We start from the raw sequence: 124,738 nt of genomic DNA, 5'->3' as shown, positions 1-124,738 counted from the left end.
TTGATATAAGCCAAGTTCGAGGTGTTGTTGACAATGCTAACCGAATTTTAGAGGTAAGCATGAATTAAGCCTAAAATACTTCACCCTTTTTTCTCTCTCTTTGAACACATGATGGCCCTCCAGAGTATTAAGTGAACATTCTTGACAAAAAAAACAGATTAGTTAAGAGTATCAATGATGAGAAGTATAATAATGACTTTTTTTTTTTCCTTCAACAGCATTTTGTTAATTTCTATTCAATTCACCCATTGACAAGAAAATTTGCATACATACAAGTTCCAATAGGGATAAATTTTAATGTCTGGGCCCATATGAATTGACTGTTCCTTTACTTCCCTACGTTAAATTTTCCGACCGTATCACCCTTGTGGCACATAACATAGATATATTTTTATAAAATAATCAATATTAATATATTTTTTTTATTATATGATAATTTGTAATTGGATAAGAATGAAAAAAAAAACTTTTATACGATTAATATATTCTAATTAAATTCAAAAACGAACGTGTACTGTACCGACAACAAAAAATTCTTTTTGACGGGTGTACGTGTCCCTATTATTTGTCTCTTTTCATGATCTATCTAACAAAAACAAATTGTAACTACAAAATTTCTTCTGTCATAAACATCAACATTCTCTCTTTTAATTGCTAATTTCTTTGGCTGACGTGTCTTTTTTAATTGAGGAGGCATAGAAAGAGACAACTAGTATAATTGCACTAATATATGTACACAGTTTAGGTGATAACGAATTATGCGGTGAATATATCAAGTTATAGATTTTTAATACTCTCTTTAATTTATAAATTGGGCCATTGCAGATTAACAAGGACTTTGGTTCATTTGATAAATACATTTGGGGTTTTGTCAATCACAAACCCATCTCCACTCAATACAAGTTCGGCCACAAGATCCCAGTTAAGACATCAAAGTCAGAGAGCATAAGCAAAGACATGATCAGAAGGGGGTTTAGGTGTGTAGGTCCCACAGTGCTTCATTCATTTATGCAAGCAGCTGGACTCACCAATGACCACTTAATCACTTGCCACAGACACTTGCAATGCACCTTATTGGCATCTAGCCCCCATTGCACCACAGAGCACTCTCTATAGTTCCAATTTCAATTGAGAAAAAATGAAATTGACCCAGATGAGATGAAGACCAAAATTATGTGTGCTAATTAAAGAGCATATATATATATATATATGTAATGTGCTAACTATAATACTTTGTGTATAATATTAGATTAGATTAGGTAGGGGGAGAAAAAGGTTTTCTGATTTACGAGATGTGTGGTGTGGTTAATTAATTTCCAGTTGATGATTTAAGAAAGTGATTATTAGAGAGAAGAAAAAAAGGTTTAGGATTGTGTTATTAAGTAGTGGGAGGCTTAGGGGATGTGCATGTGCAATTGTGACTTGTGAGGGGCAAGGGCATGTGTTGTGTGTCAGTTTGCTTTTTGGTTTTAGTCCCCATGCATGTGAGCAATCAGGCTTTGCATTATTTGTTATTCCCTTTAACAGCCTGTGTGGGATACTTGGCATAGGGGTAGTGTAGGACCATATTACCCTTCTTTTTCCTCTTTTATGGGGGTTGTTATCTTTTCTACATTCTCTTAACTTTTTGGCTTCGGTGAATCTTATGTTATATACTTCAATGTGTTTTGGAGTTGGCGTGGGGTTTGCCTTGAGTTGAGTGGTTTTCAATGCACTTGTCATGTGCTGCTGTACTATATATTTGATTACTAATGCATATACATATATATTTCAAAATGTTAACAAGTATCTATCTTCTAGCTCCCATGTGACCGACTGTCATGATAGTCTTGATATAAAATTAAAATTTATAATAAATTAATTAATTTAATTATTTTTATTAATAATAATGAATTAGATAATTATTTCTTATATATAAGAATAAAGGTACTATCATTTAATTCTATTATTATATTTTATAGTATAGGATGCACGAGTTCATTTAAATTATATATTTAAGATTTATTTAAAAATATATACATAAATAAAATTATATTTAAAGGATTTAGTAAATATTAAATATAATTATATTAAATTAAGAAAATTGATTAATTATATTTTAGATTGAGAAAAATGTTGTCTTATAAAATATTAAACTCATTATAATTTATTATGATTTTTTTCTTTCGTCAACTAATAATAATAATAATGTAATGCATATATGAAATGTATAAATTCAAGAAAAAATTAATTAAAAATTTATAATTATTTAAATTTGATTATTCTTTTTTATTATTGTGAATACTATGGTTTTATGTACTTGATTTTTTGTGGTTATAATAATAATAATAATAATAATAATAATAATAATAATAATTTCATTAATTATTATATTTAAAGTTATTTATCTATAACTTTTTTAAAAAATCATATATATATATATATATATATATATATATATATATATGAGATTATTATATATTATATAATGAGCACATATTTATAATTTTTCATCAAATATATTTTATAGCAAATATTTTTATTAAAAGTAAAGTTTAGAGTTAGTATTGATATGATATTTAATACTATTATCATATTATTTGTATCTTTATATATCATTAATTTTTTGAAAAATAATTATTTGAAACGAAAAACTAATAATAATAACTGCTATTATTATTATTGTTGTTATTATTATATAACATCTATAATAGTATTTAATATTTGAAAATAGTTAAATAAAAAATTTAGTATAATCATACATATACAAAATAATTTAATATTTAACTTCTAACTTTAATTATTAATTTTTAAAATGTTACTACTCAGTAATAAAATTATCAAAATTAGTATTATTTATCAAAAATTATATATAAATAATATTAATGTTAACAATTTAATTTCCCATTACATTTGAAGAAAAAAAATCTTCACTACATACAATTATGATCATTAAATTTTATTACATACCCCACTATTGTTAAGTTCAAAGAATGATCTAAGTTTTAATTTTGCTCATGTCCACCCATTTAAAAAAATCAAATATATATATATATATATAATATAAATAAATTTGTGCATCACACGGATCAAAAGTATATTACATTAATCGGATGCAATACGATTTAATTATTTAAATTCGGTTAACTATTTAATAAATGGTGAGCAAATAAAAATATAGGTAAAAGCATATATAAGAGAGAACAAAGACGTGAAGATTGGAGCGTTTAAATTCGATTATTTTCATTTTAAATTATTCAATTCGTAAGGTAAAAAAACTGGACAAATTCTGCTCTCTAGTGTTTGTTGTGTGCATATGTATGTAGAGTAAGAGAGAACCTCGTCTCGCAATTTTCATAGTGCATAAGCAATAAATAACAACAGTAAAATGAGAAAAAAAAATGCACAAAATTGATACCTGTGACACAAAAAAGAACTAATAAGATATGTACGTAGTAATAAGTATATACATGATGTCGCTCATGGACAGAATTTGGAGGCAGACACAACATTGAACTAGAAATTCATATAATTCTAGTTTAGAAAAATGATAAAAGAAAAAAAAAAAGTAATTGAAGTGGTGTAACTAAAGTTAGTTAGGTAGTTTTGGTTAATTTTAACAGCTTTGGTCTATGCCCCATATATGTTGACATAAACAATTTTCTAACAGTTTTTTGATACACAAAAGTTTTACTATTCCCTTTTGAAATTCTCTCATCTCTATTCTTGTAATTCTAATATCTGGTATCATGGAGCAAAGGTTTGAATCATTATTTTTCGTTGCAAAAGATTCGTGAGTTCGTCAAGGAAGAATCATCAGTTTCGCAATAGCTTCATCAACGTAACAAGATCGTGATCATGACAGGCTTGAATGGAAATCTCATGGGCAATCTTCCAATTCTTGATGGAACAAATTGGGGAGAATGGAGGATTCAAATGCAAGTTGTATTTGGATTTCAAGATGTTCTTGAGGTTGTGGAATGTGGAATTGCAAAACTTGAAAGGCAATCAAGTGATCTGTAGAATGTCGTATACAAAGATGCCAAGAAACGTGATTGCAAGGCTCTGTTTTCTATTCATCAAAGTGTGGACAAGGCAAATTTCCAGAAGATTGCTCATGCAAAGACAGCAAAGGAGGCATGGTGCATCTTGGAAAAGGCATACTCAGGAGATGCAAAGTTAAAGAAGGTGAAATTGCAGACCCTAAGGAGACAGTATGAGATGATTCAAATGGAGCCAACTGAGAAAGTAGTTGATTATTTCACAAGAATTCTCAGCACTACCAATTTGATGAAGGATTGTGGAGAGAAGCTTGATGATCAGATGGTTGTGGAGAAAATCTTGAGGTCACTCTCACCTCGGTTTGATTACATTGTGTGCGCCATAGAAGAATCCAAGAATCTTGAGGATTTGAAGATAGAGGAGCTACAAGGTTCATTGGGGGTACACAAGCAAAGGTTGAATGATAGAGACACAGAGAGATCCACGCAAGCTTTACAAGCTCATTCCTCAAAAGGCAAAGGAAGAGGGGAGTGGAGCATTGATAAAGGAAAGGGAAGTCACAAAACTCACAGTAAGAATTCTAAAGAAACTCAATCAGAAACTGGAGAATCTTCAGGACAACACAAGAATGGAGTGAAGAGTTGGAAGAAGGAGGGAAAGAAATTTGATAAAAGAAAGGTAAAGTGTTTCAATTGTAATAAGTATGAACACTTTGCCTCAGAATGTACTCACAAACAGAAAGAAGGGAGGAACAAGGTTGGTGATGAGGCAAATTTGGCAGAAGAAGCTGATAGTGACTCTGAGCAGGTTTTGCTAATAGTGTCTGAGAAATTTGACAAAGGAGGATCAAAAGTTTGATATTTGGACACGGGTTACTCTAACCACATGACTGGAAACAAGCATTGGCTGGTGAATCTTGATACTTCACAAGGTAGCAAAGTGAGGTTTGCTGATAGTTCTTCAATCTGCTGTGAAGGTGTAGGAAATGTGGTGATCAAGAGAAAGGATGAGAGCAATGCTATAATTGAGAATGTGATGTACTGTCCAACAATGGATAGTAATCTGCTGAGTCTGGGACAGCTGCTTGAGAAGGGATATAAGATGAGGATGGAGGACTTGATGTTGAAAGTATATGATAAAAAACAAAGCTTCATCTTGAAAGCCAAGATGTCCAATAATAGAACATTCAAGGTAAATTTCAATGTAGTAGATGTCCACTGTATGACTGCTGAAGGAAATGATGTCAATTGGCTTTGGCACTTTAGGTATGGACATCTAAACTTCCATGGTTTAAGTAGATTAGTTGCTAAACACATGGTCAGTGGTATGCCTCAAATCAAAGCACCAACAGAAGTATGTGAAGGTTGTGTTGCAGGAAAACAACCTAGGAATTCTTTCAATGTGTCTTTACCTCCTAGAGCTAAAGAACCATTGGAAGTAGTTTGTTCTGATGTATGTGGTCCAATTGAACCTTGTACATATGGTGGAAATTTATATTTTGTAATCTTTATAAATGAGTTCACAAGAATGTTGTGGGTTTATCCAATCAAAAGAAAGAGTGAGGTGTTTGCTGTTTTTCAAAAATTTAAGGCATATGCAGAAAAGCAAAGTGGAGCAACCTTGAAGATCTTGAGGACAGATGGGGGAGGAGAATACACCTCTAAGGAATTCGAAGTCTTTTGTGAAAGCAAAGGTATAGTACATGAAGTTACAGCACCATATACTCCTTAACACAATGGTTTGGCTGAAAGAAGGAACGGAACTTTGCTAAACATGGTGAGGAGTATGCTAAAATTGAAAGGGCTGCCAAAGGAACTTTGGGGAGAAGCAGTCACCACAGCTACCTATATACTCAATAGATCACCTACAAAGAAGCTAGAAAAGATCACACCAGAAGAAGCATGGACAGGAAAGAAGCCAAGGGTGAGTCACTTCAGAATTTTTGGCTCACCTTGTTGGAAACATGTCCTAGATGAGAAAAGAAAGAAACTAGATGACAAGACCATTGAGATGATCATGGTTGGTTATCATCCCACTGGAGCATATAAATTGTATGATCCAATTGAGAAGAAAGTCACTTATAGCAGGGATGTATTTTTGATGAAGAAAGCTTGTATAACTGGAATAAAACTGAGAAGGTTCAATCAAAAGGCATGTCAGTGCTCAATGAACTTGGTGAAACCAGTGGAGAAGAAGCAATTGGCAATAGCATAGGTGGGGCATCACCTGCAATAGCTCAAAGACCTCAAAGAATATCAAAGCTTTCGACAAGACTAAGTGATTTCGAGGTGTACACTGAAGATGCAATCATAAGTGAAGGAGAGCTAGTTCACTATGCTCTTCTATTTGATGCAGAACCAGTAGGATATGTGGAAGCACTGAAGGAAGAAGTATGGAAGAAGGCTATGCTGGAAGAACTAGCAGCAATTGAAAGAAACCACACTTGGAAACTGGTCAAGTTGCCAAAAGGAAAGAAACCTATCAGTTTGAGGTGGGTGTTCGAGGTTAAAAGGAAACCTGATGGAACTATTGAAAAGCATAAAGCAAGGCTGGTAGTAAGAGGTTTCATGCAGAGGGAAGGCCTTGATTATACTGAAGTGTTTGCTCCAGTTGCTAGAATCGAAACAGTCAGGATTGTAGTGGTCTTAGCTCATTCAAGAGGTTGGAATATGTGGCATTTGGATGCAAAATCAGCCTTCCTCAATGGATTACTTGAGGAAGAAGTCTATGTAACACAACCACCTGGGTTTGAGAGCAAGGAAAGTGGAAACTTGAAACTGAATAAGGTTTTGTATGGTCTTAAACAGGCACCAAGAGCTTGGAACAAAAGAATTGATGGGTTCTTTCTAAAAATTGGTTTTGAGAAATGTAAGGTGGAGTATGGAGTGTATGTCAAGGAGGAGAATGGAGACGTAATCATATTATGCCTATACGTGGATGATCTTTTAATCATAGGCGGTAATGAAGTTGTGATTCAAATTGTCAAGAAGTAGCTGCAACAGGAATTAGGTATGACAGACCTGGGAGTCATGTCTTATTTCTTAGGAATTGAGTTCATTCACAAGAATGAAGGACTAGTGATGCATCAAAAGAAGTATGCATTGGAAGTTCTTAAAAGATATAAGATGGAAGAATGCAATCTAGCTAAGAGTCCAGTTGAGTTTGGATTAAAGCTAGGTGCTGGTCTTGATGAAAAATCAGTGGATGCCACATTGTTCAAGCAAATGGTGGGAAGCTTGAGATATTTGTGCCATAGTAGGCCAGATATTGCTTATGGTGTGGGTCTGGTAAATAGATATATGAATGATCCGAGGACTTCTCATATGGCTACAGCAAAGAGAATTTTGAGATATGTGAAGGGCACACTTGATTATGGTTTGTTATTCTCCAAAGCAAATCATAATCAAGGAATAAGGTTAATTGGCTTTTCTGATGCAGATTGGAGTGGTGATGTAGAGGACAACAAAAGCACCACTGGATATGTCTTCAAATTACTTGATCAACAATCTGTTGGAGTTCTAAGAAGCAAGAAGATGTTGGACTTTCAACTTGTGAGTCAGACAGAGTACATGGCTGCTGCCTCAGCAGCTTGTCAATCAGCCTGGTTGGAGTCCCTCTTTGCAGAATTGAAGATTCAGCTTGATTCAGTTGTTCAACTTAACATGGACAACAAGTCTGCTATATGTCTTGCCAACAACCCAATTCCACATGGAAGAACAAAGCATATTGGGACAAAGTACCACTATCTCAGGGATCAAGTGAGGAAAGGAAGAATAAGTTTTAGCTTATTGCAAGTCAGAAGAACAGGAAGCTGACATTCTAACCAAAGCGCTTCGTGGAGAGAAGTTTAACAAGTTTAGAGAAAAAGTTGGCATAGTGAATTGCTTAAACTAGAATTAGGGAGGAATGTTGATGTATCCATATAATTCTAGTTTAGAAAAATGATAAAAGAAAAAAGAAAGAAAGTAGTTGAACTGGTGTAACTAAAGTTAGTTAGATAGTTTTGGTTAGTTTTAACCGCTTTGATCTGTGCCCCATATATGTTGACATAAACAATTTTCTAAATTTTTTGATACACAAAAGTTTTACTATTCCCTTTTGAAATTCTCTCATCTCTATTCTTGTAATTCCAATAGAAACACCTTTCAAAAGCTAGCAGGGAGGTATACATCAAATCTATTACTCAAGCAATCCCTTCATATTGCATGAGCATTTTTCTCCTTCCTTCCACCCTTCAAGATGAAATCCAAAAAATATGAACTCCTTTTGGTGGGAATTCTAAAACAACCGTAAATGTATAAATTGGCTCAGTTGAGATTGACTACCAATAAGAAAGAAGCACTGAGGTATGGGCTTCAAGCATCTTTATGCTTTTAATTTGAAAATGTTAGGAAAACAAGATTGAAATTTCATGTCTAACTCTGATGTTATTGTTACACAAGTTTTAAAGCTAAATATTTTCCTAAAAGAAATTTTTTGGGTTCCTCCATAGGTCACAACCCAAATTTCACTTGAGATAGCATCCACTCTTCATGGGCATTAGTCAAAGAAGACACTAGATGGAGGTTGGGAGACGGCAAATAGTTTGGAGTGACCCTTGGCTCCGCTCAACTAAGACCTCATATGTTCAAACTTCTACACATATTGGGCTTGAGAATATGACAGTGCAAGATTTGTTGGATCCTTCACATGTTTCGTGGAATCAGCAACTCATTCAAGAGATTTTTATCCCAAATGATGCGCAAATTTGTTGCCATCCTCTGGTGTATATGGAGACAAAGGAATGAAATGGTTTGGGATGGAACTTAGAAACCTCCTAACATTGCTACTCACTTTGCCCTACAACATCTATAGGTTCACCACAAGTCATCACATTCTCCCATCGTGCATATATAGCTCAAACAACGATAATCCAACCAAAAGCATCATGTGGTCACAACCTTCATCAACTCGCCTGAAATGCAACATAGATGCAGCATTCTGAAAACTGATTGCAAAATATGCATTTTGAAAATGTTATTCTGGAAACTGATTGCTAGCATGTCTCAGACTCAATGAGCAGCAAGCACTTCACGAATAATGAGTTTGGTGACATCCTTAGGCGTTGCTCACTCATTCAAAACTCTTTATAGTTAAGTGCGAGACACAATTTGTTCGTAGACAAGTTAATCTTATTGCTCATTGCTTAGCAAGGATATAAGATCTTTCTCTAGTCGACATTTTTTTTTATTTCAGTCCAGTTTGTATTGAAACCATTATTCTGAATGAAATTATATAAGTTTTTACCTTAAAAAAAGTATATACTTGATGTAAGAGAGACCCTAATCATATTCTTTTGTGTGCATATGTGTGTGTACGACCAAGAGATAACCTGATCATGCAATTTCCATAGTGCAGAAAAACTTTCATGTGAGCTCTTATATTTTCATCTTTTTTCTTCGGAGGATCGCATACAATTTCATCATGTTAGACTCCATTTGACTACCATAACCATAGAAGATGAAACGTGCTCTATATGTTTGTTTCCAACTTATTCTCTCACAAAGAAGGATGGTCTGAAATATTGCATGAGTGTCTCATGTCATGAATTTAGAAAGAATTGTCTGAATTGATAATGCATTAAATAAGTTTAATTGATCAAAATCACTAACATCTATTAAAAGAAAAATGAAAAACTTCAAATTCTTTTAAAATAAACTTTTTCGTTTTTCTAATCATGACATGACCGTTACAAATTTAATTTTATTGTTAGATGAAACACAAACGCATAATATAAATTTCGATATTGCTAGATGACTACTGAAACAGAAACTAAAAAACTATAAAAGGGTGACTGAGTGAGGGGGTGATGAGGCCAATGAGGTAATTTCAGATATTTCTTTGCATTTGAATTATTTTGAAAATAAATCAAAAACACATAATATAATTAAAAATAATATATTTTTTATCAATTAAAGGAATAACATAATTTTATATTTCTAAATTGATTATAAATTGAATTGATCTAAAATTATACTTTTTAGATATAATTGGCCCCTAAACCTCATAGAAAAATATAGAAATTATTATTTAGCAAATAATAATTTCTATCAAATTTGTCATATACAAAAGAGTCTCTTGATTGAGTAAACTATATATGTGAGTGTTTAAATCTTCTAGCACTATGTTCAATTCCTACATATAAAAAAATTATTGTACCATTGTAATCAAATTTTTTATATATAAAAACTCATATATGTCTATTAGTTATAGAAAAAATGAATGCACAAATTATTAATATACGTATATTAAATAACTATTAAATTATAAATTTTTAAAAGTAAATAATTATTTTTCATAAAATAATTTTAAATTAAATTGCATTATCTCTTATTTTATTAGTTTTTTCTATTCCTATTTAATAAATATATAAAAGATAATATTTATAATAATTGTAAATCATTATTTTAAAAGTTAATAATGTTTCATTAATGCTATATTACATTGAATTATATCAACAACTATGAAATTAAAATTTCGATCTAATGACTCAATTATTGAAGTGAAGATTACATAATTGAATCATATCAATGATTATTATAAAGTTAAAACTTCGATCCGACGGTTATAAAATATTCAAGTGAAGTGTGTGTGTGTGTTCAAAAAAGTGTTTTTTTGTAACAACCCCAAAAGCTATTACATAAAATACTAAGGCTTTAACACGGAAAGATTCATTTTTTGTCCCTTAAAAATTCTTGAATTAGTTTAATTAATGAAATTGCAAATAATTAATTTTTCTAAATACAAGCATGTCATATAAAATTCATCCATAAAAGGTCTTCAAAGTCATAAAATATAAAGGTACATATGCCCTAAGGCAATACATCGTCAAACCTCATAAACAAATCTCCAAACAAAACTCAAGGATCTCATTCATGAAATAAATACAACATAGATCCACGAAGATATAGAAATCCTAAATTGGTCCATACTAAGACAAAACATAAATAAATAACGAAGGATCGAATCTTACCCCTAAGTCCACCACCAAGTCCACATCAACCACGAGTGGCATGCTTCTCAGAGGTTACAACATAATCTACTCTCTATCAAATGGCCCGATCATCACAATTCAATACAAAACATAAGGGTAAACTCATTTCAAAAGGAAACAACATGTAAAAGAAAAATATAAGATCAACATGTTAAAAAGAGATATAGAAATCCTCTATTTTTCCAATAGTCATGTACTAATACAACTCCTTAAGTAAACATATCATTCTTAAGTCACAATTATCAATACATATGTCTAACTATCATGTTATGTCATGCTGACTCTTTACTCCCGAAAGATTTTACCTTTTGAGCAATTAACCCAAGTACATCCCTTAACATAGTCACACTGTATGATCCAACCATTCGGGAAGACTTGAATTAATCATATGGAAGAAGTGTGATTTTATCGAAAATGAATAAGCGTGGGTAGCGGCTGACCTCAGTAAAGCTTGGAAAGGCCTTAACCTATCTAGGGATTTGCCCACCCATCCATTCTATAGGCATATTCAGCGTTAGCCACCACGACAACCTTCAACACTAGGTTGAGGGCCTTCTTAGCACCCCCAACTTACATGTTTACTCACATGCAATGTCCTTCATCAATGCATATGCTTTATGATCATTCAAATCAATATCGTACGTCATCAGAAATTCATTCACCAATCCCAACATCATAAGAGGTTGTAACATCATAGATTCATCATTTATACGTTCATCACACTCATGAACCCACATATAGTTCAATAAGTATAGCAAGACATTCCAACACTTGGAATTCTAGCAAACAACTCACAAAAATCATATGAATGTGAATCTCATAATCTCAACATAAAGTCAACTCTAATAATAAAATAACATCATCTCATATCATCATAAATTCATTAAGATATCAAAATAGTTAATTTATGCAAGGAAAACAAACATTAATCACATCCACATCAAAATTTATCATTGGACTCAAAACTAATCACTAGACTCAAAATAGTCATTGAACACTGAACACGACATTGGACACGAAAATGGTCACTAGACGCGAAAATAATCATTGAACATGAATTCTATAGAATTTCAAAATTTCTACAAAATTGCCTCTCATGGCTTCCAAATCAACCCAAAACAACTCAAATTCTTTTCCATCAATTCCAAATACATAAACAATATCAAACACTTCACAAATAGGAACTTTTAATCAATATTCACCAAAGAAAGAACCCGAATTTTAAAACTCAAAACCTCAAATGCTTTAACTTCCATTTTTAACAACATGATTCATTTTATAACAACCTTGAAACCAATTCACAACAACCTAAGCATAGAAAAGGATAAAACTCCCCTTACTTATTAAACCCAAGATTATGACTCTTAAAAGAAGAAGAAAGGAAAAAGGAGTGAGCTTCGAGTCCAAGTTAGAAACTTTCCTTCAACCCCCCAACAACCACACTATACCAACATTAACAAAACCCCAAAGCCAGCCAAAAACATAATCAAAATCCCTTAAAACCAAGCTTTTCCATGAAAGTTGTTCATGGTTTCTCTAGGGAAAACGGAAATGAACTCAAAGAGAGAAAGAATGGGAGATTGTCTCACCTAGGGTCAGTCAACAACCACTATAGGAAGGAGAAAGGAGCTCTTTTTTTGCATAGCACAAGGTTTAAAGTTCTCTAATGATGGTTCTTGAAGAAGAGAGAATTGTGAAAAGAAGTGTGCTAAGAGAGAGTTTCAGCACAAAAGAAGGTTTATGACTCTTGTAATTCCTCCTTTTTACACCTAAACCTTACTACACACACACACACCCCTCCCACCATAAACTAAAGTTCATCCTCTTAAGCCCAAAACACTAAAACTCACTAACCACATACACAAATACAATCAAATCACCAAATTTATTAATTAATTCATTCAAGTACTTAAACTAAATTTATTTTATCTTATAATTTAATTAAATCACTTGAACAACAAATTACGAAAACACAACGTTACATTTTTGTTTATAAGTAGTTATAGAGGGAGGGCGTGATATTTTAATTACTTGAACAAATAAAGGGTATGGTCTTGCTAATGAGTAATTTAGGGATATTAGTTAAAGAATAATTAGAAAAATATACAATAATTGTAAAAAAAAGATAAATATATCATAATTAAGTACTTTTAAAATTTTGAACATATCAGTTACTTCATTTTTTATTTAATATTTTTAATTTTTAATTTTATGATAATATACTCTTGAGCATATTCCATAAAGAAATAGTCGGCCTCTTTATAAAATAGAAAAATAAAATTGAAATTATTTAGGTTAAAATATATTATTCATCCATATAAATTGAAGGGGTTCATTTCTTGTCCCTGCAAATTTTTTTGTATGTTTTTAGTCTTTGTGAAATTGAAATATATCATTGTTTGACTTGGAGCTAGCCAAGCTCGATTAATCGGAACTTAGCTTCAGGCCAAATGATGATACAATTTTACAGGGACTAAAATCATACAAATAATTTTGAAGGGACAAAAATTAATATTTTTAATTTAATAGAGATGAGAAAATATTTTAGTCAAAATTATATAAAATTATTAAAAAAATTAGTTCCTTTTCAGTGAAATTATATAAAACCATTGACGATAGCATGAACTTTCCTAGCTTCCCCAACGCATTCTCGATGATGAGCTCATTTTGAGAAGCAGTCCTAGCACTTTGGTACTGGGATGCACTCTATCATCGTCACAAGTGTCTCTCCAACCCCAACCCTAGCGACCACCCTGACAACTACTAGAACAAAGAGATCTCTCAACCATGTCTATACTCCGATAGAATAAACATTGTTGTTTTCTCCTCTAACTAGTGCAAATGAAGAAAAAAATCAAGTTTTCATTCTCTACGTTAAGGATTTGCCTCTTCATCGGGTCATTTAATGTGGCAAAATTTTCTCAGGTTCTTTGTGTTAGTTACATTGATGAGAAGAATGTGATATTTCAAATTGAAAATGTTTATTTTTTATCTCTATAAAACTTTTAGTATGTTTTTAGTTCCTATAAAATTAAAATATACCATTGTTTGGCTTAGAGCTAGGCTTGGTTAACCTAAACCTAGCTTCAAGGTAAACAATGGTATATTTCAATTTTACAGGGACTTCAAACATACAAGAAGGTTTACAATAACAATGAATACATCCAATTTTATTAGGACCAAAAACATATTTTAGTCAATTATTTAACTAATTCGAGTGTAGACAATAACATAGGTTGTATTTTACTAGTATTTTTTTTATTTTATAACTTATTTAATTATTTTATAAATTGATTTCATCGAAATAAATGTGTTTGATAAATGACTCTATGCCATTAAATTTATAGCACCTTTATATGCTAGTATATGAAATAAATTATAACATAAAATTTGCTTCATTTTTACCATCAAAATTTCAATAAATATCATTTTTCCCATCCTCTTAATAAAATTCCTCCTTTCTCCCATCATTTGATATGTGTGTGTGTTAAATTTACATGTTATTATTTTAATGATTACACTATTTATTTTAATTTTAAATAGAAATTCTTCTTTAAAAAAATATGGTTTAGAATTAATTAAAAAATTTAAAACTATACCTAAAACAAATATTTTGTCTACAGAACAAAGATGGAATTTGTATGAAAAATAAACATATCTTTTAAGTTCTTTTATTTTTATCAACTAGTTTAATGACTAAATTTACCAAATATCCTTTTCAAAAAAATTTACCAAATATTATAATTTAATATACTAATTAAATAGTTTCAACTTTCAATTAATAACTTTTAGCTTCCCTCAAAAAGCTAATTCAACTTTTAGCCTAAAATAAATGTTTTCAACTTTTCAATTAACTTGCTTAAAAAAACTTCTCAATTAACTTTTCACCTTTCCATTAGTTTTATCAACTATTTTTGTCAAATAAATCCATAATATTTTGAAGAATTTTATTAGCTCTACAAAATGCTTTAACAATTGTATATAGAAATGGTAGAAATGATCATGCCTAGTGCTCCACAGATAACACAAAGTTGATTTTGATTGTTTTTTATTTTACACAAAGTGGAGCTAATTTACAGCCTATAGGAAACCACACAATCATAATCCTTAGTCCACATGGTAATTATCTTACAATGTGGTTATACAGACTAGGTTTGATCCCAATACAAAACATAAGAGACCTAAGGAATCTTGCCCAAAAACTCTAAAGAACGTTGGAGCTGATTAAAATTTGTGACTAAAATTGGCTTGCAATGCAATGATTAGGATATTGGCCAACACATTAGCAAAATATAGATGCCTCATTAGTAAAATACATTCCTAATTGTACTTTGTATGAGTTCTACCCAATTTGACCATGAAAAGAACACAAGAAGCTCCCACAAAATTCTAGTAAGCAAACCTATCATGGTTTCTCTTTGATAGGACCTACCAAATTAATTCATAACTTTGCACGTTGAAATGTTTGTTTTGAAAGTATATACTCGCTTGCCCATTTTCTTCTATCTCATCCTGCCATTTTGACGAAGTTATATTAGAGAAACTAATAATCCAAGAAAAAAAATGGAACCACTTCCTAGTGACCATTCCAACAAATATAAATCTTATTGATTGATTTTCCTTGTTTTACTAATTATAACCCTTAATTGATGTACTATATATTCTTGTTAGTCGATGTACCACATATTCTTGCTTACTGTTAGTCGTCCTTTAGGACTAACTTTTGTATAGAAAAATTTTATAAAATGTTTATCTTTTCCCCAATTTATGGTTCTTTTTGTAAGTTTGTACATATTTTTAGGTTTAGTTTAGTTTTGTTTAGTAGAAATGCCCAACATTGTGAATTTAATGTGTTTCAACTTCAATTTCAAGTAAAAAGGATGAAGATTTGTGAAGACTTGCAGCTGGTGTCTCGCTAAGCGAGGCTTGTGCGCTTAGCGAGAATCATGCGCTAAGGGAGGCACTCAGCCCGCTTAGCGAGCTGGGAGAATCTATGAAGCATATGCGCGCTCAGCGTGTCATCAGCTTACTCAGTGAGACATTTGTCTCTTCCTGTGCTAAGCGCGCCCAGGTGGCTCAGCGGATTTTCACTAACTCACGCTAAGCACGAAATTGGCGCTAAGCGAGCCTTCGAGGACAGAAAGCTCTTTTTAAGGCTGAAGTTGGAAAAATCAAGCATAGAGGTTAGAAGAGAGGCTAATTCAGAGCGTAGAGAGCAGAACAGAGGCAAAAAATAGAGCAAGGAAGCCAAAAACCTCAGCTTTCAAGAGGATTTTAGGTTTAGGAGTAATTTCTAGATTCCTAGAGGTGGAGGAGACATCCCCACCACTGTGTAATTTGTTATTTTCTTCTTAAACCCTCATCTTATAGCTGAAAGGTGCTGCCTAGCGATGGAAGGCTAAGTATCTCTATTGGGAAATTCTACTGAAACTTGATGTAAATTCTTAACTATCTATTAAAAGTTGTTTTATGTGTCCATTGCTTCTATCAGCACTTAATTATTGCATGTTTTTGGTCTGATCACCCATTGATGTGTAAAGTTAGGATTTTTAGCATTGGAAAATGTATTAGTCCTTAGAGCTGGATAGAGCAGGGCTAGATAACTGCATTGCTAGACATAGAGTGTAAGGTTTTAGTTTTTGATATGCTGTGATTGTAATGTTGTTCAGTTAGGCTAAGTTCGACGAGACATCCGAGAATGAGGTTTAATTAGAATTAGTCCATTCACGCGAGGAATCAGTGTTTGGTATTTTAGTCCTTAGCATAGAACACAGAAATAACATTAAATAGAGAAAAATCTTTTAATTACATCAAGCGTTCAGTAGAAGGACCCAACATTTTAATCATCTGTTTTCTCTCCCGTTTTGATAAGCGTATTTGTAGTTATTTTAGATTTACAACATATACATCTTTGATTTAATTCTATTTACATGGCTTTATATCAATGTCTGGTTGCTGAATGAAACTTCATCGAATGAAACAAGTTCCCTGAGTTTGATACTCGGTTTCTTACCATTTTATTATTACTTTAACAACTCGGTACACTTTCTGATAAAGTTCGGGACTGTCCTAGAGTTCAAACACTTACCTAATTGATCCGGTTGAGTAATTAGTTTTTATGTAGTTTTGAATTGCTACATGTAGTCCCTTGCATATGAAAAAGAAAAAAAAAGTTCATATCAAATTTTAGAAGACATTGATTGTCATTTCCCCCAAAATGAAAAACTTTACAATCAAACTAAAAAGTTTTGACCTAGTATCGCAAAACAGTTTTCAATTTGTAATATTTTTTTTCACAAGAGGGCCTTAATAATCAAAATTATTAGAGCCAAACCAAAAAAAAAAACCAAAATTGTTAGAGATTCCACATTTAATAATAATATGGCCAAAATAAAAATCATTACCTCTTGAATTAACTTTTGGAATTGAGTTAAGAATTAGGTCAAGACTTAAATTCTATTATTAATTATGGTATCAAAGTATATTCGGTAGTTGTTGTTGGATCACATACAAATGTCCAATCTTAAAAGCAACACTTGAAATATCTAGTCTTCGGTCTAAACCAAAATTCTATGATAAACTTTTTTATTTTATGCATGAAAAATTGTAAATATAATTGCAAATTTCAAAGGTCAAGATATTAAAGCTTCACCATGTGCAATTGTTTCTATAACTTCAAAAGGTCAACATATCTATTAATACAAGAACACAAATCATATCAAAAACTTCATTTTGTAAAAAAAAAACAATTGTTACAAGATACATACTAATGAACTTTGATCTATTTTTATTACTATATTTTTCTTAATGAAATACAAGAAAAATACAAATTGTCATTAACCAAGTGATAGTCTAGTGATTGTTGCTAATAAAGTCATCACTAATGTGTTTGTGTTGGTCAAAAGAGACCAACCTTTAATAGTGTCAATATCAAGTCAACACTAATTAGAAGATATGACAAAAAAAAACATTGTCACTACTACTAGTGATGTGAATCCAATGGCACAATGATACCTTTGCTTCCAGTGTTATTTTTTTCAATGTTATCAAAACTAAATCATCAACCCTATGTAACTAGTTTCTAATTTGGCCAATTCAACTAGCCGGGCAAAGTCAAGTTACACATTAATTTCAACACACTAAAATTACATTGTGTAAGATTACACAATGTAAATTAATACTATGCATTATCAATTTGAATTACACATTGATCTAGGCAGTTAATACTATTACCTATGTTAATTTGCACAAAATTAACTTTTTTTTTAAATGCCAAAAGAAATTTAGTAATGAAAGTCATTCTTTGCCACAAGTAGTGAACAAAATGGTAAAATACATAAGTAACATAAGAGTATTCACATAGCAATAATATAGTATCTACTTTATCTAATTTTGGTAAAAGCAAAACTTCCACTTTAAGCCTAATTCTACTTTATCTACTTATGCAACCAATTGAAAAAACAAAGCACCCCATTTATGCTATGTACAGTTCAACCATCCCTTCACTCCTTTACCTATCAAACTTTGCATCATGCCAATTAACTTCATGTCATGAGAATCCCTATTACCCAACAAATAACCAATCTCTCTTGGCCACTTAAACAAGTTAAGTTCATTTTACATTTAAAACCCTTTTAGCACTAAAAAAAATTGTAGTCTCATTCCTCCTTAGTTTTAAACGTGAGTTTTTTAGAGGAAAAGAAGAGTTTCATGCATGCTAACTCACTAACAACCATAGCCATTTATTCTAAAGGCCATTTCGAGAGAGTACTAAGGAAGCCTATAGACATAAGTGTATATCTCTTGGCTTGCTTTGGAATTTGTTTTGTGATCATAACTTAAGGTATAGGGGCTTCTATTTTTTTCTTTGTGAATCATGTTGTGTGGGGCTGAATTATGATTGTTTGGGTGTTGGGTACTCTTAAATAACAATTAAAATGAATCTATGTTGTTCAATGTGTGTAAAATATGCTTGCTTTCTAATTTTTATAAGATTTAATACACAAATTTTAATATATTTTTGAGACACTTGTTTGCAAAGTTAGACCTTTTCCAAGGTTTTCATACCCTTTGGATGCAATGGAAAAATTTTCAAATCATTTTGAAATCATCTTTTATTTTATTTTGATGTTTTTTTCAAAAAAAGAATCTATTAGTTTTGGGAAAATAATTATAGTAATTTTTGTGAACCTTCAAATGACAAATAGATTTGTGGTGTCTTCCCTGGGTGATGAAGGAAATCCACAAAAATTGGCTAACCCTAATTTTTAGAGTAAGTATTTTTAATATTAGAAAATGTCAAATATGAAATTAGGGACAACAAAGACTTTTTTATTGGTTGAAAAATAGATTTTGAATGAATGAAGGGGCGATGGAAGTTCTATATGCTCTATGGAGTTATTGGAGAGTGTACTAACTTTATGAGAATTTCTATAAAAAAAAATCATATTCTATTTTTTTTCCAAATAGTTGTTGTAAAACAAAATTTCTGACAATAATGAACTCTTATTATTTCAAAAATAGTTTTGATGTCGCTTTGGCTTTGAGATAATTATATGTTGTTGGTGACACATTGAGGATGTTCTGTACCAAAAAATCATGAGAAACAAAGTTTTTTCTATTTTTAGAATTTCCAAAATACTGACTTTTTTATGTTATGGCATAATTGAGTTTTAATTAAAATAAAATATTACTTGAGTGATTTTTGGTGTGTGGATTTTTGGTGTGACTTTAAACCTGATATGGAGCATTTTTGTCAAATTCAGTTACATTTTGAATTGAATTGCATTTTTTTATAATTTTGAGTTAAATTCCTATATTATGCCTTGTGAACTTTTAAAATGTCATGTTTGCCCCTTTTCATGGAATATTAATGAATTATTCTTGCCTAAAAAGGAGAAACACTATTAATAATATTATTGATGAATTGGGTTCGATATATTATTTTGTAACTAATCATGTTTCTTATTCTGTGAAATTGAGACTTAGGGTGTTACCCTTGACACGTTATGAAATATGCATGCGTGTGTGATTTAGATGTGGAATGAATGTTGATTTGTGGGATGAGGATTCTAAATTCTCATGGGGATGAATAATACATAAAAAGAGTGTGAACATAATAATTTAACAAAGGATATCAATCTTAACTTTTGAGACGCACTTAGTACTTACAGGACTTAGAACAAAAAAGTAAGTCCTATGCTATGGATTGAAAATATGAAGGACATAGTTAAGCATATAACGTTGTGCATGATAAAAGAAATCATAAAACTTAATAAAACGAAAAAATCACGAATATGGATTTGTAATGGGATATGTGTGTGACACACGTGTGTTGTATTGTGTGGTTCATTGGATGATTTCCATCGAAGATAACGCGGAAAAGAAAACCTTTCTATTTAGGGTCAAGTATGACCAGTGCGAAGTACATGAATGGATAATGGATGACATGTTAATTGAGAATTGTGGCATGGACGACATGTTATCGTGTTAGAGAATGTTGTGGATCATATGGAGGTTTCAGACGCAAAAAATGTTGCATTGTGATGGATGTGGCCATGTGGGCCTAATGTTCCCATGATGTGGGCTTGTAAAGGGGAAGAAGTCTCTGTGTATAAACTCATAAAGATTATGGACCATCGTCTGGTACCAATTGGTGAAGGAATCCACACCGATCTAGAGAGACAATCCAGTGGAGAGCATCATTGAAGAGTTGGTCCTTAGAGATTGGATGACCACAAAGAGAGGTATCTGGGAATGATAACATAGTGTGGTCGTCCTTTAGGGTATGGCGCTAGGTCGTGGCTTTAGGTCATATACCGACTTGGCAACCTTGATTGATTGTGAGGCATTATCTTATTGGTGAGAGCCCGCCATTGTACTGTGATTAGGGTGCACTCTCAACAATCATATAACTTAAAATAGTGCAAGTCCATTGAGTTTTTGGGAGTTCTAGTAGCAGTGAGCCCTTAAATGAAAAAGAGTGAAGTGTTGACTAGAGATTTTGGGTGACCACAGAGATCATGAAAGTGACTCGATATATGTGTAGTCCTATGTGATTGTTTGGACCTTCAGATTATTTTTTGTTGGTTTATGTGAAGGATGGAGACTCATCCATACACCCAACATTTTTCAAATGTACTCAATGATGTGGTTCAATTATCGAGGATGGAATGGATTGGCTACGTCAAGCACTACTAGTGTGGATGGACTTGATCGAGGACAAAAGACCTCTCAAGGATGTCTCATGAACTTAAGTTGGTATTTTGAAGGCTTATGTTTGGTGGGTCACTGCTTTGAGCCCTAGTCTTTTATTGTATATGAAATAGAGTAGACTAGGCTTTCATTTTATGGTATGTTAGTCGCTTGTATGTGACCCCAACATGTTGTGTAATTGGATTTTAGAGATGTAAACCAATATTTATTTTGGGAATAAAACTATTTAATGATGCAATTGAGGATGTTCAACTAATATTTTTTGCAACTCAATGGTTTCAAAAATTATGCAATTTGTAAACATTATTGAATAAATTAAGGAGGATTTTGAGGAAATGTATATATTTACTTATTATGTTTTAATGATTTTTTAAAAATCAAGTTTTGATAAATGAAATGTTTTCTTAAGGAATGATATTTCTTAAATGAAAGTTGCTTTGAAAAGAAAATATGAGTTTTATTAAGAATGAACATTATGATATTTTAAGTAATGACGCTTTAATGCAAAGGCAAAAATATTTCTATGATTTTGGAAGAATATTTAATAGTTTTTTAATTCTATATTAATTCATCTTTGAAAAAAAAATCTAACAGATTTTAGAACAGAAAATTTTGGGTGTTACAAATGGAATAAGATGGAGACTTTTAAAAACCACCTAAACAAACACATTATCTAGCACTGGGATTTAATGTTGGGATTTTAATATTTAATCCTTATTTTAGTATTCTATATTATTTATGCGAAAGCCAAAATTCACATATAAAAACAACCTAGAATAATTTACCAAAGATTCTAAGATCTACATGTTTGATTATTGAGGATTAGAATAAATACATAGATCCATTGTCAATTCTAAATCTAAACGTTCTTTAACAAATGTTGTAAGACATTTATGACAATTCATCATGAATAGAAACAATGACATTGTGGTCCTCCTTCAATCAAAGCTTCTGTATTCTTCAATGGTGCCTTCATAACTCTTCAAACGGGAAGAAGAAAAACTATGTGTGGTGACTCAGTATATTGTTAGGGTTGTGATGTAGGGCCTATCTATGAACCCTAATTCTTCTATTGCAATAAAAAAACCCAATTGTTTCTTAATTATATTATTGCACTGATTTTATTGTTATTTGGAATTGATTAATCTGAAATCTGAATTGATTAATTGTTATGATCAAAAGCTATAAATTGATTGACTTATGCAATAATAGATTTCATAGGATTTGTATGAACCAACTTATCCTAGAATTTCTAATTTAATTAGCAAATGTCAATTAACCTCTATGTGCTTAATCTTCTTTCTAAATTAAGACCTAATGAACAATAAGGGAATGAATTAGAAAGAAGAGGATTTTTAGAACATGAATCAATTACATTTATCATTTTAAAAAAGGAAAGACTAGTAATTGAATAGATAATTGGGGTTTAATTGAAATAGAAGATTATGGGGAATGCAAAGATAAGTCTGAAATCACGATCCTAGATCTCTTACTTTGTTAGAATCTTCATTAATTTCTATTGTTCATTTTTTTTATTATTCTTATAAATTAAATTGCTACCAAACCAATTTCCAATGGTTATTTTTATTGCTCACTTAAACATCCTCAATTACATCACTAAACATTTTTATTCCCAAAAAAAAATATCAGTTTACGTCTCTTAAATCCAATTACACAATGTCTAGGTCACGTATAAGAGACTGACACACCATAAAATCAAAGCCTAGTTTACCCTTTTTCATATACAACAAAATACTAGGATTTAGAGCAGTGACCCATAAAACATAACCCCTCAATCACCTGCTTATGCTCATTAGGTATCCTTATAAGGTTCTTTTTCCATGAACAAGTCCATCTACACTTGTAGTACTTGACGTAGTCGATCCATTCCATCCTCAATAATCGAACTGCATCATCAAGTCCATTTAAAAAAATGTTGGGCATGTGGGTGAGTCTCTATCCTCCGCATAAACCAATAAACAAATGAACCAAAGGTCCAAATAATCACACAATATTACGCATATATCAAGACACTTTCACTTGTCATCCAAAATCTCTAGCCAACACTTAACTTTTTTTATTTACTGGCTCGCTAGCATGAGAACTCCTGAAACTCGATGGACTTGCAGTATTTTAAGTTTGATATGACTCCAAAATCTCTAGTCAACACTTAACTCTTTCTCATTTATGGGCCCGCTGCCATTGGAACTCTTGAAACTTAGTGGACTTACATTATTTTTAAGTTTGATAGTTGTCAAGAATACAACCCCACTATGGTACGATAGTGAGCTCTCATCAACCGGTTATACATCACATTTGTCAGGGTTACCAAGTCAGTACTGTGGAAAATATGACCACAAACTCAACGTTGTATCCTAAAGAAACAGCAAGTCAACAACACATCCCTTAGGTACAACTCTATATGGTCATCCAAACTCTAAGGATTGGCTCCTTAACAACGCTCTCCCACTGGGATTATTTCTCCTGATTGGGGTAGGTTCTTTTTCCACTGGTACACGATGATGATTCATCATTTCTCGTGGTTTGAATCCCACATGATCAAACATCATTAATCTCGCAACCACATGTTGCCTGTGCCGCAATCCTTAATCGATGTGTCTTTTGCTACACATTCACATCCCTTGCATTGGTCACGCTTGACCCCAAACGAAAATGTTTTTCCTCTCATTTGATCTTACCATGCAAAACAAGAACCACACATCATAAACACATGTGTCATGCACACATCCAATCACAGATTTAGACTCATGACCCACCCATTTTTATTATGTTTTATGAATATTCTCTCCACACTCAACCATTTATGCTTCATTATGTCTTCCAGACTTTAGCACCTTCACATAGGACTTATTTATCACTCTAAGTACAAACATCCATCTTAATATAGATTAGTGTTCATCCATGTCTTAAAATATTAATTAATAACTTCACACTCTTTTTAACGATTAATTTGTTAATTTCCATAATGAATATCTTTTATTTCAAAATCTGTCATTTTCCACAAATGTGCCCTGAAAGGAGTTCATTTGTTCCCTTAAAGATCATGATTTTGTGTTTCCACATCCAACATCCAATTCACATCATAATCATGCACACACAAAATTTTCAAAATGCTTAGGGTTCACATCCCTTAGGTCTCAGTCCACAATATACATCACATAGTTAATATGCACAATGAAACATGTCATAGATAAATGATCAACACACAACACATTGATGAATATTCCCTTTAGAGGTAGACTACCATCTTTCAAGAACAAATATATCATATCATGTCAATAACACAAATATCTCAATTAAAAAGCTAAATCTAAGTATGATGAATTATTGATTTACAATTTTCTAAAAATATCAAATCAACTCCAATTGTCATCAAACTTGACAGTAACACTCTTCATATAACATATTACAACATAAAAATTAGAACTCTAAAATTTCCATCAAATGATATTTATTTTTATTTAAAAGCCAAATCTATCTATACATGAAACATCATTTTTCTTATTTCCATTCAGACTGAAATATAAGCAAAAATAAAACTATTTCACACTCATGAAGAAAATTAGTTAACATCATTTAATGTTTATAGTTTCAATGAAAAAATTAATTCATTTCCCAAAATACCCTTAACATTAATTTCACAATACAAAAAAGAAGGTTGTTGAAAATAAAATTCTAATTAAATGAATGGTATTTTGAAAATACTATCATTAAATAGGAAAAAGTCAATTAAAATTTGTTGATATTTTAGTAAAACAAACATTGATTTTTTGTTGTTTATATTTCACTCTAGAGGTAAAATTTATTTAAAATAGAAGATCAACTTAGTTTTTATTCAAACTTTGCAGATTTCATCATCAACATATTGGCTATCACATATATTTTTCACAAATCTCAAAAACATGTGTTTTGATTTTTCCAGTAAATATCTTTCACAATTGCTAGAAGATGCAAATTTCTCCATTTAAATGAAGAAAAATAGTAAATGATTTTTATAAAAATCTATAGACACTCTAGATGGTCCATGAAATAACATAAAAATTCACTACATGATAATTTCATCGAAATTTATTTTTCTTTATTTAAAAGGACAGTATCGAGCAATGTTATGTTTTAAACTTTTAATTTTCAAACAAATATTTTCCTATTTTTTAAGCTTAGACAATTTTTCTATACACTATCCATGGTCATACAACACTTTGTTTGAAATAGTTTCACTAAAAAAATCCAAAAAAATAATTAAAAGTAAAATGACTCAACCAAATATATTTGAGCAATTTCAAAAGAAATTCGAAAAAATAGGAGTGCTGAAAACAAAACAAAAAAACAAGAATTATCATAAGCTCAGAGACATCAAAAACTATGGAACAAGTCTAACATTACAAGAATCATGTCCCAAAAAATAATTAAAATTTGTGCACATAATCAGCCCAAAAATCAACAACAAGCAATTTAACAATTTATGCATCAAACATTTATTCCAATGGCTCTTCTTTCCCAACACCCACACAACCCATGGATAGCCCCAAACATAATGATTCATGAGGTTGAAATAGAAACTCCCCATACCTCAAGTTTTGAGGACCAAACATTCGAGTAAGTCAAGAACTAGACACGTGTGGTGTCTAAAAATTTTCCTATCCATCAAAATAATTTTTTTAAAAACATAGAGAGGTAGATCTTGATATTCTAGAAGAGGAAATGTAGTTAGAGTAGTGACTTTAGCTAACTTACCAAGCATTCTTTGAACAAATCCTCAAGAATAATGAGATAAGCTAACTTCCCTCTCACTTGAACTCACAGCACACACTAGTACAATGAGAGCTTTTCTCCCTTTTCTTTTCCATTTAAAATGGCTAGCATAAGTCAACATTGGATGGGTCTAATATATTAGCCAAAAGGGTTTTAATATTCTAAGGATTTTTAGAAGCTAAGTGAGATTAATTTCTGGATAATGGGGTGCCTTGGCTGGCCATGGAAGTCATGCTCCTTTTTGGTGTTTTTGCTATAGAAGAACTTGCTACAATTGGTTAAAGTTAGATTATGTATAGATGTAAACGTGCTTTTACCATAATTAGTTAATTCTCTAGTTAAGTATCATGGATCTTTATGCTAATTAAATTGATCTTGCTTTGCGTTAAGTTACACAAAGTAACTTTATCCGGTGCAAGTTTACATGGTATATGTTCACACTATATAAATTCTATATGGTCCAAATCTTCCATAATTAAATCTCAATTTTTAAAAGATGTAGGTCACAAAAAATCAATCACACAAATAACTAAATGAAATTTCACTCAAGATTAATTACCCTAGGAAAAAGTGTATGTAATTAAATTATATCTACACAGAATAAATTTACACAATGTAAAAACTTTGATTTTAATTAAAGTCAACATTCATTAAAATTTGTCACATGAAATAACATATATACAATTCAAATGTTTCTCAATCACTTAACTTAAATCTTCATTGTAATTACTTTCAATATCAATTAAGATTTCATAGAGCACACAAACAAAGAACTTTTTATAGTTTGATTTGATTTGTAAATTTTTAGAGTGTTACACATAATGTAACACCCCGATCGAATCACACCAGAATAAGAGGGATCCAGAGATTGTGAAGGTATGGGATTATGCAATTGAGGATGACTTAAAAGAATTAATTGGTACTATCCATACCAATAAGATGCATGTACTTTTCGATAGTCTATCACTTAATAACTCCACGGTTAAGCATGTTTAGCTTGGAGTAGTTATGAGATAAGTGACCTTCTAGAAAGTTTTCTAAAAAGCGTGAGTGAGGACAAAGCATGCTAAAAAAAATTGTGTTGGTTTGCGGGAATAATTATTGCTCTAGAAAGTAGTTGAAGTAGGTTGTTGAGATCTCCGAAAAGACTACCTACGGAGAGTTCAGACCAACAAGAATGTTGAGTGAAGTGTTATCATGTGAAATTTCGTAGTGTGTGAGTCATCGAGAAGTCGACAATCAAGGATGCTACACATAACACATCTGCAATGATTCATAGTCATCACATTTTCTTCCCAAACTCTACATCTCAAACCACACCATTGAACTTGATCAAGCTTACTTTTGCTTTGTGTCTCCTTATCAACTTTCAACATCAGACCACTCACACACTACTTGTGAGAAACAAGTTTCCCCTTAACTTTTTTTGCTAGTATTTATTATTTTTAATTATTTTACATTCTAAAATTGTATATGTGTTCTATTTTATTACAAAAATAGGCATTTTGGGCTAAAAGAAAAAATTCAGCCCATATTTCATCAGAAAAATATTTTTTTAATCAATATTCATTAACATGAAATATTTACATACTTATTTATTAATTAAAATTAATTATAAAGTTAATATTTATCCATTTTTTTAGTTTTGAAATACAAAAATGTTTTTGGCTTGAATATAAACGTACAAATCCATATGTTTATAAAAAAAAATTTCCTAAATAGCTTCTTCTATTTAAAATTATCCTACATAATATTTTGCTATATTTTATTTGAGTTAAAAAATGTCTTTGGTTGAACTTTTACAATTAAATGATGTCATTTTTGTTATTGTATACAAGAATTTAATAAGTTCCCAAATAATTTCTAAAATTATATTTTATTACTCTAAGTAATGCTCTAAACATTAAATAAAATAAAAATGAGGATGTTACAATACAAGCATACAATTTGAATTTTTTGCCTCTTTCTTATCTCTATAATGTTTTACCTTAAATGAATTATTTATATTAGTTTAATTCTAATATGAGTATACTACAAGTAGGATTTTGATTCATTTCTTTTGAGTCTAACTTGTGAAAGTATTCCAATCTAACTAGATTTTCAATATTTCAAGTGAGTTTATTATATTGTGTGATCCCATATGTTATTGTAATATATAATATTATGCATATAGGCTACATTTATCATCACAAATAGTGACTTGTGTCTTTCAACACATCACTATTGCCTAAATATGTCTCTACAAAATAATAATCTTAGAATTTTTGGTAGAAAAAGTTGATAGCATGATCAAATTTACTTTAAACAAAACAAATTTAATTAACTTCAAAAATTTAGCAAACAAAATTACACATAACCCAAACTAAAAAATTAAGTTTGTTAATGCTTAAGCGTAAATTCTATTATAAGTATATATAACATGGCTTTCTAATTTAATAGTCGTATTATACTTTAAAAATATAGGTATAACTACATAACGTTTCATTTTATTATTGTCACGATAAATTATTTTAGTAATAGTGGAGTTAATAACATTGGTTGTAATAATACTTGATGCCGATTATGGAGTGAACAAGTAGGAAGAAAGAGGAAAATAGAAGAGAATTTGCTAAACCATTATTTCACAAGAGAATTAGACGCATATCCATCCATCTTCATGGCAATGACAACTTTCTTTCTTCCATGTTTTCTCTCTTCATTCTTCTTTCACTTGAAGCACCATATGCTTACAAACACATTGGTTCAGTTATGTTGTTATCATTATCTATTTTTGTATGTAAATATAGTTTTCCTATTTGTGGGTTTATATATTTTCTCTCTTTTCTTCCACAAATTCCTCTCAAGAACCCCTAGTGTTTATGATGATGGATGGTGATCTAATCAGAACTTGCTATTTTCAATATCCATGTATTATTTCATGTCAAATCAAACAACATATATATTTTTATATCTTGTCTTTTCTTCTCTTTCCTTCTTTCTTTTTTCATTTTTTTGTAATGTTACAAAATTCAAAGAATTCTCTTCATTGACATGCATGCAAGGGGAAACATATTATTGGTTCTCTTGATCATTTGCAGAGAGTTTGGGAAGTTACAAGGTGTTTTTGATTCATTTTTACTTTTAATTTTGACCTTCATTTCCTTACATCTCTTTTTAAGAGCTCTATTCTTTTCTTTCTCGTCACATCGATCTATTAAAACCGTTAGAGTTTATTCATATGTCAACCATCATATAGGCTCAAATGATTTGATTTTCAATTGTTGTGAATATAACCATATGCATATATGATTTTTAGCACATTTAATTTGACTTGTATGTTTGAGATTCTATTACAAATTGAATTATTGTTCCTTCATGGTTTCTATACTTAAATATAGAATCAAACATTTTATAACCAAGATTCTTTGTTCTATGTTAACAAGAAATTTTAATGCATTCTACTTCATTCACATTAAAGGTCTTATGTTTGTGTATTTCATTTTGATTTATTTTTAAAAAATAGTTACTTAATTTGACAACATTTGTATAGAATCCTTGGTAGAATGAAAACAATTATTCCTTAAAATTAATTTGTTATCAAATATAGGTAATAGTGCGAGGATCTAAACCTAAAAAAATATGTTTAATATGAAATGAGATTGAGACGTTACATGCAACATATTTTATCATAATTAACTTAGTTTTATAGTGCTTTTGCGATAATTATCTTAAAAAGTGTCATTACATTGTCCATTAATGACTTCAAAACCTATCAAAATGCCTAATTTACCAAATTAAGTGTTATTTGTTGTTTCATTTGGATATCGCAATAACTGTCTACCAAAAATAGTCATGATGCATCAATTATTTTTTTTAAAAAAAGTATATGCATTCTATCATAATTGCAAAATTATTTATGTTTTTAGTGAAAATTAATCAAATCTTGAATTTCAAATGCAGATGAATTATAGTTCAAAAAAGGCTCTCAATAAAGATCAAGTTTATGCAAATTCATCAAATAATTTAGAAAATCATGTCAAAAAGGTAAAGCAAGATACAAATGATGTCTCCACAATTGATAATACAACTAGTGGAGCAGGAGACATAGACCAAGTTCTTAAAAATAATGCAAAAGTGACAAGTAAACCAACATCTAAACCTTACAAAGTAGAAAATTCTCTACACATTTCTGATTTTTCCACTACTCAACACCCAAGTCGAAGTGCAAGAATGCCTTCAAATTCTAACCCTTCAACCACATCATCAAGAGTAGTAGCAGAAACTACAAGAGAATTTTCTATAATTACAAAAAGCACCAATCAAGGTCAGAGAAGTGGTGTTAGTTCTCGTAATGATAGTTTAGAGAGCACTAGTGGTGCACATATTAAGCCACATACAGGAGGTGATGTGAGGTGGGATGCAATTAACATGGTTTCTAGAGGTAATGGTCTTAATCTTAGTCATTTCAAGCTTCTACAGCGTGTTGGTTATGGAGATATTGGTAGTGTGTACCTTGTGGAACTTAAAGGAAGTAAGGCATTCTTTGCCATGAAAGTAATGGATAAAGCATCACTTGCAAGTAAAAAAAAGCTTTTAAGATCACAAACAGAAAGAGAGATTCTTGGACTTCTTGACCATCCATTTTTACCAACTTTATATTCTTATTTTGAGACTGATAAATACTATTGTTTGGTCATGGAATTTTGTAATAGTGGCAGTCTACATTCTCTTCGATTAAAGCAACCCAACAAGCATTTCACTGAAGAAGCTACACGGTTAGTTACTTTAGAGTTTGTTTCAATTCAATGACAAGAGTACTTAAACACACACATATACATTGGACTTGAATTTCACCAAAGTGGTATATATGTAGGTTGAAATGTATGCTACAATAGTTATTATACATGATTATATTTTACTATGTTTAAATATAAATCATTAAACATAGTAGTTTTATTATTTCATTAATATGAAATAAGTTGCCAAATAAATTCAGTGAAATAAATGCAATTTACTTGTTCTAATAGTTATCCTCTTTAAATCAAGGATGAAAGATTATAACACTAGTTAAAGATTTTTATCTACCTTTTTGGGTAGAAATTATATATTACATTCTTTAATTTTTTTTTTTATGTGTTTCTACATACTTTAACAACCAAAAGGTATTGAAAATTTCTTTCTTCTTGGTTATGCATTTTTTTCTTCTATTGTGAAATTATATCATTGTTTTGTCTTAAGACTATGCATATAGTTTTCATAGAAATACTAGCCCGTATGCATTAACTAATTCATCAAACTAATAGTGCATTGACATTATTTCTATTATTTGCAATCTCAATGCTTAAAATTTCTATGAAAATTGAAAACAATGGGACTATCATGCATTACTAATAATCATTAGGCTACTTCAAAAGAAAGTAAATTTAATAAACCTTTAAACATGAGAATAAATCTTGTTTGAATGTTCTATGTTTTACTTCTCCAAATAATGCAATTACAACTAGATAGTTCATTATGAATGCAATAAGATTTTAGAAAAAAGACATGTTGATTAAGCATGTTCATCCTTACATTTGTGTAATTGAATGAAGCCATTGATATTTTTTGTTTATCTTCATAAGAGGTAAAAAAAACATTAAAAGCCTCTAATCATCTTAATTGTGTAATAATAACTATTTGATAGAACATTTGTGTTGTGAATTTTCATGACAAATCTAAGAATTTGATGTCTTATTTTCTATGATAGGTTTTATTGTTCAGAGATTTTGTTAGCTTTAGAATACTTGCACATGCTAGGCATTGTGTATAGAGACTTAAAACCAGAGAATGTTCTAGTTCGAGATGAAGGTCACATAATGTTATCAGATTTTGACTTATCCCTTCGTTGCTCTGTTAATCCTACACTTGTGAAGTCATCATCTGCACATGAAAGTAATAATGGTCCATCTGGGAGCATTTTGGATGATGAGCAAGTAATACATGGTTGCATACAACCTTCAAGTTTCTTTCCACGCATTTTACCTTCAAAAAAGAATAGAAAGTTAAAGTCTGATTTTGGCCTCATGGTTGGAGGATGCCTGCCAGAACTAATGGCAGAGCCTACAAATGTGAGGTCAATGTCCTTTGTAGGAACACATGAGTATCTTGCACCTGAGATTATTCGTGGCGAAGGACATGGTAGTGCAGTGGATTGGTGGACATTTGGAATATTCTTGTATGAACTTTTGCATGGGATAACACCCTTTAAAGGTGAAGGAAATAAAGCCACACTCTTTAATGTTGTAGGTCAGCCCTTAAGGTTCCCAAAAAAACCTCATGTTAGTAATGTTGCAAGAGACCTTATAAAAGGATTGTTGGTGAAAGAGCCCCAGAAACGATTTGCTTATAAGAGAGGTGCCACAGAAATAAAACAACACCCTTTTTTTAACGGAGTAAATTGGGCTCTAGTTAGAAGTGCTACACCTCCTATTATACCAAAGCCTTTAGATTTTTCTAAGTATGCTAACAAATCAAACATTCCCCCAATAGACAAGAAGATTGCAGATATTGTTGCAAGCGATAAAAGTAGGCATACACAACCTAATTCTTCTTATGAAGATTTTGAGTATTTTTAGAAGTACAAAATTCCTTGTTTGGACAAAAATGTACATTACATCTCAAGAAATTTTGAAATACATCTATAATAAATAAGTTATGTATACAAACATGTAAATTTCATTAAAATATTTCTTCTTTTTCATTTTGAGTTTCTATTACTTACATTCTTTCTAGTATTATTTTAGCATTGCAATAATATCTCTTTCTTTGCAAATCACATTGTTTGCAGGTACATCACATGTTATAAAGTGTTTAGTGGTAAATCATTTGTCACACAAGAAATATAACAATAATATGTATGTATTTTTATATCTACACAACTATGAATAAGCATGAAGAAAAATTTAAATGTATCATCTTTGTGATCTTGTAGAACATGAGTATGAAGGGACCAACATTTAATATAGGATTAGTTGAAAATAAGACTATTGAAATGACAAAGGTAAAAATAATTGTTAGTTCTCTTGTCATTATCTAAAAAGCACTAATTGATTTTTTTTAAAAGAATTCACTATGTAAAAGTTCATACAAAAAGGAGTTGTGACATTGCATGTGATGCATTTTAAAATATAACAAAAAGAGTTGTGATATATCATTTTCCTAAAAGGAGTTTGAATATATGATAATAGAATATAGCATGATTAAATGTTCAAAAATATTCTTTACATTGATTAATCAAGTTACATCTCATAGAGAAAATGTTAGTGAACATATTATAGTTGTGACTAACATCAAAGGAAATTTTTGTTTTTTTTAATCTATTTATTCATTATTTATAATATTTAATTTAAAACTTGATAGCAAATTCATGAATTATTAACTAATATTTATAATTATCTAAGTAAATTTGGAAAAATTATTGACACAAGTGAATTGAAAATTAAATCTGTTAATTAAGATTGAAGATTTAATCTCTTATTTGGACATAAAGTCGTCACTTAATCCCAAAATAATTTTATTTAGTGAAAAGAGATTAGATGAATTCCAAATATAAATATATATGATGAATTCACATTTTTTAAGCGATTCCAAATACACACTAACACTATAAATGACAAAATGACAAAGTTTTAGTACAATATTCAATGTAATTGGCATGGATACAAAACTCTTCAAACAAATATTACAAAAAATTAAAATATTTATTAAGAATGAGAATACATTGAATATCTCCCAAGAGAAGTCTAATTAAATTCTACTATTACTGATAAAAAAAAATCTACTATTTAGAAATACTAGTACTATCCGTTACGACAAAGTTCTAGTTTTTTTATTTTTGTTAATAAAAACCCACTAATGATGGCACTGCCAAATTGCAATCACTCACTTCTCACATACATTTTCTCACTCACTTTGACTGATTAGTTTGAAAGCAAAAGAAGAAGCAAACATTTTATTCTCGTGAGTGTGTGTGCGACAGTAACATCGTTTTCTCGTTTGTGTTTTTTCCGTTAAAATCATAAAAAAATAATGGAAAACCACATCTACGCCTCCTCTTACAGCCCTTCCACCAACTACAGATCCTTCCGTGACCATCCCGCCGCCGACGCCATGTTCCTCTCCCACCACCTCCACCACCGTACCGACGCCTCCGACGCCGCCGCCTTTCGCTTCCCTTCCTCCGCCCTCTCCGCCGTCGAAGCCGCCGACATTGCCCCTCCCGGCGTCACCTCCCGAATCGCCTCCTCCGCCGCCTCCGCGAATTTCCTCTCCTCCTGGCCCCCTGTCGCCGCCGCCGCCGCCGTGCCTTCCGCCCTTGACCTCAAACGCTCCTCCGACGGTTAGTTCTTAACATTTTCCTCCCTTTTAGGTTACTGAATTTAGGTTATTTGTTGTTTTTGTTGTTGTTTGCTTAAAGTAAAAAAAAAATGGAAGTAACCGAGATTTCCCTGATTCCCCGTTATTATGTGTAATCTATGAATTTAGGTTATAAAGTGTGTGTTAGGGTGGAGTGTTTTTAAGAAATAATAATTGATCTTGTTTACCCAAATGAAGTTGAACCAATCAGGGACTAAGCAATTGAGTTTAGGTTATTTATTTTTTTGTTTACTTGAATTAAAACTGAAGTAACCAAGATTTCACTTATTGTGTGTGATTTATATGTGGTGCATGTAATTCTGGATGTGCATGTTTGTGGTGTTCAGTTTTCTAATGAGATGGTATGTTAGGTAGTGAGGAGGATGTGATGCATAGGATTGTTGTGCCCTGTAGTTAGTGTGTATTGGTTATTCTGTTGTTAGCTTTTTTTACTTCTTTTTTTAATGTTAGTGATTAATTAGTGTTTTTGCCATCAGAGTATACCGGTTGGATTTAATTGTCTATGGTTATGAATGACTCTGGCGGTCCGGCACAGGCTTAGTTATGGATTTATGTTTTCAGAATCATGATTCATGATGCAAATTAGTGGCTGGTGTAGTGAATGAGCAGCATATATGCGTAGGATAGATGATGATGTGATGATTGAAGGCATGCTGCGTGATTTGAACAACATCGATAATAGTAGCTAAGGAGAGAAAAAATTGTGCTAGGGTTGGCTTTTTGCTTGAGAGTGACTTGTTACTTACTGGCAAGGCGAGGTTGACCTTTTTTTGGCTTCAAATGGTGTTACTACTTTACGTATTTAATGGAATATGTCGTGTTATGTGGTTGATATATTTTTACGTTATTTTGATATAATTTCAACAAATGTATACTTATAGCTTTTGTACAATCTCAGTGAAATTTATAAGTCATCTGGTTTTTTATATAAAGTATATTCTTTATACTTAATAATCTATGCATTTTGTCGAAAATTATTTTCTTAGTCAAACTTATAAAATAACACTATACGTTTGCTTTGGTTTTCTTGTATATACTCGTCTATTATGTACTATAGCTCTCTACCATCCAACAATTTTGGGTACAATTGGGCAAAGTGAAGCTTGGTATTCTACAAACCCACTGGCCAAGCGCCCTAGATATGAAAGTGCTTCCAATATGACTATATATCCACAGAGGCCAGGAGAGAAGGATTGTGCCCACTATATGCTCACAAGAACCTGTAAGTTTGGAGACAGCTGCAAGTTTGACCATCCTTTTTGGGTTCCAGAGGGTGGAATCCCGGATTGGAAAGAGGTGACTGCTTGCTATTATTATCACTATTATTATATTTTATGCCTATGAAAATTATTTGTATTGTATAGTACATTTACTATTGGTAATAGTATAAAGTGACATGTATTCTTACAATTCTATATTTTATAGAAAATTTTAGTTAAACATATATGAATATATAGTGGTGTATTATATACCAGTTTAACCAATTTTTAATTTTTATTTTTTAATGTTTATTTTAGTTACATTTTCAGTAAAAACCCTTTATTTCTATATATGTCAGTGTGCAACACTGTATAGAAATATTTATTAATTATAATAGAATAAAATTATAAATTATAATACTGGCACAATATTCTAGTACTATAGTTCTTGTATTACAATATACAAACTAATAATATTAAAGATTAATGGCTAATTGTAATACCTCCATGCTTTTGCCACATCTTGACATGTTCATCATATACATGAACCTTCATATAAATTTAACTTTAGGACTTATGAGATACTCTGTAGAGACATGTTTCTTAGTCATTTGAACCAACAAAACTAGTAGATAGATACATCTTGACATGTGCTACATTTTAGACTTGTTTAACTGCAAGATAATATAGACTCGTGTCTTCTATACTTCCTTGGGATTTGATAGTGGCTCCTTATTGGGGATTAGTGGGACTGTGGGAGTGTCTACAAATGTGAAATGAACAACTCAATACGAGCTAGTTTCCTGACTTTTCTCCAAAATTTCTAGTGCATACTGCATACTTTCTTCTTGGGCATCCCTATGCAGGATACATGACGGAAAAATACAAGATGGGTTGAGAACATAGTCCTCTGACTGCATGGTAGGTGGAAGGGGGAAAAAGAGTGGGATATTCTGTTAGGCTGTGAGAGGATTAGGCGTGGATAAGGGAAAGAAGCATGAATTGTGTTAAGTTTTGGGAAGGGAGGTTACTACCTTCAAATGCTATATTATCTTTCTTTATTTTACTTTTTATATCCTTGTTCTGTCAGAGGGTAATAAGTGATATTGGGAAATCTGTATCTACCTCGACTGAGCTGATAATCCTGTAATATCAGGGGTAACGGCTCTTTGTGCCTCTAAATTCAGTGAAACATATTCTGATTTCTGAGTATTATCAATTGGTATCTGAGCTTCTGATTTGGGATCTGTTGTGACACTATTTCACTTATTTGATATTTGGAAACTTAATATACATCTGTCTATGCATTAATCTATGTACTCAACTGTGTAACTGTATCAGAATGATCTTTTACTATGATGTCAATCAATTTTGTTCTAGTAGTATCTAGTAACCCTTGAAGTTTAGGATAGGTGTGTGAAAGATTGTGTTTGTAAAACCTACATGGGCTGTCTATTTTGTATGCTAAGATCACTCTTGTTCTGGTTATTTCATGTAGTGAGTTAAATATTGTGTTTCTTACCATTCTTATCTTTTCTATTTTGTCTGCTGGCATTGGGGTTTGATCTCAAAAGGTGAAATATTATAGTCTAGGAATTTTTGGTTCTTAAATATAAAACAGGTACTAATTTGTTTTGATGCACTTGGTTTATTCAAACTTGACTTAGGTTCCAATTGTTACAAGTGAAACTCCACCTGAGAGACCAGGGGAACCAGATTGTCCAGTGAGTAGAATTTGCAAATTTTTTGTTTCTTCATATTATTTGGGCATTTTCTAATTCATTTTGAATCCAATACATTGCAGTACTTTCTGAAAACTCAAAGATGCAAGTTTGGTTCAAAGTGCAAATTTAATCATCCCAAAGTTTCCTCGGAAAATGCTGATGTTTCTTCTGGCTTACCTGAGAGGCCATCGGAGCCCCCTTGTGCGGTTAGTTGTTTACATTTTTTATTAACATTAGACTTTATTTATCTATGGCTTACTTCATGTTTTATATTTATACAGTTCTACATGAAAACTGGAAAATGTAGATATGGTGCTGCTTGTAAATTCCATCACCCCAAGGATATCCAGATTCAGTTGTCTAACGACTCAAGTCAAACTGTTGCACAGACTCAAACAAATTCTATAATGGGTTGGGCAACAGGAGATACACAGCCAATTCAATCTCTTATATCTCCATCGTTGCAAAATAGCAAAGGGCTTCCAGTGAGACTGGTATTGATTCTCTGTTAAATTGTTTGGTGTCCAATCTCTATTAATAGAAGGAAAGGCAGACCAATTCATCTAGTATCTTGTTCTTTTGAGTTTTCCATTTCATTACATTATTTGCTGGATGTATGCTGCTTTGAACTGCCGATCCTAATTAATAATTGTAGCAGAAATTATGATATTCAACTAGTGCAAATGGATTGGTCAGCATAACTAAAGTTACCTTTATTGTTTTACTTTGATGCTATATAAAAATATAGCAGAAGATACCCATAAATTTCTAGCTGATGACAACTTTTTCCTCTGCTAATTTATTGCCTTCATTTCTTTAAAGCCTGGGTTTTTACTGTAAATTCTCTTCTGACAGGGGGAAGTGGATTGTCCATTCTACATGAAAACTGGGAGGTAAGTATTGATTAATGTTCAATTGGTTTCATAATTTGAGAGAAATAAATAGTCATTTTTTTGTATGTTTTACTGCAGCTCTCTTAGGAAACTGAAAAAAAAAAAGTGATTATTTCTCCAATATAAGCTAATCTAAACACATATTCTTTGGATTAAATATCCTTAATTCTTTTCATTCATATGAATCAGTTGCAAGTATGGTGTCACTTGCCGCTACAATCATCCTGACAGGAATGGTATGTATAATATATTGATATTGATTGTTCTTACATTTTCCTGTTTCCTAAACAATTATTTTGCATTATCATTCTTTGATGCAGCAATCAATCCACCCATTGCTGGATTAGGCGCCTCTATTTTTCCATCCTCGGCTGCTAATCTGAATATCGGACTTCTTAATCCAGCTGTTTCTGTCTATCAAGCTTTTGAACCAAGGCTGTCAAATCCAATGGTAATGTAGAAGTTGTTACTGTACTTATTCTCATAGAGGATTGACTGATGCAAATTGCAAATAATGTTATCCAACTCTTGATCCTCATTATTGTGGGGTAAGGGATGCTTCTGGTTATGTTTTTTGGTTGTGTTGTATGTTTCTGGTTATCAACCAAATCAACACAATTGTCTTAAAGGCACATGCATATATTGATTAATGAATGGAAGTATAGTTTAGATACATATAGATTTCACAAATGCAATAAAGATGGCTTGGACATAACCTATATACTCTTGTATACAGTCAAACCTGGAATATAGAGCTGTTGCATGATAGATTTGAATGGATAAGTATTGGTTTTAAGTTGAAACATGGCAAAAATAATATATTTCTTACAGGAGAATAATATTTGTGTGATGTAGTTGTGCACATCTTTCATTCTCAATGAATATTAAGTAGTTAAATGTGGTCATTTGTGGGTGAATACTATCAACTTTTTTTATTCTCATGGTTTTTCTCTTGTCTATTGATATATCTTGATCCTTGTAGATATTGCGATTTTATTCTCTTACATTTTTATAGATGTCCGTTGTCTTTCTCTTATTCTTTTTATTTCTTTTACCTCAAGTATCATTTTCTGTTTGTGCTGCATAGTTTGTTAACTTCACTTTCTTCATAACCTAGTTTTCATAAAATTCTTATTCCTAGTGTTTTGATGCTGCTCATCTAGAACATTTGATTTTATGCATATGATATGTTTCTCTTACAAAGAAACGAATATGTTTGGGTCCTTTAGAGGTGAGGCCACTTTGCTGTTTTGCCTCAATAATGTAGGAGGACAAGTTTGAGGCTGCTCTAAACAACTTGTGTATCAGCAATAAAAAAAAAAACAATAGAATGAAGTGTGTTATTGGCTTTGAAAACAAGCCATTCTTAAATTAACTCTAAACTGCATTTCCATTTGATGTCATGAATTACTCAAAAAGCTAATGATGTTTCTTATTCATAACATGTTTTCCAGTCTCAGGTGGGAATTGCAGACACTATCTATCCTCAGCGACCTGGACAGATTGAATGTGATGTAAGCAAACACTTGTCTTATGTTCCTGACTTATCAGATTTCTACAGCCAATATGTATTTGGAATGGTTTGCACTTGTCACATTTATTTGTTGAATCATTTAGTATTAAATTATAAAATGCAGGGGGCTAAGGGTTCAATTGAAGATCTCTTTGTTTAATTAAAAAACCTAAATTTAGGGTATCCTTAATAGTAATATTCCACCCTTCACTGATTTTGCCTAACAACTGATTGTAACTAACTAATGGGTATCTAACATTTTGGTTTTAATAATATTTGATTCTTATGGAGAAAGATAATCGGTAAAACTTCATGAAAACCTATTTTATTTTCTGAACTTCTCATGCCTACATAACCTTTGCATAAATTATCTAATTTCCTTTTACATTTTCTATTCAATGGTTTACCATGTAGTTTTATATGAAAACTGGCGAGTGTAAATTTGGGGAAAGATGCAAGTATCATCACCCAATTGACCGCTCAGCACCATCACTGTCAAAGCAGGCTACAGTGAAACTCACTCCTGCAGGATTACCAAGAAGAGAGGTATGTTAATTCTTTTTCACCTGCATACTCCTAATTGTTGCTTTATTTGCATTTTTCTGTGAAATTCTTTCAACAACTAGTCTTAATTTTCAAAAAGTAGATTGATATGACTAGTTTAAGTTTGGCTGTTGTTTCAATCTATTTCAAGTTACTTAAATTGTTGCACATTGCATGTGGTGGTAGGTTATCAAGTCAATCACCAATTATTAAATTGCATGACTGTTCTAATAAATGATTTGTTCAAGCTACTTGCCCTTTTGCATTTTGTCCTTGTGGCCATATACAATAGCTTTCTTTAAGTAGCATCCTCTTAACTAGCCTCAAAATTTCTGTGGAACATGATATCAAAATTTGAAACCATGTATGATGTGTTGACAGGGTGCTGTTATCTGCCCATATTATTTGAAAACTGGAACATGCAAGTTTGGTGCAACCTGCAAGTTTGACCACCCACCACCTGGAGAAGTTATGGAGATGGCAAAATCACAAGGAACATCGGCCAATGGAGGGGAAGCAGAAGGCGATGAAATCGAGACTTCTGCTCAACTTTGAGATCTTTCATGAAAACTAGACTCTATTTGATGATCCCTTTTAGTTTTTCCTTATATTTCTTTTCTAATCATGATATGAACAGTTGTGGCTGAAGACCTGCTTTGTTTACTTTAGTGACTAGTTTATCTCTGGACTGGTATGAATGCTTTTTTTAATGGTTAGTTGAATTACAAGATTTCTATTCAACTCAGCAATGATAATCCATTCGCACAAGTTTTATGTAAGAAAAATGAATGAATGCATCTGAAATAAAAATCGAATGCATCTAATTAACTCATGGTTTATCTTACATGAATTCTAGTGTTGATTGAGTCTTGGTCATAGTGCAAAGCTGGTTTATCTTACATGAATTTGCTCAAGTAGATGTACAATGCTAGCAAATTTATAATTGTGATAATTGAATGGTTTAATTATGTTGGTAAAAAAGAAATCGACCTTTCTTTTTGTTTTATTGTAAAAATTTATTCATTTTTAAGGCGTTGATCAGCTTATTTTGATTTTTTTGTGGGATATTGTACGAATATTGAACTTTATCGATTTAATCAATGAATTGATAGCCTTTCAAAAAAAGATTAATGAATTGATAGATTCTAAATTTGTAAAGTTTTGTAATTTAAAAACTAGTGAATAGTTTATAAATAACTGTAAATTTGACATTTTTATCAATTTTCAAAATTAAATAAATATTAATTATAATACTACCAATACAAAGTGGGAGATAAAAGGTTAGCTTCCCATTTCCATCTTGAAATTTAACTTCCCAAAGCGAAGTGAGCAATTCATTTTAGAAAATCTCCTGTTAGAAACCTAATCAAGGAACATAGTTCTAGTTCCTTTCTTTAGTGGAAATCAACTAGTGGTAGTGAACACAACGGTTGATCAGATTTCATATCAACATAATTTTGGCATGCCTAGTGGAACCCCAATTATATCTTTAAGGTTTCCATCACTTTCACCGGATCATCCTTTGCGTATGTAATTAAGATCTAGAAACGCAACGATGAAACCATCCTCTAAGAAGTCATCGAGTCAGCGTGCCACCTCTTAGGCAAGTGTTGTTTCAACTACTATTGTGGTTGTCCCTACTTTTGTGTCACTGATGATGGTATTTCATACTAGAAGATTAATTATGTGGACAGTGAGGGTGAGACACCCAACAATACCTCCTCTAGTACTTTAGAGGGATCAACCCATTCCTTTAGCTATTCGAGAATTGTGAAGTCTATGGTATTAAACGCGATCCAAAAGGACAAAGAGAAGGAATGTCACCATCACAACTAGTTGGAGGCATAGGCTAATTCTTTACTGGGTGTTGCTAGGTGCAGCCAACACTATTGTTAGTGCACCCAACATATTTAAAAAATGGCAAAAATTTCCCTCGCTGTTTTTCTTTAAAATGGCACCAGTATTGTTGTGGTTTTCTGTGTTTAAGGCTTGGCTTTTTCATTGTGGTGCAGTTTCTCTCGGTGGTCGTTTTGCATTGTTGAGAGAGGTAGTGATTCCATGGAGGTGAAAGTATTACCGGTGTTGGTTTTATTTCGGCGGAGGTACACATTTTCTGGCTTTTCTGGGTAACTAGTGTTCTAGTAGATCTGGTATTTTTTACATACGGATGAAGTAAATCCGTAAGTTGTATACGGGTGAAGTACATCCGTAAGTACGAAGTACAACATACGGATGTAGTTCATCCGTATGATTTATACTGATGAACTACATCCATAAGGTTCAATTTGTAATTACGGATGTACTTCATCCGTAAGGGTTTTAATTTTTTTTGTTTTTTTATAAATTGGCAAAAATTGTATTTATTTTAATTAATAATCTGTTAAATTAGTTGTTCCCTATAGTTTTTTATATTTTTTTGTAGTCATAGTGTAATATTTTTGGAAATTATGTATTATTTAGTTATTACAAATTATATATAGTATAAGTAATTAATTTAATTATTTAGGTGCAAAATTTGTATTTATTTTAATTATTAATATGTTAAATTTGTTGTTCCCTATAGTTTTTGATATTTTTTGTAGTCCCTATAGTGTAATTGTTTTTATGGAAATTATGTATTATTTAGTTATTACAAATTATATATAGTATAAGTAATTAATTTAATTATTTAGGTGCAAAATTTGTATTTATTTTAATTATTATGTTAAATTAGTTGTTCCCTATAGTTTTTTTGTAGTCCCTATAGTCTAATTGTTTTTTTGGAAATTATGTATTATTTAGTTATTACAAATTATATATAGTATAAGTAATTAATTTAATTATTTAGGTGCAAAATTTGTATTTAATTTAATTATTAATATGTTAAATTAGTTATTCCCTATATTTTTTTATTTATTTTTAGTCCCTATAGTGTAACTTTTTGGAAATTATGTATTATATAGTTATTACAAATTATATATAGTATAAGTAATTAGTTTAATTATTTATGTGCAAAATTTGTATTTTTTTAATTATTAATATGTTAAATTAGTTGTTCCCTATATTTTTTTATAGTTTTTTTTGTAGTCCCTATACTGTAATTTTTTTGGAAATTATGAATTATTTATTTATTACAAATTATATATAGTATAAGTTATTAATTTAATTATTTAGGTTAAAATTAGTTATAAATTTTGAATTTATTTGTATTACTTGGTAATATATATGTAGTTAATTTATTTTGATGATATTTATCAAATTTTGATGGTGAGGACTAAATATAAACTATATGGAGGGACTAATATAGGATTTTTGTTTATTGATATATATGACTATGAATTTTAGTTTTGATAATATGGTGTGCACTAAAAGATTATGTAGACTTGTGTATGATGTATAAATTTTTGATTTGTTGTTCAGATGGACGAAAATCAATGGACGTATGACAATATAATGTCTGAAGAAGTTGATATGGATTATGAAAATGAACAAGAATGTGGTGTAAATGAACCACATGTTGATTGTTCAGAGACTTTTAATACTTCTCAGGTAATAATGTTCATTATTTTAAGTGATTTGATGAAATGTATCTATTGTAGAAAACATAAATTGTCTGGGTTGCGTTGTAAGTCTTTGGTACCCGAGATGATGTTTTGCAGTAGACTCGATCAGTTGCTCATGAAAACAAATTTGTTGCAGTCATTATGAGGTCTGACACACAGACTGGTAGTAGAGGAAGAAGTTCATTTGTGTTAATTAGTTGTGAAAGGAGTGGTCAGTATAAGTGTAGGAAGAAAGAATTTGTTAGAAGAGCTACTGGGAGTAGGAAATGTGGGTGTCCCTTCCAGCTTCATGGGAAACCAGTGATTGGAGGGCAAAGTTGGATAGTGAAGTTGATTTGTGGGATTCATAATCATGAATTGGTCAAGTCATTAGTTGGACATCCATACGTTGGGCGATTGACTAAGGATGAGAAGACAATAATTGCTTATATGACAAAGTCAATGGTGAAACCAAGAAACATCCTGCTAACGTTGAAGGAACACAATGTCAATAGTTGTACAACAATCAAATAAATATACAATGCAAGAAGTGCATACCGTTCTTCCATTAGAGGAAGTGATACTGAAATGTAACATCTAATGAAGTTTCTTGAACGAGATCAATCTATTCATTGACATAGATTAAAGGATGAAGAGGTGGTACGTGATCTATTTTGGTGTTACCCTGATGCAGTGAAGTTATGCAATGCATGTCATTTGGTAATTTTAATAGACAGTACCTACAAAACAAACAGGTACAGACTCCCACTACTTGACTTTGTTGGGGTGACACCAACGGGGATGACATTCTCTGCTGGGTTTGCATATCTAAAGGGTAAACATGTTAATAATGTTGTATGGGCTTTAGAACGGTTTCGAGGTCTATTTTTAAAACGTGATAGCCTCCCTGTAGTCATTGTGACTGACAAAGACCTAGCATTGATGAATGCAGTGAAAACTGTGTTCCCCAAGTGTACAAACTTGTTGTGCAGGTTTCACATCGACAAGAATGTCAAGACCAAATGCAAATCCCTAATTGGTCAAAAAAATGCTTGGGAGTATGTCATGGATGCTCGGGGCAGCCTGGTTGATTGTCCTTCCGAACAACAATTCCATGAATGCCTTCAGAAGTTTGAAATGGGTTGTTCACCTTGGTCAATGTTCGTTGACTATGTTAACGAAACATGGATAATCCCACACAAGGAAAAAAAATTTACAGCCTGGACGAATAAGGTGATACACTTAGGCAACACAACAACAAACAAGTATTAAAATGTTCAACTTTTTCTTATAAGTTTTATGAATTCATGTAATTTAATATTTTATATGTTTATTGTTTTTTGTGTATTTGAAATGTAGGGTTGAATATGCTCATTGAGCTTTAAAAAGAGTATTACATAATAGCCTTGGAGACCTGTGTAGTGTTTGGGATGCCATGAACAACATGATCACACTGCAGCACACTGAAATTAAAGCATCCTTTGACACAAGTACACATGTGGTTGGACATGTTTTTAAAAAAACCTTATACAAGAGGTTTCTTGGAATGGTTTCAAGGTACGCTTTAAATCAGATTACTGCTAAGTTTGAGCGTGTACATTATGCTGGCAAGAATCCTTCTTCTTGTGGTTGTGTCATGAGAATCACGCACAGTCTTCCTTGTGCATGTGAGTTATCTAAGTATGTTTTTGGTAGCATCCCACTAGATTCAATCCATATGTTTTGGAGGAGACTTAGTTTTTCAGACCAAGGGTTATGTGAGGCCCAAGTGACCATAAAGGAAGAGATCAAAATCATATATAAAAGATTTGAGGAACTCGATGTTTGTGGTAAAGTTACTCTCAAGAGTAAACTTTGAGAAATTGCATACCCTGATCAGAACTCTATGTGTCCTCCTCCATCAAAGGTCAACACTAAAGGTGCACTGAAGAAACCAATAAATAGAAACCAAAGATCAACAAAGCATGATCCGTCTTACTGGGAGTATGTTGATGCTCTTCATTCTGTTCAAAATAGCAACTCTTCAGTGAAGGGTGCTGCATCATCTTCTGACCCGCCGAATCCAACAAGGATATTTCCGATGTTTGATCAATTTGAGTCATTTATACAAGGTTTCATTGACAACATTGTGGATGTGAAAGCGGATGGTAATTGTGGATATCGGTCGATTGCCGCTTTATTAGGTATGGGCAAAGATTCTTGGTCGTTGGTGCGCAACCAATTGATTAAGGAACTTGGCAAATGGTCGGATGATTATATCAACCTCTTCAGTGGCACAGAAAGATTTGAGGAATTAAGGTGGTCCCTACTTTTTGATGGGTTATCCAAGGTATGTTATTTATGTTTTGGTTTTTAAGAAGTAACTTTAAATAACTTTGATGTGTATATTTGTTTGATTCAGGTTACTGTGGATAAGTGGATGGATATAACGGAGATGAGACATGTTATTGCATCAAGGTATAATGTAATCCTTGAATTGTTATCCCAACAACAAAGCATGACATTTTTTCCTCTTAGAAGTCAACCACCAACAGATTCTTCTGTGTATCGCATTATATGTATCGGTCATGTCTTTAACAATCATTTTGTTCAGGTACATTGAAAATAGGTAGTGTTATTTTTAAATTTATGCAATCATTTGTGTTCATTTGACTTAATATTGTTTGTGCATGTACAACAGGTTTATTTAAAAGACCGTTGTCCTTTACCGCCTCTAGCATTGTTATGGTCTAGGAATTCTCATCCTCAGGCAAAGCAGTGGCCAACTCCATATATTAGTAGAATGCAACAGTACAGAAGCTTCATGATGTTGAAAAGAGACTATGTCGACCTAAATGAAGACTGAACATGCATCGTTGTTATAGACTGTGACACTTGTTTATCTAATTTTATTCATTATGTGATATAATTTGTTGTGAGACGTTTATCCTTAATTATTAATTAATTGTTGCATTAAGAAATAAATTAGTTGGTGCAACTAAAATCAACTACGCATGTATGATACATCATTGTCAGAATTGGCAACACATTGTGAAATGCATGCGTATTAAGATAAAGTGTGACACGACATTGTCAGACTTGACAACACATTCTGATGCAATATAAAGGTTGACACCACAATGATGTAGTTGAAAACATAAACACAAAGCATCTGCACGCGTCTATATGTTTTTAAAAAATTGAAGCAATGTTAGTGAAAACCATCTATATATATGAGACACACCAACACTCTAAAAAATCACACATTCTCTCCCAACCCAATTTTTAGAACAAAGTATGGCATTTTTGGGAGAAACTAACAGTCAGACGATTGTGAACTCCACGTTGGGTTTTATTTTTCCAAATGGATCGATTATTCACAATGATAATGGTGTTTACTTTCAAACTTCCACTCCAGTACCCATTCGAGTACCTAACGCTTGTGATTTTGCAATGCTAAAAACCATAATACACAATACCCTTCAGCTAACCGACAAACAATTTTTGGATGAAATTTACTACCGGCAGTCATTCACAGATACAGGTAACCAATTTCGCTTTCAATGTATGCAATTGGAAAATGATGATGTTAACACAATGTTAATGGGTAATCATCAATTTTTGTGTATTGGTCCGATTGAGTTATTATGCACCATTGGTAGAACATCAGATGGAATATTAAACTTACTTGAAGCCACTATGACCCCTACTCATGATGCCCTTCTATATTACAACAGGAGGTGGAACATGTCATGCCAACACAACTTTGTAGGTTACTCGTTCACAGGAAAAATCCAAAAAAAAATTGACATTCCTTCAGGATGTACCATCGATGAACTAAAGGATTTGATCAAGCAAGTTGCACCTCAAGGGATTCCCCCTCATGGTATTCATGAATCACAAATGGTAAGCTGATTGTTTTTTCGACAACCAGGTCATTATGTGTATTCAGACAAAGTTATCAAATTTGAAATTATTGAGCTTAAAACTAACGATGATATGCTACAGGTCTTAGTACAGTCTAACTATTGGAAACAATTTGGGCCGAGTCAATAGAAATTTTAGCTATTTTTAGTAAACATGTAATGGAAATGCAAGACGACGTGTCTCGGTCGCGTCATGATTGAATGCAAAATTAGTATTACTTAATTGTAGTTTTTCATGCAAATTTTATTTCTTTCCACTATGTTGAAGTTAATGTAATGTTTGAATTCGAGAAGTTATTCACTAGTTTTTCAACTAAGTTGTTCATTATTTGTTCACTAGTTGTTCACTATTTCTTTCCACTATATGCTTTACCCATGATTCAATGCGAATTAGTATGTCTCTTTCCGAATGATATCGAACCTCGTCATGATTTTCAATATTTACTTCACAAAGTAAATTTTATCTTAAGGATAGGTTGAAAATCAATGTCTTTGGTTCCTAATTTAAACAAATGCTACAGTGTGTGTCCTTAGAGAGGTGTTTATATAGTAACTTTTTAACGTGAAAACTTAACGCGACCTTACCTTGTATTACTTAAAAGGTAATGACTAGTTTAACTTATGAAATCAACGCGTTCGTGAATTAAAGAAAGGTTACGTAAAGAATGTACTTGTAAATAAAATAAAATTACTTAAATTAAGAATGTACTTGTGCATTAGTAATTTTTAAATAAAATAAATTTCCTTAACTAATAGGCTATTTAGGTTAACTTAAAAATAACTAGAAAAATTTAGGTTAACACTAATCAAGTTAAGTTGAACTAATAAATATGTAGCCTGTATAAGAAATGGATCAACTTGATCCAATCAGGTTAGAATGGCTGAATCAAGTGATCCATTTCACAATTTTAATTTTTTTGTCATAAGTCACAAACTAATTCTGTTCGCGGTGCACAATGAGAATCAACATAAACATGTGAACGATCATGTGAACGCAAAAATTTGGGCTAATAGAAGACACACACAACTAGAATAAACATACAATAAAAGTTATAACCAAAATAATGTAACAAATACAAAATGTTAGGAAAAACAAAAATGTTGTCAAATACAACATATAAACATCATTTATGATTGATCCGTGCGCCGTCTTCATCGCGCCCTAACGTAAACATTTCCATCTGAGGTGACACCCCTAGCAATCCTGAGGCAGTCTTCCATGATGTCATGTAACTTTGTGCCTGCAGTGACCATCCTTAGGTTGAGCACACGCTCCAACCTTTTTGTGATCACTTGGCACGCATCCTATGACATTCAAAAAAACACATGCAATTACAGTATTTGAAATAAATAACATTTAATAAAACATTTAAGCAAGTCATCTTACCACTGCATGTCTAGGCTGCTCCACATCAGAAGGTGCATGTGAAGGTCCAACTTCTAGTGCCACTGGGACCTCAGGGATATCTGGCTCCACATATGTGTCATGCTGTGGGAAAGGTGGATGTCTGGGCGGATCAGTTGCCTATTTGGTTGTGATGAACAGATGAGAGATCCCGAAGAACTAGTCCATGTAATTTGGTGCACACTGGCCAGGCACAAGACAAATCTGTCCCCCTACTGCTAGATGGCCCGAGTAATGCATCCATCTGTCGTCGATATCCTCAAATGACAAGGTGGCACCCATAGGCAGTGGAGGAATGGTCTAAACATAGCCAAATTGTCGCACCACCCTCTCCAGTCGATGTGTGACCACAACGGGACCTTATCTAAGCTCACCATGAAAGCATGAAATGAGGTCAAATGCCCTAACTCCTTGGTGCTCACCATGAGGCATCCAGCATACGTCAGTGCATCTATACGTGTCTGGTACATCGATGCTGGGAATCCCTTCGAATAAGCCTTCGTAGTAGGCCACCAGCAGGCACGTGGTGACGTCTCATCATACTCCTCATCAGTCACGCTCTCGTGAACACTGGGAAAGTACTCATATATCCAACACTACACACATGACATCAACATAAAACAAATGTCAAATAAACATATTAAAAACATATTTAAATCATAATCCAATTTAACATATTAAAAACATAAAATTTACCTATAATAAAGTAATGTAACCAGCAAGCTATCAGCCGCTGCTCTGAGAAGCATCATTTAACTGATCATACATATGCACTAGGGCGGCAGCTCCCCATGCATAGCTTCCACTCTGAGCCAAGTCTCGAAAAGTGTCTAAATATACTACATGAACATGTGTTGCACTCTTGTTAGCAAAAAGAGTGCAACCAAGCAAGTGTAGGAGATACGCACGAGCTGCAACAGTCCAATGTCGGGCCTCACATCTTCTCTGATAAATATCTCGTAGCCACGATAGGCGTACGTATGCCCCATGACACTGTGCAGTCTTATCTCTAGCTTCCTCACCCGAGACTTCTAGAAACTCCACCAACATAATCATCGCTTCATCCACATGTAGAGGCTCAAAGCTATGGAAAGCGCCTATGATCGAAAGATGAAGCAGTGATGCCACATCATCCAGCGTGATGGTCAGCTCTCCTACTGGAAGATGGAAACTACTAGTCTCCTTGTGCCACCTCTCGACAAAAGCGGATATAACTCCCCGATCGCCAGTGTCTACTGAACACGCGATCAAAGGAGTTAATCCTGTGGCAACGAGTAGCCCTTCAATTTCTGGGGCTGGCCTCCCAAATTTCTCAACTTTCCTTCCGTGGGAGGCTAACTTCAATTCAGGGCGTTCCTGAATTGAAGTATAAATGATTCAAAATAACATAAAATAATAAATTAAAGTATCACAAAAAATTCAATCATAACAAATAATTAACAAAAAACTTTACTTCAAAATTAAAAATACTTCTCCATTGCATATGCTAAGTGCAACATGGTCAGCAAACCCAGTCAGCACTGATGGGTCACGTGGCCCACCTAGGAATCCCTCAGCATCATCAGCAGGAGATCCCTCACCACCATCAGCAACTTCTGCACTAGGTGCAGGTACGTTCTCAGTCATCTCAGGAGCATCCTCAGCAACATACTTCCCGTTGCCTACGTGCAAATGCGGTAGGCCTTCGCCGCTGGGGACACCATCTGAATCATGATCCTGTCTCCCCAGGGCTCTGCCTATAACCCTACCTAGGGCACGACCTAAACCTCTGGTTCTAACCATGATCTACAAATCTTGATGCACATGTATTTTTTTTGTCAAATTCACTATTGACTATTCAAATAACAATAATCCAACCACCCTAAACACTAACGCCTAAGCCCTAAGCCCTACACTAAACCCTACGTTAAAACCTAAGCACTAAACTAAACCCTAGCCACTAAACGCTAACCACTACATATCTACAATTTCTAAAACTACCAATAACATACCACCATATATTAAACCCTAAGCCCTACATTAAACCCTAACCTCAACCCTAAGCCCTAAACTACACCCTAGCCACTAAACCTAACCACTACATATCTACAATTTCTATAACTACCAATAACATACCACAACATATATTAAACCCTAAGCCCTACGCTAAACCCTACGTTAAACCATAAGCATTGAACCAAACCATAGCCACTCAACCCTAACCACTACATATCTACAATTTGTAAAACTACCAATAACATACCTCAATATAAATTAAACCCTCAGCCCTTAAGTAAACCTAAGCATAACCCTAAGCCCTAAACTAAACCCTAGCCTCTAACCCTAACCACTATATATCTACAATTTCTAAAACTACCAATAACATACCACAATATATATTAAACCCTAAGCCCTAAACTAAACCTTAGCCACTAACCCTAACCATTACATATCTACACTTTGTAACACTAAACCCTAAACTAAACACTAAGCCCTCAACTAAACGCTAGCCACTAACCCTAACCACTACATATCTACGCTTTGTAACACTAAACCCTAAGCTAAACACTAAACCCCAGCCACTTCATATCTACAATTTGATAAACTACCAATAACATACCACCATATATAAGCCCTAAACTAAACCCTAAGGTCAACCCTAAGCACTAAACTAACCCCTAGCCACTAAACACTAAGCTATACATATCTACAATTTGTAATAAACTAAACCCTAGCCACTAACCCTAATCATTATTTTCATTCTAATATATTAAACATATCTTACAAAAAAAAATACCTATTATTTACTATTAAAATTTATAATTTATTTCATACCACCATGCAATCATACATATTTTTATTAATAAATACATAGCATACCTATTTTTAATACAAAATAAACAAATACAACTAATTTTTTCAAATAAAAAATAAAGAATTTGCCACAAAAAAAATCTTCATACGGATGAAGTTCATCCGTATGAGTCATATGAATGTACTTCATCCGTATGAATCATACGAATATACTTCATCCGTATGATTCATTTGGATGAAGTTTTCTTTATATGGATAAAGTTCTTCCATATCAATCATACGGATGAACTTCATCCTTATGAACGTTACTCATTCAATCCTACATACGGATGAACTACATCCGTATGAACTAATACCTAAGTCCTCTACCCTACATTCGTAAATCAACAAAAGCAGAAAACGAAACACGGGGAGAAAGAAACATACCTCAACGAAGGAGCAGCACCTTCAATGCAGGTGGAGAAGAAGAACAAGAACGCAACGACGTGGAGGAGGCGGCAACGCAACGAAGAAAATGGGCACAAATGGCCAAGGGAGAAGAAGAAGAACGCGTAAGGACAGCTGGTGCTGGGTGCGCTTTTTTGTTTTAAAATTTAAGGGGCAGGGGCAATTTGGCCCATTCATGTAAAATGCTGGGTGCACCAGCAATATTGTTGGGTGCACCTAGCAACACCTTTCTTTACTTAGGGTACAACTAGTTTAGCCTGTGGTGACAAGGCCTATGACAAGCGTTGAGATTATTGGGCCTCCTCAGTGCAGTTTGGGACTATACAGATAAGATAGGGGTGTTGCTAGGTGCACCTATATTATTGCTTGTGCACTAAGCAATTTTTTATAATTTCGTAAATGCCCCTGCACCTTCTTCTTAGTTTTTAAGTTACCGTTTAAGCTTTTTTTCATTGGTTCACTTTCTTCTTTGCTTTCTCCTTTTGGTATTGGTTTTTCATTGTTGCGAGAGGTGCCGCTTCAGTGGAGGTGAAAGTGTTACGGGTTGGTGGTGATTGTTGCGGTGGTTGGTTCGATTGCGACGTCGTCGGAGGTACGTCGATTTATTGTTTTGGCTTTTGTACTATACGGATTAAGTGATCCGTAAGTTTTAATATTACAGATTACATGATCCGTATATTTTATACGGATCATGCAATCCGTAAGTTGAATTAAAACATACGGATTACTTAATTCGTATGGTTTATAAGTGAGGAGCATCCTCAGCAACTCCCATTGCCTATGTGCGGATGTTGTGGGCCTTCGCCGCTAGGGAACATCATCTGAATCACAATTATCCCTTCTCCCGAAGGCTCTTCCTGTAACTCTGCCTAAGGCACGCCCTAAACCTCTAGCTCTAACCATAATCTGCAAATTTCCACATAAATACATTTTTTGGTCAAAATTCAAACAATACTTAAATCAATTACAATACAATCATTTCTTAAAAAAATATTTTATAGTTAAAAGAAAAACAAATTCATTATACTTACAATTAAAATAAATAACTATTTAAAAACATAATACAAAATAAACTATTTATTTATTTATGTAATAAACAAAACTATTTACAAACAAATAATAAAATAATATATTTATATTTCATACATATAAAATATTTATAAACAAATGCAAAATTAATATATTTACAATTAAAATTAATAACTATTTCATAACATAATACAATATAAACTATTTTTATTTAAAACACAAACAATACCTATTTTTAAAACAAAACTAACAAATAAACTAACTATTTTAAAACATAATTGAAAACATAATTTTTCAAACAATACCTATTTTTAAAACTAAATTAAATTTTTATATTTTCAATTACAAATAAACTAAGTATTTAAACACATAATTCACAATAAACTATTTATTATTTCAAAAAATAACAATAACTATTTACAACCAAAAAAAATAATATATTTATATTTCATAAAAAAACATTTTAAAACAAAAACAAAATAACACTTTTTACATAAAAAAAATCTATTACAAACTAATTTTTCATTTTTTTAATTAATTAAAAAAAAATAACATACGGATCAGCGAGTCATACGAATCATCTGATCCTTATGACTCATACGGATCAACTGATCCATATGCGTTACACGGATCATATGATCTGTATGAAACTAGAACAACCCCAACACCAGAAATAGCCATTAACGAAGAGAACGAAAAGCACAAAGCTTACCTCGATGGCGGAAGCGGAAAATATCAGTTGAGACGTCCTCAATGCTGACAACAGAAGCACTCAACGATGACAGAAGAAACCACGAGGAGGAAACCAAGGAAAAAACCAAGAAGAAGTAGGCGCAGCGTGAGCAAAAAAGGAGACAACGCAACGTACGAACTAACGGAGGAACAGTACCACGAGGAGAGGGAGGGTTTTTAAAATTTAAGTGAAGGACATTTTTGCCACTTCACTTAAATTGTTGGGTGCACCAACAATAATGTTGGGTGGCATTGCCCATAAGATGGCTTGGCATCCACCCAATGTGACTAGACCAATTGGGTTGCCACCAATGCATCCCAATGTCTTTGTCGACCAAATCCTAGGGACAACAAGTCATGTGATAAGTGATGCATCCCAATACCATGTTAATTATTAGTCTTCGCTTAATGGACACACTAGTTACATGACAACATGAGTCATTTGGCACACAAACAGTCATCCAAGCGAGACCTCAAGATGCAGCCCAATACCATGCTGATTTCATTGTTCTTTAAAACTATTGATTTTTATGTTCATTAAAAAAATTATCTTATTATATTCTTAAAGAAAAGGAAAAAAAATATGGTTGGGAAAAAGATATCCTACTAAATATGGTTACCAATATATTTTGGCATAGATTAATCATTGGTAAAGTTGGTGGATACTTCACACTAACAACATGATAACTAAAGAAAATAAAAGAAAAGGAAAAAACATTCATGGTGTGTATTATATTTTATTTTCAAGTAGTCAACTTATTTTATAAAAAGATTGCTTTAATATCATTCATTGTATATAATTAGGATATTTTAATACATTTGAATGTATTTTTAAATTAAAAGATAAATCAATTTAAATGCATTAATAGCCTAATTTTTTAAATTATTATCTATGACCTTTTTTTATATGCTAAGATTATTGATTTTTATAATAATTTCTTTTAAAGTTACATATCTAAAATAATTTTTCATTCGTTGACTTATGAAAAAATATTTATACTTAATTGATCGGTGTAAGTAACACTCTTAATTTAGGGGATACAACTCATTACTCATAACGACTATCAAATCGATTCAAAACAAATAAAACTAGGAAATTTTGTAGTACAAGATTAACCTAGGTCGACTCAAAGATACGATTCAATTTGGTTCATACTTTAATTCACTTATAAACAGTAAGGGGAATTTCAACGAATAGTTTGTAGGCACTGGAAAGAAATGCAAAAACACAAAACAAAAATGTGAAACCTAAACTGAAATAGAGTTTAGTTGCAAAAACAAACAAAATGCACAAACGAGTTCTAAATCAGATTCGAAATCATCAATCTAATTCACCAGATCAATGCAAACGAATTATCACAGTTTTGCAAAGAATGATCATTGTGGGAGTTCAATCAATGTCATTAGAGTTATTTCAATTGAATTAATCCCAAAATTCATTGAGATCGCAAATTAGGTTAGAATATCATCCAAATAACCTGTGATTAAATTTCAAAATTAGGAAATAAATTCATAACCTAATTCATTTTCAATCCTAAACTTATTTATAATCATGAAAATTGAAAATAGGATTAAAGAAAAAGATGAGCATTCACACAATTGAAATACTAAACCATAACTCAAATTCAACCTAGCTTGGAATGAATCCTTGGACTGATTGAGTATTTAACCTTCCATGATCATCACTAGTGGACGAGCCACAAAATTTGTGCAAGAAAAAGGAAGAACAAAAGTGAAAAGAGGAAGAAGAATGAAGAATGGTTGAGAGAAAAAGAGAGAAAAGAGTTTGATCCTAAAGCTTGCACAACAAGTAACTAAATTTGTTTTTGTACAAAATGAAGTAACTAACTTCCACCAATATATACAGTTACTACTCAAAAGGAAGGGATGAACCTTGATTAGACCCATCTAATCTACCTAATTAAACTAATTACACAAAGCAAAGCTCAAATTCGCGGCCCAATTATTCAAGTGCAGAGATTCTGACTTCCAAGCCCAATTTGACCCTCGAAATGGCAGAATTGGCCTAAGCTTATTTGTGACCAAATTGAATATGTTTTTCTTAGCTTTCCTGAGACTACTCATATGTTCCATTTGGAGTTTTGTACTGTCCTACAGGCCCTACACAAGACAGATAGATCAAGCACAAAATTCCAAAAATAAACCATAATTATCAATTAAGCTCAATCATTTGCCTAAAACCTAAGTTAAAGTGAGAAAATAAGAGTCAAAGAGAGTTTAAATAAGCTAAGAGTAATATAAAAATACTAAACTACAAATGTTCAATCAATTACCATGTTGGTTGAGAAAAAAGGTCGATTATGCAGGACTGTGAGGACCTGGTTCAGTTAGTCATCAAAGCCTCAAGAGTAGAGTAGTTCATTCGTGATAAGAGTAGTAAGAATCCTAAAACAATTTCCATGGTGGTTGATGAAGAGGAGGATTCATCTAAGGATGATTTGGCAGTTGAACAAATGGAAGCCAAATTGTTGAAAGGAAAACCATACCCCTACCATGCTTTGAGACCTTCTAAAGGCAAAGAAACAGTAGAGAAGGGGTCATATTTGTTTGATATCTCCATAGTCGATAAGATATTTGACCACTAGGTTAAAGATCAGCAAACCAGGCACCCTAATGGCCAAAAGATTCCTTCCCCTGAGGAATTGAAGAACGGGATATTGTAACTGGCATAACATCTATAACCATACCACGACTAATTGTTTGGTCTTCATGAATACAGGGCAAAAGGCACTAAAGGAAAGACACTTGGAAGTTAGCCAACAAATGCAATGAAATTAAGATAGATACAAACTTTTTTTAATCCGTTGATGTTAACATGGTGTTTGCTTTGGTAGCTATGAAGTCTATACATTGGACCAAAGATAGGGAGCAACCTCGCCAATAATGGAGGCCAAAAGGAAAAGTAAGGCAAAGAACGTGGAAGAAGTGTGTTCAAACAAAAAAGTTTGTGTTCCAACGATTAGGATACTACCATAAGAAGGATAGGTAACCCGCTCATTCACTATCAAGAAGGATGTCACCACCTAGGAGAAAGACGTCACTTGGAGAAAGGCATGCGGCTGAGGTGAATGTCAGGGAAGGTGTCACAACCTTGAAAATCATCATGGTGAATTAGGAGGACTTGACAAGGACCGAGATCCAAAAGCCTAATACGGAAATTGAAAAGGGCCAACATTTTCTGAACAAGTACATTAAAGGGTATCCATGAGAGGTAAAGCCTTTGACAAGGATCCAAAAGTCAAGTCTTCAAAGAAAAAGGATTGTGCAGAAGTTGTAAGGCATGTTCCAAATGCTCAAGGCCAGTCGTGACATCGGCAAGACCAATGTTGTCTCTCCTTCTAGGATGGACGGCTAACAAGAAGGGCCTAGTGGAACTAATAGCCATAAATTTGATGACAATAGCATTAGCCTGCCATTAAAGTTGGAGGACTTTGAGTTTGATGGGTTGTTGTCAAATGATGTCCTCATTCCAATGGTTGTCATAGGATTGTTTCCTATGGAATTTGCTAGGCAAGGTCCTCAATCGATGAACTTGGAAAGAGATGCTCTAATCCATGAAGGGGGAATAAGCGAGTCTAGCTGAAGATATGGAAAAAGGTATGGTATGGATATATTATATAAGTTGTCATTCGATATGGTTATACATCTTAAGCCTCTGTATGTTAAGGCGATAATAAATAGAAGGCCATTTAGTTGTGCATTTGTGGATAATAGGGTGTTTCTAAATGTGATGCCCTATTCAATAGTGAAGAAATTGAGGAGGTCAAGGAAGAACTTCTCAAGACCAATATGCAAATGATGATCTTCACGAGAGATCCTACTACAAGTATGGGAATACTTGTGGTTGAGATTCTAGTTGGTTCCAAAACTAGCACAACAACATTCTTTTGTCAAACCATCGTATTATGTTTTGTTATGAAGGGATTGGTTGTTTTCCAATTCTTGTGTTCCTTCTACCCTTCATCAAATGTTGACCTTGGATTATTGACAAGGTTGAAGTCATGTTGGCTTATCACAACCCATTTTCTGTTGACATCTCAGTTGTAAATTCAATATTTTAATTTACTCATAATTGGCCAGTTATGGAGATTGCTCAAATTAAGGAATTTGGGTTGGCTAAGGTATGTGAACACCTTAAGGCTTCAACATGAGAAACTCAATTGATATACAATTGATTGAAAAAGACTAAAAGAAAGCGTCTAATGGAAATAATTAAGACCTCATGGAGAGAATAGGTGAGCACTCCTCAAGGATGCTTGGTGGGAGAAGTGACTAAAGAGACTTGTGAGGGTCATTCTTAGTAGGAGAATGATCAGTTGGCGATTTGATGCCTTTTGCCACATTTGTAAGCTCAAGACCCATTGATAGACATGAACTTAGGTACAAGAGAAACAACTTGTTACCCCAACAATAGAGTAGAATTCTTGAGTTGATTACCCAATATAAGGATTATTTCACATAGGACTATCATAAGATGTCTGGTTTATCCAAAACATTAGTAAAGCATTGACTACCTCTCAAAGATGGTTATAAAACTTAAAAATAGACTCCTAGACAATTCAACACTGATTTTTTTTCTACAAGTAAAAGGAGTAATGGAACGGTTATTGTTAGCATGCTTTATTAGAATGGCTAAGTATACAAATTAGTTGTCTAATATTGCGTCTATCATCAAGAAAAATGGAAAGGTCATGTATATATTGATTTTAGAAACTTGAAATTTGGATACCCCTAATAATGGAATATTGACCTTTTATGGACGGTTATTCAGGTTATAACCGAATCTTTATAACCAAAAAGGGTGTCCTAAGACAACCTTTAGGTGCCCTAGGCTATTGGTATTTTTTAGTGGGTAATAATGCCTTTTGGACTTAAGAATGTTAGGGTTACTTATCAAAGGGCCACGAATTTGATATTTCATGACTTAATTGGCAGGAACATCGAGGTCTACATTGATGATGTGGTTGTCAGGTTGCCTAACTTTGACAAGCATTTGTCAGACATGGAACAAGCAATCAAGAGGATAAGAGCTCATGAACTAAAAAAGGAATCCAAAGGAATGCATTTTTCGAATAATGACAAGTCATTTCCTAGGATTCTTAGTCCATCAAAAAGGGTTTGAAGTAAACAAAAACAATGCCAAAGCAATATTAGAAGCATCCCCTCCACGCAACAAGTTTGAACTACAAAGTCTCATGCAGAATACCAATTTCCTAAGGCACTTTATTATTTTGAGTGCTCACATCCTTTCCTAATGTAAGTTCATCATTTATGGTACATTTGAGATTTAGTGTTGGAGTTGTAATGGGTGTTTTTGGTGTAGCGGGAAGGTCTTGATGACAAGATTGTTCCATCACTAATTAAATGAAGAAGTCTTAGTCAAAATCTACCAAATATAGTAGCAACAAAAGCAAAAGTAGAAGAAGGATTCAGAAGGAGGTGGAGGAAAAGAAAAAGAAGAAGAAGAAGAAGAAGAAGAAGAACTTAAGGTAAAGAATATTGTCAACGAAGAAGTTAGTTATATAAATTAGATTGGTTTGACGAAAGGCATTAGTTTTTTTTTCAGTTTAAGTAAAACATCTTACACAATAAAATAATTTTTAACCAAATTACAAAAATAAACTATACTTTATCCTTATTTTTTATTTTCAGTTTAAGGAAAACAATAGCATTTACTTGAAGTTTTTCAATCTCAGAATCTATACATTACTTGGATACATAAACTTCAACATAGTTGAGAAAGAAATTTTATTTTAGAATTAGAGATTTCAATCATAAACAACACTAAATATTGATAAGTGTAATAGTTGTATAAAAATTAACGATGAAAGTAATTGAAACTTGAGAGTTAAGACACACACACACATATCCTGTGCATTATATTCACTTATTCAGAAGCTAAGCTCATACATGAACAAAATGTTAATTGTTATAGAGCTTTTAAATCAATGCAAAAATAATAAAAAAATAAAATAAACAGGTAAACTAAGAAAGCATAAATCTAATATGAAAAAAAAATTACCTGCTAAGTCCAAAATGAAACTCAAAAGTGTGATGTGAACTCTTGAATGGCAACACCCTGAAATGGAATAAAACAAAGAACATCTTTCAATGTTGAATGTAAAAAAGAACAAAACAATAAGCAAATAAATGTTGAAGCATATATTGATAATAAGAAAGCAACAAAATCTAGTTATATACAACATGAGTTTGTAATGAGCATGACTTAATGGTTGAAATCTGATGCGGGCTGCTTCATAAATGGCGTCAAAAATATATACTTGAATCAAGATGAAGTATGCTACCATTTCGTTCAATGAGAAAAAATTTCACAAAAAAGATTTTTATTAAACAGAAAAATTCGCTTGAGAATCTTTTGAAGTGAAACCATTGCATTAATTCAGCAGGAGAACGAACTACACTTCAAATAGGGGTATTAGGATCATTTGAAGCAAATGAAATAGAGAGAGAGAGAGAGAGATCGTGGAAGTAATCAAAAGAGTGGAGTACACCAAGGCAGAGGCAATGAGACTCAAGAAACAAGACCAACGATGACACAAACTTGCACTCACCCTAGGGTTTCAACGTGCAACCATGATAACAACAAGCAGAAACATCAAGCATGGAGGAGACAAAGCTTGAAGCAAGGCGACAAGAAATGAGAGGCAAGACCAATGGTCAAGAAAACTCACACTCCCTAGCATTTTAGACTTTGAGTTTTCTATTTTGATTAGGGTTACTTAGTCTTAACGAATGTTGGAATGAGGTGAAATGGAATAGGTCATATGTAGTTATAAATTCTGTTGAGTAGTGTATGTGTAATTGCGTATGGGCCTAAGCTTTAATACGAGTTATAACATAAACATATGTATGTAACTAGACACAGCTGGTTGGGTTCGATTATCGTTGGGCGGAAAATGTGTAACTGAAGCCGGCCTATAAAACCCACAAAAAATGTTTTAAACCCATTTTACTTGTTGTCTCTCCCGAAACCACCCAAATGTAAAATTAAAAAAAAGTTTTTTGGCTTCAGGTCAGGCCGAGTTTGTTTGCTCACTGTTAATCTTAAGTTGGTTTATGACATTGTTGAAAGATCTCATCTCAAAGTCTTGTTGGTTGTAAGACCTCATCTTGAAGCCTTTTTTGTACTTGAGCATGTCAATTTCTCTCAATCTCCAATTAGTTCCTTGTAATAATGGAACTAAATGATGGATAAAAAAGAAAAAAGTGCTGCTAGGTGCACCCAGCATTTTTGCTTGTGCACCCAGCAATTAAGGGGAAAAGATATATGTACCTCTGGCTTAATTAATTTAAAAAAAAAATTGTTCATTCTCCTTTCTCCCTTCCAATCCCGCATTCCTGCTTCTGCTTCTTCCTCTCCATTTTTGCTTCTTCTGAGCTTTTGGTCCCCTCCCTCTCGCGTTCTTCTTCTTCCTAACCTTTGTTCGTCTTCTTCCTCTCGAAAAAGCTTGAGCACGGTCGTCATCACCGCAGCGCATTCGTTCTTCATCTTCGTCTTCTTCGTCATCATCGACCGTGCCGCCGTGGGTATCCCAGCCAAGTTGACGGTGGTGTTGCTGCCTCCGCGCGTCGGCATTGTCGAGGTAAGAATCCTCCGCGTTGAGTTCGTCGGCATCGCTTGCAACAGGGAAAGTTCCGGATCAAGTTGATCCGTAAGCTTCTGGATCCACATGATCCGAAAGAAGCTTACGAATCAACTTGACCCGTAAGCTTTGTTAACACAATTTCCGGATCAAGTTGATCCGTAATCTGATCCGGAAAAGATTATGGATCAACTTGATCCGGAACACAATTTCCGGATCAAGTTGATCCGTAAGCTTCTTTCGGATCATGTTGATCCAGAAGCTTACGGATCAACTTGATCCGTAAGTTGTGTAGACACAGCTTACGGATCATGTTGATCCAGAAGTTGTCTGAAACTGCATTTTTAAAATTGCTAACTCTGAATTTTGTGTGTTTTTTATTATGAAATTTGCAGCTTACTTCATCAAGGCTATTTCTTTGTAACAAGGTGTTCGTTTGAACTCTGAACAACGTGAGTACTTGATATATTTGACGAATTTTTTTTTCAACGTTTAGCATTACTTTGGTAGAAGAGTAAATATTGGTTGTGATTTGGATCATTCTTATTAGATTGTTGTTACAATTTGTTTTGACCTTAGTCACAATTTGGTTGTAAATAATGACATGTTGACATATAGATAAATAGTATTGATTGATTAACATGAATTATGATTATATATAGATATATCTTCTTTTAGGGAATTATCCAAATAGTATATATTGATTAGCGTGAATTATGATTATATTGAGATGTTGACACCTAGTGCTTGTATGAATTATGATTATAGATAAATAGTATTGATTGATTAGCATGAATTACTTCATTTAAAAAATTCCAAAAGATACCTAGTGCTTGTATGAAATTATCCAAATATTTCAAACCATATATTGCTACTAAAACTAGTCTTATTATTACAAAGATAAAAATCACAACTAGAGTAAGCACGGGCACAAATATGCCACCCTCACCAACACCTTCCACAGTCCTAAATGTTGATCCTAGGAATCCAATTATGCTACCCAATATTATTTTCCACCCAAATTTCATCTCCTACAACCAAAAATAGAAGCATTAATTACAAGGTAATTAATCCCAATTCAACGTCCTTAATTAATATAAAAACACTAATCCACATGGTTGGCCCTAGAAATTGTTATTATTATTGTGATTACATGAAATTGACTGAAAGGTATATAATTAAATTTCTAAAGTGATCAAAACTGAACACTCACCAGCCAAGTGTGTTTGTAAAAACCCTCAGCATGATGAGCATTAGTATCAACCCCTTTACTAGATGTTGCTTCAATGAAACGAACACAACCAAAACCATGCATGGAGTTAGGGTATACTGATGTTAACAGGAATGATCTGTTTCTTAGATTCCTGAATCAAGGTCAATACCACTAAGCATTTGAGATGCTTTTGACCATTGTTTCTCAGATTCATAAAGCTCAGCAAGTTTCTCTCTAATAACTAAAACATATGATAAAACAACAAGTGGCCATTAGAGTAATTGAATTGAGTCAACCAAATGCTTGAACATGCATTGGGTGATGGTGCTTTGCTGTCGCAAAACTTAGGGGAGAGCAGAGGAGGATTCTACTAGTTGAGGCCAAGCTTGTATGTTTCCAAAAGGGCTATAATGTTGCCAAAATCCTAAAGTGACCTTAATCACTCACTTAATCATGCTTTCAATGATTTTAATCATTCACTTAACCATGCTTTCAATGATTTTAATCATTCCCATTTGTCATCTGGCTTTGGTGGGTTTGTGAGACTCACGCATGTCAACTTGTGTGATTCTAACTTTGAAGGGGATATTGCTTCCCAAATCTCTCATCTTTCCAAATCAGTGTCACTTATAAGCAATGCATATATCTTAATTTCAAAGTTCGAATATCCTTTTTCTACCAACTAGTGCCTGAAAAAACATAATGCCTATATGTGTTAGACACATGAAATTTGAGAAAATGAAATGAGTGATGGATTTTGCAGTACTCATTTGCAGATCATGGTTAGGACCAGAGGATTAGGTCATGCCTTAAGTCACGTTATGGCAAAGGTGTGGGCCGAGGAGATCGTGATGATTCCGATGATGCTCCGATGCGATGACGGCCTACCGCATCCGCACGGAGGCAGCGAGTCGTTGTGATTGCGGCGCACGATGAGCCAGTGGTCCCTGCGCCAGATGTTCAGGCTGACATATTTCCAGATGACCCGATGGCACCAGCTAATGTAAAGGACATTGTGGCAGACATTTCTGCGAACACAGGCGTAGAGGCTGCTGAGGATGAGCATGAGGGATTTCTGGGTGGTCCAAGCGACCCATCCGTGTTGACCCAGTATGCGGATCACGTTGCTTGCAGCGTATGGACAGGAGAGGTATTTATAATATTTATTTTTAGTTACTTGTAAATTATACTTTATGATTGAAATTAGTTTTCCTTTAAATGATTATTTTAAAGAATTTTGTGTTCCTTTATACTTCAATTCAGGAGCGTCCTAAGTTGAAGTTATCCTCTCATGGGAGGAAGGTCCATAGTTTAGGCAGGCATGTCCCTGGCATTGAGGGACTTGTTGCTGGGACAGGACTAAGTCCTCTGATCGCGTGTTCGGTAGACCTTGGCGATCGGGGACTTTTGTCCTCGTTTGTGGAGCGGTGGCACCGGGAGACGTCTAGTTTCCATCTCCCGGTGGGAGAGCTCACCATCATGTTGGACGACGTCTCCTCGCTTCTCCATCTGCCTGTGGTTGGCGACTTGCACGCCTTTCAGCCCTTGCACGTGGACAATGCGGTTCAAATGTTGGTGGACTTATTGATGGTCTCTGCAAAATCTGTTGGGGCTGAGACAGCCCAGTGTCATGGACCGTACGTACGCCTGCAATGGGTACGTGACATATACGAGCGTCGATGCCAGACAAGTCATTGGACAGTTGCGGCTCGTGCATATCTTCTTCATCTTCTGGGTTGCACTCTGTTTGCTAACAAAAGTGCAACCGATGTTCATGTTGTGTACTTGGAGGCCCTTCGTGACCTCAGTATGACGGAGAGGTATGCTTGGGGAGTGGCTGCTCTGGTGCATATGTACGACCAGCTGAACGATACATCTATCAGCCACAGCCGACAGCTTGGCGGTTACATCATACTGCTGCAGGTAACAAATATGTTTTTCATTCGTTCAGGTTCAACAATGTTCAACTTAAAATTTTGTTAGACTTTCTTTATTAATGTTTATCATTATGATGTTACATCTGTAATGCTAGATTTACGAGCACTTTTCGTCCGTCGCGGACTCCACTGCTGATCAGGAATACGACGAGGATTCCCCGCGTGCGTGTAGGTGGATTGCGATGAAGAAGATCGTGAAGAGCATACGTACACCGACGTACAGGGAGCGCCTGGACCGACTCCGGATTCCAGATGTCTGTTGGATCCCGTATGGGGAGCATCTATCGGTCCGGGACTTCCATGTCATATCATGTTATTCCGGTCTCTTGGGCTGGGGGCCTATTGCTGTTTATTACCGACCTGAGAGGGTCGTGCGGCAATTTGGATACATGCAGACCATTCATGCTCCTCCTGTCGATTCATGGGTGTCGTATAATGATATACACGACAGGTGGATGCACTACTCGGATCATATCGTTCCAGCAGGTGAGGTGTGCGCTGTGCCAGGTCAGTGTGCTAGTGACTACATGGACTGGTTCTTCCGCATCTCGCATCCTTTCATGACACCAAGCCATGCATCAGATCTTCTGCCTCATGATCATGCCCCGCAGCCCCGAGTCGTCCCTCAGGCCCCGCAGACAGATATCCCTCACGTGCCAGAACCAGGAGCATCATCCACATCTATGGAGGAGCCTAGACATGCAGTGGTAAGTAATACTAATAATTTACGTCATTTACCTCAATATTTGCATAACAATTTGTGTAATTTGTTTGTTTTGTATGTAACAGGAAGTTTGTAATGACATTGCTGAGAGGTTGGAGTGTCATCTAAGTCTAGGGGTGGTCACGCCAGGCTCATTAACACATGAGGTGATCGAAGAATGCCTCAGGTTGGCCAGGAGTGTGACACAGGACCATCTAGTATATGTTAGGTCTAGACGCAGGCAGCGCATGGATCAGGCGTAATTTATTTACATATTTTATATTGATATTTCATGTATATACAGATATTGTACATGAACCCATTTCATGAGTATTGTTGGTTTTATTTATTTCCATTGATTATGTATTTCATTTGTGTCTATATACACGCGTGTTATTAAAATGGTCTAGTTAACTTAGTTATAGTATATGTAAATTATTATAAATGGTCTAATTAACTTAGTTTATCAACTAATAAAAAGTAATTTTAAATATGACTTTAAATATAATTGAAATAAAGAAGTTGAAAAGGGTGTAGAAAAAAATAAATTAAACAAAAAATAGACATCATGAGTAAAGGTCATAGAAAAAAATAAATTAATATTTTCATAGAAAAAATAAACTAATCAAAAAATGGACATCATTCGTTATCTAAGATCCTTATTTTATATAACGTACTAATATTTTTAAATTCTCTTATAATTACTATTTTCCCTCTTATACTAATGATCATGTAAAAAATGTATTATAAAGTAGTTAGTATTTTAATTTTTAATATAATAATAATTATTTTTTATTTATATTCTTTATAATATTAATGATATGATTAATTATAAAAATAAAAAATAAATTAATGATGATAATATTAATTTTATAAAATTATTATTATAATTTATCTATTTATTGATTTTTATTAATATGTATAAAATGACCTTAAACAATAATTATAATGGGACTGAGTAAGTATTTTAATATCATCTTCTAAAAAAATTTATTCTAAAAAAATATATTAAAAAATTAATTATTTATAATAAATCAATATTTATAAATATATTATAATTAATAAAATAAATATATGTATATATATTTAATTATATTATAATTAATAAAATAAATATCTTTAAATGTATAAATTATATTTTAAATTTTTAATAAACAAATACGGATCAAGTTGATCCGTAAGCCAATTACGGATCAACTTGATCCGGAAGCTGGGGTCTCACTCTTACGGATCAACTTGATCCGTAAGAGGAAAAATTAGCAAGGGTAATTTTGCCATTTTTTTAGAATGCTGGGTGCACCAGCAATAATACTGGGTACACCTAACAACACTCAAAAGAAAATTACAAAGCTATTGAAATTTGAAAGAAAATAAAAAATTAAGTGGCCAGGAAAGAGTGGAAGTTAAACAAGGGCATGATCCCTATAACTTAAGACAACTAAAATTCATAATCGTGACCAATTAACACATGCCTATGAACCAATGACCGCCCAATTTCTATAAATTACACCTATTAAGACTATTGGCTTGGAAAAGTGACAAAATAGGGCTTGCTTCATCTCAAACAACTCATAAGGAAATGCTCCAAGTGAGGGGAAATTGTTTAGGGATGAAACCTCAATGGGATTAATCTAATCAAATATCAATGGAAGCCTAACAATCCTAAATTGATCTCATTCATTGGTTGATCACTCGCTCTCTAATACACTTAGCTTCCTTATCTGAAACTAGAAAATTATTATATAATTTGAGACCATGATTAATTTCTATAACATAAATAACACATTTTTAATTTCTGAAAAAATAAAAATTGTTAATAATATGTCATATAAAATATGATGGAAACTACATGATCATAAACCATGTAATGATTAATTTCTTGTAGAAATTGTCATTATTTTGAGTGCAAGAATATCTTTTGTAGATATTCACACTCACCTATGCTTGAAGTCAAATAAAGTCCATGCATAACTTTGAGTATGGAAGATTAAGGACCCAAGTTTCATATTATGTTAAATCCTTGGGCTAGAGTACATTTTGTATAGATCCACCCTTCTACAAGTAAAAATGACCAATAAAATCTGGTTCATTAGTAATGTTGCGAATAATCACGAGCAAGGAAGGAGCTCATCAATCAAGCTTAGGCATTAATTAACATGATGCAGAAACAATAGCATCTAGCATAAGTCAATTTGAGTTTAGGTCAAGCTTGAGCAAAAGTTTTAGCACATAAGAAAAATATGAATATATATATATATATATATATATAAACAATCAAAATTGAATATTAAAAGTACAATCAAGCATATTTTTTTATGTCAACACTCCTCTACCAATAATTGAAAGGAATCTAGAGTGAAAGACCAAACTAAGATTAAGTTTGTGTTGTTAGAACAATAGGTACTAAAATTCGAGATAAAATTTAGTATTGGGGTGTCAAAAATTTTATTGTTGAGTATATTTTTAAATAAATTGAAACTCAAATCAAACAAATGTGTCTTTCTGGGATCTAAAGGGAACTAAGGAATACTTTTACAACACCTCCAAGGAAGGTGTTTGTCAGTAGGACTTAGTGTTCATTGAGAAGGAATACATCTCCAATTAGGGTTGTCTATATAAAGGGGTTTGTACGAAACCCGTTTGATTAAATAAAACTAAAATGTTTTTTGAATTAGTTTGGTTCGAATTAAACTAATTTAAAAATTGGTTTGGTTCACTTAATAATCGGATTTATTTTTTATAAAATTGAAAATTAAAAAAAGTTTGGATTTGATTAGGTTCTTAAAATCGATTTAAAATTGGTTCAAAATCAGTTCAGTTTCAAACTAATTTTTAAATCCAATTCAGTTTGGAAGTGATTTTAAAAATCGATTCACAAATCTGGTTTAAAAATTGAACCATTTAAACCAGTTCAAAATTAGTTCCTTTCGATTTTTTCTGGAACCGATTTTTGCATGCCTCTATCTCCAATGGAGATAGTGGGAGGAATGTAGAACTTAAAGAAATCCTAGTGACACAAAGTATTATTTCACTTGCAATGGAACAAGAACCGATGCTACAAAGCATTGTGGATCAGGCTTCAATTCAAGTACCACAAGAACTATGTAAGAGGCATGAATTTCTGCTCATCCAGGAAGGTGATGTGCAGCTTATTACAAAGCATATAACTTTCCGGATGTAGATGATGATATCTAAATAGATGGATCTTATATATCTATATATCTATATATCTATATATCTATAAATAGATATAGATCATACAATGAAGTACCGCACAAGTGGGTATATAGGAACCCGAATCTGCCAGTGCTTGTGGATCAAGATGAGCATGTAACTTATCAGGGGGCTATTATGTACATGCTATTAAATAATAAGCTAGATTCAAAGGATTTAACTTGTACATATTTGACATTTGTCAAAATAATAAAAACGAAAAATAGTGCTAGCATTTTCTAACCCATTTTTATTTACTGGATAAGGAAATAAAAATAAAAATGAATCAAAATATTGCAAAAGAAATTATCATATCAGCTATACAACACTCATTTCATACATAATTTTTAAGTGATAAAAAAATAATAAATTGTATTATCTTTGGATCCTTAACGAGACTTAAGTCCCGAAATTCCATCTATGTTGGTTAACTCACACTGATTCAATGAACATGTGTTTGGTTTAGTATTGTGTATAGGAAAATATTCTTGAATATCCTTTGTGTCTACTGTCTACAACTTACAAGATTGGGGAAATAAATCACACATTTTTTTCCTTACCATGATATTGAGTAATTTTTTTTCCTTACCATGATATTGAGTAACTCTTACTAAAAGTAAACACTAATCTTCGTTAAAAGTAAACTCTTACAAAACTGTGAATATTCCCCTCAAAAAAATTTATTCCACAGTAAATGATTATTTAATTAGTAACATATAAATCAATCCCTAATGTCATACAGTTGCCTGTGTAAACATTAACCATATTAGAAATCAAGACTTAAGTTAAGGGAAAAAACCAATTTTATTTTTTTTAAGAATTCCATCGATTTGTAGAATTCATTGGTTTCAAAATACAAAAACTGAGACCAAAATTAACAGGGGAAAAAATACTAAACATTTTACTCTACTTTTATTCTTTCCCTCAGGGAATCCAAAGTGTGGAACGCTCACGTGATGAAAATAATGGAACAAAGGATCATCTCTCCTATCCAAACACCACAGTACAAAAACTAGGAAGGGAAATTACGGTGTTTTATGAAAATTAAAATCATAGGCTACAACCATATTTTGATTTCATTGAGAACAAGTATCATCCACAAGCTTGGGTATTATATGATTGGATGGAACTTGGAAACATAAAAAGCAGTTAAATAATCAAAATTGCTTCATATGCTGGAGAGACAAATCCCCTTATGAGCTAAAAGTCCACTAGAAACTGTACAAGCTAACCCCGTGGACAAAACTGTCATTGGAGAAAAATCAAACCCACATTTGTAAGCAAAAAAGGAAAGAACCCAGATGATTGATTAACAGCTCCTCCCATCAACACACCCCATTGGTAGTTGTACTTGTATATACACCATTTAAGGAACTATTGGAAGATTTGAACCCATTATTTCCATTATGTGCTGCTGCTGCTTTCAACAATGGTGAGTGTATCCCATTTGTTAACTTGCTATAGCCATTGCTTGCAGGCACAATTGTCCTCTCACATGCTGCTGATATTAATCCTGTCACAATGAGGCATTCGTTCAGTGTATTGAATTTCTCTCGCTCGGACAAAATGCACCATAGATAAACTAACAATACAATGCCAACAATGTGGATGAATTAAATGAATAAAAACGGTTTAATAAAAAAAATACCTATTAAATGGAGCACAAGGAAGGTATTCAAAGAAATAATAATAGTTGCACATATTCATATTGTAGAACTCTCCATCAATTATACAAATTGAATAACCATCCAAACCACAAATTCAGTTAAAGGTGATGAAGAAGCAACTAAGCAAAAAATATGCACAAGAGGTATACATGTCTAGAAAACATAAATAATAAGAAGCATAGGGTAGACAAGTGACACCCCCCAAGTTTGTAGATTTCCACACCAAGTTTGGAACACTCGAATACAGATTCACAGTTTAAGTACCCAAGATGAATTTCTTATGATAGTGATGAGTTGGCAACAGTCACAATCAATGCATTAAATTCAATATATGGTTAGTACTAACAAGGATTTGAGCTCATCAGCAATAACCATAATAAGCTGTGGAAGAAAAATAACAGGAATCACTAACAACTTGGGATGGCAGAATTACACTTCACTCCCCAAAGAAGAACATCAATAATTTCATCATTGTAAAAAACAAACATCTTTAAGTTTAAATGAAAATAGACATGAAGTAACTCTGGAAAAAATACCTAAGAATAATGGAGAAGGTTTCCCTGGTCTGGACTTGAACTCAGGATGAAACTGAGCACCAATGAAGAAAGGATGACTGGGACATTCAACTATCTGCATTATATAATTCAAATTTTCATAAGGGAATACAAATATGTGGCAATTTCAAGATCCATGCCCTAAGGGTTTAAAGCAAAGACACACCTCCATGCGCTTCCCAGTTTCATCTTTGCCAACAAAAGATAGACCAGCACTCTCAAGTTGTGATATCATATCAGGATTAACCTGTACACAGCATGACATTATTGTACAATGTTGCATCTTTCACATAAAGGAAGCTTGTGCATGCAAAACACAATTTACCTCGTATCTATGCCGATGTCGCTCATCAACAAAGCTTGCATTACCATACCTATTCAAAATTCCAAATTATAATATCATAGATGTTATATCAATGTATGATGGAGATCAATATGATACCATTATAATTAAACTCTTATTATACAAGTGAATGAATCTTCTTGTTGGATCAAAGATTATAAAAATTTTCACATAAACACTTAAATACTTACAACTTGGCCGATTTGCAGTCAGCAACATGAAAGTAAGTTCTCCTTGAACCAAGACGCATAGTTCCCCCCATATGAGTCTTTGAACCCTATTGATAGAGAATACAAAGTTACAAATGATCTTAACTAAACTATACAGGGAAGAATATTATCGCAATATGAATAGAAATAAAATGGGCATATCCAGAACTATACTTCTGGCATAAATATGACACAAGGGTTTTCGGTTTTGGGATCAAATTCTGTGCTATTAGCATCATGAAGACCCAGAACAGATCTTGAAAACTCAATGACAGCAATTTGCATCCCCAAGCAAATGCCCAGATATGGAATGTTATTTTCTCGAGCATACTTGGCAGCAAGAATTTTTCCTTCCACTCCTCTGTCACCAAAACCTCCTGGAACTAGAATCCCATTAGCACCCTGTAACATAAGTTCATTTAGGGAACATCTTAAGATAATCTACATCTACAATTCAATACATTTAAAATTAAATTAATGCAGTATTGACACAAAATAAAGGAAATGCATTTAGTCTAAAACAGTCCAAATAGTAGAATGACTAAAAACCTTCAAAAGACCCCAAGCAGCTTTATATGCATCAGGATCCTGCAAGAAGTAAACTTATCAGAGATTTGGCATAAAGTAAAACAAAACAGTTAAATGACATGAAGAACAATAGAAAGATCAGTCACCTCTTTAGAGGTATCATCTTCGAGATGTTCAGCGGGAACCAAATCCACAACAAGCTTATGATTGCAAGCAGTAGAAGCATGCAAAAGTGCCTGCACAAAAGCACAAAGAATATAAGCCTCCGGAGACTGGAATATCATAGTTAACAGTTTCCTTAGAGTTGGTTCATATCAAAATCACTTGAATTGTGAAAATAACAATCCATGCCCAAAGCCATCAAAATCAATCTTATGATATATTATTGATATTTTCTGTGCATTTTAAGGAATAATGGCACCTTGGCTTATCCTAATAACAAGCATCACGTCCTTTTATATGGAAAGGGAAAGAATCATGGACAAAAGAAAAATGAGTTCATCTATAAAACCTGGTCATAAAGAAATACAGCATATTCCATTGGGGTGGGAGGCTGGGGTTGAGGGGGGAATACAAATTTAACATGAAAAACTTTCCTAGGTGCTTTTACACAAGTGAATCTCTGAATGTGTTGACTGACTTTGCTATTGACATTAAGAATGCAATTGCACGAAGAAAAGAACAAACATGATAGATCTTTTTTGTGCGTGTGATACATAATTAGTCATAATGTTACAATTCCCTATCAATTCTGAGAAACTGATGCTTCCTTTAGGTGCAAATCATAAATTTTTCCAATCTTTATCTACTTTTCTTATTTTCTTAAGATTGTGTTGGCTTTATGTCACAGTCAACCCAATCATTTCCCTAGACTGAGTAACAGTATAGTCGCATCACACACTTTCATAAACACTAATCAGTTTAATTTAAACAGTAACAAAATATTCCTAATCTCCATCAATCATTGCAAGTCACCCTGAAAGTTGCATAAAATCAGGTTTCCATGCATCAGAACTATAGGGTGATTTAAATACTGATTGCTGATGCTGATGATATTACTGCAGACCAGCCATCCTAAGTGTATCTATGCTAGAGAAAACAGAATCGGCACCAGAAATGATAAACCATTTGAACTCTAATAAAAGCAGCAGAATATAGGGTATTGAACATGACCAAATCAATACTTTAAAAGTCCACCATGCCTGTATTATCAAATTCTAAGAACTAAAAGGGCTAGTTATAGATATTGCAATGGGATTTTTAATGTATTACTACCAAACATGGAAAATAAATTAGAGATGATGTACCTTCAGTACAGAAAGATATGCATCTGAGAGGTTAGTATATTTTCCCACCATTGCAATTCTAACCTGTGAAAAACAAAATAGTTGCACTCAGTACTAGCCACTATAGAGAGTTGAATATTGGAACTCATAGATTCATGAAATATTATTTTAGATGATATATTAGAAAATGTTGAAACTCACCATTTCATGAAATTTGTCATATACTTTTGTTGTCGCAATCCACTCCTTAAAATTAGGCTCTGTAGCAACACTGCAAACAAGACCATAATAATTAGTGGAATGACAGAACCACTTTAAGTAACAGCCATACCATAAATAATAATATACTCCCAGAACAACACTACATCTGCACATCAGGATAATCAAGAAAATGAGTTTGTCAAACAAACCCTCGCAGGTTTAATGTTTTCAGGATTGCCTCATGCGCCTTTTGGTCCTATTAGTAAAAGAATATAAAAAGGAAAAAATCTGGTTATTATATGAATCACATCACATAGTGAAAACTGAAAAATAATGCAATTCAACTCTCTAGGCAAAAGGAGACTAAACCACAAGCTAAGCAATTTAAAACTTGGTAAACAAGGTTCCAGTAATACACAAAAAGACAACCACAAAAAGCAGTTTCAAAAAATACCACAGAATTACTTACTCTTAATAGCAAAGGAATGTGCCAAATATTTGGAACATCATAGAGAGTTAGTATGCTTGATGACTGCAGATACAAAAGTTTCCTTTGAGAATATATGCAATGATATAAAGTTAAGCAAGGTGAAAATTGTTGACATTTATATGATATTACCGGAACATGACAAAATTGAGAAAGTTTTTCCTTAACATTGTCATCAAGTTCCTGCAGATGATAAAACAAAAATATTCAATCATTATTATGTGGAACCAACAAGATAAAAAGAAAAAGTAGAAAAACAATAGAAAGACCTTTGAACTGCGACAAGCAAGAAGATTTGGGGTCAACCCTAACCCTCTAAGTTGGCGGACACTGTGTTGAGTTGGCTTTGTTTTCTGTATATTAAAACATTCAGTAAATAAATGATAATGTTAAATTGGTTTTACGATTGCAATAACAGTCCCAATCCATTTATTAATGGTGAGACATATATCTAATATCATTTTATGTTCACAAATAATACTAAATACTTTTTTTTCTCGTTTATTTCTAATAAAAGCATGAATATAAATGTTTCATTGATAGCATACAGTTTGCAGTATACCTGTTCACCAACAACATTGAGAACAGGCACCAGGCTGACATGAACTAAACAGAAGTTGCCAGGGCCTAGAAAAGAGAAACAATAAGATAAGCAGGACTCTTTGCTGAAGTACACCCAACAGAAATTAGTCAATATAATTCCGAAGAATATGAGGTCTCAAGCATGACAATTATTACCTACACGGTATGAAAATTGGCCAAGTGCTTCAATAAAAGGCATAGACTCAATATCTCCTACATTAAACAAAAGTCATTTTAAATTAACATTGATAGTAAGAGATTATAGCATTTTCATAGTACTGCTAAAGTCAATACTATTTGCAGCCACTACTTGAAGTGAGAAATGTTTTAGCCCACCACACCCATGATTTTTATTTGTAAAATTAAAATATAGAAAAAGTGAATAATGTAGTATTGGAAATTAAATTCTACCTAAATAAAAAAAAATATCTAAAAATATTAATTTACCAATAGTTCCACCCAACTCAATAACACAAACATCAGCTGGGCCTTCTTTTCCATCAACTGGTATCTGTGCCACACACTCTATCCATTCTTGGATGGCATCAGTAATGTGTGGAACAACCTATACAATAAAAGGTGAAATCAGAACCAAGACACATTCAACCCACAACAAACGTATTTGGAGGAAAACCCAGAATGACTAAATACACCTGCACAGTCTTGCCAAGATAATCTCCTCTTCTCTCCTTTTCAATAACAGACTAAAGCATGAAAACCAAAAAACATTAAGAATTCATACACACCTAGGAAAAAAATAATTAATTAATTAAACAAGACATTTAAAAATAAGAGACAGATATCAACCTGATATATTTTCCCAGTTGTGATATTATTGTCACAAGTTAATTTGAGGTCCAAGAAACGTTCATAGTTTCCAAGATCAAGGTCAACCTTCAACCAAAATTAAAAATAAGACATGAATAGAAAGTTACCATGTTCCAATAACAGAAACCAATCACAAGATTGAAAATTCACATGATAATAGCTGATGCCATGTCATTAAAACTTAATCAATAAAAATTTCAGAGAAACAAGTAACTTGCATCCCATGACCATTAAAAAAAAGACAAAGTAATCTATTTACCTCACCGCCATCATCTAAAACAAACACTTCCCCATGCTCAAAAGGGGACATTGTCCCTGCATCAGTGTTCAGATAGGGATCTGCAAGAGATAGAAAGTTGAAACCACAACTAGAATAATTAAAAACAAACAGCATTATTTTGCATAACATCAAAAGATTAGTTTTATAACAAAGAAAGGAAACCAAGCTTTTACAGCAATGACCAGCTCAAAAAGCACAAGCTAGTCGTTTCCATTATACCAAATAGATACATTAAAAAGCAATCTCAATCAGTCCCCCCCCCCTAGGAGTTTACATTGTCATTCACCATTTTTATAAGCTTGTGTTCAAAAGTTCCAATTATTTTAAATTAACAATCAATTGCTTCTTGTTAGAGCTGGGAAAAAAAATATTATTTATAAAAAAAAAAATCATCAATTCCCATACTTGCACAAAATGGAACAAAATAGCATGGAACGATGATTCATAACAAAATAAAATCATCATTCAATTGTTTGGATATTTTAAAGTAAAATAAAACAAAAAGAAATATAAAAAATATACACAAAATAACTTCCCCCCATATCTACAAATTAGAGGAGAAAAATAAAGATTCTATAATAGAAAGCAATTTTCCTGTTCTATTCCATTTCATTTGTTTCAAACAAAAACCGCAACAACCAGAACCATTCTCATTCCATTTCATTTATTCTAAGAAAAGAGTGAAATAAAAAATTAAAATCCAAAAAGGGGGGAACAAGAAACAATACCAATCTTGATAGAAGTAACCCGAAAGCCGCAAGCCTGAAGGAGCACTCCAATACTGCTTGCAGTGACTCCTTTCCCAAGTCCACTCACAACTCCACCTGTCACCAACACGTACTTCATTTTTTTGTTCTCTCTAACGAAACCCCTCTTTTTTTTGTTTCTTCTCCTATGCAACATGCAAACACACTACACATGTCAGTAACCACGACACAAAACAACGTTAGCCACACACAAAAAACACAGTTTGAATTTAAATGACCCTTTTTTCTAAGATCCGCCACTTTCCCATATAACCACCAGAAACAACGAAACCAACAACAGAAACAAAAAAAACATTACACGTAAATGGGAACGAGATGGCGAAATACACACACACGGCAGTGACACTGCACAGACATGACCCACATGCAGAACCAAACAAAAAGGACAAAAAAAAGTTACAAAGAACGAAATTTTACACCGAAAGAAAAGATGGGTTTGCGAGAAAACCTTCAGTGGCAACGAGGGGGCGCTTCTCTGTTACACGCAAAAACGGTTCTTTTTTTTCTTACGGGGATAATAACAGAGGAAGAGAAAATGGGGTATCGGTGGCGCAAATTTGAAGGATTGAAATCTGAATCAAGGTAGGAATGGGGAAGTAGTGCGAGAGAATGTGAGAGAGTGGAAAGAGAAGGAAGAAGTTTGAGGCTTTGTGTGGGTTTGATGCCAAATGCGTATTGCTTGAACCCGTTTCTTCTTCTTCTTTCCCTCTCCCAGGTCCTCTTGTTTTTGTTTCAGGCGGCGGGTGAACAATGAAGCTGGCTTGCTCCTTTTTCAACTTATATAGGAAGCCAAACCCATAAAATAAAATCAAATAAATTAATAGATAAAATGTGTTTTATATTTTAAATATTAGTAAAAAAAATGCATTTAAATTTGTGTTTGGTAAAATATTGAATTGAAGGTAACTCATTTTTTTCTCAATTTATGGATTTACTTTTTTTTTCAGTTTTAAAACGCGTGAAGGGTTATTTGATGTCTTACAATCAAATACATACTTAAATATTATATTTTTAATAAATCTTAAACATTATGATTTTATTTTTTGCATTTCTAAATACATGATAAATTCCGTTTAATATACATTATTTTATATTTAAAATTATTTATAACTTATTTTTAGAGAAATTTGAGTAATTAAATAGTTTTTCTTATATAATAACTAAAAAAATGTAATAATTATAAGGTAAAAGATTGGAGGAGTTTTTTAGAACTTTAATTATTTTAATTTTTGAATGATTATAAATATATATAAATTTATCACACTTAGGAATGACAAAAAAATTATATTCATAAATACTCTAATATCCCATTCAAGTATTAAAAATATACCTTAGAGAGGATCCTTATTAAGATATTCTTATATTATTTGTGATATATTTGTTGTTAGTGTTATTATCACTATATTATACCAACGGAAACATAAGCATTGCCCGTGTGTCCGTATTTCTATTATGCCAAAATTAATATTTAAAAAATTTCTTATTATGCATTATTGTTTATATTAATTTTAGTTTAACTGTTTTCTAAAAACATGTTTATTCATATGAATTTATTCTTTATTCCTCTGTTTTTATGACAATATGGTAAGTTGAAAACTAATTATGTCAAAATTTTCAAATTAATGAGCCTTGTTATTTGGTATGGAACTGATCACACACAAATTGCATGAAATAGGAAATGAACGACGGTTATTTCTTAAAATAAATAAATATTGATATGTTTAAATTTTTGAAAACACGTAAAACGTGATTTGACAAAAAAAATTATGGTGTGATATTAGATGAAAGTGCATTTGTAATAAAAAGCATTTTTCTAAATTAATATTATAAATATGTCTCTATTTATTTTTACTTTATTATTTTATTGTTTGCTAGTCAATGAAAATATTAATTGAAATAGATGCAGTAGGTTAACTAATGATGATTTGTTGTGTTTTTCATGTAGTTTAAATTATTAGTAAATCAACCTCTCATATCAACATAGATTCAACTAAGTGATTTAAGTTAGAAGTAATTGCAGAGTTTTCCATGCTACTCTTGTTCTTTACATCTTTCTCTAATGCCCACCATAACAAAAGTTTTAAGGTTTAACATGACTTAAAAAGTCTCTAAAAAAAGCATGGCTTAAAAAGTAATATGGAAGAAATTAATGACTTTGTAGAAGTGGAGCAACTATATTGTTTTCTACCAATTAATTTGTTTCTAATTGCAAAAGTGCATCAATTTAGACATTAAATGAAAGGAAGAGTCACTTATTGACATGATTTGATAAAAATTAAACACACAAATCAACCAAATTTAGAAGATCATCTCATGATCACTTCAATTTCAGATCCAAATAGAAAACACAAAATAGAATAGATCATCCAAGCCAGGAAGCCAATATAAAGAACATGCTACTGATAAGCAATAACATGTTTTCAAATAGAAAACAACACATTGAATGAAGAAGGGGGCTCATTTTTTAGGATTTCACAATCTTAACTTCGACAATTCCTTTTGTTTCAATTTTTCACTTTCACTCAAACAGAGAAAAAGGTAATATCATTCTTGTTATCCCTCGGATTATGTCCTATAATTATATTGACAAAAGGTGATTTATTATGAAAGTTGGGTCAGCAGAACAGGGACTTTGGTGAGGAAACTCAAAATTTATTTTCCTTTAGGTGAAAATAGTAATTTTCATATCAAATAGACTTTTTGTTGAGCTGTTGGTTATTATATATTTACATGGCTTGCATGTTAATATGTAGTAACCTCAACGATATCCATATTTGCATGATCTAAATCATTCTTGTGTATATGGGTTTGGGTACCACCATATTTTGCAGACCCAGCAAAATTTAGGATCTTAATTATATATTTTCCGAATTAAAATAAAATTTAGTTCAATCACTGAAATACTTGTATTGTGTCAAAAGAACACACTCAGTGAGTACATTACCACATTAAAAGTACTCAAGTAAATGACAAAACATTGATCTTAAATCATGTTCTTGTTCATGCATCTAGTTTTATCACATTTCACATATGCATTGCAGTAGGAATAACATATGTAAGTGTAATCATCCCCAAGTGCTAACTACCATTCTTACATGTGTAAACAATCTCCCATAATCCCTTATTCTTACAAATTTAAAAAAATTCAACCAAGATGCATAAATTTGTTATTATCGTAGTATAGAATTTGTATGTTTTTTTTCACTTGGACACATAATGGTAATGACTTTTTTTCCGTAAATAATTTTACAGTTGTAGTGAAGATCTTTTGTTATGGGAACCCACCATCCTAAAAGTAAGGCAAAACAAATGGATTCTGCCAAGTGATTCTGCAAAGTGATTTAATTAAGAATGCTACAAAACAAAGCTGGATAACTTACCTTAGCATATGCTTTTGCTAATCCATCAAACACGTCGTACTTCTCTTTCAGAATGTTAACACCTCAGTATTTTCCTTCAACTATCGAATATAAACACAGTTAATATTGACTATGCAGAAGGTTCATTTTATAGTAACCATTTTAGAAAAATGACAAAATAAAATAAAATAATTATAATTATTATCTTTTTTAAATAAAAATAATCACTCTACCTACTATTTTATTTTAAAAAAAAAAAAGAATATGAATATAACTCCCCAGTCCTAATTTTTGCTGCCTACAAATTACAAATTTAAGGATGCAATGCATAAGACAAAGGCAATCAATATGTTACCTTGTCCATTGAAGTCAAAGAGGCAGCAAACCAAATTGATGAAATCCAATCAGGCACAATAGTTAATTAGTTATAAATTAACCTGCAAGAAACGAAAAATTGAGAGAAGTATCAATTAATTGTCAAAGTCAAAAGTCTCAGATCAATAATTTGTAAATAAGTTACATGGTTTACAATTCCAAAATAATTTGTAAATTAAGTTCTTGTAACAGTTGGGCGAGACAGGAATTTTTAAAATGGACTTAAGAACGTGATCGCATTGCGTTGAAGTCACAAACAGTGAAATGAAAATAAAGATTAGAGAAATAATTGGAAGAGTTAAACTTGAGATTGAAAGTGAGTATGTGGTATTGTGGTGCACACAGAGTTTGGAGAAAGCTCATCCATCGTGGCGGTTAGAGAGAAAAAAAAGAACAAAGAAAAAGAGTTGGAGCGTGCAGTTTTCTTTATTTTTTTTTAAAAGCAGTGGATCGGAGCATGCAATTACTCAGTAGAAAACAAGATAAACAATTTAGCACTGTTACTCTTGGTGGCCTCGTCCACTTCCTCTTTGGCAGTTAAAGGCTAAAATTTAAAAATAAAATGTAATATCCATTAATAATATTATTGGAAAACGTACATATACATATTGAAAGGTAAAATCGAAAAATAAATGTATACACCAAATACCAGTATTCTTATTTATATATATATATATATATATATATATATATATATATATGTGTGTGTGTTTATATGTGTTTTGTATTATTATTATTATTATTTCAAAACACGCACTTTGTGTCTTAACTAACAATATTTATATATAAAAAAAACAACAATATCTTTTGTTTTTTATTTTTTTAATTAAAAAAATAGTTAAAAGATGTAAACAAAATTATCATGTTTTAGGAGTTATCTTATCTATTATGATAATAGTTTAATTTAGAGGTAGTTTTCATACTTAGTTAGACGTCAATTAATCATCTAAGAAATGGAGTAATTGTCATTATAATAATAATTATTATTAGTAGTAGTTGGAAACAGACACTACGTGCCTCAACTACCAATTTTCTATAATTTTTTAGTTTTACATTAAAATATGTAAATAATTGTCACATTGGAGGAGTTATTTTTTCCAATAACTATTTAATTCAAATTTGGTTTTTAGACTTAATTAGAGGGCAAAATGGTCTTAGAAATTTGTATACCAAATAGGGGTAATTGTCTTTATTAATAGTTATAGATAATTATTGATGGAGTTATAAGGGTGACTTGGTAGATAAGAGAGAAAGAAGGAAACGAGAGATCATGGTGGGTTCGAATCATTCTCACTAACAAATTAACAACTAGCATTGGTCTTTCAAAAAAAAAAACAGATGACTATTGATGTTATTATATTACATTTGTTATTAGTAATGTTGTTATGTTATTATTGTTAGTGTATTGTCAGTATTATTATGTTGGATTGCTCTTTTAGGTTTGCCCTTGGTGTTATTGAGAATTATGCATTGATAATTGGTGATTTGTGGATCTTATGACCTATGATGAAATTGTATGGATTTGTGGGCATAATATGTTTTTATTCCTTTGAATAGTCTTATAAGTGTTAGGAATTTTCCCTAAACCTTTGAGGTATGTTTTGGGTGTTTGGGATCTTCGAGAGTCCTTGGGTTCTACAAAAAACCTAGTTACAACATTATATCCGTTGTAAATTTTGCCCAACATCTAATTTTGTAGAACTTGCGTACAATGTTAAGTGTCTAATGCAGTGTGTTCGATATTGAGCGTTCGATATTGCATGTCTGATGTTGCGCATGTTGGAGTTATCCCTTGTGACCGATTCATTTCAAACTATATTTATATCATGACTTTGATTTGTATATTTTATGTACATGAGACATGTCAATTTTTGTGTTATTAGTTTTGTAGTGTAAAAATGTCCTTAGGATAGACAATTTGATTGATGACAAATCAAGTAGGACTTAATTGTGAGGTTCATTGAACAATGAAACATTGTTCTAAAAATATTTGTAGTCATATTAATGACTAGGGTGATAATAGTGCATTAAGGTTATTGTGTGAGTACACTAATGACCACGTCTCACATGTAATGGATATGAGATATCAAGTCGACACATGTATAAATATTAGGATAGGCCCACTACGAGAAGACTTCATAATAGTTATGTAAGTGTCATAAGTGTTTATTGTGATAACCATAAGGTGATAGTAGTCCTTCGACTTGAAGTCACTACAATACCTACATGTAGGAGTGATAGGTTTTAATGCTATCAAACGTCATTTGTAATAGGGTGATCATAAAGGTAGTACTTGGGCCTACAATGAATCATATTAATGGATTTGAGTTATGTAAATAGAATTTGTCTCTCCTACATAGGAGGAGTTATGTTTATGAGTCTCTCGATAGAGTAAACAAGCTATAGGTGTGGGCACGCAAAAATGGATCAATATGAGATATTAAACTCGTTTGTGTTTACACGTCCATTCAGATATCGAGAAATTGATTATCAAACTTAATAAAGATGACACTTTTATGTCTCGTGTTTTATCAAGACATTTGAACAAATAAACAAAGGTCACACGATTAAAATTATTGCAATAAGGTTGAAATTGAATCACTGAGTTTCTCATGAGTTGGGTGATAGCGATGCATTACTAGATGTCAATCACTATCTATAATATTGTAAGGTAAGAATAATATTATTGTAATGCAACTATGCATAGAGTGATTAATTGGAGTATATGAATAAATTAAATGTGATTTAATTTAATTCATAGTTAATTAATAAATTATGATTTAAAATTTAATTAAGAAAGACTGATATGATAATTAATCAGATATGGTTTTGTTAATTATCTATATATCTAATCAATTAAGATAATTATGTGTGTTTAACTAAATAAGATTTGATAAAATCAAATATTATTTAAATAAAATAAAATTTGATAAGATCGTAGATTTAAATCAAATAAAATTGGACTAGATATGATTGAGAATTAGATCAAATCACTCTCCTATATAGAAGCAGACCCATTCACAAGCTTAGGCCCCCTTGATTTTTTTTTAATTCAAAATTTTTAATAATATATATATTACAAAAATTTTGTCGTAAAGATAATTAATGAAATTTTTTCTCTTTTTGGAAATATATTCTATTTTCCTTTCTATAGTATTTATCATAGAAATAATTATTTTTTTACTTTTCAGACAAAATATTTGAGTATATTGATTTCCTTTTTAGTAATGCTTTTTTTATAATCCATTATTGTAATTTTAAAGCCTATAAATTGATTTTATACTCAATTAAATAATTTTTGTAGCCTTCCTTTTATATTGATTTTATTATAACTCAATTTAAAGATTAAATGTTAGTTGTTTACTTTTTTTTATAATAATTACATTGAGGTTAAAACTCATCATGACTCGTCACCCCTGCATGAAACTAATAACTAAGAATTTATTTTAATTCATTTAAAATTCTTCTACTAATTTGATTATAAAAATACTTATAAATGTTTCACGTTTTCAAGGCCTAAAAGCTAAAACGCAAGATATACAACATCAAAGTCATCCAAACCTCCTCATAACATCATATAAACAAAAACAACTCCCTAAGGAAAAATACATTGACTTTGAACCAGTCAATCCTATACATAATCCTAAAGATGAAACATAAACGGATAACACACCTTCACTTCTGGGGTACACATATCTATGAAATCTCTAAAGACACGGGATCACCTCCTAGTCATCTGCTTCCCACATATATCAATTATGAGATCGCCACATAGACACGAACCACACATACAATAGTGCAAGGGTATGCTTATAAAAAATAAGTGTACTAAAACATGATAAAACTTAACAATTAAACATATTCTATATATTACCAAGTTATCATCATAATAAAACATAACATGCAAAAATCATACATGAAGAAGTAAATCTTACATTCTCATAACAAAGCATATAGCATTACATCAAGATTCAATGGTCGTACATCATCATCATCATCAATCCATCTATCATCAACATCAAAGCATTTCCACAACTCATCAAGTAACACATCTTTCTCAAGTCACAATTATCCGTGTAGATGTCTAACTATCATGTCATGTCATGTTGACTCTTTACTCCTAGAAGATTTCACCTTAAGCAATTAACCAAGTACATTCCTTAACATAATCACTCCTTAGTCATCCAGAGAGACTCAAATTAACCCTATGGAAAAAATGTGATTTTATAAAAAGTGGATGAGCATGGATAGTGACTTACGTTCAGTAAAGCTTCCAACAACTTTAACCTATTTAGAGATTCATCCACCCTTCCATTCTATAGGCCCTTTCACCCAAGATAGAACCACACTCATGGCCACAGGGACATCGCCCCCTGACTCATTAAACGTATATACTAGTACAATATATTTTTTCCTTTGCCCCCCTCCCCCTGCTGTAGGTTGTAACCCTCTTTTGAACTTTTATAATTTTACATTTTCAAAAACTTATTAGTAGTATTACTACACTTTATTTTAAATATATTACATCTAATGATATAACAAAACACAAATAAAATATATATTAAGTTTTTTCTTTTAAATTTTTTTAGACATAAGTAGGAACTATTTAGTGTTGCCACATATCAAATTTTTTTCCTTTACTACAATTTTGAATCATTTCCTTTTTCTATCTTCAAAAAATGTTAGGATGCCAACAACAAATTAAAGCAAGTTAAGTAACTTTTTTATTTTTCAAAGGTATACATTATAGAATTTGGAATGGTTATTTACTTTTACCCTCCTTTCCTCATTATAAATATATGTTAGACAATAATTTTGTTTTTAATTTTTTTTAGAAATAATTGTATTTATTGTTAACTAAGATTTCATATTATTTAAAATTTGGTAGGTAAATTATTTTACCTATAATAAATTAATTATTATAATTTGATTAAAGCATCACAATTTAAAAAGAAGAAAGAAGACAATGAATTTAATCTATTTTATCATACTTTTATGTCACAAACATTAAAAAAAAACCAGTGCAAGCATGTCAGTCATGACGTTGTAAACTTGATGAAGACCTTTTAAGAAAAAAAAAACAAGTCAATAATCTTCTTTATCATGTTAATAGTAAAAAATAAATATATTATTATGTCTAAATTTTCACTCACCTTAACATATTTTTTTGGTTTCATCCCTGCTTTCCATGCTAGCCACCATCGACAACTTCCAGCCTAGGATGAGGACCTTTTTAGCACCCTCTAACTCATGTGTTTACTCACATGTAATGTCATTCATCAAATCATGCATGTTATGATCATTCAAATCAATACCATGCATACATCATCACAAATTCATTCACCAATCTCAATACCATAAAAGGTTATATATCATAGATTCATCATTCATAACACTCATGAGCCTACCTATAGTTCAATAAGCATAACAAGATATTTCAACACCTTGAATTCTTTCAAATAACTCACCAAAAACTCATATGAATGTGAATCTCATGATCTTAACATAAAATCAACTTTAATAATAAAACATCATTGCAATTACAACTCATATCATCATTAAGCAATCAACTAACACAACTCAAGACATTTGTTAGTTAACATAATTATCTAATCATTAATATAATATTCTCAACCACATGATAAATTAACAACAATAAAATTATAGATCAAACCACATATAAAAAATATGCATCACTCTACCATTTATAACAACTATATACTTCATTTTAAGGTTATCAAAAAGTTTTGGGTTACTATCTCCTTCCTTTTCTATTATGCACCTATGATTTTCATAGCTTATAAACATGATAAATAAATATATACTGACTCAATTAAGTTGGTTCTTGTCTCATTTGAAAGCTAAGAAGATTATCTCCAACCACTAAGGTCTAGTGGATTAGTTTTAATTTATTAACTCTAGCTAGTGAGACAAACTAGAACACTTAATATTTCCTTTTTATATTTTGACATCTTAAATTTGAGACATAAGATCAAATATTCTCTCATTTTATCAATGTTCTTATATTTTTTTTTTTGTTTTTATGATTGTAGATAAATAACATAGCATTCTTCTCCAATCTTCTGGCCATTTAAAATAATTTTTCTTCATTGCAAACTACTAGTCATAAAAGATAATTTAACAAGTAACATAATTTGATTTTATTTAGCAGATTTTTATTACACAATTAGTAGGATTTTTTAATGAAAATTTATAGGAAATAATTTTTAATTATAATTTCATGAGAGTTCTTATTGCTACACAAAACTAATAACTTGACAATTGTATGCTTAGGTCTTTAAAAATTATATTTAGTTGGTTGTTTACATAATTTTATATCATTTTAAAATACGTCATTGTAAACTGTAAACAAAAATTATTGAATAAAATTTAATTTTTTTGCCCCCAATAAGTTGGGATCCTGGATTTGTCTATGCTCCTATAAATATGAGAGAGGTGAAACTGATAATTAATTATTGAGAAAGAGAAATGTCACATCAAATTCCTACGCTTCTAACATCAGCTAGCACCAAGATCCTACTCCAACTATTGCTCATGTGGACTGAGTAGAGGTTTCATACTTTCGACGCTTGGTGATCAAAGTCAACCTCTTTGTTGACTCTACAAAGGTAACCTCTAAAACCTTAGTGACTTTTGTGTAATTCGTGGTCTATGGAATGGAATTGTTTCCACTCATGGTTTATTTAGAAAATTTAAAATTAGGGACCATAAAAACTCAACAGTGTGTCTGATGTTGAGTTTTTTTACTGGTTTTTAATGTGACATGTGTATTGGTTGAATACCTTTTTTTCTTTTCCTCTCTGAAGACACTCTTCTGGGTTTTGTTTCAAACGGTGGGTGAACAACTGAGCTTGTTCCTCCCTTTTTCAACATGCTAAAATAAAATGAAATAAATAAAAAGATATAATGTGACTTACATTTCTAAATATTTGTAAAAACTGGTTTTAATTTCTATATTTTAGGATTATTTGGTAAAATGTTAAGTTGAACGTAACTTGTGTTTTTTCTCAATTAAGGGATATGCTTCTTTTTTGTTTCCAGTTTTGAAACATGTGAATGACTATTTGGTGTCTTGCAAATGATAAATCAAAGACAAACTTAAACATTGTATTTTTTTGGTAAATCTTAAACATTGTGATTTTAGTTCTTGTATTTCTAAAATATATGATAGAATATGTTTCTTACACATTATTTTATATTCAAAATAATTTATAATTTATTTTTAGAGAAAATTGAGTGATAAAATAATTTTTCTTATATAATAACTACAAAAAATCTAATTATAAGGTAAAAGATTAGAGGATGTGCAGTTTTTTTAAAACTTCAATTATTTAAAATTTTGAATAATTATATTGTTGGATCAAGCGCTTACCACAAGGCCAAAAGTCCTCATCAATTACCCCGCTCAGAATCAAACTCGTAACTTTGGCTCTGATACCAATTATTGGATCAAATGCTTACCACTAGACACAAAATTATAGCTAATAGTTAGACACAACTCTTTCTACTTAAGAGTGTAACAGTGCAAACGTCACTAGTTGATTATGACTTGACCTATGGGATAATTGATACCACAACCCGATTCTCTTCTATTTATTTTTATCTAATTTTTAATATTTTCCTTTCCTATCACGTTATTTGTCACATCTAGGGATGACAAAAAAATTATATCAACAAATACTATAACACCCCAAGTTTCAAGTATTAAAAATATACCGAAAGGAGGACCCTTATTAGCACATTGTTATATTATTTATAATATATTTGTTGTTAGTGTTATTATCATTATATTATTTATTGGTTGTATGTGATGTGTGTGCGCGTGCTATAAGAGCATTGTGTTCATATTCATTTTGTATATTTATATTTATTATTATTATTACATTTGATATTGATGCTATTTTATTATATTTGTTATTATTAATATTGTTAGTAATATTCTTATGCTATTAGTGTTAGTATATTTTATATGTTATTTGTGTTTGTTGTCCAGGTGCTCTAGTATTATGAATTAGTGAGAATAAAGTGATAAAGCCTAGAGAGTGTCTAATCCCAATAAGGTGCTAAGTCCAACCAAACCTTACCCATCTAAGTGCTATGAGAAGGGAAAAGTATGTCATTAGGTTTAGCTTTGGGGAGAAATTGAGAATGAAGATAGAAGATAAAAGTCGAAGAACAAAAAAGAAGGAAGAAGAAGGTTGAAGGCTCAAGCCAGAGCTATCCTTTGTGCCTCTTCTTGGTGAGTGTTCTTGCATTTATTTTTCCCAATCCCTCTTGATTGTTGAGTTCATCTCTTCCCTCCCCCCCCCCCCTTTTCTACCCTAAGTAGATATTGATGTTTTCTTTGGTTGATTATGAGAAATTGAGGCATGAGTGTGTTAATTGTTTGATTGGGTTATCATGTTTGGATTGGTTTGTTAGGTTCACCCCTTTTTTTATGTTATTGAGAATTAAGGATTGATAATTGATTATTTGAGGATCTTGTGACCTATGATGAAATTGTATGGATTTTTGTGGCCATAATCTTTTCCTTTTGCCTTGGAATGGTCTTGTAAGTGTTAAGAATTGTCCCTAAACCTTTGAGTTATATTTTTGGGTGTTTGGAAGCCTTGGGTTCAATAAAAAACCTAATTACAACGCTCTATTCATCTTAAAAAAAAATCAACTTTTGATTTTGCAAAACTTGTGTATGATGTTGTGCGTTCGATGTTGAGTTTTTGAGTGGATTGGTGCGAAATGCATATTGGTTGAATTTTATTTTATTTTCATCTTCATGTACTCTTCCCATTTTTGTTTCAAGCAATAACGGGTGAACAACAAAGCTCACTTCCTCCCTTTTCAACTTATATAGGAAGCTAAACACACAAGCTAAAATAAAATAAAATAAATTAAAAGATAAAATGTATCTTTCATTTCTCATATTTGTAAAAATTGACCTTATTTTCTATGTTTTTGGATATGTTTGGTTTCTCAATTTATGGATATATCTTTTTTTGTTTTCAGTTTTAAAATGCATGAATGGTTATTTGGTGTCTTTTAAATGATAAATCAAACACACACTTAACTTTGTAATTTTTTTTTGGTAAATCTTAAACATTATGATTTTAGTTCTTGTATTTCTAAAATATGATAGATTGTGTTTATTATACTTTATTTTAAGTCAATTAAGAACAAAATTTATCATATTTTAAAAATACAAGATCAAAATTACTATTTTTATACTAAAATTACAAATTTTAAAATGTAAGAACTAAAATCATATGATTAGCTATCAATTATCGTCAACCTTAATTTGTACTTCAATATATGTTTAATTAATTTATTTTATAAGTAAAATAATTTATAACTTTTTTAGAGAAATATGAGTAATTAAATATATTTTTCTATCCTCTTGGTTGTTGAGTTTATCTCTTGCCCTTTTTTTTACCCTAAGCAAGGATTGATGTTTTCTTTGGTTGATTGTGAGAAATTGAGGCTTAATTGTGTTAATTGATTGGGAGAGTGACGGTGTTTGAATTACTCTTTTTGTGTTTTCTCTTTTGATGTTATTGTGAATTAGGGATTGATAATTGATGACTTGGGGATATTGTGACCTATGATGAAATTGTGACTATAATATGTTATTTTTACCTTGAAATAGTATTGAAAGTATAAGAAATTGTCCATAAACCTTTGAGGTATGTTGTTTAATGTTTGGGGTCCTTTGGGAGACCCTACGTTCTGCAAAAAAACCCACTTATGACATTCTATCCGTCATAAATTTTACCTAGCATCTCATGTAGTGCCTCCAATGTCGAATGTAATATTGAGCATGAGTTACGTTGAGTGTTGTGTGTTTGGTCAACTCTAATACATTTGATCAACTTGAGTCAAAAACTTAATTTACATGTAAATGTCATTAATATTTGTTTTCTTGTGTAAAATTATTCATTTTGAATGCATGATTGAAATACCATGAGATGTATAATATAATTATGAACAATGTTGTCAGGATTGAGATTTTAGAATCGAAAAGGGGTTTAAAAACTCGTACCTTACGGATCGTAAGATCCTACATCCCTACATAAATTATTAATATATAATACATATACATAAAAAAAATTACAAAGATAAAGAACATAACTTGTAAATCAAAAACATTAAACACAACCTCATAATATCTAATGTCATAATTCATAATATAATATCCAATTCTAAATAGAAAAATTGAAATAACAAAATGAAAAGTACTTAAGCCATAACAAGATACATAACAATAACATAAAATAAAATGAAGTTCAAATCATTCCAGGTTTTTAAATCTAGTTATTTAGGATATCATTTAATTCCTCTTCACAATTGTCCTCCATATTATCTTTACTTTCATTGGTATTAGCATGTCTTATTCTCACTCCAACTCTTTCATCCTCATCATAGGAGAAACATTAAAATCATCATTAAGTTCATAACCAACACCACTACTTGCACCATCTTGTGTAACTTCAAGTATTTCTTCATTGGTGCTTTAAATCTAAGTTTTGATCATCATTCTCCTCCATAATCCATTCATCATTTGAAGAAAGATATTCTATGAGATAGTTCTTTGCCTTCCTAACTTCCTTATTCTTCTTCAATCTTGTATTAGCTATCTCATATACCACATTAGTCATAGTCTTTTACAACAAACAATTCTTTTTCTTGGCGTGGACCTACATAATAAATCAATTATCATATAATAAGTAGCACATAATTTTAAGAATCAAATACATTTTCTTTTACAAATTTGATTTATAACCATCTCAAAGGCACTTCAATTTCGTTCACAACCAAATGGAATAGATGTCAACCTCAAAATCCAAATTGCAAACTTTTGCATGTAATAATTCATGGTCATAACATTTTGAAATTTTGTAACGCTCATCAGTTTTGAAAGCCAAATTGAATGGTTGTTAATGGATGATAATGACCAATAATGAATTGTAACAGCCAATAATGAGTGGTAATGGCTGGTAAATGCATTCTTGATGGTAGAATGCCTATATAAGCACATGAATTGGGTCCCTGAGCTCATCTCTTCGAATTCAGTCTTATACACCATCTAGAGAGAGGAAGAGAGAGAGCTTAGAAGAACCAAAAAAACAAGAAACTCTTCATGACAATGACTGAAGGTATGTTTTGATCTGTAATTTCCGCATTTTGTTAATAACCTGTGTTTCTTTTGTAGTTTGTAATATCACAGGTTAAAAGAGATTTGTTCTAACATTTGGTATCAGAGCAAGAATTGCCTCTGCCTTGTCCATTTTCGTTTTTCGGTATTTTCCGATTTGATTTCGTTTATGGTATGAAGGGCCTTGTTTCTTAAAAATAAAATTAGAAATCTGTATTTCGTTTGATTTCCTTAATTTTGGCTTTTGAATCGTGAAAAATGGTGTCCAAATGAACGAAAAACGAACGGGTCTACGTATAGGTCGGGTTTGACCTGCTAAAGGTTGAAGATGATGAACAGTGTTTAAAAAAAAAAAAGACGAAAACTACTACATTTTGTGCTAGCTGGGTGTCGAACCCTTGACTCCGAGAACACTAAAGTATGTGCAGACCACTAAACCAGTAAAACTTTTTTGATATGTAGTCGTTTTTAATACGTTATATACACATTCTGCTTTACAGTTTTTGGAATTTTGATTTAATTTATGCATGAATATATTCTAGAACATTTTATTCTATGCATATATATATGAAATAAAATGCATAATATTATATTTCAATTATAAAATTATATGAGAATCTTATTCATAATTATATTGTATCTTGATTTTGAAATGCAAAATACTATTTATTCTCATATAATAAATTTTTATTTCTAAGTGATCTTTATAATTTTGATTAATTATGGATTAGCCACAGCATCTATATTTGATTAAAATTATATATTAAGTTGGTTAAAGATCATATAAGGAATTAGACATAATATTGTAATTAATTATACTTATATAATGAATTTTATCTCACAAGAATTTTTATTATATATGTATAATTAATTGGGATAAAATGACGTATTATTTTTCATGATTTACCCACAGGCATCATGATGTATGTATAATTTGTCGATTTTATCATAAAGTAAAAATTTACGATAGAAATTAAATTATTTTCATATTGTACCCGTAAAGCATGAATATTGAGCAAGTAATTTGATTATTCTATCATAAGGTTTAATTGTTTCTTATTGAATTAAAAATTTAGCCCACATGCAATTTTTATGTCACAAGATTCAATTTTATGGTATGTTTACATTGGTAAAAGATACAATTAAGATTAGTATGCCTCAAATTTTGACATAAGCCTTTGAATTTTGCAGCTTCTCAAACTATTAGTTTTTCTGATATTCAATGTGATGTTCCCGAACTCAAAGGAGATAACTATAATATATGGAAGGAGAGAATTCTTTTACAATTGGGGTGGATGGACATAGATTATGCTATAAGGAAAGACGAACCACCTGCAATCACAAATGAAAGTAGCCCAGCTGACGTTGCGCTATATGAGCGGTGGGAGCGATCCAACCGGCTCAGCGTGATGTTCATTAAGACTAAAATCTCGGCTGGGATACGTGGTTCTGTTGACCAGCATGAAAAGGTCCGAGACTTGCTTAAGGCCATTGATGACCAGTTCATCACTTCATATAAGACTTTAGCAAGCACCTTGATCATGAAGTTTTCTTCTCTTCGGCTCACCAGTGTGAAAGGTGTGCGTGAGTACATCATGAAAATGCGAGGTATGGGCCATTTAAGATTTCCTACAACACACATAAAGATAAATGGTCTATCAATGAATTAATGACCATGTGTGTTCAGGAAGAAGAAAGGCTTGTAATGGAGATGAGTGAGAGTGCATTGCTGACTACTGCTTATGGGAAGAACAAAGCAATTAAGTCTCAAGCTTATCAGAAGGGGAATGGTAAAATACCACCTCAAGCTGATATTAAGAAGGTGGCAAAGTGTTTCTTTTGCAAGAAGAAGAGACACATGAAAAAGAATTGTCCCGGGTTCCAGAAATGGCTTGAGAAGAAAGGTAAATCAATCTCATTAGTATGTTATGAATCTAATATGGTTAGTGTTAATATTAACACCTGGTGGATTGATTCTGGATCTACTATTCATATTGCAAATTCTTTACAGGGTATGCAAAACCTAAGGAAACCAGTGGGAAGTGAGCAAAGCATTTTATCAAGCAATAAGCTAGGCTCACATGTGGAGGCCATTGGAACTTGCATTTTGACTTTAAGTAGTGGCTTTATTTTAAAATTAGAAAGGACTTTTTATGTACCAAGTTTTTCCCGAAACTTGATTTCTATTTCAAGGCTTGTACCATTTGGATATTCCTTTAATTTCAAAGACACATCATTTGAGTTATTTTATAATTCTGAATGTGTTGGGAATGGTATATTGTCTGATGGTCTTTATCTTCTTGGTTTACAAAATAATGCCACTTATAGTTCTATGCATGTTCAAACTGGTATTAAAAGGTGTAATATTAATGAGAATTCCTCTATGTTATGGCACCGGAGATTAGGACATATCTCCATTGAGAGGATTAAAAGGTTAGTGAAAGATGGGGTACTCAATACTCTAGATTTTGCTGACTTTAAGACTTGTGTGGACTGCATTAAGGGTAAGCAGACCAACATGTCTAAGAAAGGTGCTAATAGGAGTTCAAGCATATTAGAAATAATTCATATTGATATTTGTTGTCCAGATATGGATGCACATGGTCAGAAATATTTTATCACCTTTATAGATGATTATTCATGATATATGAATGTTTATTTGCTTCATAACAAATACGAAGCATTGGATGCCTTCAAAGTCTTTAAGGCTGAAGTTGAGAACCAATGTGGCAAGCAAATAAAAATAGTGAGATCAGATAGAGGTGGAGAATACTATGGCAGGTATACTGAGAATGGACAAGCACCTGGTCCCTTTGCAAAGTTCCTTCAAGAACATGGGATTGTTGCCCAATACACTATGCCTGGTTCTCCGAATCAGAATGGTGTGGCAGAAAGAAGGAACCAAACATTATTGGACATGGTGCGGAGTATGCTTAGCAACTTCAATCTTCCTAAATCCTTGTGGGCTAAAGCACTAAAGACGACAGTGTATATATTAAATCGTGTTCCAACCAAGGCTGTCCCAAAGACACCTTTTGAGTTATTTAAAGGTTGGAAACCGAGTTTGAAACATATGCGCGTTTGGGGTTGTCCGTTTGAGGTGAGAATATATAACCCACAAGAGAAGAAACTTGACCCGAGGACCATTAGTGAGTATTTCATTGGATATGCCAAAAGGTCTAAAGGTTATAGGTTTTATTGTCCACATCATATTACTAGGATTGTGGAATCAAGAAATGCCAAATTTATTGAAAATGATTTGATCAGTGGGAGTGATCAATTGAGGGACTTAGGTTCTGAAATTGATTATATAGAATCTCAACCTTCCACGTCAAATGAAAGATTGGTTGTAATTCATACCCCTCAAGTTCAAAGGGATGATGAACAACACATGATTGGCATTCCACAAACTGTTGTTGATAATCCAGTAGATCAAGTTAATCATCAAATTCATGAAAATGATGAACAACCAGTTGAACAACATGATCCCCAAGAAAATGTTGATGCAACATTAAGGAGGTCTACTAGAGTAAGAAAATCAGCTATTCCTAGTGATTATATTGTATATTTGCAAGAATCTGACTATAATATTGGAGCTGAAAATGATCCTGAAACTTTTGATCAAGCCATGAGTTGTAAAGAGTCAAATTTATGGTATGATGCCATGAAGGATGAGATGAGTTTCATGCAGAGTAACAAAGTTTGGAACCTTGTAGAGTTGCCTAATGGGGCGAAGGCCATTGGATGTAAATGGGTCTTTAAGACCAAAAAGGATTCATTAGGCAACATTGAGAGATACAAGGCAAAACTTGTTGCTAAGGGATTTACTCAAAAGGAAGGAATAGATTACAAAGAGACTTTTTCTCCAGTATCTAAGAAAGATTCTCTTCGTATAATCTTGGCATTAGTTGCTCATTTTGACCTTGAGTTGCAACAAATGGATGTGAAAACAGCTTTTCTTAATGGTGATTTAGAGGAGGAGGTTTATATGAAACAACCTGAAGGTTTCTCCTCTAATAGTGGTGAGCATTTGGTTTGCAAGCTTAATAAATCTATATATGGTTTAAAACAAGCTTCCCGTCAGTGGTACCTTAAGTTTCATGGGATAATTTCTTCATTTGGTTTTGATGAAAACCCCATGGATCAATGCATATACCACAAGGTTAGTGGGAGTAAAATATGCTTTCTTGTTTTATATGTAGATGATATTTTACTTGCAGCCAATGATCGGGGTTTGCTACATGAGGTGAAACAATTTCTCTCTAAGAATTTTGACATGAAGGATATGGGTGATGCATCTTATGTCATCGGCATTAAGATTCATAGAGATAGATCTCGAGGTATTTTGGGTTTATCACAGGAAACCTATATTAACAAAATTCTAGAGAGATTTCGGATGAAAGATTGTTCACCAAGTGTTGCTCCCATTGTGAAGGGTGATAGGTTTAATTTGAACCAATGTCCAAAGAATGACTTTGAGAGGGAACAAATGAAAAACATTCCTTATGCTTCAGTTGTTAGAAGCCTCATGTATGCTCAAGGCCTGACATTGCTTTTGCAGTTGGAATGTTAGGAAGATATCAGAGTAATCCAGGTATTGACCACTGGAGAGCTGCTAAGAAAGTGTTGAGGTACCTTCAAGGGACCAAAGATTACATGCTTATGTATAGACAGACAGACAATCTAGATGTGATTGGTTATTCAGACTCAGACTTTGTTGGTTGTGTTGACTCTCGTAGATCAACATCTGGGTACATTTTCATGATGGCTGGTGGAGCTATTTCATGGAGGAGTGTTAAGCAGTCTTTGACTGCTACTTCTACCATGGAAGCTGAGTTTGTCTCTTGTTTTGAGGCTACATCACATGGTGTATGACTTAAAAGTTTCATTTCTGGGCTGAAGATAATTGATACTATTTCAAGGCCTTTAAGAATTTTTTGCGATAACTCAGCTGCTGTCTTTATGGCTAAGAATAACTAAAGTGGAAGTCGAAGTAAGCACATCGACATTAAGTACTTAGCCATTAGAGAAAGAGTAAAAGACAAGAAAGTGGTCATTGAACATATAAGCACTGAGTTGATGATCGCTGATCCTTTAACTGAAGGCATGCCACCGTTTAAATTTAAGGATCATGTAGAAATAATGGGACTTGGTTCCAATTTATGATTGTATACATATATGTAAAAATTGAAACTTTTATATTATGATATTTTCTCATATTTTGGTGCACATTGATTTATTTGAGAAAAATTATGTTTTGGACCAAGAATAAACATTGGGTTTATTCATGAAGTTTTATTACCACTTTAAGTATACTGCTTGGGAAATTGAGTATATTGTAATACATAGATGATATTACTCGTTATAAGAGGAACTATCACTATGATTCATATATTCATTTCTTAAGAAGATTGAGCATTAAGTCAAAATGTTTGGACCAAGTGGGAGAATGTAATAATTCATGGTCATAACATTTTGAAATTTTGTAACGCTCATCAGTTTTGAAAGCCAAATTGAATGGCTGTTAATGGATGATAATGACCAATAATGAATTGTAACAGCCAATAATGAGTGGTAATGGCTGGTAAATGCATTCTTGATGGTAGAATGCCTATATAAGCACATGAATTTGGTCCCTGAGCTCATCTCTTCGAATTCAGTCTTATACACCATCTAGAGAGAGGAAGAGAGAGAGCTTGGAAGAACCAAAAAAACAAGAAACTCTTCATGACAATGGCTGGAGGTATGTTTTGATCTGTAATTTCCGCATTTTGTTAATAACCTGTGTTCCTTTTGTAGTTTGTAATATCACAGGTTAAAAGAGATTTGTTCTAACATTGCAATGCTGGATGTTGATCCTCATATAAATCTCATCAATCTACTGGAGTTTTGGTTTGAAGTGCTTGTTGAGCTATTTGATGAACAAAAAACTCCTTTTTTCTTAAAATTTTCAAGTTGATCATCAATTTTGCATAATATGGCTATGTCTCCCACAAGCCTTTACGTACAATCAATAAATTCTTTCTTAACTTTCTAATCAACTTTAAAATCAACATTGTATTATAGCATGGGGTTAAAATAATAACAAACATTATGCAAAGGCTTATATAATTTATTGTCCCATCTATTATCAATAATTTCTCATAGCGGCATGTAACTACTAATGGAAAAAATAATAATTTCCAAACAAAGTCTACAAATTATAAAATTTACTTGTTCTCAACCCCTCTAAAGGCTTCTTGTATCTTCTCTTTAGCTCATTCCATTTCATTATAAATGAACCTCATAGTTGGCTTCTCATCTAAATCCACCAAGCGCAACACTTTAATTAGGAGAAAAGCATCCCTCATGCAATTAAGAATATTCTTTCAAAATCCCTTATCAATAACTAAATTCTCCACCTCCTTATCATTCTTAGTTTTTGCTACATGACTAGAAGTCCATTATTTGAACGTGAACATTCTATTTAATGGACACTTATTCTATTTCAAGCATCCCAAGGTCAAGTAAGAAGTAGCAAAACGGGTCAAGGAAGGTCTAATCAAATCATCCCCTTTTGTAAATTTATGCAATAAAATAATAATGTTTGTTCTACCATAAATGTAATTTGTAATCTTTCTATCACTTGCAATTGTCTCTTTATGAAGTGGTATCTTTTTCTCAAAATCACCTATTAAATTTGATCCACAATATTTGCACAATATCTATCCACATCACCAATTAAATTTGGTCCAAGTTTTGTATTTTAAAATCAATGAATTATAAACATTTGTGGAATTTGTTTTTCTCCTTAACTTAGAGTCTTGATTTCTAACATGGTTAATGTTCACACGGGCAACCATGTGAGATTAGGGATAATTTATATATTACCAATCAAATCTATCATTTATTTCTCTCCTCGGAAGGTATAGAAACCTAACAAATATTCAAGAATATTTTTCTATAAGAAGAATTAATTTCAGTAAATTCTGTTAAATTTTATTTTTATTATAGAAAATGTCAAATAAAGTTAAATTAATGCATAAAAAATAAAATAAAAAATGTAATTTCTTGTTTAAATGATTAAAGAATTATTTTTTTAATAACAATTAAAAGAATTATTAGGAAAATTATAACGTGAACACACAGATAATTGTATTATTGCAATTAATTCATTCAAATAAAATTAAATCTAACATGCTTAGAAACTTAATAATTATTTCTTATTCAAGAAGTTAGAAAAGAATATTTATTTTTATTTTATTATTATAATATTATATAATGTTACTTACTTAATTAAAATATTTTATGAAGTTGAATGTGTATAAATATTTAATTCTATTTATTATTGTATTTTTATTTAATAAACGTATTTAATTCATTTAATATTGATGACATTATAAAAAAAATCAACACATTTTTCACAATCAATGTTAATATAAAATTTCCAATAAAAAAAATTGGGTTATGGTAGTAACTCACGTTATATATCTGGATTTTTTAATTGAAAATTTTGCATATTTAGATTTAGATTTGGGCAACTTGACACACTAGTCACAGTGTATCACAAAAAGAAAATATTAAATTTGTGAAAACATAGCAAGAGGCACTAATTTTATTTAATATAAAAAGTTTGAAAAACTTTTATTTTTGAAAAATTGGTCTTAAAAATGAGTTTAAATTCGAAATTTAATTATGTAAAGAGAAAATCTACTTTGCAAGAATACCAGTGACTATAGGTGTCTTATGCTTGGGTAAGAAGAGGGAAAAGACATTTAAGATGTTTGTTTTACGGATAATTTCTGTAGTCGTGTGAATATTGTTTCAAGGAATATAACATCAGAATGTTATTTTCCAATATTTTATAGAAAATGTGTTTATTTAACTATTAAAAATAAATGAAAATCATAATGTCATGTTAAACTAATATTTAATCTTGATAAGAGGATATATAGGAAAAACTTATTTCATATCTAACTAATATTTAATCCGAACATAGGGAATATATTTTAATTATTTCTGAACATTTTTTACTGTAATAAACATAGCATAAATAAAATATATCAGGAATTAATTATTTTATTATTCCGTAATAAACATAACATAAATTTTCTCACTCATATATTTTCAAGACTAAAAAAATTATCGATGAAACAAACCCTCTTCTAAAAATCAAATTTCTCCTTCTCTATGGCGAGGATATGCCGTGTGCCTATTCTTATTATTTTTTTTTTATCTCTTTGTTTTTTAAGTTAAAGCTTTTTTGTTTTGCTTTATTTTTCTCATTATTTATTCATTAACAATATTTTTAATTTAATAATTTTAAAAATTAAATATAAAAAAATAAAAAACAAATAAATTTAACAAAAGAAAAAAAATGAAGGCAACATCAAGTATTTCTATGAAAAAATAATATGATGGAAGGTGGTGACAAATGACCTTACGTAGTGTCCATTAGAGACATTAGTTAAAACATAAGTAAGATACTTTTGGTCACTTGAAATATTTATTATTTGATCATTATATGAATTTTGATAAAGCAAAAACTTTCATTTTTATAAATATTATATTATTTTTTAATAATATTCTTGACTAGTTTTGCAATTTTTTTAGGGATTAGTTTTGCTGCTAATTAAAGAATGTTAACTAATCATATTTGGAAATTTGATTACAAAACTACTATCGAAATGTATAAAAATATTCAATAATAAATCAATTATGTCAAAATATTAATGTTAGATTTCATCTTAAAATTAATTAATAATAAATAAAATTACTTAAAAATATATATAAATTACATATCTCAAGAATTGAGATAGATAATTTTGGATTTACCATCATATTGATAACACATTGATAGGGGAATCCAATGTTTTGTTTCTTTATTGGATCAACCAATGTTAGTTATTACCTTTTTACTATTCATACCGTCCTATAATAACTAATGTTTAGGATTTTTTTACGTAAATCAATAAAGTAAGTATTTCAATAAAATTAATATTTATTAGAAAATAATTTTACAGAAATATTTTTATTCTCTCTTAATTTCAATAAATGTATTATTAAATTTTTTAAGATAATATCATTTATTATAAGACAAAATTAAAATAAACATTTTAATATCTCATTAAAACATAAAAACACCAGTTAATTTAGAATTATTTTGAAGGATTGAAACTACAATCATTTTGAGACAAAGAAATAGAACATCAATGAAAGAATTTGAATCCATTTTCTCACTTCCCCTCCTATCCTTAATCTCCCTTCACAATTACCAAGTTAATATTATAATTCCTGCGCTCCTAAAAATCCAATTGTTAACGGAACAAAAAATTTACAGGACTTAATAGGTGTAATATATTAAAAATAAAAGAACTAAAGTTATACAATTATAATTAATATTTAAAAGAAAAAGAGTGAAATTAAGTCTAACATTTTAAAAATCAGATGCTAACTTTTTATAGAAAATTTTCAAATTAAGACTGAAATCCCCTAATATATACCACTATTAATTAATTACTCGCAAATCATCATCATTCTTCTTCCCAATGCATGTAGTTTTGAGTTGGCATCATGACACATTATTGATCCACCACGTAGTGTGGAATTGGCATATGTCAGTTACTAACTTCAACATTGCTGTGAATGTGATTATAATTAATTAAGGAGGACCAGCTCAAAGATCTAAAAAATACACACTTTCCTTCGTTACTTCCAAGCCTCCTACTAACCTCCACTGTCATTTTTTCATCTTCACCATGCATGTATCAAGATGTTGTCTTCATACGTTACATTCTAGACTAAAATATTCTTGCAATTTAGTATTTTTTATTATTTTAGTTTTTCTATTTTTGTTTTGTTTTATTTTTACAAAATATGTCTATTTAAATTTAAATATCTAAAACACTTTAAAAATCAACAACAAAAATATATATATTATAAAAATTAAAACATTTTTTTACAAATAAAAATAAAAAATACTAAATTACAGAAGCTAAAATTATATTTAACTCTCCATTTTATACATTGATTTTTATCAAACCATTGGAGAATGCTGTCGACTTACGGTACTTATACATGCACGGGGTTAATTCGGCAGATTCGAGATTTATTTCAACCTGACTGCCAAATCCCTTTGGTCCATGGATGGAAGTACATGCATTCATAGGGGGCCCACCAACTTTTTTGAGTTTTATATTTTTAATATATGTATACTATATTTAAAAATCAAAATAATAATTTTATTTGAGAGTTTGATATAATCCATAACTTTGTGTGACTGTTCCTGGTCTCCACAATTTTTAGACTATTTTATTATTAATAATAAATACTAGCAATAATTAATTATTTTTAATCTTTATTTTTTTTATTTTTTCTGTGGTTTTGTTTTGTCCATCACTTTTATCTCAATAGGTTAATTTTTTTATCTGATCCACTAATTAAAATCAAATAATTACCCTCTAACCACTCTTCATTATTTTATTTATATCTCCTCCTTTATTTTTATTTATCTAACTATTTTGTATGATACAATTATCTATTTATACCCGAATGAGAATCAAAGAAGAAGAGTTGCCACGTGAGGGAGGACAATTAGGCTTTTTGTCATTACAGATTGCATAAGTAGGTACAAAGTTCCAATGAATTAACCTTTATCCCCAATTTTTTTTATTCCTACTCATTTTTACATATTTTTCTACATTTTATTTTCTTTGTTTATTATTAAGTACTGTTTTAATTAATTTAATTGACCTTCATGAAATATGCAGTTGAAAACTGTCATTGTGAATGAGAAAATAATTTATGAAAAAAAGAAGAGGAGGAATATTTTTTCAAAAGTTAAGATTATTGTAATTGTCCTTTGACAATTATTTTTATTTTTAGTTGTGTTATCCCGTTTGTTTTTAATCTTTGCATTTGAAGTGTGTCATTCATTGAATAAAATTTAGAAATTATAATTAGAAATTATTATAATATATTAATTTTGACATAACAACACAGTAGAAATACAAACGCATTTTATGCTTGTGTTTCTGCTAGTCGAAATAAAGATATTTAAATATTTTTATTTTTTAAAATAATTAGTTATTTTTATGGTATAGATAATGACATTATTTCTCATAGATAACTGTTCTAATTTTGCCTTGTGGAAATATTATATTTTTTAAAATAAATTATAATAAAATCAACCTACAGAACACTAATAATATCATTTGATTGTATATACAATCATCTATAACCTTTAAAATAGTAATAATAAATTATAAAAGGAAAAAACTATTAAAAGGGAAAATAGATTATACTAAAATATTTTGTTTAAAATAAGGAAAATAATAATAATATTTCCACAATAAAAGGAAAAATGGAGCAGTTATATAAGAGAAAATAATGTCATTATCTTTGCATGTTATACCATTAAAATAGATTGACAATTTTGAATTTTGAGATATCCGAACAAATATTTTTTCTTCTTATCACTATTTTTTGTATATATTTTTTTATTTTCTCTTTCCAAATTTGTTTTCTTTGTCATTATTTGTGAGGTACTAACATGACCTTGAGTGTTCGTCTAAACATGTCATTTGTAAACTTTGGAAAATATATTAGACATCGAAAACAAACCTCAACAGCATGTGCTGTAATATTGGAATTAAAAAAAGCGTTCACTTTTCTTTTATATAAATATATATTCTATTATGTATTCTTAAACCATTTTTAAAAATATATCATTAAAAATATTTTATATTTATATAAAATAATTAATACTTATATATATAATTGGTCCCTGAAATTTAATTTTGCCTCTGTCCCTCCTTTGATCGGTGTTCCCTGCAGGGCCAACAGAGTGGCATATTTGCTAACTGTTGAGGGTGCTAAAGGTCCCACGTAACAAAATTTATTGTACAGCTAAATATTAATTATAATTCAAATCTTGAATAATTTGATTGAAGAACATAAATCGATATCATTTATGTTGACAATGTTGTTACTGAGCCTTGTAGTTTTGATTTTATGTTTGAGTTGTCTTTTAATTACTATCCTTCGTAATAATAACTTCTTTTACTAGGATTAAAATAATATATATATACCAAAGACTAAAGAAAAATAATAAGATCGAAATTAAAAGAATTTTTACAACCATCATTTTGAACAAAATAAAAAATTTATAAGGATCACAACAACAAAAGAAAAATAGTATATTACCTGAACTAAAAATATATTTAAATATAATATTTGTTAATTCTATATAACCAATCTACATAAATATTTAATAATATAATAATACTAATAATATTAATATATTTTTATAGGATTATTATTTTTTTAATATTATATTTCTTCCCCAATAATATTATTAGTATATTTTTGTAAAAGTATATATCAATATCAATAATATTACTAGAAAATATTATTTGCATTAATGTTGAGACTATTAAGATTCATGTTGATGTGGAGTATCTAATATACATACTGTAACCACTCAAACTTATTCATATCATATATTTTAATGATATATTATTATTATTAATAATAGTATTAATATTATTAATGTAAATATAAAATTTGTTTATTAAGTCATAGTAAATGTATATATAATTTAGTTTAAAAGTAAAGTATTATAGGTTAATTTATAATTATATTTCACTAGTCGATAAAACTAAAAACATACAAATTTATGAAGTAAATTGTTCATTCACTCTTAAAAAAAATGTTAGTTACTCGCACATGATCATTCTTCTTCCCAATGCAGATGTAATGTTGAGTTGGCACTTGGAACAATAACTTAGTGAGGATTTGGGAGGCATTGACATGTCAGTTATAAGCTTCATCATGGCTGATTGAATTAAGGAAGGCCAGTTCAAAGTTCTAGAAAATAGACACTTTTTCTTCGTTATGTTACGTTCAATCCTCCATTAATATCCAAGCTAGCCTCTCTGCTAGTTAATACTAACCTCCACGGTCATTTTCCATCTTCATCACATTACTCATGCTTTTAATTATCTTTATTAGAAATTATTTAATTTTTTTAGTCTATATTACAAATATTCTTTATTCAAAACAATTATGTTCGATCCACGTACTGGTGGTAATTATTCTCAAATTTACTTTTGAGTAAATGTTTTTCATATATAATTAAAATTTATAATAAATAAATATTTCTAATATATAAATTATTAATCATTTAAATTCATAATAAGTAAATATCCTTAAACATGTATAAATTATATTTTAAATTTACAATAAATAATTTAAATTATGATACAAATTTAGTTTGAATTATTTACCCTTTTTTTTAAAAAATACTATTGATATTTAATTTATAAATAGAGATAAAAAAGATAGATTTGAAGGTATAAGTAAATAAAATTAAATAGATATATAAAAATACGAAGAATATAGTCTTTTTTATAGAATTAAGAAAAACTAATAATATTTTTAAGTAGTTACAATCTTAATCATTCATGTATGATTATAAGGTCTAGATTTAGTCCTTTCATTCTCATATAAAAAGAATCATCTCACAAGATATGTCTCCTATATAGGAAGTATACCTAGTGACAAACTTTATTTTATATGAGTATGAGGAATAAATATTGACTACTATATGTTATCTTGAATGGTCAAGATTAAAATACACTAAGTCATGTGACTTAAAAAAATCACTCACTTTTTAAGTAGTCACATGAAATTAAATGTTGATTATCCATATATGATCGTTATATGATTTAAATTTGGCCAAGATAAGATGTATGATTTTATGGTTCAAATTTAACCATTTTACTCTAGTATAAAAAAGTTCTCTCCCAAGATATGACTCCTATACAGGGAGCATAGCTAGTGACAAAGGTTATTTTATGAATATGAGAGAAATAAATATTGACTACTGGATCTTATCTTGAACGGTCAAGATTAAAACACAGTAAGTCATGTGATTTTTTTATATTAAAAAAACATAACTTTTTAAGTAATCACATGATATTAAATCTTGAGTATTCATATATGACCATTATATGATCTATATTTGGTCAAGATAAGATCATATATGATTATAAGGTCTAGATTTAACTCTTTTATTCTCATATAAAAATAGTCATCACACAATATAAGTCTCCTATATAGGGAGTATACCTAGCGATAAAACTTATTTTATATGAGTGTGAGATGAATAAATATTGACTACTATATCTTATCTTGAATGGTCAAGATTAAAACAAACTAAGTCATTTGAGTTTTTTTAAAGTCACATGACTTTTTAAGTAGTCGCATGACATTAAATTTTGATTATCCATATAAGGTTAATTGGTCATTATATGATCTAGATTTGGCCCAAATAAGATCATGTATGACTATATAATTCAAATTTAATCCTCTTATTCTCATATATAAAAAATCCTATCACAAGATGAGTTTCCTATATAGGGAGTATACCTAGTGCAAATCTTATTTTTTATTAATTGAGAGGAATATATATTGACTACTAGATCTTATCTTGAATTGTCAAGATTAAAACACACTTAAGTCATACTGAGTTTTTTTTTTTAAAATCACATAACTTTTTAAATAGTCACATAACATTAATTCTTGATTATCCATATATGGTCATTATATGATCCAGATTTGGTTGAGATAAGATCATGTATGGTTATATGATCCAGATTTAGCCCTTTTATTCTCATATAAAAGAGTCATCTCACAATATATGTCTCCTATATAGGGAGTATACCTAATGATATAACTTATTTTATGTGAGTGCGAGATGAATAAATATTGACCATTATATCTTATCTTGAATGGTTAAGATGAAAACACACTAAGTCATTTGAGTTTTTTTTAAAGCCACATGACTTTTTAAGTTGTTTCATGACATTAAATATTGACTATTCATATATGGTCATTATATGATCTAGATTTGGCCCAAATAAGATCGTGTATGATTATATGATTCAAATTTAATCATCTTATTCTCAAATAAAAAAAGTCCTCTCCCAAGATATGCATCTTATATAGAGAGTATACCTAATGATATAGCTTCTTTTTTTATTAATTTGAGAGGAATAAATATTGATAACTAGATCTTATCTTGAATGGTCAAGATTAAAACACACTAAGTCATGCGGGTTTGTTTTTTAAAGATTCACATGACTTTTTAAGTAGTCACATGACATTAACTCTTGACTATCCATATATGGTCATTATATGGTCTAGATTTGGTCAAGATAAGATCAAGTATTGTTACATGGTCTAGATTTAGCCCTCTTATTCTTGTATAAAAAAAGTCATCTCACAAGATATGTCTCCTTTATGGAAGTATACCTAGTGACATAACTTATTTTATATGAGTATGAGAGGAATAAATATTAACTATTAAATCTTATCTTGAACGGTCAAGACTAAAACACATTAAGTCATATGATTTTTTTAATTACATGAATTTTTAATTGATCATATAATATTAAATTTTAATCATCCACATATGATTATATGATCTAGATATAATCCTTTCATTCTTGTATAAAAGAATCATCTCACAAGATATGTTATGGAATTGTTTCAAGTTTCAATTTTAATTATTACTATGGTGTGATTCAAGAGAGTAAGTTGTGCAATTGAAAAAGCTAATCAAGAATAACTAACAAAAGTTGGGGGGGATATGATTAGAACTCAAGTGTGCAAGGTGTAATGAGAAAAATCGTTGATAAATTAGTTCAATTAAAAATTTATTAAAATGATACATTACGAAGAAAATTATGAAGTGTTGTATATAAATTTTTATATTTTGCCTTCAGCAAAGAGAGAAGTAATTGTATGTGAGAGGATAAATAACAGTTTAGCAACCAGCAAAAAAATAATGAGAGCTTAAGATTAAAGGTTTTGCATAATATTGTTTAATGAGTGTGATATTTATCCTAATAAATAATCTATCACATTTGAATATTTTTAAATATTAAAATATTTTTATTAGTTAAAAAAATGAATATCAACACATTTTATTAATCTCCTTAAAAAATCTCCGATGGTATTTATTGAATATCACAATTTTATTTATATCATTTAAATGTCTTGATTTTTTTAAAATATTTTGAAATCTTGTTCCAATATACCTAATAAGATCAAGGAGATTATCGATTTTAGAATCAACAAAATAAAAAATAAACCAAAAGTTATTGACATTAATGATTCGACAAACTTAAGTCTCTTAATTAAGGTTTACGGTTTGATATTTAACTTGAACATGTAGTTACAATTAAAGATATTACTTTACTTTAACATGAAGTTACTTGTTAGAAATGATTAGTTTGTGTGTCAAATAATAAAACTCTAGATATTTCTTGTTAGACAAAAAAAAAAAGGAGTAGTTCACTTTATTAAAAAAAACAATTATTAGAAATTGAATTTTAGAAAATAAATAGGAGTGTTTTCCTGAAAATCTTGATTCAATTATTTAATGGGGATAAGGATGGTAGGGTATCTTATCAACATAGGAAGTCTTTTTCCTTTTTAGGGAAACCTAGGAACCGTTCTTTTTTCTTTTCTTTGTTTTTTTTTTATAACTTGGAAAGATGTTTCTTTTCAAGGAGATTAGCATCAAAGTGAAGCTTTAGTTTGTTCCCATGCTCCTCAGTAGGTTACTTAGTTTTCAACAACTTATCATCTTTCTTCCTTGTCAAACTTCGTAAGAGCTATAAGTGGAGGTCTCTCTCATTTAGAACTTCGTAAGAGCTAATTGAGTTTTCAAATCGTAAAAGTTATAGTTGCACCTAAGATCAATTCTTATATGCTCATGCCTTTTTTCCATTTTTAGTGCAGAACAAGGAGTTTTGTTTGTTCTTTTTTTTTTAATAAAATAAACGAATACAAAGTTCTTGGGATCTAGACAATAATTTTAAAATAGTTTCTTTGAACCGGACATTTCGTACATGAATTTTTTTTAGTTTCTTATGAATCTTAAGTCGAGAATATTAGGAGACATTTGGTAGATTTTTTTTTTTACCTGTTTAGGAATTCTGATTCCCTACAATCATGATAATTGGGAATGATAAAACCAGTTTAGTTGATCATAAATATTTTTGAATTTTTTTTCTTGTTAGGAATAAAAAAGTTTAATTTCATGCTATTTTTATTAGTTACTTTAATTATTTATCATATTAAATAATCTAATAAAAATAACATGATATTTTTAGTTGTAGTAAAAGAAAAATTTAATTTAAGAAACATGATTGATTAGAGTTTTTTGTTTTAATTTTTAAATAAAATATAAAAATAAGAGTAAAAATAGATTTGGTTAAAATTTAGAAAATATTTTAGAAAACAGGCCAAAAACTGAAAACAACATATCAATATTTTCAAACTTTTTTGAATAAGTGAAAATCGAGTGACAACATGATAAATATTTGTTTTGTAAATCAAAATAAATATGTTTTATAAATCTTGAAAATTTGAAAATAAAAATTATTTTTTAGAAAATGAAAATTAAAAATAAAATACAAAACTGACACTCAAACCAAGTGTTATCTAAAATTCTCACACCCCATACAGGAAAAGTTTTTACAGGAAACTGCACAGAAAACATTTTCGAGAAATCTTTTTTCTTCATAAATCTTTTTTTTTAAATAGCTACCAAATATTAGAAACAAGATTCTCAATCTAAAGATTCCCAAAAAACTAAAAAAAAAATTCCTACCAAAATTCCCCTTTAGTTTCTCATGTTTTTTATTTTTAAAAAAATAAATTTTTTAGAATATAATGTTTCCTGAGAATTTTTTGGTCAATTTTCCCACAAAACTATTTGCGTGAGGGAGGGGAGAATGTAAGTTTCCCTAATTAAAAAACAAATTTAATTATGATAAAAATATGACATTATTCTAATTAAATTATTTAATGAGATAAATAATTAAAAATTATAATAAATATACTATTTTACTTTTATATTCTCAGAACTTATAAAAAGTTTATGATAAATTAAATAAATTTATTTATTTTTAAGAATCATAATTCTTTTGATGATTTCTGATCAAGGAAATATTTTTAAGAGTGTTTTTTGTTTTAATTTTTAAATAAAACAAAAAAATAAGAATGAAAATACATTTGGTTAAAATTTAGAAAATATTTTCAGAGAAAATATTTTAAAAAACAGGCCAAAAACTGAAAACAACATATCAATGTTTTGAACTTTTTTGAATAAGTGAAAATTGAGTGATAACATGATAAATATTTGTTTTGTAAATCAAAATAAATATGATTTATAAATCTTAAAAATTTGAAAATAAAAATTACTTTTCAGAAAATGAAAACTAAAAATAAAACACAAAATTGACACTCAAACCAAGTGTTATCTAAAATTCTCACATACAGGAAACTGCACAGGAAACATTTTCCAGAAATCTTTTTTTTTTAAATAGATACCAAATATTAGAAACAAGATTCTCAATCTAAAGATTCTAAAAAAAAAATTAAAAATTTCTCTCCTACCAAAATTTCCCTTTAGTTTCTCATGTTTTTTTTTATTTTTTTTTTAAAATAACATTTTCAAAAAACAATGTTTCCTGAGAATTTTTTGGTCAATTTTCCCACAAAACTATTTGCGTGAGGGAGGGGAGAATGTAAGTTTCCCTAATTAAAAAAAAACAAATTTAAGTACGATAAAAATATCACATTATTTTAATTAAATTATTTAATGAGATAAATAATTAAAAATTATAATAAATATAGTATTTTACTTTTATATGCTCGGAAAACTTATAAAAAAATTATAATCAATTAAATAAATTTAGTTATTTTTACCAATCATAATTCTTTGCATGATTTCTGATCACGGAAATATTTTCCTTGTACCAAACACCGTGTGATTTCTTAATTTCAACTTATTATATGTCACCATCCTGACATATTAGTCACCATAATCAATAATCAATACTCTAGTTGTCAAAAAATAACTTCTTAATTGCCACTTGCTAAAAAGAATCAGAAAATACAATTTCAATTCAACATCTTTATATTTTATTGTCAAAATACATGATTGTATATTGCATATAAAAATGTTTTCATATATTTTATCATGATGTTAGTGTATAAATTAATATATTGCATAAATTTTTAAAAATTAATTATTACTTTTTTCAATCGCAAATGACGTTAAAAATGTACTAGTTCTTTAGAAGAAAATACCTAGTTGAGAAAAACATTGGTGAATAGTCACACGCGTTTATTTTTTAAAAACTACATACAACATTATCCTTTGTGTCACGGATAACGTAGTTTAAAGGCTTAAAGTTGTGAAATTTGGAAAAGAAAGAAAGAGACAATTCAAACAACAACCATTTTCTTCTTAATATACTAAAAATATATAGACGGCGATGGAAGTGACCATCATCTGGAAAGCAACAAAAAGGCAAACAAGACAACTATTCAAACAGTCAGAGACTGGTCTACTTATGGAATGCCCCCTGATTTTTTCTTTTTTGGGTCGAAATTCTTGCAAAAGTGAATTTTGATTTTTTTGCAAATTAAAGTCATCATTTATTGATGGATATGTTGCTATCAAAGTGGTTATATTTGACAAAATTTACTGAAAATTGAAAAATTAGTTAATAATTAAAAGCTCAAAACTTAGTAATTGTAAACTTTTAAACTAGTTTATTAAAGCACAAGTTTTGAATACGTATTTTAAAAATAAAAATTGAATAAAATATAAAAAAGTTAGAAACTATTATTTTAAAAAATACTACTTCACAATTATATTAGGTAAGATATTTCAATTAACTTCTAATTAGATAAAAAGTCTATTTAATTATTCGGTAAATAAGTTTTTTAAATAGTTTTTTTTAGTAATTTTTAACATTTTTGGAATGTTATTTAAAATAATGTTTTTATATGACCTTGACTCCTACCTTTATATATATATATATATATATATATATATATATATATATATTTTTTTTTTTCTTTTTATTCTTGATATATTTAACAAATTTATTACTTATCTTTTTAAACAAATCATGATTTTATTATTTTCTTAGTCTTTTTATACTTTTAACTACTTTAATAACTAATATTATTAAACACTTATAATTTAATAAGCTAATTTTTTAGTTTTTACTTATTAATATCTAGTTAACTTTTCAACTTTCAGCTAGTTTTGTCGAACATAACTTTAAAGTAGTATTTAAAAAAAAAACATTAGAAACTACTTAAAAAAAATAATAGAAGTTATTTAAAAAAAAATTGTTTACCAAATAGTCAAACAAATTTTTTACCTAATAAAAAAGGTTAAAAATTAACTAAAATAACTTACCAAACATACCTAATGGAAATTACTAAAAAAATATATAATGTACATTTGATTAGATACTCTTATATTAATTTTTTATATTAATTATGATATTAATAGGATGTAATTTTTGCTAGAAATAATAACTAATCTTCATTTAACAATTTGACAGGCCGGCAATCTCCAGAAGGGTGACAAACGGGCCCGCGGGGATAATGAGTCCATTAATTGAAAGTTTTTGAAATCCTACGAACTGTGCAACTAAATGATAAAGTGTAATTAATTTTAGTTATAAACAAGTATATATTAAGGTAATTATTTATATTTAGAAATGTGATACACATCAATAATTCATACATTATTTTCAGGAATAAAATAATTTATACATAATTTTTTTTCTTTATTTCTCTCCATTATTCTATTATTTATTACATTTTAAATTTAAATTTCCCAGTATTTTTTATAAGTTTCTCATATAATTTGGATGTTAAAAAGATTATCATATATAAAATCAAATTTCTGTTTCATTTTTTGTCTACTTGAGCCTCTCTAAGCTTATAACTATGTTCGATAAGTTATTTAATTAATTTTTAACTATTCGATAAATAAGATTTTTTTAATAATTTCTAAGTTTTTTGAAATGTTACTTCTAAGTCAATTAAAAAAAAAAGCAAGCTTTTAGCCTCTAACTTTTTATCCTTAAAAGATTTATTAAATTTTATTTTTATCTTTTTAAAATGAAATAGGATTTATTATTTTAACCATTGACCTACTTTAGCATTTAATTTATTATTCTACATTATACTTCACAAAATTTACAATGCTAAATATTAGATTTATTTTTATTTTTAATAGTTTTATATTAAAATATTTATTTTAACTATTATGCTAATTAATCAAAATAATAAAAGTATAATGTCTATTTAAGTGTATATTTGTTTTTTACTTTAATTTAGACTCGATTAAAAATATTTTAGCATACAATATAAGATTAATAGTAAAATACTTAATATGAAAAAATACAATGATTGAAACTAAAAAAATAATGAACATAATTTATATATAAATAAAAAATTAAAAGAGTTTAAAATTAATTGAAAAACTAAAACCATAGCACCTCAAAATATACTTTTGTCCATAAAATAAAAATGAAATTTATATAAAATATCATATAAATATGTCTATTTCTGCACTAAAAAAAAGTGTATTATGTCATTTTAAATATTTAGTTATTTCAATAGGTACTTTTATCAAAAATATATAATTTAATAAGTTAGTTTAACAACTTTTAACTACTAGCTAACTTTTTAGGTTATACTCGACAAATTTAGCTGAAATGCTAGCTAGTACCAGGTGTAAAATCGTGATATTCATAATGCATGATTAAGTAGTTTTAATTAGATTGTAAGAGTCATTAAGTTTAATTTAAGTGGGGTAATTAATTGATTATGAGATGATGGTGTGTGGTACTTATATGTGTGTTATGTTTACATACGTGAAAAACTTGTTTGGGTGTGAATAGTAAGTTTTAGGATGTTTGGACTGAGATGAATAAGTCTTGAATGATATATGATGGATTGTGTGAGTTTAGAAAGTAGTGAGGTTCAAATAGAAAGAATAAGAGGAGTCACAAACTTAATAATATTAATTCAAAACTGAACCTTTACACTCAAAATAGACTCATTTCACTCTCTTCTTCCTCCATTGGAGAGCTTGAGACCTTGAATTCCTTTGCTCAAGGGGCCTTGTAACAATGCTTTAGTCGAGTTTGAGAGCTACTTCGGTGGTAAGGATGGTGTAGAGTTGTCGCGTGAGTGGGAGAAAACTGACATCTTGGATCCAAAGTCTCCTCATTTTCTTCTTTTATTCATCTCTAAGCAAGTTCATTGAGTTTGATAGGTAAGGGAACCTTAAACCATCTTTTATTTTATGATATGTTGTGTTGAATAAGTGTCTTTAGCTCATTTATGGTGTTTTAATTCGATGTTCGTGTTTGGAAATGAATTATTTGAGTTGGAGTTTGATTAAGACTCAATAGAGGAACCATATAGCAGAAAAATCATGATTATGCAAACCAAGGGTGTTGAAGAGAATACTAAGTTGCGCTTAAGAGCAACAAGGGACCAACACTATTAGGGGACTGCGCTTAAGCACACATTATCTTGTGTTTAAATGCAGACTTGCAAAGTCTAAAACTTAGTTATAGAGACCAAATTTGGAAAAGTAATCTTCATGAAAGTTGTAGCCCTAGATATTAGATAACTAATGGCTTTGTTTTCACTCAAAAATATTGTGTAAAACTCTAGCTATACCTAAAGTAGTGAACAAAGGTTAAGTTATTGGTAATAAGTAAAAGTTTCATATAGATAGTAATTTTAGGCATAGTATGCTTCCGAACTAAGTCTTTGGATAAATATAAAAGTCGTAGATATTATTCTTAGGTTTCAAACGGGACAAGAAACAACTTGATATCAATCTAGTATATCTTTATTTATCATGTTTATAAGCTATGAAGGTCATCGGTGTAAAATAGAAAATAAAATAGATAGTAACCCAAAACTCATGAGATTTTTTGATAGCCTTAAACATGAAGTGAAAAGTTGTTATAACAGAATAGTGATGCATAATTATATGATTATTATATGCTCTTATTGTTGATGAAATTAATTATATTGATGGTGAGATAATTATGTTAATTGATAATGTCTTGAATTGTGTTGGTTGATTTCTTGATGATATGAACATCGTTTGATGATGTGAATGTTGCGATGTTGATAAGGTGATGATAATAGATAACAATCTTGTCTTGTAACCATCCATATGTATTGGAAGGGTTACTTATGACATTTGAGAAGGTTTTTGTTGAAATGAAAATAATATACTCGAAAAAGTGAGTTCCACGTCAGAACTCTGCCTCACTAAAGCAACCTAAGGGTCTTGCCTAGTGTGGTATCTTTCCAAGTACCACCCTAGGTTTTGAATTCAAATGATGTGTTGGAGTGGTGATAATTACTTCCCAAAAGGTTTAGTGACTTTTCAATGTATATTGGATGAATTGTTGTTGATGGTGGAACTTGGATACATGAGACCGACCATGAGTGAGATGGTAGCCTAAAGCTCTCAAGGAATCTAAGTATAATTATTATGAGTAGACATGTAAGCTTAGGGTGCTTAGTGGGCCCTAAACTTAGTGCTGGAGGTTTTTAGTGGTGGCTAATGGGAATAAGCCTATAGAATGGACTGGTGGGCGAATTCCTAGATAGATTATGGTCTTTGCAAGTCTTACCAAGGTAAGCAACTACCGACAGTAATCCATTTTTGATAAAACCACACTTCTTCCATAGGATTAATTCAAGTCTCCTCGAATGGTCAAGGTGTGACTATGCTAAGAGATATACTTGGGTTAATCACTCAAAAGATGAAATCTCCATGGAGTCAAGTTTGAGCATGGTGATGATGATTGATGGTTAAATCATGGTGATGATGATTGTTTGATGATGAGCACGGTGATGATTTTTATGATATTAATTGTTATGTGGATTCTAAGACTTATGTTTTGTGTATGATTTATACATGTTATGTTATATATGTGATGGTGGTGGATCATGCTTTAATTGTTAAGTTCTATACTATTTTAGTGTGCTTGCTTTAAGTAAACTTACCCTTGCATTGTTGCATGTGTGATTCGTGCCTATGATGATCTTGTATTTGAAGTACATGGATAGCACATGGATAGGAAGTGCTCTCGTGTCGTTGTAGACTTCATGGATATGTGTATTTGGACGTGAAGACGCATTATCCATAATTGTTTCCTCTTTAAAGTTATCTATATTGTTGATTGACCTAGAGCTTATGTAGTTTATCCTTATAGTGTGGTTTATGTTTATTTGCATGTACTGCAGAAATTTGAGTTACTATAACGTTGTTGCATATCTATCATGGAATGTTTTATTTTGGTGTTTGTGCGTTTTAGCCTTTGGCCTTTAAGAAGTGAACAAATTTAAAAATTCTTTCTTAAGGAAATTAATTAAAGAGTTTTAAATGAATTTAAATAAGGACCTTAAAAAAATAGGAATAAAATGATAATGAGGAAATTGAATAAATATTCTAAGAATAAAAGGGAATAAATGCAAAAAGCTAGAAACTAAAGACTAACGTTTTAAAAAAATGATACTTCAAGTAACATTTCAAAAAATGGTATAAACTATTAAAAAAAAGTTAGAGCTACTTAAAAATACTTGTTTATCAAACACCCAAACAAGTTTTTCAGCTAGTAAAAAAAGCTAAAAACTAACTGAAATGACTTGCCAAACATAACCTTATCTTATAAATAGTTTTCCAACGTTCCACTAGCTTTTTAATTAGTTTTGTCAAACACAACCTTTTTTCTCCCTTAGTTATACACTTTGTTAACAAGTATCATTTCTCTATTGAACACATTACCAAGGGATTTACAACATCTATTATTTATGGGGTCTAATTATGGAAATAATGATATTTAAGTGTTATTAAATTTTTTATATTTTTTGAAAAATATTTTATTTCCTTAATTATCTTTTTCTCTAATTGTTCAAGTATTTTTTTATTTCATTTTTTCCTTTTTATAATCAATTATTGTTCTTTTAAAAGAATGATTACATTTACATTTAAGGGCTTATATCATTTCATTAATAATCAATTTATATTGATTTATATGATCAATTTGAGATTTAAAAATTATTTATTAATTTTTACCAATGGGTAAAAAAAATTACTACAAAGGGTTTATATCATTTCAAACAAATTGATACAATCAAAGACAACATAAAAAAAATGTGGACTAGCATAAAATCTAGATAAGTTTATCTATGAGCAACTTGATTTGTTTGTCTATGAATTCAACTCAAAGATGAGTCATTTATCATAGGAAAACTATCTTTACAAGCCTAACAATGACATCAAATTCAGAGTTCATCCATAATCCATAATGTATATTGTCACAGAGATGTTTGCAGTCAAATTTAAAGTGACATTTTGGAACCCTTGATCAATGACCCACTAGATAGCTACCAGTAAGGAAGATGCTTCAACTTCTACCACAGGAGGTAGACCAGTGTAAAAGGATGTTGCAGCAACTATAAATTCTTTGTTAGCATTTGAATGCAAGCTCCACAACCATATACATTTGAATTGAGGTATATTCTAGCACCAACATTTCATTTTAAGGCACCAACAACAGGCTTTGTTCAGTGAGTCACTCAAGTTAGATGAGGAAAGTCGTTGTGCAGCTACAGTAGCTTGTTTATCTTGGGAATTCCTCTAGTGCCTAATGTAGTCCTTGTCTAGATTGAAAGAGATAGATGCTAGTCTCTCTACATTGTTCCATTTTTTTTCCGGTTCATCTACCCCATAAACACCAAAGTGAAAAAGGTAAAGTTCAATTGTTGAATGCTATTCAAGCGTTTTAGTAGTGTAAAGATACATTCTTGAAGGCTTTCTATACCATCAACGATTGGTTTGACATGGTTCTAGCAACCTGAACAATTCCAAACGTCAGTAATATTTGAACAACCGAGGAAAGCATGCCATGCATTTTCTAGATCAGCGTTACACAATGGACATGTAATAGGGCACCAAACTCTTTTCATGGAGGGATGAAATCTTATTGGGAGACAATCTCTTAGATCTTCCAAATAAATAATTTTATTTTTCGTGAGTATTAGGATTCCAAATAATCTTCTAGTCACCTTCAGCTCGTAGATGAGAATTATCAACCAAAAATTCCATTGCACAATAGTAAGTTGACTTGATGATATAGTTTCCATCTTTGTTATAGTGTTATAAAAGCTTGTCTTCACTTGATGGAAAATGATTTGGTATGGACATAATCTGGTTGGAATCTCTCGAATTAATAATATCATTGATACGATCTTGGTGCCAAGTCTTCAACATGTGGTCAACAAGTTCACAAACTCTAAGATCCTCCAATCACTACTATAAAAAAGTTTTTCTAAGACGGTAAAAAACAGGACACAATGACGGTCGTTGACTGTCGTAGAATCCCACGTCATGGAAACTTAAAACTTTCAATGATGGGTCAAAAAATACCGTCTTAGAAAACGATGAACTTTCAACGACAGTGCTTAACACCATCTTTGAAAGTTAGCGTTTTAAGACGGTGCTGACGTAAGTATCATCCTTGAATTAAATATTATTTTTAATTATTGATATTTTTTCTGCTTGATATCCCATCAGAAAAAATATAAATAATTAAATATAATTAATATTAGCATGGTTATAATTAATATTAATAGTAAAATTTATTTTTAAAATAAATATTTAAATGATAGATTAAATCAAAATAAGAGGTTTATGTATTATTTATATTTAATCTATCATTTAAATATTAATTTTATAAATAAATTTTAATATTAATTACAAGAGATTAAGAAAATAAAAATTCCTAAGACAATTTCATACAAAATACAAGTTATTATAATTTTTTATATAAAGTTATTATAATTCCTAAGACAAATTTCTATAATTAAATAATTATTTTTAAAAAAAAAACTCAGAGGACCAAGTACCTCGTCTTTGACAGGATCGATGATATTATCTCTTACAGTATACACAAAGAGAAGCTGAAAAAACAAAAAAACACTAGATGAAAAAAATATTTAAAAATTCCACAAATTCGTATTTATAGATTTTTAACTTAAATTAAAAAAAAAACAAAAAAAGATTACATGAAACTAACTAATGTAAGTCATGAAATATTTGTTAAACAAGTAAGAATGAGAGCAAATAGCACTGACAAATCATACCGAAGAAATATAAAATGGTAAAATGCAACTAATTAAGAAACTTGATGCAGTTGCATCAGAGGAGGGGTTTGTTGGGTTCTTATCTTCCGTGATCACCACACCATGATTTCCCTTTGTAATTTCAGCTACCTGGAGTCTCCAAAGCTGAAATTCCAAAATTTTAAGCATGCTAATGAAGGAAAACAAAGTTATTGGCTTACTGAGAATTTTTGTTCCTAATATTGAACAAAGAACATAAGGAAATAAAACCTATGCATATTATTTCAAACATACTACACAAGGTCATATTCATCTATATGCATAGACGGATAGACCTGAATAAGCTACACAATAAATTCATATCTATATATTATATTATAAGAATTGGCATCACCTCCTTAGCAAGTTCCTTTTTTGGCATTTTCTTAACAATCTCAGGAGGATAACCACAAAATGTATTATACCTGTGCAGTGGGAAGTCAAAATGTACCAAGATCATTAGAAACAACTAAAAGGTGAACATAAAGCAATAAAATTGAAACTAGCTTAATGTATCACGAGCAGAGGCAAAAAAGGATGTCTTCATATAGTATAGAACTTGTAAAGTATATATCACAGTCAAACAAATCTAGTGTCACTGTCAAATGGGAAAAAAAAAAAACCTACTATTCTGGTACTTAAAAGATAAAATGTTAGCCCAATTTGCTTCCCGTGTTAAATATTTCACTTAAGTACTTGATTGATTCTACTCATCTCAATTTGGTCTATCCATAATTCCATACACCCTATGTATATGGCAAGACTTTAAAAAAAAAAAGGAACAAACTCAGACCAATAAAGAAAGACTTACTGAAAATTAAACACTCACAAGCAAGCCAGATGAATTGACTAGAGATATTGTCGTAGATATGAATGAGACAACATGCAAGTTACATTATTTGATGGTACACTCCAATGTAGTAATAAAATGAAATGAGGATTACCCAATTGCTCCCTCATGGTATAGTCGTGCTTGTTCTTCCTAACTCCCTTCATCAATTGACCACCAACCTAATAATCTGATTGCCTGAATTGCCAGAATTCAGATGTGGTTGCAACATAGTACATGCATATGGTAATTCAACAAGATCACAACTTCCCTTTTTGAAAACTTTGACCCAAATTAGATTTGTCACCTCCAATGAAGATAGTGGTAAAACTAATAAGGAGAAATTCAGATTAATCCCTTGAAGTTTGGAGATATTATGGTTAGTTTGTGCACTAAACTAATTAGAGCATCTTTTTGAAAAATTTGAGCCCAATAAATATTGGATTTGCATCTAAAGTCATAGTAGTGGCAAAAATAATAACAGATAAAAATAAGATTTCTCCTTGCACATTTGGGTTTGAAGACAACCTTGGGTTACGACCTAAATGTCTTATGGGCAATTTGTATTTTCTATATAGGAGTTTTCATGTGAGCACAACCAAGGATTGCTCCAAACATTTATTTTCTTCCCATCTCCTAAATGCTTTCTAATGCCTTGTTTAACAACCGCTCGTGAAGCATAGATGCTATGCCAAGTCAAGCTTGGGTTACGACCTAACTTAGCTTATAGAAAATACTTCTTGGGAAAATATTTAGCTTTGAAGACTACAATTACTATAGCATCTTGGTCAGTCATAAGTTTCCAACCTTACTTCCCTAGCATGGCTAAATTAAAGCCATAAAGATGACGAAATCCTGAACCACCATGTTCTTTTCTCATTGATAGACGATCCCAGCTAAGCCAATTTATTCCCCTTCTAGAATTTTTTGTTGAAGCCTGATGTGAGTTTTATTGCAAGTGCAATGTGGTTATCATGTAATAAATATTGAATCCACATGGATTATGTTTTATGATTACCAAATTATTGTGACTCAAAAATATAAAATGAGATAGTTTATTTGATTGGAAAGAGAAAATAACAAGAATCAAGATAAAGATAAAAAATACAAATTAAGATCGCAAGAATAAAGATCGGGAAATATAGAGAACGGTTTCCGGGATTTAGATTACCACAATGATAATTGATGAATTCAAATTAATTACCCAAATTATTAAGATTAAATTTCTTTGAGGGTGAATTATTCTAATCTAGTTTAGGTTCCCTTTCAAGATACAAAGGTCGTGCCTAATTGAATTGACTCCTACTTTATGATAACTATATTCGATTAAACTCATTAAGCTTCATAATAATTCATAGGCACTCCCTTCAGAATCTAAAACTACTTTCGGGATTTAGATTTTACGTTCATGTTCTTATAGCTCAAACAATTAAGTTCACCTTTTAGTTCTTCTCTAATTATCTTAAAGGTTCAAACAAGTGGCAAAAAAATTCACATAGATAAACTCAATAAGAATCAAACCAAACGGAATCCAGACATTTAACTAAAGGGGCTAACAATCAATTTTTTTGAAATCACTAAAAGAACTAAATAAAGAACTCAAAGATGAAGCAAGAACAATCAAACTGAGAAAAAGAAGGACAAATGAATCGTCTTGCATATCAATCCTTGTGTTGTCGCTTCTCCTCAGGTTTCCCCTGGTTGGAGACTTCCGAAACAAATTCCAAAGGGTCTGTTTAAAACCTGAAACAAGTAATAGGTCCAAGACCAACTCAAAATAAAACATAAAATTTCTAAAAACAACTCCTGACCACTGGGTTGTGGCCAACACCATAACCCTTTTGTGGTCTCTTTTATCTCTCATTTTCTTCAATTTTCTTGCATGTTTCAAGACTTGGATCATTTCAACTATTTCAATGAAGGGTTTTTAGCTTCCAATAGCTTTCCAAGTCTTCCAATTTTAGCCTCTAAGGTCAAACCATCCTACGGATGTGTTTCTCTAAAACCAAAAATACCAAAACACATAACAAAGTCCAATAATGGAAAAGGGAGAATTGCAAACAAATCTAATCCAAAATAAACAATAAAGTGCATGCAATTAAATAAAAACACCATGCAAAATATGCTAAGAAATGCAATGCATCATATCCTCACTAGAAAGAGTTAAGCATTTCTGAATGTCATCTTCCAAGGATGAAGGAGCAAAAAGGTGTTCATGCAATAGGAAGGTATTTCCTGAGCCATAGACTTAATGAGAACTTCTCTTCTAGCTTTTGGCAATTACTTGCACCAAGGAGAAATTTTGTTCCAGATCTTGTCCCTCAAGTTGTTGAAAATGACCTTCTTTTACCTCCCAATCATGGATGGTAGCCTGAGATATTTTCAAGTTCCCAAGCATTTAGAAACACCTAGAAATATGAAAACATTATCTCTAATATGGTGTTGGGTGGTTTTGCTTAAAAAGATTTTCGACTTTGCGAAATTCACAGCTAGGCCATATGCCTTCTCAAAAAGTGCTCAAGATATGTTGAAGCTTCTCAACTTCATTATTAGTAGCCCTGAAAAAAAAATATCATCGGCTAATAACAAGTGTGTGAGGACATGGGCTCCTCTACACACTTTGATGCCATGAATGTGACCTATGCCTTCAGCCTTCTTCAGTAGAGATGAAAGTCCTTTCATACATAAAATGAATAGAATGAATATATAAGTTGATGATGAATCACCTTGTTTGAGCCCTCTCTTAAGCAAAATAGTGTCAACTCTATCTCCATCTACTAGGACATTGAAGTCCTCAAATTCTATGCACATTTTTATCCAACCAACCCATTTGGCTTCAAATCCCATCTTTAGGCAAATTTTCCCATCTGGGGTAGTTTTAGAAACTATTTCCCCAGATGGGGTCGTTTCTAAAATAATTGCAGCATGGGGCAGTTTTTTACGTGCATGCAAGACCCAAACCGCCATTGGCAATGGCGATTTGGTGTCAGTGAGCAACCCGCCACACCCAGTGGCGATATGAGCCTAATTCGCTAGCTGTAATGGCGATTTGCAGAAGCCATTGGGAACCGCCAGTCAAACTGGCGAGTTCCAACAGCTGAGGGTGCACCAGTAGCCTGCCATGGCAGTGAAGGGCAGAGCGCGTCAGTCAAGGCCAAATCGCCAATGGTAATGGCGATTTGCCTTGGCCATGGATCGCCAACATGGCTGGCGGGTTGCTCCTAAATATAGCTTCTTCCACTATAAAAGCTCAGTCCGAGAGTGCACCAGCTACGCTTCCTTCGTGCCTTTGCTTCCATTGGCCCTTCCATTGCTTTGCTTCCATTGCTGTGCTATTTTCTTCATAAGTTTCTCAGTGCGTTTTTGTTATTTTGGTAAGTGATTCTTAAGTTTATAACTTTAGTTGATAGGTAAATGTCAATATTATTTAAGTTAGGTTTTAAAAATAATATATTATTAGTTATGTTATATATATTTAGATATATGTTAGGTTAGTTATAGTTAAATTGATATATATTATTTTCTTTAATTATAGTGGTATATTATGATTTAAGTTAGGTTCTTATGATTTGCACGTTATATATATAGATATATGTTAGGTTAATTATGTTACAAATTTGAGTTGGTATATTATGATTTGTAGGTTAGTTGTATTGGATTTATTAATATGATTTTGTTAACATTTTTAAAATTTGTATGTTATTATTTGTGATAAAATGATTTTTAGGTTAATTTTAGTTATTATGTTATTATTATTTGGTTTAGATTTATTAGGTTTGTATGATATTATTTGTATTTTATATATGATATTTTTAGGTTTAGTTAGAATGTGAATATTATTTAATTGACTTACTTATAGTTTTTATTGAAATATATGATATTTTATTAATTATATATATATATATATATACATTTTATTAATTATATATATATACATATATATATATATATATATATGTATATATATATATATATACACGTTCTTTAAATTATTTATTCCATGAAATTTTTTTGATTTAATACCATTTTTTTGTGTATAATATTTTTGATTTAATTTAAATTTTAATAATTAGAAAAAAAATATGGTCATTTAATTAAATTTATGTACGTATTTTAATATTTAATTTTGTTATGTATAGAGTATTTTACTTAGTAAATTAAGTTTTTTTGTGTAAAATTTATGTACGTGTAACAATTTTTAATTTTATTATGTATTTTAATTTGGTCATTTATTTAAATTTTTGTAGCTATTTAATTTTTAATTTTGTTATTTGTAGACTATTTTAGGTAGTATTTTAAGTTTATTTGTGTACAATTTATGTACGTGTTTAAATTTTTAATTTTGTTATGTATTTGAATTTGGTAATTTATTTAAATTTGTGTAGGTATGTAATTTTTAATTTTTGTATTTGTAGACTATTTTAGGTAGTATTTTATGTTTTTTTGTGTTAAATTTTTGTACGTGTTCCAAATCTATGTATTTTAATTTGGTCATTTATTTTAATTTGTGTAGCTATTAAATTTGTAATTTTGTTATATGTAGATTATTTTAGAACATTTATTTAAATTTGTGTAGCTATTAAATTTGTTAATTTTTTTAATGTAAAATTTTTGTTGTCAATTTTTTGTATTATATTTAACTTTACAGCATCAATGGCATCTTCATCATCATCTTCATCTAGTATACACATTAAGTCTGGTCCAATAGAAGGAGACGTCTTATGGCTGCAACCTAAACATGTTTCCGAACATGTTTGGAATGGAGAAGCAGACAGAAAACTACATATCAGACGAGCCGTACCCATGTATCAAGGACAAGAAGAAATACCAGAGGAAATTATTCCTCTGCTTCGCCAATCAGGATTCTATTGGATAATGAAAATGGGGTACCTGAAAATTAATTCTTCATTAATTACAGCCTTTATTGAAAGATGGAGGCCCGAGACACACACGTTTCACTTGAGATGCGGAGAGGCTACGATTACTCTTCAAGATGTGTCAGTGTTGTTAGGTCTTCATACTGAGGGGGCACCATTAATTGGTCAGACTAATCTTGATTGGGCTGAATTGTGTGAAGAATTATTGGGAGTCAGACCACAGGAAGGTGAACTTCAAGGTAGTGTGGTCAAATTAAGTTGGCTGGCTCACCATTTTTCAGAAATAAATATCCATGATGGTAACGTAGAACAATTACAAAGGTTTACCCGTGCATGGATCCTCAGATTTATAGGAGGAGTTCTATTTGTTGACAAAAGCAGCAGTAAAGTTTCCCTAAGGTACCTCCAATTTTTACGGGACTTTGAACAGTGCAGCGCGTATGCATGGGGACCTGCCGTGCTTGCTTATTTATACAGAGAGATGTGCAGCGCCACCGATTACAAAATAAAATCAATCGGAGGTATGTGCATCTTAATCC

General features: G+C 31.1%; 6 protein-coding genes across 8 annotated transcripts in view; 4 read left to right on the top strand and 2 right to left on the bottom strand.

The window, feature by feature from the left end:
• The window catches only part of LOC114422605, a 3,502-nt gene extending 1,714 nt beyond the window's left edge, over nt 1–1,788 (top strand). The window contains exons 4-5 of the mRNA XM_028389051.1: nt 1–53; nt 826–1,788. The exon at nt 1–53 is cut by the window's left edge and continues 83 nt beyond it. Coding sequence (XP_028244852.1) covers nt 1–53; nt 826–1,116 — 344 coding nt within the window. The 3' untranslated portion in view covers nt 1,117–1,788. The remainder of the gene's footprint in view (nt 54–825) is intronic.
• Nucleotides 1,789–29,941: 28,153 nt separating this feature from the next.
• On the top strand, nt 29,942–32,595 carry LOC114423990 (serine/threonine-protein kinase AGC1-7-like). The gene is made up of 2 exons (XM_028390877.1): nt 29,942–30,756; nt 31,728–32,595. The coding sequence occupies exons 1-2, from the start codon at nt 29,942–29,944 to the stop codon at nt 32,593–32,595; spliced, it is 1,683 nt and encodes a 560-aa protein (XP_028246678.1).
• A 1,299-nt stretch (nt 32,596–33,894) lies between these two features.
• On the top strand, nt 33,895–41,100 carry LOC114422604 (zinc finger CCCH domain-containing protein 37-like). Its single transcript, XM_028389050.1, has 11 exons — nt 33,895–34,358; nt 35,454–35,692; nt 37,263–37,319; nt 37,400–37,525; nt 37,601–37,813; nt 38,175–38,212; nt 38,402–38,448; nt 38,533–38,663; nt 39,667–39,726; nt 40,140–40,271; nt 40,650–41,100. The coding sequence occupies exons 1-11, from the start codon at nt 34,049–34,051 to the stop codon at nt 40,821–40,823; spliced, it is 1,527 nt and encodes a 508-aa protein (XP_028244851.1). The 5' UTR covers nt 33,895–34,048; the 3' UTR covers nt 40,824–41,100.
• A 7,746-nt stretch (nt 41,101–48,846) lies between these two features.
• On the bottom strand, nt 48,847–50,881 carry LOC114423988. Its single transcript, XM_028390876.1, has 5 exons — nt 50,570–50,881; nt 49,874–50,455; nt 49,474–49,695; nt 49,082–49,219; nt 48,847–48,999 (listed from the first exon to the last, which is right to left on the bottom strand). The coding sequence occupies exons 1-5, from the start codon at nt 50,879–50,881 to the stop codon at nt 48,847–48,849; spliced, it is 1,407 nt and encodes a 468-aa protein (XP_028246677.1).
• Nucleotides 50,882–63,926: 13,045 nt separating this feature from the next.
• Nucleotides 63,927–65,841, top strand: LOC114423987 (protein MAIN-LIKE 1-like). The gene is made up of 4 exons (XM_028390875.1): nt 63,927–64,088; nt 64,202–64,861; nt 64,971–65,582; nt 65,665–65,841. Exons 1-4 carry the CDS (start codon nt 63,927–63,929, stop codon nt 65,839–65,841), a joined length of 1,611 nt encoding a protein of 536 aa, XP_028246676.1.
• Nucleotides 65,842–69,806: 3,965 nt separating this feature from the next.
• LOC114422603 (CTP synthase-like) lies at nt 69,807–77,282 on the bottom strand. 3 transcript variants are annotated; one of them, XM_028389047.1, is made up of 22 exons: nt 76,972–77,282; nt 76,485–76,668; nt 75,736–75,815; nt 75,456–75,542; nt 75,302–75,352; nt 75,096–75,213; nt 74,805–74,861; nt 74,629–74,693; nt 74,336–74,419; nt 74,199–74,249; nt 74,049–74,111; nt 73,789–73,835; nt 73,580–73,649; nt 73,400–73,462; nt 72,239–72,328; nt 72,114–72,152; nt 71,739–71,966; nt 71,547–71,632; nt 71,338–71,386; nt 71,179–71,259; nt 70,995–71,088; nt 69,807–70,304 (listed from the first exon to the last, which is right to left on the bottom strand). In XM_028389047.1, exons 2-22 carry the CDS (start codon nt 76,657–76,659, stop codon nt 70,117–70,119), a joined length of 1,866 nt encoding a protein of 621 aa, XP_028244848.1. In that variant the 5' UTR covers nt 76,660–76,668; nt 76,972–77,282; the 3' UTR covers nt 69,807–70,116. The 3 variants fall into 3 exon arrangements, with proteins under 3 accessions (XP_028244848.1, XP_028244849.1, XP_028244850.1); XM_028389048.1 differs by having other exon boundaries at nt 76,485–76,648; XM_028389049.1 differs by having other exon boundaries at nt 76,485–76,642.
• Between the last annotated feature and the right edge of the window lie 47,456 nt (nt 77,283–124,738).

Source organism: Glycine soja, chromosome 8 (genome assembly GCF_004193775.1).
Source record: "Glycine soja cultivar W05 chromosome 8, ASM419377v2, whole genome shotgun sequence".
NCBI classification, from domain to species: Eukaryota; Viridiplantae; Streptophyta; class Magnoliopsida; order Fabales; family Fabaceae; genus Glycine; species Glycine soja.
This window is presented reverse-complemented; position numbering and strand designations above follow the sequence as displayed.

What these genes read in the sequence shown, in the direction of transcription:
- LOC114423990 (XM_028390877.1), top strand. Translation starts at nt 29,942, where the DNA reads ATGAATTATAGTTCAAAAAAGGCTCTCAATAAAGATCAAGTTTATGCA. An exon ending in TTCACTGAAGAAGCTACACG is followed by an intron (nt 30,757 to 31,727) that starts GTTAGTTACTTT and finishes TTTCTATGATAG; the next exon opens with GTTTTATTGTTCAGAGATTT.
- LOC114422604 (XM_028389050.1), top strand. Translation starts at nt 34,049, where the DNA reads ATGGAAAACCACATCTACGCCTCCTCTTACAGCCCTTCCACCAACTAC. An exon ending in CCTCAAACGCTCCTCCGACG is followed by an intron (nt 34,359 to 35,453) that starts GTTAGTTCTTAA and finishes TATGTACTATAG; the next exon opens with CTCTCTACCATCCAACAATT. An exon ending in CTGGACAGATTGAATGTGAT is followed by an intron (nt 39,727 to 40,139) that starts GTAAGCAAACAC and finishes TTTACCATGTAG; the next exon opens with TTTTATATGAAAACTGGCGA.
- LOC114423988 (XM_028390876.1), bottom strand. Translation starts at nt 50,881, where the DNA reads ATGGTTAGAACCAGAGGTTTAGGTCGTGCCCTAGGTAGGGTTATAGGC. An exon ending in TTAGCATATGCAATGGAGAA is followed by an intron (nt 50,456 to 50,569) that starts GTATTTTTAATT and finishes ACTTCAATTCAG; the next exon opens with GAACGCCCTGAATTGAAGTT. An exon ending in AGCAGCCTAGACATGCAGTG is followed by an intron (nt 49,000 to 49,081) that starts GTAAGATGACTT and finishes TGAATGTCATAG; the next exon opens with GATGCGTGCCAAGTGATCAC.
- LOC114423987 (XM_028390875.1), top strand. Translation starts at nt 63,927, where the DNA reads ATGGCACCAGCTAATGTAAAGGACATTGTGGCAGACATTTCTGCGAAC. An exon ending in GTTACATCATACTGCTGCAG is followed by an intron (nt 64,862 to 64,970) that starts GTAACAAATATG and finishes CTGTAATGCTAG; the next exon opens with ATTTACGAGCACTTTTCGTC. An exon ending in AGGAGCCTAGACATGCAGTG is followed by an intron (nt 65,583 to 65,664) that starts GTAAGTAATACT and finishes TGTATGTAACAG; the next exon opens with GAAGTTTGTAATGACATTGC.
- LOC114422603 (XM_028389047.1), bottom strand. Translation starts at nt 76,659, where the DNA reads ATGTTGCATAGGAGAAGAAACAAAAAAAAGAGGGGTTTCGTTAGAGAG. An exon ending in TCAATGTTGTTGGTGAACAG is followed by an intron (nt 74,420 to 74,628) that starts GTATACTGCAAA and finishes TTTAATATACAG; the next exon opens with AAAACAAAGCCAACTCAACA. An exon ending in GTGTCATATTTATGCCAGAA is followed by an intron (nt 71,633 to 71,738) that starts GTATAGTTCTGG and finishes CTCTATCAATAG; the next exon opens with GGTTCAAAGACTCATATGGG.